The sequence below is a fragment of the Limanda limanda genome, chromosome 16, assembly GCF_963576545.1.
Source record: "Limanda limanda chromosome 16, fLimLim1.1, whole genome shotgun sequence".
Taxonomy (NCBI): domain Eukaryota; kingdom Metazoa; phylum Chordata; class Actinopteri; order Pleuronectiformes; family Pleuronectidae; genus Limanda; species Limanda limanda.
Window position 1 is genome coordinate 8,566,886 of NC_083651.1, and position 142,500 is coordinate 8,709,385.

The 142,500-nt window shown below is 40.3% G+C and overlaps 6 protein-coding genes and 4 non-coding genes across 11 annotated transcripts; 6 read left to right on the forward strand and 4 right to left on the reverse strand.

Annotated features, from left to right (window-relative positions):
• Window positions 1-10,194: 10,194 nt before the first annotated feature.
• Window positions 10,195-13,140, forward strand: nms (neuromedin S). The gene is made up of 6 exons (XM_061089099.1): window positions 10,195-10,267; window positions 11,219-11,265; window positions 11,871-11,927; window positions 12,298-12,324; window positions 12,432-12,485; window positions 12,985-13,140. Exons 1-6 carry the CDS (start codon window positions 10,195-10,197, stop codon window positions 13,138-13,140), a joined length of 414 nt encoding a protein of 137 aa, XP_060945082.1.
• Window positions 13,141-13,732: 592 nt separating this feature from the next.
• Window positions 13,733-17,135, reverse strand: pdcl3 (phosducin-like 3). The gene is made up of 6 exons (XM_061088236.1): window positions 17,070-17,135; window positions 16,525-16,645; window positions 16,174-16,264; window positions 14,970-15,113; window positions 14,462-14,670; window positions 13,733-14,320 (listed from the first exon to the last, which is right to left on the reverse strand). Exons 1-6 carry the CDS (start codon window positions 17,073-17,075, stop codon window positions 14,172-14,174), a joined length of 720 nt encoding a protein of 239 aa, XP_060944219.1. The 5' UTR covers window positions 17,076-17,135; the 3' UTR covers window positions 13,733-14,171.
• Window positions 17,136-19,512: 2,377 nt separating this feature from the next.
• Window positions 19,513-37,071, forward strand: LOC133021478 (TBC1 domain family member 8). Its single transcript, XM_061088337.1, has 20 exons — window positions 19,513-19,837; window positions 23,587-23,697; window positions 24,095-24,213; window positions 24,292-24,520; window positions 25,345-25,585; window positions 26,869-27,076; window positions 29,006-29,203; window positions 29,278-29,427; window positions 29,562-29,712; window positions 30,641-30,861; window positions 31,524-31,641; window positions 33,046-33,331; window positions 33,437-33,575; window positions 33,797-33,895; window positions 33,988-34,056; window positions 34,659-34,929; window positions 35,007-35,072; window positions 35,169-35,255; window positions 35,823-35,935; window positions 36,284-37,071. Exons 1-20 carry the CDS (start codon window positions 19,711-19,713, stop codon window positions 36,671-36,673), a joined length of 3,393 nt encoding a protein of 1,130 aa, XP_060944320.1. The 5' UTR covers window positions 19,513-19,710; the 3' UTR covers window positions 36,674-37,071.
• A 1,302-nt stretch (window positions 37,072-38,373) lies between these two features.
• Window positions 38,374-94,045, reverse strand: neb (nebulin). Its single transcript, XM_061088482.1, has 139 exons — window positions 93,956-94,045; window positions 90,768-90,812; window positions 89,824-89,931; window positions 89,490-89,597; window positions 89,130-89,234; window positions 88,927-89,031; window positions 88,680-88,784; window positions 87,760-87,864; window positions 86,980-87,084; window positions 86,790-86,897; window positions 85,908-86,024; window positions 85,622-85,723; window positions 85,421-85,528; window positions 85,204-85,308; window positions 84,987-85,085; window positions 84,306-84,410; window positions 84,106-84,213; window positions 83,857-83,970; window positions 83,333-83,530; window positions 83,129-83,236; window positions 82,921-83,019; window positions 82,697-82,801; window positions 82,481-82,588; window positions 82,037-82,348; window positions 81,708-81,914; window positions 81,503-81,607; window positions 81,297-81,404; window positions 80,893-81,204; window positions 80,535-80,741; window positions 80,338-80,442; window positions 80,080-80,187; window positions 79,660-79,971; window positions 79,332-79,538; window positions 79,120-79,224; window positions 78,918-79,025; window positions 78,493-78,804; window positions 78,165-78,371; window positions 77,953-78,057; window positions 77,751-77,858; window positions 77,324-77,635; window positions 76,984-77,190; window positions 76,795-76,899; window positions 76,412-76,519; window positions 75,989-76,300; window positions 75,660-75,863; window positions 75,314-75,418; window positions 75,075-75,182; window positions 74,462-74,773; window positions 74,145-74,348; window positions 73,878-73,982; window positions 73,322-73,429; window positions 72,771-73,082; window positions 72,484-72,687; window positions 72,226-72,330; window positions 72,014-72,121; window positions 71,087-71,398; window positions 70,807-71,010; window positions 70,492-70,596; window positions 69,992-70,099; window positions 69,579-69,890; window positions 69,289-69,492; window positions 69,085-69,189; window positions 68,865-68,972; window positions 68,469-68,780; window positions 68,171-68,374; window positions 67,882-67,986; window positions 67,563-67,670; window positions 67,124-67,435; window positions 66,636-66,839; window positions 66,383-66,487; window positions 66,137-66,244; window positions 65,731-66,042; window positions 65,475-65,579; window positions 65,258-65,356; window positions 65,070-65,171; window positions 64,821-64,928; window positions 64,400-64,711; window positions 64,178-64,282; window positions 63,972-64,076; window positions 63,778-63,882; window positions 63,575-63,682; window positions 63,366-63,476; window positions 63,054-63,251; window positions 62,633-62,737; window positions 62,365-62,469; window positions 62,168-62,272; window positions 61,947-62,054; window positions 61,710-61,823; window positions 61,374-61,571; window positions 61,148-61,252; window positions 60,937-61,041; window positions 60,723-60,830; window positions 60,288-60,395; window positions 60,093-60,200; window positions 59,889-59,993; window positions 59,671-59,778; window positions 59,483-59,581; window positions 59,257-59,361; window positions 59,051-59,155; window positions 58,830-58,934; window positions 58,604-58,708; window positions 58,139-58,243; window positions 57,884-57,988; window positions 57,666-57,770; window positions 57,434-57,538; window positions 56,386-56,490; window positions 55,141-55,242; window positions 54,949-55,056; window positions 54,760-54,864; window positions 54,548-54,652; window positions 54,359-54,463; window positions 54,140-54,244; window positions 53,916-54,026; window positions 53,712-53,822; window positions 53,455-53,556; window positions 52,798-52,902; window positions 52,248-52,337; window positions 50,702-50,815; window positions 50,045-50,149; window positions 49,256-49,360; window positions 48,915-49,019; window positions 47,987-48,097; window positions 47,132-47,242; window positions 46,266-46,379; window positions 46,086-46,190; window positions 45,435-45,539; window positions 44,972-45,076; window positions 44,433-44,555; window positions 44,194-44,382; window positions 43,662-43,754; window positions 43,258-43,350; window positions 42,819-42,911; window positions 42,084-42,176; window positions 40,997-41,104; window positions 40,670-40,856; window positions 40,151-40,243; window positions 39,391-39,531; window positions 39,173-39,276; window positions 38,374-38,547 (listed from the first exon to the last, which is right to left on the reverse strand). The coding sequence occupies exons 1-139, from the start codon at window positions 94,043-94,045 to the stop codon at window positions 38,374-38,376; spliced, it is 19,239 nt and encodes a 6,412-aa protein (XP_060944465.1).
• Window positions 94,046-99,681: 5,636 nt separating this feature from the next.
• On the reverse strand, window positions 99,682-107,055 carry arl5a (ADP-ribosylation factor-like 5A). Its single transcript, XM_061088405.1, has 6 exons — window positions 106,712-107,055; window positions 102,126-102,186; window positions 101,849-101,996; window positions 101,515-101,598; window positions 100,499-100,650; window positions 99,682-100,340 (listed from the first exon to the last, which is right to left on the reverse strand). Exons 1-6 carry the CDS (start codon window positions 106,755-106,757, stop codon window positions 100,292-100,294), a joined length of 540 nt encoding a protein of 179 aa, XP_060944388.1. The 5' UTR covers window positions 106,758-107,055; the 3' UTR covers window positions 99,682-100,291.
• A 2,440-nt stretch (window positions 107,056-109,495) lies between these two features.
• On the reverse strand, window positions 109,496-137,376 carry cacnb4a (calcium channel, voltage-dependent, beta 4a subunit). 2 transcript variants are annotated; one of them, XM_061088467.1, is made up of 14 exons: window positions 137,314-137,376; window positions 134,946-135,029; window positions 117,536-117,655; window positions 116,739-116,861; window positions 116,281-116,408; window positions 115,316-115,392; window positions 115,103-115,122; window positions 114,700-114,780; window positions 112,792-112,850; window positions 112,592-112,701; window positions 112,303-112,454; window positions 111,116-111,211; window positions 110,830-111,006; window positions 109,496-109,759 (listed from the first exon to the last, which is right to left on the reverse strand). In XM_061088467.1, exons 1-14 carry the CDS (start codon window positions 137,374-137,376, stop codon window positions 109,496-109,498), a joined length of 1,554 nt encoding a protein of 517 aa, XP_060944450.1. The 2 variants fall into 2 exon arrangements, with proteins under 2 accessions (XP_060944450.1, XP_060944449.1); XM_061088466.1 differs by having other exon boundaries at window positions 115,316-115,395.
• Window positions 137,377-140,063: 2,687 nt separating this feature from the next.
• trnap-agg (transfer RNA proline (anticodon AGG)) lies at window positions 140,064-140,135 on the forward strand. The gene has a single exon. It is a non-coding gene; the product is annotated as a tRNA-Pro (tRNA).
• Window positions 140,136-140,410: 275 nt separating this feature from the next.
• Window positions 140,411-140,482, forward strand: trnap-agg (transfer RNA proline (anticodon AGG)). Its single transcript has one exon. It is a non-coding gene; the product is annotated as a tRNA-Pro (tRNA).
• Window positions 140,483-141,170: 688 nt separating this feature from the next.
• Window positions 141,171-141,242, forward strand: trnap-ugg (transfer RNA proline (anticodon UGG)). The gene has a single exon. It is a non-coding gene; the product is annotated as a tRNA-Pro (tRNA).
• A 276-nt stretch (window positions 141,243-141,518) lies between these two features.
• Window positions 141,519-141,590, forward strand: trnap-agg (transfer RNA proline (anticodon AGG)). Its single transcript has one exon. It is a non-coding gene; the product is annotated as a tRNA-Pro (tRNA).
• The last annotated feature ends 910 nt before the right edge of the window (window positions 141,591-142,500 follow it).

The following is a 142,500-nucleotide window of genomic DNA, read 5'->3' on the forward strand; positions in this document are numbered from 1 at the left end:
TTACAGGCTTTGTTGGCAGTATGATGAAACATGAGTCCACAATTAAAAATCAGGCAACAAAACAGGCCAAACCCAGACACATGAAAGGAAACACCAGGCAGCAACAACACAGGACTGAACTGAGCCAGACTGAACTAAATACAAAAGGGAGGAGGGAAGTAAACACAAGAGACATGAGGTTTAACCTTCAAAGTAAAACAGGATAATATAAGTTCAAATTCCAAACAAACGAAAATCCAAAAACCAGTCCAAACCACAGAATATAAAGTGAAGTCCAAAAGCGAAGCCAAACCAACTGATAGCTGGCTGCATGGAAATCCTGTCTCCTCCATGTTAGTAAAGTAAAAGACTATTTCCAGTAAATTTGGTTTCAATTGATTATTTGATTCTATAAAAACCGGATTAAACATTATGAATTGAGACGGACCCGCGAGGGACCTCAATCACGCAAATCTGTTGATTGCTAGTGCACAGACTCTGGCTCCAAATTGACAATGCACTAGATGGCAGGATTCACTAGGAGGAAGTGGGAACATGTCGTCCATCTGTATATACAGTCTATGGTGCAAAGAACCATCCATCTATTATCTATACCACTTTTCGTTTGAGGGTCAAGGAGGGAGCTGAAGTCAATCCCAGCTGACATAAAAACTCAAAAGTTTAAAAAAGTTCAAAAAAACATGGCATTAAACCCTGGATGTCCCATAATGCAACTCAAGAGTGTCTTTTGTTTGGCCCTCTCTTCGTACATCTTCTTCTATCAGTTAACAAGGTCACATGAGTCATATTGTTGCATTTCCACAGAGGACGGTGATATACCGGTCATCACAGGCTGGGTTATATGAGCCTGTTATTAAGCAGCTTAGCTGTCATGTATCGGACTATTACAGAACTTTCCCTTTTCTCCTGAGAAACCAGATATATGTTACTCTTGCATTCACTTTGCATTCTCAGCAGTGAGTTTAGAGTCATCAGAAGGGTAGCGAGGTAGTGATCGTCCCATTTCCAGAGGTGTGAAGATGTTTTTCTAACTTTGTTGTTTTCATGTGCTTTGACGCCAGAATGGGAAAAAAACATGGTCTCTGTAAGCAAAAGGTTTTCTATATATCTTTTAAGATCTTTTAAACCACACACTGGGCAGCTGTGGCTGAGGGGTAGAGCGGACGTCCTTCAACCTGAAGGTCGGCAGTGCGATCCCCAGTCTTCCCTCTCTGCATGCCGAAGTGTCCTTGGGCAAGATGCTGAACCCCGAATTGCCCCTAGTAGAACAAGCAAGTGCTGCTAATAGATGCACTGTATAAATGCATGGGTGATCATTAAGACGAGAAAAGCGCTATATAAGTACAAAACCATTTACCCTGAAACATTTTTAAAGTGTTTACATGAAAATGAAGAGCAAAGATATTGATCAGGTGTGACAGGCTTATATAACGATTTAAGACTGTATTGCTATCATAGTCAGCCTGATATATGTTTTATCTATGGGGGCTCTGTGGTCTCCAATGAGGGGTGTGTCAGTGTGCAAACCCATAGAACACGCACTGTAGCTGCCTACTGTATGTCAACGTCACATATGTCTAATGGCTACTGAGCTGGACCAACATGTGTGCAAAGTCAAAACAATTATTCTAATGTTTGCTTGATTCAAACTCAAACACCGAAAAGAGTTTGGAGGAGTTGCAGGTGTGTTTCAGTGTTGTTTGTTGATTAGTCTCTGCAGTTTAGTTTGGCTTTGGCATCAACAGTACTGAAGCTGGGAATCAGGTGCTTCATCAGGTCGTCCCAACAGTGTGTCGTTAACTGTTACTGCTCCAAAGATTTGTTTCCTCAAAGGCAAAGTCGTACAGCATGTTGAACTGAGATTTCATTTGAACTGAGGCTGATACATCCTCCCTTTTCATTAAATGCTTATTTACTTCATTAAATGATCACTTTGTTTTCTTTTGTATTATATTGTACAACAGGGATTTGTATGTGTGGAAACCAACAACACAACACATCAAATTATCCATAGAAAAAGATTTTGGTTTCATAAAAACAAACCTTTTTAAACTTTGTGATTTGATGAAAAAAAACTCAATTACACTCATATCAACTCTGTGTGCCACCACACATATAATGACGTTATAGACACACATGGGAAATGATCACACACGTCCTTACTATTGCTTTGTTGAGCCAGCCAGCTGCTACACACACACACACACACACACACGCACACACACACACACACACAAACACCGGGTGGTGCTTTCCACTGACTCACACTGACTGAGCCGCACTCATTGGTCACTTTGTGTAATGTAAAGCATCTGTCTCCCACCACATCTTCAACTTGATGCTGTACAAGCTGCTCCGCTGTTTGAGACCCCAAAGTGATGATGAAGTGACGCACCAACAAACAGTCATTTAATGGGATCCGATGTAAATCTCACATTTATAATCCCATTCTCTGGATCGTTTGTTTGAATTGGTTACTGATCTGATGCTTTGATTCATAAGAAATCTGTGTGTAAAGCTTTAATAAGACATGAAGCTCCAAACATTCCAGCGTAACTCCACTCTTCTCATATTTCTATTGTAAACACTCATATTAACACATTGCCCCTGAATCTCACACACTTAGTTTGTACGATGTAAAAACACACCTTCTGGTATCGTTTTGATTCTTGATGCATTCAATAAATTTCAGATTTTACAAGATACAATCACTTAAAAATGTCTTGATTTGGTTGGTATTGTTGGTAACAACCTCTGTGCAACTGACGTGTCTCGAGGGATGACCACCTGAATTTGTCTGTTGGTTGTTTTCCAGTCTGTCACGTAGGTCCAGTATTATGGACCAATAATGTAAGAACTACTGCTAAACAGTGATAGGGGTCCCTGTCGAAATCCCAGTTTGAATCCCTGTTCAGCTCTGTTGACTTTGTATGTTTTCAGTGTGTCAGCAAGGGTTTCCTCCAGGAACTCAAGCTTACTCTCAAGTTCCAAAGAAATTAAGGTTAGTTTACACCCTGTCCAGAGTTTACACTGCCTTTTACCAGCTTGGACCTGGTTCCTAACCCCACTGTGACCCACAAAAAGGATAAGAAGGGTAATGCATGGATGGACCCTGGATTTTCCTGATTCCAACATAGGATCATATCACAGCGGCCTGTGAGAGGCTGAGGAAAAGCCAAATTTGAAAGTGGTGCTGCAATGTGACCTCAGCCGCTGCTCCTTCTCCAACAAAGACAATTGTAATTTGATCACAAATCACTGAGGAGCACTCGAGCTCCATCGACCATCCCAGCTGCGACACAGTGGGTCATTTTAAAAGTAAGGTCCGCTGGCAGGGCAAGCTGAGTTATGGGGTTAATAAGGGGGAGAGCATTGATGTGCCTCAACAACAAAGTGATGTTGACTCGCTCATTAATGCCAGAGCTTGATAAACAACCCAGCTGAAAAAACACAATGAAAAATCAGGAGTCCTGGTTTCTGTTAAAAGTCGACTCTGGAGAAGAGCTGCTTGCATTTCCAGCACCTTCCATCGAAGAAACACTTCTCTTCATCCCAATGGGGATCATTTAGAATAACAAACATCAGTTGTGACAGAGGAATATTATAGGATAAAACTGGTGTTATCTTGCTGTCAACAAAGAGAAGACCATGACTTCCATATCCTCTCTGTCACACTCAGTCCAAGCTTCTTCATTCCTGTACTCTGCAGAGGAGGTTCTTTTTTCGTCTGCATTTGTTTGATCGTTAGCAGGATTACACAAAAACTACTTGACAGATCAACGTGAAACTTGTTAGGAGGATGAAGTATTGCTCAGGGAAGATCCCCAAAAATTTGATTGCAGATCTGGATCAGGGTGTGGATCCAGGATTACTTTAAGCATTTAACATTGTGAAATTCGTTTTTTTTCATTAATTTCTCAGACAATAATTTGGGGATTTTGATGAATAAAATCTGGTAAATTTAGTGGACTGTTATTTATCGTCTTGTGCAATTTGGAGCAGATCCCCCCGAAAATCCGGACACAGGTACGATTGCTATTCTAGTTGCGTTTGTAAATCAAAATGCTCATGGTTACATTTTCTAACTATTTTCCTGAGCACTGTATTTTTGTTAACTTGCACAATTTGCACAACTGGGGACTGTTTCCTGATGGGGATGAATCACATTAGGTGATTAGGCAAAGTTTTGCAGTCTGATGCAGTATGTTGAGCTAAGTCATAAATAAATGAGTGCTCAGGTTAATGAAGCAACAAGTCACCCAATTCCACAGAGTGTCTCAATGTGTTTTATAATTTTTTAGAACAACTGAGTTCCATGCTACAGAAGAATTGAATATTTAATCAGACTCACTAAAACGTATCAATAAATCAGCTATTGTACTTTAAGCAAAGAAAAAATACCCAAATGGGAAAATTAGACGCGAAAGATTAATCTGTATTCTATTTACCTTGTGACGCAGTATTCAGAACACTGTGTTTATTTGCTCAATCACACACAATCACACAACAACACTTCTGGGACGCTGACGCTAAATCAAACACACACAAACAGGAGCAGCAATCAGGGACCATCCGACTTCAGACCATCAGAGAACGCCTCTTAACATTCATGGTGATGAAGCAGCTGCTACAACAAACCAATCAACCCAAAAGGCTGTGCTGAAAATCACAGGACTGCACGACACTTTCCCATCATGCTCTATTGCTGGTGAGTGCGTCCCGGGGGAAGCAGGCTCAGCACATATTTCAACCTATGTATATGACCAAAGGGAGATGCACCGAGGTGGTTGGGAAGCAAATGGCCAATATTTGTTGAGGAGTGTATCATGTACCATATGGTGCTGAGACACTGCTACTATCACACATGCCTCAGAATGTGTCATTGAATGGGTTGGACTGGAAACAGAAAAGAAGGAATGGGAAGTGACTACAATATCCCATACAGAAGACAGCTAATATGACCACGATGTAAACCATTTCTTATCTGGAAAGAGGATGACCATCGTTTTCTAGCCCTCAGAAGATTTCTTCATAAAACGTAAACCTGACGTCACACACCCTCAAAAGGCCTGAGACATTCCCCCAAAAGTGTTCTGAAGAAATGTCTTGATTTATCTTATTGCCCTTGGAAGATAAATCCCCCCCCCCAAAAGATGTCCACTCATCCTGAAATATAAGAGACAGTTCAGAGCTGAGAATGAAGAGGTAGCTGTCATGTGGCCTTTTTGTCCGAACCTCTTTGCCAGGGTGATATCTACAAGTGCCTCTGGAGGACATAATGAAACACCCTGCCGTTCACACACACCGAGACGTGTGTGACAGGAGAAACTATGACTACCTGACCAGAGAGCATCGCTGGTCACTAAATGTTCGCCATGAGAAGCATCATAGTCCGTTTTCTTCCAACTGGCATTAAGACAAAGCTTTGATGTGGATCACGCTTGCCACCAAATCCTGAAAAAAGAGGTACTTCATAAAAATGGTGGAGTTTCAGATGCGTCTCTTTAACCATTATATTCCACCACCTGTTGCGTCATGTTAAACCTATTGGGCAGGATTAAGGAAGAAGTGGGATTAATGAAGAGAGATGTTGTTAAAGACAGCCTGAGGGTGATGCTTCTCATTGAAGAGCCTACGTGGTTTCACCCAGTGCAAAATCACATCAGGTAGTGAGGGCTTCACATCAAATGAACAATCAGACAGCAGGTTAATTGCAGCTCCCAGTGCCGCAGAGTTTTCTCAGCTTCAGCGTTTCTTGATTTATTATTTCATTTCACCACAAAAATCTCTGTTTAAAAAAAATCCTTTGAACAATACGACAGCAGCTGTGAGAGGTAACGTGCTCACACCACCAACGCTATCAGACTGGTATCAAGCTTGTATCATGTTCACAGTGTTCAACTTTTAAAGTCTTTATAGATATTAGATAATTATTGTAATTTTGACCTGATGCCTACATTAGATGAAAACTTGCAGTCTCCTCATAGGTACGACAGCTTATCTTGAAGGGGACATTAACCAAATACCCCCCAAAATCCATTCAATTAATGAACTTGTTTCCAGGGTTACTTTAGAGCAGATCCAGATAAAACTTAAATGTGGTTTCACCAGGAGACAGTTGTCAGAGGTCTGTGCTCCACTGAGTGAACTTTGTAGTTGCTTGGATATTTCAATCTGGATCAAAGTGGTGTATTGGCAAACAGACAAACTCACATCCCAACAGCTACATCCCTTGCAAGGGAGTTTCACAACATTGAATGAAGTTGTAAAGGCATTTCCAGATTTCTCCAACCATCTAGATAGAAAAATATACTGTCCACTGCACTGTAAATAAGATTGAAACCTGTTTTGGACCTAACCTAATCCAAAAGATGTTAGTTCAAATTTCTTACATGTATAACAAAGGAAAATATCCATGCAGCATTGTGCATTAAAATATAAAATAAAAAATTTTTTAAATAACAAATACATATCCTCATAAATATATGATCAAATTGCTGTGATGGGCAGACGAACAACAAATCCTTTGTTTGTCATTACCACCTCTACGCCTCATATTCTTCACTGAGCAGATTGGATCTGTGTTTCTATATCCTTTCCATAAGAGCCTTGGAATGGAGCAGGTCCATCTTTCAAAATAAGAAAGTGAATAAGAGGCTCTTCAGCTGCTTCTTTGTGGCTCAGTTATTCCCATTTCCTTTGTTTATGCGAAGTTCAATCAAACAAGATGGACTGTGATTACCAGAACTCCAAAAACGCTGCAAGAATCAAGAGTCAGTCATCTTTGAGTTTATTGCTTTTTATATCTCTGCCACAAGACAGGGACACTCGCTCCAACCGTCTCCTGCTCAGCCTTCTGGAGTAAACAGTAGTGGATTTGATTGCGTCACTTGTTATTCACAGTTGAGCAAAATGAAATAAAACAATTGGTGGAATTAAACGAGATAAGTTCACTCTTAAAATAGGAAAACTAAAAACTTACACAGTAAATGAGCTTCAATTAAATAGTCATATTTTTAAATTTTTCTATATTTTCTTTCTCATTGATGAAAAGTGAGACCCTCAACCCTCATTCTATTTTCTTAGAAGAACCAAAACAGCCTGGAGAATTTGAAGAGCAAATACTTGAGCTGTTAAATTACCTCACACTCTTATTAAGGTTAGTAACGATTAATGCATGACATCATATATCATAACATTTACATAAAAAAGACCTGGATCAACAGCAACTGCTGGGATATTATAGAGAGATGAGACATGTAAACCTGGTGCTGAATTTCTCTCCACTTGTCTTAATAGGAACTTGACAAGAAAATAAAATAAATGTTATTTTATATCCTGAAATAAAAAAAAACTGATTTTTTTTTTGTTAGTCCAATATTCGACGTCCTATTATCTAAATGTTGGTCTCCGCCAACTTCCAAGACAGGAAGGAGGACAAAAGGCTGTTGAACTTTTTTATTTACCTACGTTTACCCAAAAACGTTATTATACTTTTTTTTTTTACAATTTATAATACATGCAAAAGAGAGTAGGCAATGCTCCAAAACTTTGGAATACCCAACTAAGAGCTCTCAGAGGTTCGGACCCGGATGTGAAAATTTTATAAAGACTAAATTCTTTAACTAATGTAATGTTGCAACTTTCCAATAATGTACTTTGCTCATATGGCATTTTTTCCTATTGGGTTCTGTTGTATATATTTTTGGTTTACTCTCCTTTTATTATTTAATTTCACTTGTCTTTCCATTGTCATTATTATTATAAAGCAGGTATTTTACTTTCTTATTATATATCACTCTCATCATAATTAATTGGTGTAAAATCCGGCGTGAGTGAAATGTCAGGTGTTGGTTTGTGGTGAGTGGTGGTCGGAGTCAAAGTCTCCGCTGTACCTGATCGCAGCAGTTAATCCCCGAACAGAACAACATACATTCTCCACATCGGAGCTCCGCCTGACAACAGCTCTGTTACACTTAAATAAAACATCAGTCAGGTTTTGGATCAACTGTCTGAAGCAAACACTCAGCAGCGGCAGTAGCAGCAGAGGACAGCTGTCTTTTGTCATATGATAAGAGTGGTATGTGTCTTGACTTTACATGTATTCATAGTTTATTCATATCAGGGATAATCCACATGAATCCACGTCATTACGATGCATTGTGCCAGATTTCGTCAAATAGCTCCTGTTAATATGCAGCCCAGAGCGGGTAGAAGTAAGAGGTGAGGACAGAATACATGAAAGCACATTTAGGATGTCTCCAAATGGCCCAGAATGCCACTGAACCATAGACTGTATATAAAGATGGATGACAAGTCTTCACGTCCTCCTGCTATCAAGCTATTTTATATCATACCGATTAAAGTAATTTTTTAAAGGTGGAAGAGTCTCTTTTTTCTGTGTCCCTGCCTCTTCTGACAAGGTTTACAGGTTGTCCCTTGCACTTCATTTAAAAAGAAAAGTGAATTTGTAGTCACTGCTCCGGCCCTGTGGAACACCCTTTTAATATCTACAGCCTCTGTAGACGCATTTCAAAAAGACTCATTTATTTAAACTGGCCTTTTGTCGGTTTGCTACTGTCTATTTCTTCAAATGTGAGTCATGTTTATATCCTTCTTCTTTATTGCTTAATTTGAACAATTGTTTTTTTGTGACGCACTTTATGACTTTACTCCACGAATGTTGGCAAACTAATTCAACTATCAGATCTCCAGAGTTATGGCTTTAACCAATCAGCACACAGCTCTATAACAAGGATGATAAACCTCCACTGCGGATGCTGCAGACGATGGAGAGGGACTTTCCGTAAATCGGTTTTACCAGAAGCTTGGTTAAACCACAGGATGACTCAAGCTGTGGAGACATTTTTTTTAGCAGAAACTGAACTGCTGGTCTTGAGTGCTCATATGATGTATGTAGCAGCTACAGAAGCACTTTGAGGATGAGCCTGACTGACAGACCCTCTGTGGAGGAGGCTGCGTTCCAGGACTCCAGGGAAGTCTTCCCAGACTCTCTGCCAGAAATAACTGAGGGTGCTGAAGATTCCACTGAGCCGCACCAGACCCGAGACGAGAGTCAAACTGAGATGCTAAAAGCATCATGTTGCTGAGCGGCCTCAGATGACTCACCTTGACCTCCTCACATATGGATGCTCTGGTTTCCTGTATACCTGCAGACAGGGGGACTTACAGGAGAATAAACGTCAAACTGTGTCAGAATACCGTGTTCACAGGTTATTTCTGTGTATGAGAAAAAAAGTTGACAGATTATAATGAGAAATGACGTCTGGCCTCCAGTTTAGCAAGAAAATCTACTTTCAAACTTGAAACAATGCTATTTAGATTAAGAAATAATTTCAACAATTTGATTCTAACACATCAGTGGTGCTCGGAGCTGAAATCTGTAAAGGTCTCGACATTGTTCTGGTTTTCTTTGATTTCTCAGATAATAACTGAGAGATATCGATTGAAAAAAAGACATATTTAGATGACTGAAGAGTTGCCATTCTAGTTTTGTTTTTCATAGTATTCTAAGACAGTGGTGTGAGGAAATTAATGGTCGTAATTTAGTGTCCAGCCCACGTGAAGGATCAGTACACTGTCAAATGTACCAGAATCACATAAAAAAGGATTTAATACAGTCCCCCTTTTTTTTTTTTTTTACAAAAATCCCTTAACGTCATCGTTTAATAAAAAAATTAAACGTCAAATCACCTTCACATCACCTAAACCACACATGAGGTGAGCATTACTAATTTAATACTACTTACGATATTCAATGTATCGTCAGGGTAATCATCCATTTCCCTGTAAAGCTCACGTTCCAGTCATATCATCAATTATAAAAACCTGACGTCAGCACTCAACCCATGTATTCCCAGTACGGAGTGTGTGTGTGCGTGTGTGTCTGTGTGTGTGTGTGTGTGTGTGTCCCTGACTCGGGGGTGGATGGTGCGTTGGAGTTGGTGTGATTGGTCACCCCTGCGTAAGAGAGGATGCTTTTCGGCGCTCAAAGTTGTGGGCTTTTTAAACAGAGCAGAGGGCAGAGGTGTTCAGACCTCACACACACACACCACAGGGATCAGGCGGAGACGAGCAGAACCGAACCGAGCGGACCAGTGCGCACCAAGAGACACAGCATCTCCAATACCAAAGCGCACAGATCCAGAGGAAGAGAAGCGAGTACGCGGAGTCATGACGCTGCCAACAGTGCGAAAACTTTTTATTTTATGCTTATTCTGGTTTCTTGGATGTTGCAGCTCCACAGGTGAGTGATCATAATAATACAAAACGTGCTTTTAACGTCCAAGGGTTCAACTGCATGTATAAGTCTTTACAAAGTGTGTGGTCAGAATTTGTAAATGGATCTCTAAAGTGGGTCTTCTTTCTTGTTTGTATTTTAACTTAAAATCCTGAGATGGTCAAATGATGCAAAGTTACAGCTCATTATAGAAAAACATAATTCAGTTCTAACAGTTCTAATTTATTATAGTGATTATCGGAGATGGAATACCATAAATAAGATTATGGTGATAAAGTGGTTAATTTAAGCTGGCACTGGAATAAAACAACTATTGGTTAGAAAAGGTAGCACAGTATTGAAAGTATTAATTATGTTTCGTTTTCTTTATACACCTATATTAAGTTATTCATGATGTATTGTATTTTTTTCAGGGGATCATTTACGTTGTGTATAAAATCTCTGTTTACAAAAATACCTGTAACTGTAACTGGTGCAAAAACTACAATATTCTCCACAATATGAAGTGGAACTAAAGAGGACGTATAAAATATATAAAACTACATACTCAAGTAATGCACACTACTGTATCTTAAAGGAAGTAAGCGAGTAACTGTATTTAGTTACTTGCCATGATGTCTAATGACACCAGATCCTGTAAATATGATTGAATTTGAATTAAGACTTCTATTACCAACACTTTTGCAGAAGCCTCTTTATGGTAATTGTATTTTCTCATCTCTGATTGAGAAGCAGACTCAGTGCTGGTCTGGTCCATAGATTCATATAGAACAATCCCTATGATGTCACTGTTGTGGACCACAAACACATTATTATGGCAAATTTTTTACAATTCCTGATGATTGTAGATGCAATTACTTTTTTTGTGAAAAACAATTGAGATTCTGCATTGCCATAAAAAATCTTCCCAGTATTGTTGAAAATATTCTCAAGGCCTCTCACATGCTCTTTGTCCAGATGCCAGCCCTTACGATCAGTGGGAAGACGACATAGAGTTCAGAAAGGTAATGAATTATCGACACCATTCCTATTACATGTTCAATGTATGTCTCTCTTCTTTCTTCCCATTTCCAGGTCTGATGTTTGTGATAAATAGTTTTTAAGGTTGTCAGTAAAGGGAAGAATATTATTACGTTACAGAGGAAGTTAAGGGGCAGTCGGGAGAATTCAAAGTCTATTTCGCACTTGTCATCATAATTGAAAGAGGGTGAGGTTGTGCGTATACAGGCAACCCCCCACTCAATGAAAGGGTAGTAAGGCAAAGGAAATGAAAAACAAATTGACACAAAGTGGATTTTAGTGATAATAATAATAATATTTAATGGGAGTGATTGTAGAGATGTAGTGATGATGTACGCACTGTGTGCTGAAAGCATATACAACTGCAAATACATTCAGTCCAAATGCTCAGTGCACCAACAGCTGTATCGGAGAAATGTATTTGGGATTGTTTGGAATGTTTAATAAACCCAATTTCATTTGAACTCTTAATTAGTGAACATAAGACATCGTCTCCCCCCCCCCCCCTGGAAAGTGTATTGGTCACTGTTGAATCTGTGAAACAGTGCTGCTGTTGTTGGGTCATCATTAATTGTGTTGGTGTCTGTAGGTGCGTGGCATCCAGGCTGGTGATCTGAATGACGTCTTGTGGAGAGACCAGGATGAGGTGAGTAAAAACACACTAGGAAATCACCTTTAAGGTTCATCATACTAATAGTGTTTTAATATTTCAGTTTCACCAATATTAATACAATTACTGTAAATATGACACATGTAGTTGGTGCATGCAGTTGCTTGTGGTCAGCTTTCCCACAGCAATGAAGTTCCTCATTAAGACAGTTATAGGATGATAAAAAATGTTATGTGGCAGTTTTTTTTGTATAAATTACATATATATATAATACACATGTAGATTCCATATTTACTATGGAGTGGTACAGTACAGGGATGTACGGTAGACTGGTTACACACTCATGGTGTCTGTGGTGTTTTTCCATGTTCCTTCTATTATCAACTAGAAATGTTTTTCCCCACAGGAACAAGTTCAGAATGTTTTCAAAAGAGTAAGTTTTCCTTATTGTTTGTCATCTATTTAACTGTATTTCTAATTTGCGAGATTTGTTCAGCAACAGTTCACTGACTTTGGGATTTCCTCTGTTTTTCCCACCAGTTTCTGTTTCATTACTCCAAAGCACTTGACTCTGTAGGAGCTGTACAGCACGAGGTGAGCGGAAAAAACAAACCACTCTCGTATTTTTGATTCATCGCATATTTAAGTATAAGATCAAGCATATCGAGCAAATGGTGACAATTAGATATGAATGCCGACGTCTTACTCCGAGCGCTCAGGTGACTGATGCTCCTCAACATTCACAGATGGATTACACATTTGAAGGATAACACCTGCTTAGCTGACTGTGAACCTTTTGTGCCAGACTTGTTTCATCAAAATCCATCCAATGATTCCCTGGAAAATCTCAATCTCACTATGTGATAAAAAAAAGAAAAGCAAGATCTGGCCCGTTGTCTGTGTCCGTGAAAAGATTTGATCAATTCCTTCTTTCATAAAAATCTATGCATGACTTTCTATATAATCCAAACACACTAACAGGTGTGAATAAGAATTTAATTATCTTTTTTTGGTGAAATAAAATGACCTAACTTTGAGAAACTTTTTTTTTTTTTTTACAAACAAACAGTAACTCTTCTCTTTCCTCCTCCAGTCTCACTCAGTTCACCCTCTGATGCGACTTTCGCCAAAGCTTTCCCAGAGGAGAAAGGTTCTACTTTTGGTGAGAAAACTTAAGATACATATCCACATCTTTAACAGTGAGCTGTACACTTTGAGAAAAGTGAAGAGGTACAATGTGAACTTTTAAAGAAGATGAAACAGGGCTATGACTTCAGCACAGGGACATGTGAAAATGCTGTAGGAAGAGGATGCACACAGGAAAACAGCGCATGACTAGAAGCCGTGAAACAGTGATTGAGATGAGACGGCATGAATCACTGATCAGGTTCGATTTGCTGCTGACACTGACGTTTCTCTTCCTCTGTGTCTCTAATGAAAAAGAAGATTTGAGTGCTGCCAGAGGGGCTGTTGTAAAAGACCAGTCTGAAGAACAAACAAGGAAAATCAGATCTGACAGAAGAAGAAGAGCAGCAGCGGGCAACTTCTCCTCCGGACGCCACAATCAAAAAACAGCTGATGGGACAACACATCTCCAACGTGGCTGACGGGCACATGGCTTTTTGTGACCAGAAAATAAATTATTGTATAGATGGAAAAAAATAACAGAGTGGCTGCCACATGTCTTCCTGCTTCCAAATGTCAACGTGAAATGTTTCCAAGCACAATATTTGTCATGAAATATGTATTTTAATCTTGAAACAAATCATTTAAAAGAAGGTCTTAGGCAAGATCTTTTTAGGTCAATGACAGATTCCAAAAAAATAGCACTTATACTGATATTGTGGCAAAGCGGTGAACTCACATTTAATTTTACATATTTTAAATGTACATGTACATTTTGTGACAAGATTAACATGCAACATAATAAAAAAGTTAAAATTTGTCTTTGATTATTTTGTAGAGATTCAGTGCATGCAGCCGGACGTTATTAAAGTTACAAAATGAGTGATTGTTGTGACGTTTTTTTTCTGCTAACATGTACAGGAAGGTTCAACAACGAGGTCGTACTGTAGGTTTGATTCTGTGCCACCAAGTTCCTTTGAGCAGGATTGATCCCAGCACAACAGCGCCACCTACATGGTCAAAACATGAAATGAGCTTGCTTATAAAGGAGATGCCATCGATGCCCATATTATCATCAAATGTTTCAAGGTCCTCTGAGTGTTTCCCAACATAACAGCCGCATGGTGTTTCTATTTTGGAGTAACATGTTTTCTTCTAATCGTCCTCCTCCTCAGAGTCACTGTCCTTTCGTGTGGGGAGCGAACATCTGATTGACGACATTAGCTTGTCTTCTATTTGCTTCTTCGGGTTTTCCTCCAGGTCCGTCTTCACCGCCCCGGATTCTGATAACCTCCACTCCAGCTCTGAGAGAGTAACAAGACAAATCACAAATAATTAATTCCTAAAACATGATGAAATATACAAAAAAAATTGAGGAAAACAAGAAAAAATTGATCATCAGCTGTTCAACGATGCAGTTTTTCAGTAAGCAACTTTACACCCACCGTCAACTTTGAGGTTCATGCCCCCGAAGACCAGGGGGCCGATGAACTGGGCCTTCATCTCCCCCTCATAATAGACAAAGATGGTGGGCAGGTTGCGATCGGGGTAGTTGGGGATGCAGGTGGTGGAGATTGACTTGATGAACTTGGTCTGCTGGAACTTCCTGGCCAAGACGCTCAGGTGCTGGTTGATGAGCGAACACAGAGGGATGCTGGCCAATAACATGAGCGGCGAGGAAAGAGTGGACAGATATGTTAATGAAAAATGTTGATTAAAAAAAAACAACTCAATATACGTCCTGATATAAATGTAACAGGGTTTTATAGTAGGCCAGAAGACCGAAATAAATATTTTCAAACCAGACAAGATCACTATTACATATTAAGAAATGATATTACCTAAAAATGGTAAAGATCATTAAAATCACAGACTTTCTGCTTTATTTCAATAAGCCTGTGACAGTTTTTGTCTCATCTTTGTTCAAGTGCCCGATGCGGTTGGATGACTCACCCCTGTTTGTAGAGGTGCAGCACCACCCAGATGCCTTCTCCGGCCTGATTCACCTCCTTGACGTAGTCTTGTGCTGAGATTTCAAACACATCCTTGAACACATTCTTCAACTGAGACGCCTTCCACTCAGAAAGACGCTTCTGTCTGCAAAGATATGCAACACCAGTTAGTGACATGACCTCAGTCTACGATGAGTTAGAGATTCATATTTGAAAATAATAGCTTAATATTTGGGAGGATGAGGCCATTATTAGGGCCCGAGCACTGACAGGCACTGACAGACAGTGAGGCCCTATTGAAATTGTAAAAAAAATTTCAGGCAAATTAATTGGCTTTTTGAGGGCTTTAACATGCTCAAATTCTTACCAAAATTTTCAGAAAATTCGAAAGTGGTGAAAATGTACGTACTCTGGAATTTTCAATGGGCGTGGGAAAAATGGCTCAACGGTGCCCCCCCCGCCCGAAACGTGTTTACATTGACCGATCTTCACAAAAATCGATACACATGTGTATCATGACCAGGCAAACCAAAAAAGTCATAGGTGCAATCTGAAAAACGCAACAGGAAGCCTGCTATTTTGCATTTAGTGGCCATTGTAGCCAAATTCCACATTTTTTTCCAACTTCAAATTGAGATGAGTGTCAAATCAACAAGATGGAGATACAAACTAACTCAAAGATCGATTTTTCGTCACACGGTGTGAGCGTGGCGTGGCTTCAAAGTTTGATTACACGCCATCGAAACACGAGATTCTGTATCGCCGACTTGCATGGACCATGAATCCTTTGATGCTGAGTCGTAAAACAAACAACTTCAATCCTGCAGTGTCACTGGTCAAAGATCAAAGGAATCGTTATGTCTTGCAAAGGTGACATCTCTCTCTCTTTCTCTCTTTAAAATATTGGGACATTTCCTCAAACCGTGTAAACATTGAGGTACGGCGAAGGTTCATCCTTCGCCAAAGGAAACGATGTTGTCATAAACAAAAAATAAATGAAATTTTACAAATATACTGAAATTATTAGACAAATATATCAGACCCCAGTGTCCATGAGCTCCCTCTACTGGAGCTAAAGGTTGTTAATCCATCTGGACAATCAACATGCTGACTGGTTGGCTTGGCTTTCTCCACAAAACAGGATGATGCTCAGGTCTGGGTGTTGCTCAGTACATCAATCCCCTACCTGGATCACCTTCACTCACCTGTACATCTCCATGGCAGCCTCATCGTCGTCACCAAACTCGTCTTCATTCTCATCCAGTTCTTCCAGTGTCATGGTCTCATATGCTTTAACTGTTCAGAGAAACAACAGGCAGAGGGTTTAACATGTTCATAATCTAAACAGTATCGCAAACAGTGACTGATTGGAGTCAAATTAGCCATCATGAAAGACTTTGTGGTTTAATTTCTTTATAAGCAAATAAACCTAGACCTCCAGGGTTAATGGATAAGGGTTACACTTTAATCCATGTTCTCTGAGGTGGAAACATGCATTTCCACCATTAAGGGACAAGGAAAAACTGATATACAGTTCACCAAACGGTCTCTCTTACCGACAGACTGCTGTTGGAGGGCCGCCAACTCCTCCTCTTCATCATCTTTAACTATCTCTTTGGGAGGAAGAATGCCTTTCTTCCTCAAGATATCGTTCCACTCGGTGTCTTCATTTGGGTCCTGGAGAGAAAACAAAGAATAAACACATGTGATGTTACTCTCGGTTTCTTTATGCTCTGCCTCCATTTCAGTTTTTTAATAACTCAATAACTCGAAATAATTTATTTAACCTTAACAACATTTCTACCATTATCAGATAAATGTATGTAAAGCAATTAATCGAAGAATCAGAGATAATCTCAGCTTCAGCATTATCTCACTTCATGTCAACCTGTTTTATGGTGTGTTTCTGCTGGACAGGTTCGGGTCATTTCGGGTGGGGGGTTGAGGTACATGCTAAAGCTAACAGGACAGCTGTAGATACGCCCAGCTACAATGCTATCTAGGTTTCACTAAATATTAATCGACAAACGGCGTCGACAACTAATTAAATAAATGTTTCCATTCCCCAAAGTGTTAAAAAGTGTCGTAAAGACGAACCAACCTGCATTTTGACGGATTAGAGTCTTCTCAGAAATCACACTGCTGCTCTCCTCCTAGACACGGAAACAGAAGGAGCGCACACCGCCCGAGTCCGGCTAGAAACACAAACCTTCCGCTTTCTCACATTCACATTAAATACATATAAATACATAATACAGATCAAAATAATAACTTTTAATCAAAGTTTATTTGACTCTTGAAGTGTTTGTGTTTTTAGATTATGTGAAAGAAAAGTAAATTCAGGTTAAAAAGACAAGGAACCGATGCCTTGCGAGTAGGACAATAATAAAAGTGACACCAACTTCCTCTTGAGACGCACATGTCCTTATAAGGAGTTAGAGCGCAGCAGGCTGTTTGTGGCTAAAACCAAACAGGTGCTGTCACACACACACACACACACACACAAACACACGCACGCACACGCACACACACACACACACACACACACACACACACACACACACGCACACGCACACGCACACGCACACGCACACACACACACACACACACACACACACACACACACACACCACAAATATATACCACTCCACGTACACAAACACACACACACACACACACACTCATACGCACACGCATACCACACCACATACACCACATAGACACACGCTCACACACTAACTAGAATTTAGCAATAACTCTTTCTATTTCTGTCTTTCTGTGTGATGACTATAAAGTTAAATGCAAACTATGTCATCCTGGTGGTTTTTTCAGCTGAAAATAAAGGTGATCCGACACGCACAAAAAAGCCTGTTATAAAATACATTAATGTTTTCGTCATAACAAAATTTTACGGTATGGTAAGGATTGCTTTACATCTATTTTGAAAGATTGACAAATACTGTCACAGAAAAATATAAGAAAAGTAATTTCCATTGTTTCCGCATCTCTCCTCAGTTAATAAAGTCTGTCTAAAGACAATAGACGTAATATAAAGACTGCAACAGGTTTCACTTCCTCTAAACGTAATTTCTTCTCTTCATCGGGGGAATAATCACCCTCATTGTAGGTTATTGGATACACAATCCACTGTCCACCGCCTTTAGATAAACATTTCACACTTTATCTGAAGTCAACATGTATTTATCAATCAATCAATCAATCAATCAATCAATCAATCAATCAATCAATCAACTAATCACTTATCAATCAATCAATCAATAAATTAGCTGGATATTCTTTTTACAGCAGCTTTATTTCAGCTTCAGCTACACCGGAGGGACAGTAAAACAAAGAGAGCTGTAGACTTTGTCCCCAGTCACTTTCACTAATCTGGAAGTGTCTTCAGGGACAATATGAAAATGAGGAACAATAACCGCAAGTTTCAAAGTTCAACTTGACACCTGACAATTGTTTTGAGAAAGATTTGAAAATGAGTGACTACAGCCAACAAGACATTTATTAATAATTGTTTTTATTAAGTCAGTAAATGAAGAACTGAATTCAGTGTTATGTTTCCCACCTTGTTTTCTTATCTGCAGTTACCTACTTCGATCACCTGGATTCAACAGTTGTTTTTTAATATTTACACTAATGAATCTATTTAATGCTACACGACAACTAATTAATTGCTGTATTTAGTTCAGATTACATCTATCAGGGAAATCGGGAATGAAATCAAACTGCTAAACAGAAATGATTCCTTATGATTTCTGTGTCTCTCATACAATTGAAGGGACTGAATTATAAAATACCTTTTTATGACAGTAACACCTGAACACCGGTATCAGCTCAACAGCCAATCACAGCAGAGCTAGTCTCTCTCTACCGGAAATGGTGGAAAGGAAAGTTGGTGAAATGCGGAAGAAGACAAGATGTAAGGAAGAGCTCTCACTCTGTCCCTGTTTTCCTGGAACCGAAAATATATAACTCATACTTTAATACTATAGTTGTAGTTCTTCACGATTACTCATAAAATGGCAGATTTTATGTATTTAATTAAGGATCACCATCATATAATATTATTGATAATAATATGAATAATATGAATATGAATATTAATAATAACTAAACAATAATTTTCAATATATGTTATCATATTTTGTCCTTAATTGTATTGCCATCTGCACAAAATATGCAAAGATTTATTATTATTGTTATTACTAGTATGATCATTATCAATATCATTAATTTTATTATAATAAATATTTTTGTATTCTTGTTGTTATTACTATTGTTATAGTTATTGATATTGTCAATATTGTCATTATCAGTCATATTTTGTTTTATTAATATAATAATCGTCATATTCATAATTATTAAGACGATTATAATATGGTGATGATGATGCTTTTTATAATAGTATTATTTAATCTTGAAAGTGATGCCTTGAACCCGTTGCACTGACAGAGTGAGTCATCTGACCCTGTGGAGGATCTGTGTAGTGTGTGTACAGCTGTAAATCGGGTGTGTGGACCAGAGGAAGTGTGAAACCTGCAGCTGTTCGAGAGCCGCAGGGGAATCATGGAAAAAGCCGAAACCCCGCCGCTGTAGGATCGTCCAGGGCCGCTCCCCACCGGAGGAGGACCGGCGCCGGGAAACTTTGTTCCCCGCCGCTGAGCAGACCCGAGCCCGCGGAGCTGCAGGCTCCCTCCGGTCTGTCCGGTCCCTCCCTGCGAGAAGACATGTGGCTGAACCCGGAGGAAGTTCTGCTGAAAAACGCTCTGAAGCTGTGGGTGACGGAGAGGAGCAATGACTTCTTCCTCCTGCAGAGAAGGAGAGGCCACGGGGAGTCGACTGGCAGGATCACAGGTAAACATCAACAAACACAGGCGGGACCACAGGTAAACAACAACAAACAGGAAGGGGCCACAGGCAAAACCACAGGTAAACAATGACAGCAACCACAAATACAGGCAGAACCACAAGGTAAACAATGACAATAGGCCAGTGAGAGCCAGTGGTCAGGTAACACAACAGGTAACAACAAGAACAAAGAACAGGGTGAGTCCAAGGAGGGGGATGTCCCTGTGCCACACACATGCTTTGTCTCAGTGTGTGTGTGTGTGCTAGTACAGCAACTGAGACCAACCTTGTCACTATTTGGCAGGTTAACTTGACCTTTAACCCCGGGGCCCGGAGCCAGTTCTCAGCGTCCAGAGGCTAAGACGTTGTGTCAACACCGGAAACACAAGAAAATATGCAAAGATCGATTGTGTCATAACTAAAACCTCGGTTCCCATAAAGTGAAGCGTTACACGTGAAGTCTCAAAACCCAGAAGTAGTGTTAGGGACAGTTTGTGGGGCGACCACAATTTATGAGAATAGAACTAGACCAGATAAGAAATATAAGACGCACCAGACTGAAAGAAAAAGGAGAAGACGTAGAGTTAACTTTACTGTTTTACTTTATTGTGACCTAGTTTACTGCACTTACCTTTTTTCTACAGCAGCAGGTCTTTATCTTTTACGACTGTGAGATGTTGACATGCTACAATAGGAAAAAAGTATAGAAGAAATCAATAATGGCTGGATTCCATTTGGTTTCTTCGGTTTATCGTTAATGCTTCGATATCTCAGACGGGACACTTGATCAGACTGCAATGTTTTTCCCTGTAGGAGAGTTCTAACATTTTGTAGGACTGTGTTTTGTTTAATGTTGAACATTTACGATTTAAATGTTTCGCCCTGGCAGAGCAAGTTCTATTCCTGTCTAATTAAACAAATTTCTGTCCACGGGCTTGTCACAGCTGTTCTGCTTCCCAATGCTGCAGCTTCTCCTCGGCCTGTTGGCTGTTTCCTCTGTCTGGCTTCCTCTCTGTGCTTCAGGACACACACTGGTAGTCCACTGTTCTGCAGATTTAAGTGATGAGGAACATTTCATATCAATAAAACAGGCGGACAACTCGCACTGTGTCGTCCTCGTGCTCTTACTTCAGTCCTGTGAGGAAACTGGGCCAGTTCTCATAAAAACAGAATAGTAGGAACTTCCTGGCCAGTGTTTGCTCTGTGTGTATGTTTGTTCCCGTTGTTCCCATAGCGAGAGGTCGAAGGGTCAAGTCCTGTTGTCCCGTTGGTTTAAAATTAACCAATCAAACGGGTTTTGCTTTGGCACTCCTGCCACACAGGCTGGAGGAAACAGCACAGAGCACATCTTACAGAATGTTTCCAATGAAACTTAAAACTGAAATTCAAAGCTGTGAAAACAAACTTTCCAGTGATGACATACTCTAAAGTGGATTTCACAGAGGGGCTGGGCAGCAAACCATCTGCAACTGATCAGCTCCTTCGTACCAGTCTCTGTGATTTTATTTCTAACCTAATGTTTCTCCAGATGAAGCTGAAGAGTTTCTGTATTTGACAAGAAGAACACAACGGTGCATTCAAGAGCAAACAGACATTACAGTCTTGTTCTAGGAGCCTCTTAAAGGTCGATGTGCAGCCTCTGTATCTCTGCAGCAGCTTTTTCCCCACAATGTGACCGTCAGCAGAGAAAGGCGACGATTCACACAGACTCTCTTCTCCCTTTCCTTCACGTCTGGAGGGTTTGAGGTGGAAACCCCTCCTGGGCCTTGTGGTGACAGACGGATGGTTTTGTGTTGCCAGGCGGCCGGGTCGCAGCTTCAGGCAGGTCGACTCCGACTCTTTAAGATGTGCTTTACATTTGGCTGAGAACCAGAGCAGCGGCTTTATCTTGACTTCTCTCTCCACCTACTCAGGTTCCACTACTTTTTATATGAGGTGCACTGATGATATATTTTGCTGACACTCCATGTTTTTTGCCTTTTAACATTTTGATGGTATTAAGTGAACAAGACGCAAACTCTCCTGAAGTTGACCCTCACACAAAACTATAAACGTCTCCAGTGAATCACATTCTGATTCAGGGTTAGTTGCTGTTTTGGCAGCTTGAGGAGGGTTCACTGTTTTAAAGCCTTTCTCAAGTAGGAGGAAGAAGTGATTCTGACTGTAAGGTAGGTGTGCATATTTATTGTTGTGCACCAGGCCAGAGAACTCCCTGCTGAACCCAGACACCCAGCTGCCCTCATGCACTCGCAGGGTTGCACTGAGCTGTGGTATGTTGGGTTGATCTGACTGATAATAACGCTGCCTCAGAAAATCACAATGCTCTAAAAGTTCAAAGTGAAGCAGAGTGAAAAACATAGCATTCGGCTTTCAAGTATTTTTTTCTCCAGGCTGGAATACTGATTTATAAATATCTAAGAAATAAAGTTGTGTTCTAACCCTTCACTTATAGGTTAAAAAGAAGTGTAGCTGGGGTTTGATCTGTTACAGTTTAACCATAAACCCCCAGAATAGTAGAAAAGAATTACACGCCACCTAGAACGCTCACTTCGTCCTATGGGGGACTTCCTGAGGTGATTTATCGTGGCTGCATCACAGCTTCATGTCTTATCACGATTAAAACCACCACCATTCGTTATATCCACTGCTTCCATGCTTCACTTTATAGAAAGAAACCCAACTTTGATGGTAGTCAAACATCACAATAGGTTTCATAACCTCTGCCAGGAAGGTTACGTTTTCGTCTGCGTTTGTTAGGTTGATCATGTTCTGATTCACAATGTTGAACTTCACGGAGGAAATAAGGAATTAAACCACCACCAAGATTGGCGTTATTTGAAAAGCATGATTTGTATTAGCTGTGCTTTAGGGAAGACGAAAACGTGACAGCCTTTTTATGACAGAGCTTCAGTCTGTTCAGAGACGGTTTCTATTTGCTTTATGATTGAAATGCATGAATTCCTTCAGCATTATTGGTTCTTTGGGGTTAATTTGATTCTTCTAAACATCTGTGGAGTTGATTGTTTCTGTAGGAATCCCCAGTGAGTTTCCTCTAAACATGTTTCCTGCTGGATTTAAACATTAAACATTAAGCTGACGTCCTCCTGTTTTTATATTAGACTCAATTAATCTGTAATGAGGTTTGTTCCCTCTTCTCTGCAGTGGCTCTGTGTTGTGTAGTGAATACATGCAAATACATGTATGTAGATCAAAAAGTTTCCATAGCGGTGACACATTGCAGCAACATGCCAGCTGACTACGACAATAGATATTATCTATTATAAGGTCTATTCATTATCAATCCATAGTTTCTTCATTTAATGTCTATCACTCTAGTATGCGGCTATTAAAAGTTTGTGTGGTTTTCTCCAGCTTCCTCCTACGGTCCAAAGACATTTAATCAGAGTCGATTAATGAGAGTCTCCAAATTCACCATATACGTGTAAATGGTTGGTTGTCTCTGTATGTATAACCTGTGATACGCTGGTGACCCGTCCAGGGTGGACTCCGCCTCTCGCCCAGTGTCAGCTGGGATTAGCTCCAGCTCCCCCCTTGACCCTCAGAGGAAAAACACTACAGATTATGTACGGATGAATTGAAATATAAAGGCATTTCAAAACAGCCAGATGAAGAAATTTAAAGAGAGAGACTGAAAAATGACATTCATACTCCTGCATGGTTGCGATTGTTGGTCCTAGTGGATAAAAATCTCTGATTGTGTCTGATTGTGGTTCTGTGTGTCCTTGTCTCTGCAGGTCTCCTGGTGGGAGCGCTGGACACGGTGTTGGACTCCAACGCCAGGGTCACGCCCTTCCGCATCCTCCTCCAGGTCCCAGGCTCCCAGGTCAGCTGGGTCATCGCGAGCGGTGAGCTGGAGCATCGAGTCTCCTTCTGCAAGACGCCACCTTCCTGCTGTCTGTCTTTACTCTTATTATGAGTTTTTCCATGTTGCTTTTAGAGCCCGACCGATGTCAAGGAGTAAAACATCAATGATTTCTAAGATGTCGTTAACAAACCCTTATGATGATTATTTTTTACGGAAGCTTGATGCTTTATAGCTTAACCATAAACTCTATTTAACATAATAGAGTGTTCGTGTCAACAAACGCAGATACCGGTACGTCTGTGAAAGACAGATTTTTGTCAATCAGTTGATGAATCGGTCGTACAATCTGCGTTCTGGATTTACCTCTGATGACTTCTGAGTCTCTCTCTACCTGCATGTGTCATCAGACGTGTGTTAAATCTCTTCTCTTCCATCAGGAGCTGCCAGAGAGGAGTTGAACAAGCACTGGGACTGGCTGCTCCGCAACCTGCTGCACTCTCTGTCTGTGTTTGAGAACAAGGAGGATGTCGCCAGCTTCGTCAGAGGAAAAGTGAAGGTGTGAAACCTGCCACTGCTGCAGAGGAAAATCGCAGATTTCTAGATGATGATGTTAACCAAGATGTTTTCTCTCCAGGGCCTTATAGCGGAGGAGGTTCGGGGCCGCCAGGCTGCTCAGGAGGAGGAGCCGGAGAAGTTCAGGGAGGCTCTGCTGAAGTTCGAGTTGCACTTTGGTCTCCCGTCGTCGGAGAAGCTGGTGACATATTACTCCTGCTGCTGCTGGAAGGGCCGGGTGCCTCGGCAGGGCTTCCTCTACCTCAGTATCAACCACCTGGCCTTCTACTCCTTCCTGCTGGGGAAGGAAGGTCCGTACACCCCGAAGTGACCACTCTGATTTGTGTGTGTGTGTGTGTTTGCACAAAATAACTCAACAAATGGTTAGATTTTCACCCTGCCTGTGTGGGAACAGTTATAGTGTATATAACAGAAATATAGTATATCTCCATAAATAAGAGGATTTGAGTTATATAGATATTGATTAGAAAATGATTCTCCATCATATTTGGTCATAATTAAGTGACGGCACGAGGAAGTCAGGAAATGACGTCATGCATAGTTTGCAAACATCTGCATCTTCTGTAGACACATATCCTAAAACATATACAGATTGAAATATATATTTATTCCTCCTTATTAAATATGTCTGTCGTATTAGTTTGTATAATTAGTTTAGATTAACTCATCATTATGATATCATTATAAAACGGTTTTATTACAGTAAAACGTGAGGGTTAGGGTCACGTTGGCCTGATGGGGGTGTAGTCATGGTTTAGGAAAAACAAATCCCCTCTGATGTTTTCATTCATGCTTCCAAATAAAAGCTAGTGAGCCTGTTCTCAGTGTAGATCACACAAACCTGTACAAACACTTCTATTGTGAATCCATCCCTTTGATGGAAGTAGATAAGATATGAACAAAGAGAACTGTTACAGGGACAAATGCTTCAAAACGTGACTAAATGGAAACTCGAGCCTTGGTTTTCACCACTGAACAAAACCTTTTCAGTGCAGTTTTTTTGCTTTGAAACACAACTTGTGACCACAACGTGTTTCACAGGTCTATTATAGTCTCTGTGATCTGCAGCTGTTAATCTTCAGAAACTAACATGTTTATTCTCTTTCTTCCACAGTTAAATTTGTCATTCCCTGGGCAGAGGTGACACGGCTGGAGCGGGTCTCCACCGGTCTGATGACGGAGGCCATCATGGTCCGCACCCGGCAGCGGCAGAGGGAGTTCTCCATGTTCCTGAGCCTGGATGAGGTGTTTGGGGTCGTAGGTCAGCTGGCTGACATCGCCCTCAGGCGGCTGCTGGACAGCGAGGGTCTGGAGCTGGACCGAGTTCTGCAGCAGCCGGCGCGCATCACCAAGAGGTCGGGGCTGGTATCTGTCAGATAGATAAAGATGTTCATTTTTAGCTTCATGAAACACTAGTGTAGATTCATGATGAAAGAATGTGAAAACAGCTGAAAAGAGAAGGTCAAACCCCTGGCTCCTGGGTGTTGGTTACAGAAATGGGCAAACGCAACTCCCTCCATTCTGATACTAGAAAGACAGGGAGGCGTGTCGGGGGTTTCCAAAGTTTGATTATTCTGCACATTGCTTGTTTTCTGTAAGCCTAAGTAGAGTCCATGTTGTAGTGGTGTTGTGTAGCAAAGAAAAATGTGGGATTTGGGTCATGGATTAGAGAAAACAAAAAAAAGTGTTTAAAACTGAACTGATCTCCTCTGGGCTCAAACCAGATTTGGCTTCAAGTCAAGGAGTCGGTCTTTGTCACATGACTGGAGCCTGGAGTCACAAACCCCCATACTCCAAATCTGCCCCCAGCTATCCACCCATATGTGCACAATGTGCCTTTCAGCCTGGGCGACAGTGATACTGAAGAGCTCAGCTTGTTTCCTGGGACAGGAGCATAACCCAGAAATAGATATGTTGTTTCCACAAAAACTGACCAAACATCCCTGGAAAACAATGAGATTCCTCCCTGCAGCTCTGAGCCTGTTTGTTTAATGGTCTACAAGCAGGATGGAGGAACCATGTGTCCAAACGATATATTATTCCTAAAAACGTCTAAAACATGTATAAAGAAATATATAGAGCTAAAGAGCAGTGTTTGCTTGGACACTTAAAGAATCAAAATGAGGTTTTATTGGGAGCATAAAGTCCGACGAGCTCTTTGCCCTCCTGCTAAAAGTCATATGATTTTGTCCAATGAAGCATTGAATTGTGTTTGTTGTTCAAGTAAAAAAATAGATGTCTGACACTTGCCAGCTTTGTACTGTATAAGATCATCATCCACGGACATTTATAATAATAATTGTGTAATAGTTATAATAGTTTATTTTATTTTAGAAATCTAAAAACTAAAAAAAACCTCCCTGTCAGACATAGAAGAACATCACAGCATAAAACAGCTCTGAGCCCAAACACTGATAAATGTAATATTGTTAAAAATATAATAAAAGTGTGGCAAACAAGATAAAGAGTAGTTACATGGAAAACATGCCCCATTAAGGCAGGGGACATTTAAACAAAGGCATAATACAATGATTAAAAAATTATCATAAAATAAGTAAAAACAATGAATTGTGAACTGTCATCTACTAACAGAGTAATGATAGTAACAACTTGTCCCCCTCATCTCCCTCCCCCTCAGGATCCTGGAGGAACAGGCGTTGAGGGAGTACGTCCTGGCTCTGTTCCGGCTCCCCCGCGGTGAGAGGCTCCACGAGGTGGCGTCCTGCTCGGTCTGGACGCCACACTCCCGCTGCCACACGAGCGGGACCCTCTACACTGCCGACAATTATCTGTGTTTCTCCAGCCGAGAGGAAGGCAACTGCATCCTGCTCATACCCCTCGCTGAGGTACAGTACCCGGAGCACAGTGAAGGTTTCTGGGAAGCTGCAATAAGAATGTCTCCAATGAATACAAAGCATCAGTCAAATAGTTGTCGTCTTTTTCAGGCCTTCAAAATGTATGGGAACTGAAAGTTAGTGAGTCAAACCTGCACATTGTTAAAAATAGTTTACTACGTCTAATGAGGCATTTGTGTTCCAGTAACAGAAAAGCTGGTGGTGCAATCAATGAAAGTTTACTCTGTTTTCTTTGGGTTTAATTTAAAAAAAATAACCTAGTATCCCTGGATTATGATTATACTAACCAAATGACAAGTTATATAAATTTTTCACTAAGATGGTTTCTGTGACTTTAGGTAGTTTGCTTGTTTCAGCACAAACTTGACTTGCTCCTTTCCTCTGACCGCTACTGTGCAGACTCTGACCTTAATCACAAACCTGTTATCTGAGACTTTCTTCAGGGAGGTGTGTTAATGCTCCTACCATGTTTAACAGTGTGTTGATTTAGCCTGCTGCAGGTTAAACAGTAACACACAGTAACACAACAGGGTTCGTGTGGTGGAGAATGTTCACACACTTGCACATTACACTGGAAGAGTCTGAGGTGCAGTCTGTGTGTTTTCTTTTTTAGAATTCATTCAGGAGTTGAACAAATATATACTGTAAATTCCACATTAATTAATCATCAAATATGAAATCTGCTCTCTGACTGTTAAAGTGGTTTAATGCAACTCTAGTTTAGTGTCTAAATAATGAAAGTGTTGGGGACATGTCAGGCAGTGAGGAAACATCCTGTCACTCAGTAGAACTCATTCCTCCTTGAATTCAATCAAGCTGAACCAAATGTCCCCCACTCCCAGATATCAATTCGCTAAATGTGGCTTATTTCTGTCATCAAGATCCATACATTTATATATTATGTACTTTAGGATAGAATTAATGAACTGTTTGGTTGAGACAGTTACATTTATAAAAAAGTCTAATCTGCTAATCTGAATTAAACCAAACTGTAAAGGAAATGTAGGGAACACAGGAGACACAAGAGGTTAAAGAGCGTCTGGAGGAGCTGAGGGAGAATTATTCCATATTCACAGTAACACACTGGGACCAGTTGGAGTGATTTGACTTTTCCAAAGACAAAGCTTCAACAGAAAACTGAGGAAATAGAGGATTAAGCTGCAGCAGAGGACGGAGGAGAGTGTGCGTGTTTCCCAGAAACTTTCCACTTCCTTTGTCTCCATCCAAACCAAAATGTATTAGTTAATGAACAGGGGTCGTAAACTCTAGATAAACCTTCCCTGGTGGAGGTAATACTTCAATTCCATCTAATGTTTAATATAATCTCAGTTTAAAGCTCTATTGACATTTGCTGATTTATTTGAATGTTCATATGTACTTGAAGGTGTCAACTCTAAACTATCTAAAATTGTCCACTTAGCTCTATCATTGCCGTTGGTCTGTTCTATTTTGGTTTAGTTCTTTCAGCTCAACAGCTGCTCCGTCTGTTCATGAACAAAGAACGGAGAGGTGCACGCTCTCCTCCGTCCTCGGCTGCAGCTTAATCCTCTATTTCCTCAGTGTTTGTTGAAGCTTTGTCTTTAGAAAAGTAATCACTTCCTCTCAGTGTGCTACTGTGAATAAGGAATAATTCTTCTTCCTCTCCTCCAGACGCTCTGTAACCGTTAGTGTATCCTGTGTTGACCCACATTTCCTGTACAGTTTAGTTTAATTCAGATTATTAGAATAGACTTTAGTATTTTACATATTTATTGAGCTATCTAAACTAATCAGTTTCTTTCATTCTATCCTAAAATGCAGAATATATCTGAATCTACCTTTTTGTTCACTTAATTCTAGTTCAAATATTATTATCACAATATTGATATTGAGGTATTGAGTCTTTGGTCTGAAGCCTCGTTCCCTCCATTTTCTCATCAGGTGTTGTCGATAGAAAGCGCAGAGAGCACCACTTTGCTTCCCAACCCCGTCATCGTGAGCCTCCGGACGAAGAAGGCGTTCCAGCTGATCGAGCTGCAGGACCGGGACGAGCTGGTGGAGAGCCTGAACTCCAGACTCCGAGCTCAGCAGTGGAAACAGTCCATGTTCCGCAGCAAGAAAGACAGCAGGAGGAGTTTGGTGAGTACACACAGCGCGATCAAATGTAGTTGTCGCTACTTCAGACAAACAGCTGGAACATTTTCCTCCCTCAGCGCTCGCCAACCCCGTACTACACCTTCTACTACGACAATGCGATTTCAGACGAGGAGGAGATGGAGGAGCAGGTTCTGCGTAACACGGTGAACAGTGAGGCTCTGATGACGGCCTTCCACCAAAACCAGCCAGGGACCAACGGCAACAAGGTGAGAGCCGCCTGACCTCCGAGCTCAGAGTGGAAATAAACTCAACTCTTCTCACCGCGGCGGGAGGTTAGTCTGTTTGTCAGCACCAGTGGCACAGGAGGTGTTGTGTTAATGTGCGAGTCTGTGTGTGTCAGAGCATGGAGCAGGTGAAGGAGCGGCTGTGGGACGACCACTTCGCCGAGTTTGGACGCGGCGTCCACATGTTCCGCACGGAGAAGATCCAAAGACTTGTTGCCATGGGGATACCGGAGTCCCTGAGAGGGGAGCTGTGGATGACGCTTTCTGGTGAGAGAGAGAGAGTTTCTGTTACCATAACTACAATGAAATCAACCTGACATTCTATAGGTCAATACACTAAAGGACAAAAATAGACTATACACTACATACAGACTACATATATTTATGAAGTGTTTGCATGTGTATTGAAAAGTCCTTACGACAGCTGGAAATGAAGACTGCAGAGTTAAAAGAGATTTAAAAGATGCACAGTCAAGATGGTGTTGGTGAAAGTACCACAAGTGAAACCTGGCTCATCTCTAAAAATAATGTGTATGACTTCCGTTCTGCAAAAAACCCACAGAGATAACAAAGTTCCTCTTGTTTCAACAGTTGTTGATTCATCTTCATTGCGGTTTAGGAAGCTGTAGTTTGTGTTACTGTAGACTTGCTTTAATTTATTTTACTTAAAGGTGTTTCTAAAAGTTACATTTTTACTGATATACATTATATATATATATAAAGAAAAGCAGAGGTTTATTTTACATAATGCTGCTAAATATCAGACGAACAAACATACGCAGATGAAAATGTAACCTCATTGACTTACGCACCTATTTGGTATCCATTCATTGACTTCAGAGCTTCCTCTAGTTCACTGGCTAATTTATACGTTTTATACATAAACAGAAAACACAGTCTTTTTATATATCCGGCCGGGTCTTGGTCCGAGCAGATGGAAGGTGACTCGGTCTTTACTTCACAAACTCTGCCAGCTTTTATTTTGTGTTCCTCTGCTCGGTCTCACTTCCCTGAGCTGCACTCGTCACCAACTGAAACTGATGAAGAGGAGCTGTCTGTGGAGGAACCGAAACAGAATCTGGAGCAGAAAAAAGATTTAAAATCTCCGGACTAGGACAAAGAAAGTTTGTTTGTTTACAATGTGTTTGCGGGAAAACAACATCTGTATATTTACAGTTTCTGTGTCTCTGTGCAGATGCATCCTCGGAGCTGGAGTCTCATCAGGGCTACTACACCGGCCTGGTGAAGAAGTCCATGGGCAAGGACAAGAGCAGCCTCGCCACCGAGGAGATCGAGCGGGACCTCCACCGCTCGCTGCCGGACCACCCTGCCTTCCAGAACCCCACCGGCATCGCTGCACTCAGACGGGTCCTCACCGCCTACGCTCATCGCAACCCGAAGATCGGATACTGTCAGGTGAGAAAAACCTAAGTCTATGATTGGTCCGTTTCTCTTCTCATGTTTCTTCATGTTTTTCTCGTTTTATCCGCTGCCTCTTCTTCTTTTTAACATAGTCAAGATCAGTGCTGCATAAGTACAATTATTATTATTAAATAATATGAATAAATACTGCAGAAATAATACTGTGTGTGTGTATAAATATTTCATCAGTCGTGTTATCAAGAGCTTTGGCACTTTTGTGAAGCAAATGAAGCAAAAGCAAAGAAAGTTAACAGCCGCTGCTATTTTAACTCACGTCTTTAAAATAAATCTGTAATGAAATTAAAACTGTAAATTGTATGAATTATGAGATGGAAGATTTATGTAAATATTTAAGTAACTTTCATTTTGAAACTTATTTATTATGATAGTAAATCTTTTTTATTGATCATTGAAGGAAGGTTAAGGAAATTGATTTATTGGCAAATTTAACATAATAAATGTATGTAACCAGTTTATTGTAATGTATTAGTTGTAATTAAACTGTGTCTCAGGGTTATGCATAATTTTTCACCTGCATGGATTTATCAGTAAAATGGACTCTGATTGTGGTCGTGTTTGGTCTGTGTGTGTGTGTGTGTGTGCATGTATTTGTGTTTGTGTTTGTATAAAATCTTCTCTTATGTCTTTCCGTCCAGTCTATGAACATCCTGGCGTCGGTGCTGCTGCTTTACGCCAAAGAGGAAGAAGCGTTCTGGCTGCTGGTGGCGGTTTGTGAGAGGATGCTGCCCGACTACTTCAACCGCAGAGTCATAGGTGAGAGGTCAATATTAGTATAATAAGGGGATTATAAAGCTTCTTACACACACACACTTGGAGCTAAATGAGCAGAAGCTGCTCCGTGTTTAAAAGCACATCACGTAAAATTCATGAAAACGTTTTATGCTTTTACACGACTCTTTAACTTCAACCTAGCCTCGTCTTCTCTTTATATATTCTGGTTGTTTGTTTCAGCTCAGCCAACAAACAAGCGTTTTTTTAGAATCCAAAATAAGAGCCTATTTCCTGTGTTTGTGAAGCTGCATAACTTCAACAGGCAAGGTGCATTTGAAACAATTTCCTGTTCTTGCTAATGTCCAGATGTTTTGGAACATCTGTTCATCTTTAAAACAGCAGTAATTGAGTTCCCTGAATTTTCTCATGGATGTGACACTTAAAGGACTTTTTTTTATAGCATCAATAATTTCCCTCCTCTGAAACTTAAATGGACAAAAACAACATTTGAGTCCTTAACAACAATGTGTGTGTGTAGCTGGATTTAGAATGAAAGGATACTGGTAAACGGGTTTATATAAATGAAAGATGATTGTTTTGTCAGTTGCCTGTAATATTGTTTTGAACACTGTGTAGTTGTGCAGTGCAAAATGTAAACATCATTCTGCGGTAAACAGTCAGTATTTCTTAGTGAGATAAATAGTTTTTGTCTCTGTATTTATTATTAAGATAAACTGATGAATTCATATCAACCTCATGTCGTATCCAAATTAACAGCACTCAGACTCATTGTCACACTTTTACTGCCCTCTGCTGGAACGATGAGATACTAGAACGGCTCAGTAAAGTGAAACCTGCCCCACAGCCAACAGAAACCACAGTTAAATTGGCGAGATTCAAATTTTTAATCTGCACCAAAATTCACAGACTCACAAATACCAGTCCCTTAAACATCGACTGGGAAATGTTACGTCCTATCTCACAATGTTTAAGAAAGTGAGGGATACATTTCTTGAATCAACCCTGTGATTCGGATCCACAACAAAATAAGAAAAGTTATTTCCTGCCTCGTAATACATCCGACTTCCAAGTTTGGTGTTTATGCATTCAGTCGTTTTTTTGCTGACAAACAAACAAATGCAGACGAAAACATAAGAGAACCAGGCAGAGAGAAATCTGAGATGAGATGAGATTCTCATTTGATGGCACTACAGTTTGTCATGTCACAGCAGCAGAGGGAAGAATAAGAATCACATCAGTAAAAAGTCATAAATATGTAAACATGTGAAATGAACACAACAAAATATACAGCATTAGTAAATAAACAGTATATATGAAAATAGAGTATGTTCAGTGTAAACAGGACTGCACTCACAATATATTTAAATTACACAGACAGCGAATGAGTTTGATGAATGAATGAATATTCAAACCCCCACCCTGCAGGAGCTCAGGTGGACAAGTCTGTGTTCGAGGAGCTGATCAGGGAGCGTTTGCCGGAGCTGGCCGAGCACGTTCCAGACCTCTCCTCCCTCTCCTCCGTCTCCCTCTCCTGGTTCCTCACCCTCTTCCTCAGCGTCCTGCCCTTCCACAGCGCCGTCTGCGTGGTCGACTGCTTCTTCTTCCACGGGATCAAAGCCAACTTCCAGCTGGGTTTGGCCGTGCTGGAGGCCAACGCTGCCCAGCTCTCCGCCTGCACCGATGACGGACAAGCAATCATGATTCTCACAGGGTAAATTTTTTTTTTTGTTGCACATCCAGTGGGATTTGCATTAACAGTGTTTTGAGAAATTCTAAAATGTAAGAAATGTGAGGATGTGAATCCTGTGCTCTGCAGTTTTCTGGAGCAGGTTGGAAGTGAAGCGTCGCCTTCCCCCCCGTCGTCCCCACCTGCTGCAGACGAGTCCAGCCGCAGCGACTCTGATGTTCCCGTTGTTCACGCAAACATCACCGACCTCATCAATGAGTCGTATGAGGTGAGAAACCCTCTCGAGGCAGGTGTTGATCCTCATTGTACCGGTTTAGCAAATTTTTTCAAATTGATTTTAATCATTTCTCTCTATGTTTGGCTATTTTCGGTGAATTTCAGTGAACCTCCACCGTAACCCCGTCACAATCTTCAGATTTCACGGAGGGGGACCGGTTTGCCGCAGCCTTTAGTTTCACATCCCTCTCTGTAATGCATTTGTCTCGTCAGAAATTCGGAGACCTGACAGTGCGGCAGATCGAGCGGCTTCGCTGTCGACACCGGATCCGGGTGCTGCAGGCTCATGAAGACACCACCAAAGAGAACGCTGTGAGCAAACAGAGAAACGAATGGGTTTGAGGACGCATCAAGGTCAAAGGTTTCCATAACGTAATCTTTGCCATCTTTACATTCTGTCGCAGTTAAGATTGGTGACTCCAGATGTTTCCATCCCTTCAGAGAACTTGGCCGACGTCTACGACCTCTTCAAGGTATCAATCAATCAATCATTACCCTAATATTTAAAATGATCAGGCTTGTCGAAAAGGCTTCTTCCATCTGTGTTTCTTCTTTCCATCTTAAAGGAGACATATTACGCCCATTTTACCACAGTTGATATGGTTCATTGGGGTCTAAATGAAATGTCTGTAACATATTTTGGTCAAAATACCACAAGGATAATTTAAAACGGCACCCTTTTTACCCTGTCTAAAACAGCCGTCTTCAGATTGACCTGTTTTGAGTGCTCCCCCCCCCCCCCCCTCACCCCTCCGCCCTCTTTCACGAGATACAAGCGCCCAGAGTTTTAGCTATCCACCGTAGAGTAGCTAACCACCTGGCCGGCCGCTAGCTAACTGCCGGCCTGCAAGCTAACCGGGACGGTGGAGCCTATGACGTCAATTCTGGACGTAATCCCATTCGACGCCATCTAGCGTATCGTTTCTGACATAGAGGAACCACAACAGATCGCGGGAGTTGTTTTTTTACACAGTGTTTAGGACGGTAGACATGCTAGATACCCAAATTAGCATGTAGAAGCACTACAAAAGTGAAATTTTTATAATATGTGCCCTTTAATGCTTTCTCTTCTCAGACCGAGCACTTCATCAGCCTGTACTGGGGCGACAGCAGCTCTGCGGCGGCGGCGGAGGCGGCAGCGTGGAGCCACACAGACTCCGGTCGCTCCTACCTGGAGCGGCAGTACCGGCTGGACCGGCCCCAGTTCAAGAGCCTGTACGGGCTGCTGGTGCCGTGGCCCGGGGACTCGAACCAGCACATGGACACGGTGGCCAACCGCGCCTTCACGCTGCTGGACCAGGACCAAGACAACCTGGTGACGTTTCGAGAGTTTGCCGGCTGGCTGGGTAAGACGACGGCAGACAGAAACACGTCCGTCCTAAGTTTGTGAAGCTTGAACCTGACTCTGTCTCCTCGGTTTCAGACACTCTGTACTGTGAGGAGCTGAATGAGAAGGTCCGGCTCCTCTATCGTCTCCACATCCCACCAGGTCGGTCACTCTGTTATCGTGAAGGAAACCATTTTGTGTGGACGCTGCAGTCAGAGTTGACGAGGGACTAACTCCAGTCTGTGTTTGTGTCTGCAGCTCTGACAGAAAGTGAGGATGACCCCTCTCTGACAAAGAGTCCCCTGCTCTCCACCAACAGACCCCTCTTTGTTAATAAGCCCTCAGGTCAGTATATATATAACTTACACTTTTATCGCACCTGTCAATAGACCCAAGGATTTAGGGGCAAGGACATATAAGAGGGGACAGAGACAGAGACAAGGTGAAGCAGGAGTGATTTGAGACAGAATGAATGACCTATATGTGAATGTCCACATAGGGCTGGGCAATTTACATTTATAACCTCTAACTGAGTTTTGCCACTTCAGGATCAGGGCAGGTGAAGATTCATTAATCGTTATTGAGGTAAAGAGATTTAAATAAACGTGATATTGATTTGAAGTCATATTGCCACCCCCCCTTATGTCCACATGGAGGTGGCGTTGTGAGGGCTGGGGCCAAAGTGTGTCGGTTATGTGCTGCAGGGCGAGGTCATGGCGGGATTTGTAAGTAGGAAGAGGAGTAGTCCGAGATTTAGCTCAGAGCGGGTGAGAACCATTGCAGCTGACCAGGTGGGAGGTGACCAAGGCGTCTCGGCCACAGAGTCCGACAGTGATGCGCCATTGATCAGCTCAGCACGAATCCTTACATGTGATGTAAATGTGAGACATGAGGAGAACGTGCCTGTTTCAGGAGGGGTAGAAGAAGTGAAGGAAGATTATCAGGAGCAGCTGAAGCGGATGCTGCAGGATTTGGCCAAAGAGAAGGAGAAGGATGTGGAGAAACCTCTGCCGCTCATGAACCAGGTAATCCACCTTTCCACAAGTTTCAATAAAACCGGTTCAGTAGTCTGTGCATAATACCGCTATAAAAAGATATCCTTATCAAAGGTAACCTTATTTATAAACTATAAATCGCAAGAAAAGATCTGTCACACATTAAGACCACAGACACATTTGAAAAGTGGTAACCAGGTAATTTCTCAGCATCCCTGCTTGACAAATTAATTGGTTAAAATTGTTTAAATAAAATCTATCTCAAACTTCAATCAGATCATTAGATTCAGATCTGAAAATGTATTTTCAATTCATATTTAAAAAATAAACTTAATGATCAAACATTGATCGAACCCCCTCTTCATCTCCCCCCCACAGCGGGAGTTCATCCAGTTCTGTAAAACCCTCTACAGCATGTTCCACGGCGAAGCGGAGGAGAACGACCTCTTCCAGGCCATCGCCACCGTCACCAGCCTCGTGCTGCAGATCGGCGAGGCCAGCCACCGTGGCCTCAGCTTCTCGGAGTCAGAGGTCACGAGCCAGGAGGAGGTGGAAGGAGCGCCGTCCCCCCAGACTCATGAAGACGCAGGGGCTGATAAGGACTGGACGATCTGTTTCGCTCAGATCCTGGCGTCGCTGCTGACCGAGCAGGCGCTGGTGAACTTCTTCGAGAAGCCGGTGGACCTCACGGAGAAAATCTCCGAGGCCAAGGAGAAGCAGTATCAGCAGCGGGCCGGTTTGCTCACGCTGCAGCGACAGAGCAGCTGACCGACGTGTGAACACTGGACTGCGAAATTAAGCCACATTTCTTCAGTACCATTGGACTGAATGTGCAGCAGGTTCAAACTCAGTGACATTTCTAATATCACTTTATTTTGTGAAACACTGAAACGACTTTTATCCAAAATATTTTGAGCCACAGACAGTTTTCGTTGTGCCAAGCGCACCGAGAAATATAATCTGCCACCACTTTTATTTAAAAGGCACCGCTTATAAAGTGTTTATAACCTGTGACTAATATTAAAAGGTGAATAATTTACTAATGCTTCATTGATCAGTTAATTAATCAATCATTTGATTAACTTCACTGATGTCACATTGTTTAACGTCTCTGGTGAGTCATTAACAATCAGATCGTTAATAAAAGTTTCTAATAAAGCATCAAATCTGTTTTCATTAAGTTTTTTCTCATTTTACACTAAACCAACAACCAAAGTTATTTGATGTAATCTGCTGTAAGTAATACATGTTTATAAGTTCATAATGAAACTACTGATAAACTAAAGAGTTAAAAAGATGATCAGGTTTAAACACTCATCCCTTCATCTATAAAATATTAGTACATGATAGAACTCAAACCCTTCATAATGGCTGCCTTTATAAGAGCTGTAATAATAACCATTACAAACAGTGTTCTGTCTTATTTACTACTTATTTTATAACTTCCGCTGCTTTTAATATAAAATTTTTTTACTCCCACTTTGTCAGAAAATAATCGGAATCAGAAAATACAGTGGAGGAAATTACTTTTAAATAAAACCCATTGCATGAGACGTGTTAACGTTGTCTCTGCCACAGAAGTTTTTTGCCCGTCCATTTCTGCATTTGTTTTGTTTGTTTGTTAGCAGGAACACACAACAACCACTCAACAGATTTCCATGAAACTTGGTTGAAGGATGAGATAGGGGTCAAGAAAGAACCCATTAAATTCCGGTGTGGAACTAGGATTTTTTTCCCCCTACTTTCTTCAAATGCATTCATTGAAATATCCACAGTTATCAACATTAAACATGCACAAATGTAAGAATGAAAAGGAGGCGGAGAGCTGCAGGATCTTGTGTGCTTTATTCACTACAGATTAGAGGTAGAGGACCTAAATCATCAGAGGAAAACAACACACATTCTACTATTGACCAGCCTTCAGTGTAGAGGAGGGAAGACTGAGGCCCGTCTTATATGCAACTCTTCAGGAGTGGTTTCATCATGGAGGAGGTCGGTGTTAACTGACTCCTTGTTTGTTTCGTTAGTTTCATTTTTCTCTCCAGAGAACTTCCATTAAAACTAGAACTTCTAGAGCCCATCGTTTTTTCTTTTCGAGGACAAACTCGGACAAAGTGTTTTTTAATATATTAATTTTTTTTTTTTTTTAATTTACAAAATAAAGGGCCGGGACGTATGTTCGGGTCTCTTGCTTTTCCAAGAAAGTGTCTTAGAGGAGGTCAACAATCTAAAATAGTCTGACGTTCATAGTAGGCATGGTATGTATAATCAGAAGTATTTATATGTTTATGTCACATCCACAGGCAACGGGGGCAGCAGCATATGAATGATAGCACACTTACAAACACCAGTTACAACACAGTTCAGGTACAGATCTAAAACTAAAACTAAAAGCTACAAATTGCATTAAGCCTCAATTGTGACCACTCAGTTTGCCCCGTGGATGCGTCTCCTTGACTTCTTCGTCTTTAAACGGCTTCCACGTAGTTGGCGGGCAGCATGCCGGTCTTGCCGGTGCGCTGCACGGTGCCGTACATCCAGCCCTCGTCGATGGACTGCACGTTGACGATGACATCGCTGTCCTTGAAGGAGACCTCATCGCTGTCGGCTGCTCCGTAGTCGTAGATGGCACGCACGGTTTTCTGCAGAGGAGAAAGGAAGGTGGATGAGAGTCAGAGTGTTTAAAAGAAAGGGTTGGTGATTTTATATATATATTTGTAATTCAATCAATCAAATTTTATTTGTATAGCCCATATTCACAAATCATAATTCGTCTGATAGGGCTTTAACATGGTGTGAAATCCTCTGTTCTTAACCCTCAGCAAGAGTAAGGAAAAACTACAAAAAAACCTTTTAACAGGTAAAAATATGTAGAAACCTCAGAGAGAGACAAATATGAGGGATCCCTCTCCCAGGACGGACAGAAGTGCAATAGATGTCAAGTGTAGGAAAACATCATCGGGATTTAAGTTTTTAGCAGCATCGATGAGGGTAAACATTTTGAAAGGTAACTTCAATACTATATATCAAGCAGTCCTGCTGCAATCTTAGTCTCTGGTCAGCAGCCAGCAAGATCAAGATCCAGCATCAAGATGGGATCCACTTTAGTCCACAGTCATTGTCCACTGCCGCCAGTTAGGATCCATCATCAGCCGCCACCTCAGTCGTGGTTAACAAATTCCATATTCCCACCCTATTCTGTCACTCTCATATCCCTACTTGCTTGTGTGTCTGTGTGTGTGTGTAATGTAAATAAGTGCTACTAACTCCAGTGGTGGAGGGGTGGGAGGGGACGGAGGACACGGTGGTCTGCTGGGTGGCCACTGATGAAGACCTCTGCTGCAGCTCCACAGTCTTAGTTTGCTGGTAGCCTGCAGGAGGAAAACCAGATCAATCCCAGTCTCATTAGTATTTGATGTTGAATACTCACGACAAAGCAAACAAACACATTATTCTGTAAACTAGTAAATGCATTGATTGGTTACCGATAGAGGAGGCCATGAAGCCGTTGCTGTAGAGGGACATGTGGTGGTCGGCGTCCTGGGACACCTCAGACTTCTCGTCGCCCACGCCGCTCAGAGCGCTGGTGGAGCGGGAGTGTTCCTTGCTGCGGCGCTGAGCTTGCACTGTAAGAACAGGGTCAGACGCTCAGTACAGTCACATGATCCAATGCAGCATTTACATAATTCTAGTCCCAGCTGCTACACATCTGTTGAATTTGACATTTTATTCAGATGGAGGTTGTCCTTGTTCTTCCAGCTAAGATTGGGAATGTTCAGCATCAGCATCATCAGTGTGTACACACACAACACTTTGACTCAGACAAAGATGTTTCCACAAATAATGGTCAAATTGCTGTGAAAGCTACAGAAAATATATTATTCATACACAATCGTTCCTAATGACTTTAGCAACAACTCAACTGCTCAGTCAATCAGCACTTACACAAAATGTTCCCAATATTCTGGACCATGAAAAGGTCATTTAAAAACTAATAATGAATTCAACAATGTATTCATATTTATTTACATATTAGAGTACAATGGACAGGTTCATACTCAGTTCTCTACATGAATGTTGATTTGTAGCTTTGCACAAAAAACTAAACATCTTTTAATCCCTAAAAGAATTAACCATCACATTTGCATATTGCATGAGAATTAACTAAATCCTTTATTCATCTGAAACATTCCTTAAATAATTTCTACTTAATTGAGAGCTCCGAGCGTGAGTTTCTCCTCTCACCTGTCATCATGTGCAGACTCCTGGACTGGATGTTGTCTTCAGCAGGGTCGTAGTCAAACACTGAGCCGGGGTTCGTGCGCCACACACGCAGATCTGAAGGCACAGAGTCAGTTACTGCATCAGATAAACAAATACTAACTCACGAGCCAGTCTCATTCTGTGACAGTGTTAGATACTTCCTAGTTTGTGCTTCTCCTGACAGATACATCCTTAAAGGCTCTTTTCGCATTCATTAAAAATAGTTCCAAGTTTCACAAGAAGCGACTTCCTATTTCAAAAAACAAGGTGCAGTCAGAAACGTATTATCTCACTGCTCTTTTATATGTGAAAAGAACAAACTTAAAATAAAGACAAAATATTTCAGTTATTAGATGATTAGCTCTGTGAATTATAAATATAACATCTAGTCAATATTTTGTTTTTTATGAGTCAAAACCTGTCAATGAGGCGATTTGGAATTTCCTGAGGCTGTATTTCTAAACTAGAACTAGAATCTGATGAAAGAGAGGACTGTGTTACCGGTGACGGTCTCCTGGTCGTGCTCGACGGCGCGTCTCCTCTCCATCTCCACCACACGCCTCTGGATGCCGCGGTAGTTGATGTCGCTGAACTCCTGAGTGTTCTTCTTCGCTCGGTCCATCACTGGGTCGGAGGTGGTGGCAGTGAAGCTGCCCTTGCTTTTTTCAAAGTCCTCGTGGTACCTCACCTGAGCCACACAAATCACATGTGTATTAGTTCAGCACATTGCACAAATACAAAAAATCTCAAAGGTTGTTTTTTTAAATAGTAAAATTTGATATTTGAGACCAGTTTCTAATCATCAAACAAACATCCAGGAAATCTTACTCCAGAGATATTGCGCTGGGTCTCCCTGACGCGCCTCATCTCAGGAGTGTCCAGGACGAAGGCAGCCTTGCCCTGGACCTGCTTACGGAAGCTGTCGGAGTACAGCACCTGGTGGAGGACAAAGGACACACAGTGAGTGTCTGCAATGTTTTAAAGCCGAGTTCAACATAAGCAGCCATTGGCATCCACAGCACAAAGGGCTTGGCAGTAAGAAGGACACATACACACAGCTGCCGGGGCACTACTGGGATGTCAGACAAATGAATTAGGAGGGATTGTTTTCATTAAGAGGTTAGAGTAGTAACTGAAACAAGATATCGTCCCAGTCTTCAGTGGGAGGACGACATGGGAACAAGATGAGTAGTTTGAACAACAGGAGAGGTTAGAGGTGATGATGTGCACAGACACACCACAGCTTGATATTAAAGACATTTACCCCTAGAACACTAACGTCGGGTGTTTTTTACTGCTGTCTGAGTGGCGTGGGTCCTTGGGTAGCTTCAGTCTGCTCTCTGACGTCTTAGAAGGTCGGCTCCCATCCTTGTTTTTTTCAATAGGCACGTGTTCTGGTGATTTTCACCCGACGTTAGTGATAGGGGGTAATTTTTTGAATATAATATATGTTGTAAATGATGCAGGGAGACTGTGCCTTCATCGGACATGTCCCAGGAACGGCTGGACCGAAGAACAAGTTCGCAGCTCTATTATTTTGTTTTTAGGAATTTTTCTTTAACGACTTCCTAATTTTTTACTTATTTTAAAGCCTTTTTATAGGGTCCCCCCATGATACCTTTTTTTTCATTTTATGAGATGTTGTATAGGGGAAAATAAAAGAATAGTACTTCAAATTGCCATGTATTGTTGTACATTAATATATTTTGATGAGAAGTATTTTTTAATCGGGTAAATTATATCGGGTAAAATGTACCAAACGTTAGTGATTCTACGTTAGTGTTCTAGGATTAAGAGAAAGCGCAATAGGGGAGAATTAATATGATTATTTAGAGCCAGGGGACACGTTGGTTAGAAAATGGTTATCTGAACATTTCTGGAGTAGAAGATGTTCTTGAAGTGGTTCTGTAAGTACCGAGCTAATGTTTTCTTGGTTCCTTTTGACTCGCTCCATCTCTGGAGTGGACACCACAGGAGTTCCCTTGGCGGAACTGTCTTTATACAACACCTACAGGACAGAAACACAGTCAGACACTGAACCATACAAAGAGGACACACACACACACCTATAGGACTGGTTTCATAGACATACTCTTACAGAGGACATACAGAGAAAAAGAGATTGAATAATCTCAGAGGGGAAATGCCTTTTTAGGTTTCACACTTTTTGCTTTTGGAATATTTTTAAGAAGAGTCTGAGAAATTGGTCCTATAGATAGAGTGAAGAATCCTGGTCGGTCCGATTGAACAGCCGGGATCTGTTGTGGCCACAGACGTTGAGATTAACACACTTTTTACACCTCAGAGATATAGCTCATCGGGGAAATTAACTTTGCAACACGCATGGGCTTTAATGTGAAGAAAGCTGGGCTGCGGGTTAGAGAATGGAGGAGGGTGCCACTCAGTTTGAGGGGTTGATGGTGGAGGATTTGAAAGAATAAAAGGAGAAAAGGAAAAAAGAAGAAATGCAGATGGAATAAGGGCTGCATTGGGGTCAGAGTGGTGATGATGGAAGGGCTGGAGCAATGCGTTGGTTGAAGATGGATGAGCAGGAGGTGATGGGAGCATGAGATGAGGGGAGCTAGCTTATTATTGATAGGCACCACGCTCAACAGTTAGAAGCACACGTAGTTCGGTTTGGTTCCACTACCGAGCTGATGTGCTTCTGGGTCTGTTTGACCCGCCGCACCTCAGGGAGGTCCGAGATAGCTGTGCCTCGACCCAAAGAGTCCTTGTATTTTATCTACCCAGCAGGCAGTTTGGGTTTCATGCAGAGAAAGTGGAGGAGAAAAAAGAACAAAGATCAGGTCAATCTGAGACAATTACAGACAGGACGATAGAAGGAGACACAGCACAAACAAAACAAAACAAATCACGGCAGATGTGAAACATGGAACTATACACACGCTTTTTTTCCTCCTAAGAAATAAAGAAGCAGGTTATGTTAGAGACACAGCTTATGTGACCCTACATGGCTCATTGGAGTTATAACAGCTCAGACATTGTAAATAGCTGGTGAAGGCTCGGGAGAAATGTTACGACGTGTTGGAGGGAGGTGCAGAAAAGGGGGAGGTCACTCTGTGGAGTACCGTGCTAATATTTTGCTGATTGCGTTTGACTCTCTCCATCTCTGGGGTCTCAGATACTGACGTGCCTTGTCCCACTCCTTCCTTGTACTGAAGCTTTGAACGAGAATGAGCAAAACAGACGTCAATTACGGCGGCGACACACTCAAACTTTGATTAGTTTTCTTTTTGGGAGGGAAAAAAACGATAAGTAAAATAAATCCAGGGAACTACAAACTAATAGAGGAAAACTAAGTCTGGGGGAAAAAAATGGGATTTATGGAACTAAAGTTAGGATGGAGGAGGGAAATACTACTAAAAACACAAAAAAATAAGGTTTGGTAGACACATAGAGAAGAGGTCAGACGGCGTTTTGTTGGAATGATTATCAGGTGATCAAATAAGGGTCAGTGCAGGTCTGTTTCTACCGAGCTGATATTCTTCTGGGTTTCTCTGACCCGCTTCATCTCAGGGAGATCTGGTATGGCTGTGCCTTGACCAGGGGAATTCTTGTACTGTACCTGCCCAGTGTAAAAGTTAAACAGGTACAGAGTAAGACAGGGACAAACAACAAGCACAGATACTACAGACACGTCCATTCATTCTAATAAACAGTGAACACTTGAATAAATAGAAAAAAAAAGTTATTACTCCTATATTATGTTGGTAGATGGTGGTCGGGGATGTTGTGAATAGATAAAGTTGGGAAATATATATACGTGATATTAAAAAGGGGATACCTCATTAAGGGTCTAAATGCAATGTATTATCATGAGGCGGAATAATCCTACAGACTCATTGAAAAATATCAAGTCATCAAACCAGAATGGTTAAAAGTTTATGAAACTTAGTTAGGATGGAGGAGGGAGAACACGGTGGTAAAAGGAAAAAGTTTGGACAAGTCAGATGGAATGATTGTGAGGGGATAAAAAGTATTGGTCAATGCAGGTCTGTCTCTACCAAGCTGATATTCTTTTGGGTCTCTCTGACCCGCTGCACCTCGGGGAGATCTGGGATGGCTGTGCCTTGACCGATAGAATCCTTGTACTGAATCTGCCCATTGCACACATTACAAAGGGACAGAGTAAGACACAGACATTCCCTCTTAACACCAACATATAAATAAAGCTGTGTGTCTTCTATGAATCTGTTTTCAATATAGATAATGATCAAGATGATGAAGGAGGGAATAAGGAGATGAAGGAGGGCAGGGTCACTCTGTGGAGTACCGTGCTAATGTTGCGCTGGTTGCGTTTAACCCGCTCCATGTCAGGGGTCTCGGGTAAAGCTGTTCCTCCTCCCAGATCCTCTTTGTACTGAATCTTTATGTGCACGAGGAATAAAAGCAACCACCGATGGTTTAACTCTTGCATAATGACGACTTGGTGCTGAATCAAACTTCAAAACTGAGCAATTTTCTTTCACATAAAACAATACAAACATATAAAACAACATTTAAATAAACACATTTCTGGACACAAACACAACATGGTACAATGAACAAAGAGTTTAACACCACACAAGCACTGCACTAACAACTATAGAACAAAATGTCATGGTTTAGTGGCTGGAATTAAAATGAGGCATATTGAAAGGTTAAAGTCCGAAGAAATAAGGGCTGCATATCAGGGGTTTGTTAAAAAAAATGAGGAAGGAAAGTAAAAAAAATGTTTTTAATTATAAGTGTAAAAAAACATATTAGAATATGTTAAGAAAAAAGAAATTATGAAGTAGATACCGAGCTGAAATTCTTTGTATTCTCTTTAACACGGAGCATTTCGGGAGTGTCCTTTACAGAAGACACTTTGCCCTTATTGTTTTTAACGTCACTCTGGTATAGAAGCTACAGGGAGAAAAACAAAAGTGAAGTTAAAATGTTTCACAATGACACAATGATGTAAAACTAAAACATAAAGGACAGAAGAAACATGACAACTGTTTCTAATGAGCAAAAAACATGTAACTCTTCTGCTTTGAGGACAAATACTGACACCAAACACTTAACTGGACTGAATGAATTAAACGTACAAAAGACATTCAACTAACAGTACACAGGTTTAAAGTATTGAAAATAATACTTTACGGAGGACATGGAGACATACACTGACACTGGAGGAGCCTCTGACGTCAAACTGTTAGACCTCGGCGGTGGAAGACATGGTTCCCCCCGGGGGAGTTCATCATTTACAAGTTATACTTACAGTGCTGAAGTTCTTCTGGTTCTCACGAACTCTCAGCATCTCCGGAGTGTCCAGGACGGGCACATAGTGAGACATGGTCTTCTCAGCATCCTCTCTGTACTTTTTCTGTTGGGCAGAAATGTCATCGGCAAGAATCTCAGTTAAAATAGAGACAGCTGGTTAAAGATTTTTCGGTTTGCGTGGTTTGGAATGTGTTAAAATCCGACTGAATAAAGATGGACGACATGGTAGCTCACTAAAATGAAGTCAAGTAATCTTGGTGGCTGGCTGAAGAACATGTCATAAACCCCGCCTCCTCCACTTCAGTGGATAGGACGTGGTCCAAAAATATTTTTTTTTTCAAAAGTTCATTTTTTCCAATAAGTTTGGGTTTAATTGGCCATGATTGACAGCTCGTGACTCACAATTGGTCCAGCATATGTATCTACAGGACCTGGACACACAACAATCACTACTGCAAATACCCTGGCGTATAATGACACAAATATGTCAGGATTCATATCCAGCATATTTTGGCTTTGTTTTTGTACAACGGGAGGAAGTGGAGATGCGTTGTCCATCTTTCTTTCCAGGTCTATGATCCCAATACAGGGGTAAACAATTAGTTTTTTGAATCTTTGAGTGTGGGCATTGGTCCAGTTCAGTATCTACCTGGCTGACCATGGTCTTCATCTGCTGAGCATGGATGATGTCAGGGGTGTCGATGACGGATGTGAAGCTGGCCCTGTCCATCTCAGCAGTGTGCTTGTACTTAGACTACAGAACAAAAAAAAAAGTCAATCAACACACATTTTTGACATTAATATAAAAACTATCGATGATGATTCAGACCTGGCTGAGGATGTCAGTTGCATTTCTGGCCCTCATGAAGTCTGGGGTGTCCGTAGCCAAAGCCATCATTCCCTTGCCCTTAATCTCCAGCTCCAGCGACTTCTTGTACTCTCTCTGTTGATGTTTCGGGGGAAAGAGTGTTACTTAAAAGCACTGTACTCAGTTAAATCAGACACAACTGGTAGATTAGAATAATGAGGGAGGGCTGCAAAACCATGAGTCCTCGGGAAATGGTGAATAAAGATATTCAGAAGAAATTAGGATTTTAAAAAGAAAAGGAACAAATAACGTAATTGGGAAGCAGGATGTGTCTGAAGCTCCAATCAAAACTGAAAAATAAAATAGCAGTGGTTAAGGAGAGTTTGTTAAAGCACAGTTAGTTATTATCAACAAACCTCTTTTTTTGTGATTTCTATTATTCAAGTTTATATATTAAATATCTCAACTGTTTGATGAAAACATACATACCAAAAATATACCTCAAACCGTTATTTATTATTATAATTATTATTAAAAATGAAAACGACAATCTAAAAACGTAATTTTGTAAACAGCTTCGATAAGTGCCTATCTACATAAGTCAAAAGTAAACTAATTGGAAAATACAAAAATCATTAGGTATTTTCAAAATAAAATAAAATAAGATATGCTGTGAGGATATTTGAGGTTGGTTTGTGAATGATTTTCCAGGTGCAAAGTTATTAGTAAAACGTGAGAGTTAGTGATGTCACCAAGCAGGGACAAAGAGCCAAATCCAGCAGTTTTTAGTGGGATGATGAAACTTAGTTAAGGGAGGAGCAGGATTGTTGGAAGTCACTCGGATGGGAGCGTGATGCCACCTGCCATCACCTCTCAGGCAGTCGTACCTCACTCAGGATATGAGTTGCATTCCTTGCTCGCAAACGGTCCGGAGTTTCCTCCAGTGCAATTAGACCTTTACCCTTCACACCCTCTTCTAGATCCCTCCTGTATTCTTTCTACAGGAAGGAAGAAGAGCAGAAGTACTGCAGAGAGGGGCAAACAGGCAGGCCAGGCCAAGGCACACGTACAGACAGTACAGGGGCAAAGCTCTGCAACTTAACCCTTTGAGCTCAAAGCCACCAAGTCTCCACTGAGAAAAGAAACTAAGCAGTGATAGACGAAGAGTTAGGTCCTCTTGTATACATTTTTGTCTTTTTATTTTATAAAGTGGCGACATTGGTGACTTTGGCAAAAAACTTTATAACAGACAAGAAGAATCACATTTTGCCAAATATAACATGGAAACAAAAACACAACATAACAATTCCAAGTCAGTATTTCCCCATAAAAACATGGCGGCGTCATTCAAGTCATTACATGCATACATGCAGACTTTCAACTGAAAGGTTTTTATAGACAATTGCTACACGAAGGGTGAAAGAAGGAATCCAACATGTCAGTGGATATGATTTTAAACGGAAATATTGAACTAATTTCTAAAAAGTCACACAATGGATAGATACAAGGGAGATGGATGTTTCATTAACTGTTTAGAGTTTTGTAGGGAATCATGCGGAAGAATTAAAACTGAACTCTATGGGTCGACCTACACGAGGGAAGGAAACACGCTTGGTATTAAAGGAAAGTAGTGTATAGAAACAAAAAGAGGCATCATGGCTGTAATATAGTCTTAGTGTTATTATAAAGGATGGGTGAGGTCAAAAGGGGAAGGCATCAGGTATAAATTATCCTTTAGTTACCTCACTGGCTATTTTGGTGGCATGTCTGACATGTATCATGGCAGGGGTGACCTCCAAGCCTGAGAGGTTCTTGCCCCTCATGTTCTCCTCAAAGTCCTTCCTATAGTCTTTCTATCGGCCGCAGACATGAAACATGGGACAGACAGAGCTCAGGTGAGCACATGCAAGCAGGGCCGGTTCACAATGCAGATACCTCATCCTGGTTTACACCTTTCTGCATATAGTGAAACAGATGCCTGTGTCTGCAGTCTCTAATGTCAGTATTAGTGTGTCTGTGTGAATGTGTAAGAACTCTTATGTTGGGAGTCTGGAGTTTAACACTGGAGTAATGACAATCAAATCAGATGTATTACACGTCTATAGTTACAATATCTACAATCTAGGCTACTTAGAATTGTTTTCAGATGTTGGGAGAAACAAATACTTTACCTGTGTCATACTTTAAATGAGAGAAAGATTAATCTCTCGGAAATTATGATATTATATAAATTGAATATCAATTATATCACATGTATTATTCTAATATATACAGTATTAGAGAACAGCAATGTGCAAGGCATTGGGCAAGGCATTTTACACCTTGTTACAGTTTCTTAAGCACACGGTGTTAAAGCAACACTATGTAACATCAACTGAGCAACAGCGCCCCCTGCAGCCACACCTGGTGGTTGATTATGTTGGGCTCTGTGTCCAAGCGATTAAGTGGCTTTCATGAAAAGCATTATACAAGTTTTTTCCAAACTTCAGAACCATTCTGTGAGTCTAAAATAAACAACAGCTTGACATCCAAAAAGATGACGTACGTCAAAATATTGTCTAACAAGAGGTAGTGCAATAAAGGTTAATTGTATCGGAGAGAGTCCTGAAATAGAAAGTAAATTGTATTTGTGGTTACTTGAAGCTCAGAGGTGAGAGACTGGGTGTTTACCTGGCTCTGCATGTGCTGGGACTCCTTATTCGTCACATATGTGGGAGTCTCAAAGTCCAGCATGGCCTTGCCCCTCTCCTTCTCATACTTCTCCTTATATTTCACCTGCAGCACAGATGTAATGTCAACAGACAGTTTGAAAGATGTTACACGGGTACATTTATTTTATTTAGAAATTAAACAGAAAAATTGGAAGATGTTCGAGTTGTGTAAACTGTCGGCAGCATCAAGTCTCCATTCATTTTTGTCAGAGTGAAGAAAGAGAAAGAAAGTTGAAACCCACAGTTGTGTTATTGGGGAAGGTGCAGTGTTTATTTGACGCCAGAAATTGCACCACTTACGTTGCTCTGAAGTTCAGAAGCCTCCTTGTGATGAAGCTGTTCTGGTGTGTCAGCAATCATATGGTAGTGACCCTTAGCCTCCTCAAATTTCTTCTTGTAGCAGTACTATGGGGGAATTCCCAGTCAAGTAAGACAGAACAGCTCAGTACAGCAAACAAGAGAAAGAGCGTCTGTCTGAAAGTTTACTCGCAGCCATTACAGTATATATTATGGGAAAAACTATGGAAAAAGCTCTTAGCAATGTCAAAAATATATACTCTATATACTCTATATACTATAAAATAATGAGTGGAAAATTAAAAATGGTGGTTAAAAATAGAATGAAATGATTTCCATTTATGGAGAAGGTTACATTTTTGGTTAAGTGATAATTAATAAACTAAAGGAGAAAAAAATAAGCTTAAGAATGAAATGATTTCAATTTATGGAGAAGGTTACATTTTTTGTTAAGTGATAATTAATAAACTAAAGGAGAAAAAAATTAACTTAAGGGAAAAAATGAAGCTGAAAAAGTGAAACAGCAGAGGTAATAGATGGTGAAAGTATGGGAGGGTCAAAGGTCAAGGGTGAGAGGGGTGGGTAAGGATCACTACCAGATGAGGTCACAGAATAGCGTCGGTGTGGATGATGGAGCTTTAGTGCATGAGATGGTCAATGAGCATGTGAAAGTGTTAATGAGGTCGAGGTGATGGAAACGCTGAGGTCAGACACATTTCAGTGAACGTGAACAGACTCCAAGCAGATTCCTGAGTGACAGTGTGAGATGGTTAAAGGGCGACGCTGCCTTACGGTGCTGGACAGTTTGCTGGTGCTCAGGTTGTGCTGCATGGACAGAGACTCGGCCATGTCAGTCACAGGCTTGTGGAGCTTCTTCAGGTCGCCCTTGTACTTCACCTGTGGACAATGATCAAAACACATGAAAAACTAATGCATGCTACTGTAATTCTTTGTTGGAAATTTTGTTCAACTTGACCTGTTTGTTAATACTATTATTTGTTTTTATCACCTTTTATTGACTTTTTCTTCTTTTTATTTCATCTTTTTATGTATTTGTCATTAAAGCTTTTTAAACACAGTATTCGATTGCGAGCAATTTGGATAGTTTCCTTGTTTCTTGGCTCCTCAGTCATTTGTGAAGCACTAACCTGTATGAAAGGCTCCATTCAAATAAAGATTGTTTGATGTATATTTTACTGTCGATCATTTTCATATATGTATTTGGTGAGATTGTGAATGAAGTGGTATATCAGTGTGTATATAAATTCTTGCATACTGAAAAAGGGGATATAGTGGTATGGGAGATTATTCCAATTTTGGAAGATTTAATTAAACAAACTATATATAGAATATTCAATAGTTTTTTTTTGGGGGGGGGGGGGTTGTTTGTTTGACATAACACTTCTAGTGATGGATGGATGGAATGATGCAGCTCAGGAGAAAACCTACCTCACTCGCCAACACGTTGGCATCCTTCAGAGTCTGGTAAATCTTACTGTTCTTCAGGTCATACTGTGGTTTCCTTCCTTTCATCTCCTTGTCAAACTTCTCCTTGTACTTCAACTAATAGGACGGGATATACATGTGTTAATACAGCTGGTTGATTTCAGGGAGACCAAAACCATCGGAAGATTTAAATGACACCATCATACTGGAAACAACATAATGCTTTTTTTTGTATAAAGTGTATAAAAAGGGATGAGTTACTTATATTGTATAGATTCTCTTTTTGTAAAAGCAGTGCACACTATTTTTAGTATTAACCCTCAACTTCAATTGTATCCCTTGTTATACAAGAAAAATGAAAAACTGCAGTCAAGGTTTGTATCTTGTTTGTTTGTCTAAGATATTCACTTGTCCATGCATCAATTTATTTATAATTATAGAGATAATCAGTCCCAGAGGGCAAAAACATCTAAAAGGGCGTGTTCACATCTGCATTTTGGTTCCAGACTTGAGAAGGAAATTGTATATATTGCTGTACTTTATTCCAAGTTTTCAAATTGGTCTTTATGTCTAATCCCAAACAACATACGGCATTATGACAGTGTTGGTACACTATCATAATGTCAGGAGACACTGATAATGTCTCCTTACATTGTCAGTGCTGAAAACAAACCATCTGTTGTGGAGACGCCCTCAGATTCTGTTCAGACCTTAAGTCGTGCATCTGTATAAAACTACTTTATGCATGTGTTCAGCTTAGATGGACTGTAGTTCATACCAGACATTACAATTCATCTTAGTGAGTCTCCACTGACGATGTGTGAATGGATTTTCCAATTTGATTTAATTGCTTTTCAATTGCTGAAACTTTACTACAATTCTGTTCTTAAAGTATTTTAAGAGTATTTTTTCTTATATTTAAAACCAACTTCTGATCCGACCACTCAAGATGCATTTTAATGTAAAGTGTGAACTGAGTCTAATATAAAATTTTGTGAGGCACTTCATTGGAAAGAAGGATCAACCACTTTTAGTGAGAGAGTCAGACAGGGTAAGATCCCTAAATATCATCTTAGAAGAAAAAACATCAAAATCGAGCACAAATAATTAATTATTCTACACGTCAAACAAACCAACATTTCAGAAAGACCAATTTCTGAGTCCCCCGGGAGAAAATTGGGAAAATGTAAATGTTAAACTTCAAAAATAATAATTAGTGTACAGTATTGGCACCAGTGGAACAAACGCAACAAAGTAATGCTTGCCTGTGATTAGTAAAGAGCCAGAATGGGTTAGGTAAACAAAAAAGCAGAGGTTGCACATGATGCCAAGCTGCACTAAAAATAAAATTATTTTGAAAGATTTGACCAGATAAATCTTTTCATAAAATCTCCTTGAGCTTTGTATCAAAAGCTCAGTGAATCCCCCAGTAAAACCAGAAATTAACCAATCAGTCATTGAAGAGATCATACGAAGGGAGCAGAGAGAGAGAGAGCAGACACACACACATAGTAGCAGCCCATTAGATACAGGGCATGAACCTCCTTACATCACTAGTCACGGAACTCATTTTCTTAATGTGGCGCATCATGGGTGTATCATAGGAAGCGGTTCCATGGAGGGAGGTCTTGTCCTCCACCTACAAAGCGCAGTGAGATGGATGGATGAGAACATAGAACAAGACATTACGGAAGGAGAGAATGGAGGAGAGAAATGAGGAATAAGGAGAGGAAAGTATATAAAGAGGAAGGAGGAGGACAGATGTAGTGATGGAGATGGGACAGGTACAATGACATGAGCAGTTAAACATGTACATCTACTTTCATGGAGTGACAGATTAAGGCATGGATTATAAATGCATGATGGCAGAGGAAGCGTTATGAAAGAGCTGCTAGTTCTATCGTTAGCCCCCCAGCACAACTGTCAAAACAATATTAGCTCATGGAAGCTGATCTGACTTGGACACTGAGGCAGCTGGTGTTGAAAGGCTTCCACTGACGGATTCCAGCTGCCATGTATGTGAAAACGACTGTAGAGAACCAGTGGGAAAGCTCTGTGACTGGCCTGTGGCTTCAAGAGACAGATTTGGTTTGATGTACCTGGCTGTTCAGCTTGGACACCTCAGTGGCCAGAGCGATGTCTGGGCGGTGGGTCAGAGAACCTCCACGGCTCGCCTCCTGACGGGCCTTGTCACGGTAGCCGATCTGATGGAGACAAGGACAGTTTACATTACAGACTTTGTCGTTAAAAGCTTTTTGGTGCCATTTTGTCATTACACATCAGTTGTGGGAGAACATCAGTTTTTCTCGATTTTTCTGTTTTGATGGATCATGTAGATGCAACACATTTCTCTGCCATTCCTCTCATTAAATGGTCTCAGAATTGTGGAAAAGGGATGACATTTAATATGCAAATATTAGATCAACACTTAGGAGTAATTAAAATTAAACACATTAAAAGATGTATTCAATGCCAATGTTTGGTAAAATGTTCTGCAAAACATTTTGCAGAACACCAGACAATTAATTTCCCCCTTTATTCACGCTATGATGTCTTAAAGCAGTTTTGTGACTTGATCACACAAGTGAGAGGCAAAGGTGACTCTGTATCTGTCTAATAATGGGACTGAAAACTTGGCTGGTGAAGTCTGAGAATTGCAAAACAGAGATGTGTTTACGCAGTATGTCAGTCTGTTTGACACAAAGAGGGCGTATACATATGGTATTTCTGTCTTTGACTGCATCTACTTTATTTACCTCACTGATGAGTTTGGCAGCCTGGGTAGCCTTCCTTATGTCAGGACGGTCAACGACAGATGTGTAGTGGAGGTTGGCTTTGGCAGCCTTCTTATAAGCAATCTGTGGCATTGGGCAGAAGAGCAGACAGAATCAAGTTTATGCTATAAACTGACCAGCTCATTAAGAGGACATGAAACTATCCCAACCTATATATATGTAGCTGTATATCAAATCTATAAAATGTTATTTATGACAACATTGTGGGGATGACTCACACTGCTCTGACTCTTGGCCACGTCGCAGGCATGCTTGACATCGGGTGGAACGATCATGAGGTTATACGCTGACTTGCCCTTATCCTTCTCATACTTTCCTTTATACAGTTTCTGAAAAGAGAGAATTCAAGTGTTAACATGGCAGAAACAAAAATAATTCAGGATTATGATGTGGACGATCTTATTTCTGTGAGAAAGTTGTACCCCGCTGATGAGCTTGTTCATCTCCTTGCTGTGGACTGTGTCACGAGTCTCAGGCAGAGTAGTATACAAGCCTGACTGCATGTCCTTCTTACTGGCCTCCTTGTATTTGCTCTGAGGAAGGAAATAAAGATCTCAACATGTTTTGCTGTAGCTATAATAACAGGTGCTAAAGTGTAATTTTGTAATTCACAAGAATTAACTCAAAAACTGATCTATTTTTTTACCTCTGATGACAGATTTTGCACAGCCTTGGCATGGAGGCTTTGAGGACTGTCGCTGATAGGCATGTAATGGCCCTTCGCCTGCTCATACTTCTCTTTGTATTTCACCTGGAGGGCAGAAATGAATACATTATTAGTTACCACATTTTAAACAATATTCTCTGGGCCTTGTAGTAATTCAATTTCATTGTATAGTTGCTGATAAAGAAGAGGGAAACTTACACCACTGGACATCTCATTATTTCTCTTGCAAAGGACGGCTAACTTGTCGTCAACTATAGACATCACACAGCCCTTGAGCATCTCTTTGTCATACTTGTACTCAACCTGTGGGTGAAACGACGAGAGAAATTCAGGTTGTTTAATTGAAAAAAAAAATAAAGGACACATAAACAAAAAGCAACAACTCACGTCACTCTGTTGGAAGGAGTTCTTGGCATTATTGATGAAGTCAGGTCTGTCCGTTGTCCAAATCCATTTGTTCTTGGTGGCTTCATACTTTTTCTTGTAGTCCAGCTAGTAATTAACACAATAGTACATGTTTTATCATTATTCATTACTTTCAGAATTTAACTTTATTCTATGATCAACAGAAACAGAACTTTCCAAACACTGTCACTTACATTGCTGCAGTTCTTGTAAGCCTCCCGGGCAGCACGAATCTCATGAGCCTCGGGGTCGATGTTGATCTGAGCCTTGCTCCTCTCGTACACCTCTTTATATTTCAGCTGCAAGATGAATGAAAAAACACAACGTCAAACACAAAAACATGTTTCATATTTTTGGAAGGAATAATTTGGAGTGGGACTTACATTACTGGTGATATCCTTGACCTTCTTCATGTGCTGCTGGTGTGGTGTGTCGAAAGGCAAGGTGTATCCCTTAGCCTTGGTCTTGTTGTACTCCATCCTGTAGATGATCTGAGGAGTAATAATCACAACAAAATCAGATGCAATTGAAAAATAAGTGAAGACATATTTCTGGTATAAAACACCAAAACTTACATCACTGATCTTCTTGCTGCGTTTGTGAGACTCATACTCGGGTGTCTCCAGAACGGAGGTGAACTTGTCCTTGGCACGTTCATACTGCTCCCTGTATCTCCACTGATGGAGGAGGAGGAGGACGTGAAAACACAAAAGAAGTTAGTATCTCTCTTAATCAATTTGCTGCTGTGATAATTTAATTAATGTGTATTTTGACAACTGGCTATGCTTATAATTTGTACTAAAGTAAATAAACTAAACTTAAATTATGCCAGAAAAGGGGGTGAATGAATTTGTGAATGAAAGTCCTCCTTTAAGTCAATTCAGATGAGGACACTGTAATAATTGCTTTCTATTATTATATGCTAAAGCTGTGAGGTGTAAAAAAAATCCTACAGTTTTTCATTTAGTCGTCAAGATTTTCTTCGACAGTTCTCTGACAGTATAACATATTTTTTTTAATTTAATCATTTCAATGCAATGTAACGTGATTGAATAATAGCAATGTGTCTGATGAGTGCCATGCATATGCTTATGTACAAAAAACGTGCTTTATGAAACATGCACAAACACAAAATGAGTTATTATCCAGGTGAACATACAGACAAGGACACGTGTTACCACAAATTCTGTCATGAAATTCTGCAGTGCCCACGTAGTTCATGATGACCAGATCATCTTACGCTCCTGCTCACTGAATCTGAGGCTGATGCATAGAGTGGCTTCTACAAATATGATTCATAAGATTTAGTCAAGAGAGGACAGTAGAATGAATTTAGAACCTTAACAGTGTCAGATAAGAAATGGTGATAATTAGTGGATTATCTACATCACAAATTGAAATTAAAAATATACCCATAGGTTTAATCAAATAACTCAAATTAAAACAAATATAAAATAGGCATAGATCCTTTTATCAAATTTTATCAAATCAGCCAAAGCTGCAATTTGCTGCATAACTGACTAAATCGTTTTTTTTTGCAATAAAGCAACTTCTGCACATGTTGACATGAGTTTAAGTTTGATAATCAATATAACATGAAGAAAAATGAATAAGTGATGGATGGATTAAAGCATGAAAGATAATAAGGGTGGAAGTTTAGGAATTAAAGTGATATGAATGGAGGGAAGCGGTTTCTACAGTGTATTTCTAAAAGCAGGTGGAACAAAGTTATATCAAATATAACTTGTCCTAAACCTACACAGTGATTCTGCCTGTTTGTGGACAGGGATCAGAATCTCCATTGTTCTGTGGCTGTTTACCTTACTGCCCATAGTGGACTGATAAAGGGCTGTGAGGATGTCAGGGCGGTGGAACTCATTGCAGCCGCCCCTGAGGAGTTCCTTTGCTCTGGATTTATACCTTGCCTGTCCATACACACAACACATACACAACACATACACACACAAAGCATGCCATAGTTGAAGACAGGTTTAAAAAAAAAAACAGCAGTTACACTGGGAGGACTGGAGAAATACTCCGGAGATCCAAGTGTGACGAAGGAGCTGTTGGGTCCTCCTCTGTGCCATCAGAGATTCAAGATTTACAATTTAAATCATAACTGAATGAGTTATGATGTATCTTTCTGATTGCATAGATGAAGGAGGAGCTGTAATTTGAGTGGCACTATTTACAATAACCTGTCTGGGTTGAAAAGATAAAGAGAACAAGCAGAAACTGATTCATGTAGGGAGAAGGGAGAGAAGTTTATCGTATTATCACAGCCATGCGACGATGACCACCAGAGGCAGGTCTCTCGACAACCTCATGCACCAGTGTCATAGGTCTGGATTGGTCTGGAGGTTGCAGCAGAGGAGGCAGGCCGGTTGTACCACACAACCAGGGCGTTTACCTGGCTGAACTTCCTGTTCTCCCTGGCCAGCTGGTATCTAGGATCATCTGTGGTAATGGTGAACCTACCCCTGGACTTCTCATAATTAGCTCTGTAGGTTCTCTGCTCAGAGAGTCAGATGGTAGTTAGACAAGCATTCGGTGAACAACGTGAACAGTCATGTGATGAAACTTCTCCAGGGAACAAAGGAAGGTTAGAACAAGTTGACATGAAGAAAAATTGACACATTTTAAGCAGTTGATAACATTATCACACATGATCATAAGCATTACAAGAAATTATCCAATAATACTATGAATTCACTTTTACCTCCAAGCTGAGTCCAATAGAGATGCACAGAGACAGATAAATATCAACAATGATTAATGTATCTATGTTTAACAAATGTGATTCAACTAAATAATTACAACATTTCTTCTATGAAAATGATTTTCAATAGAAAGAATGAAAGGACTCACATCGTTAATGAGAACTGATGCGTTCTTGGCAGCCTCGAAGAATGGCGTGTCGCTGCTGTACTTGAAGTTGCCTTTGTTCTTCTCATAGGAGGCTTTGTACAGTCTCTGTTAACAAGAAATGAAACTCCATTAAATCTCCTTGCACATAAGAAGTACACTGACATTAAGTACGATTACAAAAGTAGCATGTGGCATTTTCTCAGCAGTTTATCAACCTAGAGAGATTCTTTACCTCACTGTACAAGGTCTTGTTCCTCTCAGCCTGCAGCAGTTCAGGTGTGTCCCACACGAAGCAGCCAATACCCTTCAGCCACTCCAGGTCCTCCTTGTACTTGACCTATAAAAAGATATCAGAAGTTATTTCATTTAGAAATGCATGACATAAGAATATGATAATTTGCCCTTCTACCTTCCGCGGGTAAATAATTAAACAGCATGCTCAGTACTCACGCTGCTGACGTTATCATTGGCAATTTTGCTGTAGAAGAACTCAGGACGGTCGGGGATGGACTTCCATGTCCCCAGAGAGTTAATGTACTTCTCCCTGTATTTAACCTGAGGTAAAGAGATTGAGAGATAGACAGTAAGAAAGGTGCAAGTGCTCAAATCAAAATTGTATTAAAACTTTTTGTCAACGTTGTCTGAATATTAAGGTGCATAGACATTCAAAACAAATGATCAACCAGCTACTTTCTAATTGCTGACCTCGCTGATGTCATCAGTGACTCTGCGGTGGTAGGTGATGTCCAGAGCGTCCTTGACGGTGCGGTAGTGGCCCTTGGAAAGCTCAAAGGTCTCTTTGTAGCGAAGCTGAACACAGGAAGAACAAGTCAGATATTCATCAAACACAAATGTATTTGTGTTTATAGCATCCCCTCTCTATTAGTCATTGATCAATTTTGTACCGATTTTTAGGGGTAGCAGTTTGTAGGGCAACACTGTATGAAACAATAATTTAGATTATTATTGGTGGCAAAAGATCTCTATCAACTAAGAAATTCTTTACTCACTTAGTCAAATGGAGAATAAAGGTTTAACTTTAAGTTTTCTGGGTAACTGCTCTGACCAGTTAACATCCAGTTAACACTTTAAAAAAAGCAAAAATGAATATATCATAAATAAAAAAATGTATATTATTTGTAATGAAGGTTCTTCAGTGAGCATACTCACATCGCTGGACTGGAGGTAGGCTTTCTTGGCACGAATCAAAATAGGTGTGTCCGCGATGGAAGTGTACCTGTACTTCATCTTCTCATACTGCTCTTTGTACTTGTTCTAAGGGAGAAAACAATGCATGTTTCACATCAGAAATTTGTTTTACAATACAGATGGATAATTCAAGGTACAATAGCCCACTGCTTTGCAGCAAGGAAGAGGAGGAATGAGGAAGACTTACATCACTGCAGACCACTTTCATTTTTCTAGCATGGCCCATGTTTACAGTTTCACTTTCTTGAGTATAGTGAGCTCTCTCCTTAGTGGCCAGATCTGTGTACTTGTACTGCAGAGAAACCAGACAAAAGGAATAATTATATTTTCAGGAAAAGAGCATACATTTATGTTTTAAAAAAACATCAACAACAAAACATTTTGTTGTGATGCAGTATCTGAACTTGCCTTGTTGGTTAGCAGTTGGGCCCATTTGGCTCTCTTGATGTCAACAGATTCTAAAGGAGTGGTGACCTTTGCCATCTCCTCCTTGCTCTGGGCTTTGTAGATCAGCTGAATATTGAGAAGACCAAAAATTAAAGTTAGTTATTAATGCCTGACGATATAAATCTATTCATTTAAAGTGATGATATGTTTTCTGGAAAACAACCCACGTTGCTCATGTGGCTCTTGAGCTCATTCACACGCTTGTACTCGGGAGTTTCGAGGACAACAGAGAAGTTGGCAAGGTTCTTCTTGGCGTCCACTGGATAGTCCACCTTTTAGAAATGAAAAACAGGCCACATAACTTGATGCCACTGTAAAAAGTACAATATGATAGCAAAATGCTGAATATATTAGGTTAATGATATAATGAGATATTCAAAAGAAGATACATACCCTTAATTTGGTGATGTTGCGGACGTGCACCATCTCTGGGGTGTTGTACAAGAAGCAGCCAACGCCTCTGAGCCACATCAGATCCTCTTTGTATTTCAGCTAAAGGCACAAAATGATTTTAACACACAGATCCTGACATGTTAATTTGGTGAATGTCTTTGTCAAACCTAGGGCTCTACTCATCATACCTCGCTGGTGATCTCATTGACGTGGGCACAGTGCATCAGCTGAGGTGTAATGGCCAAATTGATATGCTGGCCACGGACGTTGGAGTAGTATTTCTCTCTGTAGCACAGCTAGGATTAGAAGTGAACAAAAATGTGGCATAAATACATCATACCATTTAACACTATAAAGCTACATGAATAAAAAGATGAGCATCAATTATGTGAATATGATTCCGCACTTCGCTGAGGTTCTGTTGGTTCATCTTGACTTGTTTGATATCAGGGGTGTGGTAGGTTGTGTGGATCTTGTCCTTTTTCTTCTGGTACTCTTCACGATACAGACGCTGTGGAAGAGAAGGAAGCAGAATATCAGCTTGTTTCATCCACTTAATGTGTAAACGGGTAGTAGTGTTAATCTCCACCAGCACAGTTTGTTGTCTTACATCATTGACGATCCTATGAGCTTTCCTTGCGTTGACAAAGTTGACCCCCTCTGGGTTAAGAGTGTAGGCCTTTGCCTTCATCATCTCATAGGCTTCCTTGTACTTCACCTACAGAAATAAAAGCAAGAGTATGAATAGAATAGAATTTATGTCCAGAAAAAAAATCCCAATGTGATTTCAAAGTGAAATACTTACATTGCTGGTTACGGTGCTGTTCAGCTTAACCTGCTTGATGATCGGCGTGTCGTGGGGCAGGGAGTAACCGGTCGGCATAGAGGTCTTGTTGGCCTCTTTGTACTGGTTCTAAGAGAAGCAATGGGGTGATACGGAATGAATTTAAATACATTAGATACCATAGAACAACACATACTGAAACCCAGAGGGTAAACCTAAAGTAAAAAACATTTAAGAATAATCTAATGGTAAAACTCACCTCCTATTTGCTAGCTAAAGCAGTACATTACGTTAATTTCCTGCAATTTCTTTGTGTGAAATATGTGCATTGTATTGTAAGGTCAACACAAATTCCCAGAAGGAAATGAAAAATGCTCTACAGGCTCTAAAATAAGTGATTGCTTAGTACAACTGTTATGTGTCTAAACTGGGGGCTATATTATAATTTTCACATACCTCACTCTGGTTGTAGTTTGCCAGACGTGCTCTTTCTGTGTCCATGGTGACAGCAGGAGCAGTGTTTGTTCCCTTGATATTGGCATTGTAGTCATAGCGGTAGTGCAGCTGGAAAAAAGAGAAGAAAAATGTATGAGATGTGAGGTCATTAGTTTGTGTTTTAAAAATAAATATCGATAGTCCAGATCGTTTTGGAAAATGTATTGTCACTTACATCGCTCAGGTTCTGAGCATTCTGCTTGGCCGTCTCATACACAGGTGTATCTGTCACCACTGAGTATTCCTTGAAAGCCTCAACGCCTTTAGCTTTGTACTTGTTCTGTAAGAGAAGTACAAGAACGTGGCTATGAACATGGACTCTACATAAAAACTTAACGGAAAAAGACTGACTGAAAATGATGAATGAGTATGTTAAATGGACTTACCACACTCTGCAGATCACCAGCATGCTTGACACGAAGGATCTCTGGTGTATCCCAGGCATAGCAGCCAATACCCCTCAGCCAGTTGAGATCATCCTTGTAGAAGATCTGGAAAAAGCCAATAAGGAAACAGCTGACATTTCTATCCATCAAAAATAATATAACTGGCAAAATATACGTTAAAATGTGGTTGTAATTTTGTAATGTGTGTAAGAGTGCTGTTACTCACGTCGCTGAGTTGCTCGTTGACCTTGCGTGCTTGGGTGTACACCTGCATGTCGGGAAGACATATCCACTGGTGAGGAATCTTGCGGTAGTTAATTTCGCTGACAGTGGTCTGGGTCTTGCGGGCAGACAGGATCTCCAGCATGTCTGGTGGGATATGGTTCTTGGCCTTGGTCTTCTCATAGTCCTCCCTGTACAGACGCTATTAAGATGGACGACACATTGCAATTTCAGCTCTGGGTTTCGGTAGGCAGAAAATAATCCACACATCTTTTTTACAACTGAGCTAATTTTGCATTTGTCATAAAAACAAATTTATGGAAGATGAAATTCAACTTACGTCTAGCACCAGCTTTCCAGCTTTGACACAGCGAGCAGTAGCAGGATCGTCCGCAAGAGACTTGGGCAGACTGTAGAGGGATTTGAACTTCTCATAGTCCTCCTTGTACTTCACCTACAGGGGAAAGATGAATCAGATTTGATTTTTAACGCTCAACAGAGAAAACCCCAAGTGAAGAAAATCCAAACTCTAAAAAACATGGATTAAAATTAGCAAAACAATTAAAGTGGAACTCACGCTGCTTAGAACGACCTTCTGATTTTTGGCATGTTGCAAAGCATGTGAGTCATGTGGAATCTTGTAGCTCTTGTCTTTGATTTTGTCCCATGCAGCTGTGTAGTTTTTCTGTTGACAGAAAACACAATATTGTGAACATAATATTGCATATAAACAACTGTTGATAAGGCTGACATCTTCAATCTGTCATTGAAAGATACGGTAAGTTAATCTTTACTTACGCTACTGAAGTAGTGTTTGAAGTTGCGGCACTTGGCATAGTCATAGGTATCCAGAACGGTGGTGTACAGGTGCTTCTCCTTGTGATAAGCCTCCCTATAGTTGAGCTGTCAACAATAATTATGTAATTAGTCCAGTCAACTAGAGGCAGGCATTTTAAACTGAAATAATGTTTTAAAAGTGCAGTTTTTTCACTCACGTCACTGGCCCAGGTGTGACCCAGAACAGCAGTCACATAAGCTGGGGTGTCTGTTACAATGGAGTAATTGTTGAATTCTTTCTTGGCCTCATCTCTGTATTTCAGCTAAAAGGGAAGAAATTACATTGGTATCTTATCACAGTTCAACAAACTCAAGAATTGTATAACTTTCATGAAATCTACTGATGGTTCTAGACAATAACATCTTCGCTCAGTTCACTCATAAACTGTGAATGATGTTTTTAAAGTTCCCCCTTTAGTAACTCACTTCACTCTGCTGCTCGTAGGACTTCTTAGCACGAAGAATCTCAGGTGTATCCCAGACAAAGCAGCCAATACCCTTCATCCAGGTCAGGTCCTCCTTGTAGAACACCTAATTCAAAGCAATAACAACAATTAAAAAGTTATATGTAAAATAATAGAGAAAGCACTTGGATTTTTTTCCCAATCTCTTTCTTGAAAACAGATAAATCTATTATGACATAATTTATATCAAGCTGACCTTTTAAAAAAAATTGTTCTCAAGACCCTAAAAAAGAGCTTTTATCAACTTTCAATAAACCCAATTTAATTTAGTACACTGCCTATATATCCAGTATAAAATTAAACAATTGATGAGACAAGAATTTGTTTAGTCGTCTGAAGCAGGACGTTGCACAAGCACCAGACATGCAGAATGAAGGACCTACATCACTGAGAATCTCGTTGTTCTTGCGGGCACGAATGAGATCCTCCTGTTCGGGATGACTAGTCCACTGGTGCAGGTAGGTGCGGTAAAGGACGTCGCTCAGCATGTCCTGGCACCTTTTAGCGACCATGTTAGCGATGACGGTGGGTGGGAGGTGAGTCTTGGTCTTGTTTTGATGGTAGTTCTGCTGGTAGAGCCTCTGTAAAGAAGTAAATAGAATTAACCGTGAGAGATGTGCTATTAAAACTGTAAGACAAATTTATATATGTATGTGTATCTGGAATAAATTGGAAAACTATTGACAATATCTTACCAGTCCTTTGTTCTTCTCCTGCCCTCCACAGCGCATCACCTCAGGGAAATCGACCAAGGTTGAAGCCATGTAGTGGCCCTTAGCCTTCTCATGGGAATCATGGTACTTGACCTGGAATTCAGAAGAAAGTCTTGATTTTGTTTAGAAACATAATGATCCTCTTAGTTTTTGCCTTTCCAGCACTGACTCCTCAAAAGACGTGTACTCACATCACTAGCGATCTCCCTGCCCTTCTTGCCGCGAAGAAGTGGGATGTATTCATGGTCCAGCTTGTAACCTGAAGCCTTAGATTCATCCCATTGTTGTTTGTAGAATTTCTGAAATGACACAAAGAATGCACAAAAAGTTTAAACAAGGCAAATATAAAGATGTGATATATAATGTATCATATAATCTACAAGTGATTAATTACCTCACTGAGGTTCTTCGCCACATCCCTGCTATGGGCCAGTTGAGGAGTGTCCTCTGAACCAATATAAATACCCTTCTCTGCATTGAACGTTTCTTTGTATTTCAGCTATAATAGAAAGATAAGAATATTATTTAGATTTGTTTATTCATATGCATTTTGAAAATTAGCAATTGAAATATTGAAATTCAACATACATCACTGAGGTTGGCAGCATTTATCCTTGCCAGGATGAGCTCGGGCCGGTCAACAATCAGGGTGAATTTGCCAAAGGCGTCTTTGGCACCCTTCTTGTAAAGTCTCTGCAAATTCGAGTGACAAGATGAGACACATTGAGCTGATGCCAAATTGGCTAAAATAAAAAAAGATAAATCCAAAACAGAAGTGCGCACAGCTAACATACTTCGTTGAGAATTGCCTGGGCCTTCTTGACCTTGACGTGGTCAACAGAATCAGCTGCCATCCATCCGCAGCCACGGATCCATTCCAGGTCAGCCTTGTAAAGGTTCTGAGGACACAAACAAAGATACAAAATTTGTATGGGTGGGTTGAACATTCTTAGTGAGTTTATAGTGTGAACATTCTAAATAAGTCGTTGTTTTGTGTAATTCCTGAAAGCACTCACATCACTTTGAAGTTCATATGCTTTGCGGGCCTGGATGACATCGTTCTGGTCTGGCATACAAGTCCACTGGTGCAGGCGAGTTCTGTAGCGGTCGTCGTTTACTTGGATCTGGCATTTCTTGGCCAATTCAAACTGAAGCATGTCCACTGGCAGGTTGAACTTGGTCTTGACCTTGTCGTAGTCTTTCCTGTACAGGGCATCACTGGCAATCTTGGCTGAGTGCATAGCCAGCATGATCAGAGGGTCGTCTTGCACGCAGCGGGCACCAATGTGGTGGCCGACCTGCTTGCGGTATGACTCAAGGTATTTGTGCTGCAGGACAGACAATAATTATTATCTCCATTTTCATGTTTACTCGATCAAATAAAAAAGAATCACAAGTGGAAATGATAACAACTGTAACCGTAGTCTTGCTACTCACATTACTCTGCACTTTGGTTGTCGAGATGCACCGCTTGATTGGCACAGCATCTCCAGGCATGAAGTACCCTGTGGCTTTGACCTGGTCCCATGCTTTGGTGTAAAGTTTCTACAAAAAAAGCAAATACTTATCATAGGTTTATCATTATGCGGCATTTATGAAGCTGATAACAAGAGGGGGGAAATATACAGCTCAGTGTTGAGGAATTGAATTATGCAGAAAAATAAATCCTAAGCAGTGTAATCTTACAGGGTGAATGTTCTTAGCCACTTCTCTGGCTGTGGCAAGAATTGGAGTGTCCACCAGTGAGAACTTGGTCTTCTCCTGGTGCCAGGCTTCACGATATTTGGCCTGAAAAAATGAGAAACCAACATTTAGTGACAGGAAACTCCTATTTACCAATTCAAACAGGATCTGAAAAAGAGAGTCGTCCTCACCTCGTTCAGGACGGCAGCAGCATTCTTGGCAGAGATCATGTCCACTCTGTCAATCGGAACTGTGAAGTTCTGTGTATCCAACTTGACACGGTAGCCTCTCTATAAGAGCAAGAACGATTTTCTGATTAAACAACTGTTTTAAATGTTGAATGCATTACTGTGATGTTACAAGTATTAATAAATTCAGACTGAGGTGGTCAGTAGTAATCAAACTTACGTCAGATATGGCCTTCTGTGCCATCTTCACCTTCATAACGTCCACACACTCATGTGGAATCCATCCACATCCACGTATCCACTCCATATCAGCTTTGTACACAGCCTGATGAGACAAAGAAGGCACATTTGTTAATGACATGTAATTTGTACAAAACACATTTTAACGTAAAAGATTCTAGAGAAAAAAAAACATGATCATTGTTACAATAATGTATGTGAACGAATGCTATCTGTGTTCACTACCATAAACCTACATCACTCTGAAGATCGTAGGCCTTTCTGGCCTGGCGGACGTCGCTGGAGTCTGGCAGGCAGGTCCAGCTGTGCAAGTGAGTCCTGTAGTTGAAGTCATTGACCTGGATCTGGCATTTCTTGGCCAGTTCAATATTCAGCATGTCCACTGGCAGGTTGAACTTGGTCTTTGACTTGTTGAAGTCCTTCTTGTACAGGGCATCACTGGCAATCTTGGCTGAGTGCATAGCCAGCATGATCAGAGGGTCCTCTTCCACGCAGCGGGCTCCGATGTGGTGGCCGACCTGCTTACGGTATCCTGTCTTATATTTGTACTAAAAGAGAAGAAATGAGAGGTTAAGGACACATCTTGAAACAGCTAGCTTGCAATTCTGCTCTTAAAAACCTTAACCATAGTTTTTTACTTACATCACTGACGATGTCTCTGGAAGCTCTAGCCTTCAGCACAGCAATAGCATCTTCTTTGATGTGGTAGCCTTTGGCCTTCTGGTCATCCCACGTCTTAGTGTACAGCTTCTGCAAGTATGATCAAAATACTGTAAAACATACTGTCAACACATGAAATTCAGGGATAATACATTTCAAGGGATTATATCATTTGATCATTCAATATATATATTATTAGGTCCTAAGTGATTGTAACTTCAAACTTACATTGCTGATATTGATGGCATTGGCCTTAGACAGTTCAAAGCCGGGGGCGTTAGGTGGAAGGTGAAAGCTGAGCTTGTCCTTATCCCAGACTTCCCTATATTTCCACTGTCAGAAAGAAACGACAAAATGAAAACCATGAACTACTTTGTTTTGACACATTCATTGAAACAGATATTTACACAAAATATTTAGTTTTACATACTTAAATTCATCAGAAATATAAGTTAGTTTGCTGGAAAATGTTTTTACTCACATCACTGATATTGTTTGCGTTTTGCTTGGACAGGACGATAGCTGGGAGGTCTACAACGCTGGTGAACTTGACAGAGCTAGGGGGCTGGCGGTAGAGCCTCTCATTGAGAATTTTCTGGCCGTTTCTTGCTTTGATGACGTCTACAGAGTCTTGAGGTGACCAGCCACATCCTCTCAGCCACTCCAGATCAGCTCTGTATACGGCCTAGAAAAGAGATTAACACTGAATCAGTTTCGACTTCATTAAATACCTTACAGGGATCCAATTAAAAAAATCGGTTGGATGCAGATTGAAAAAGTTGGGTAGGATATGAGAATCTATAAAGCTAAGAAATTTTTATTAGCATGGTCATGAAAACACAGTCAATTAATATAATATCTATAAAAGTGATAATTTTTGTTATAGCAGTAAAACAAAACAATAACTTCAAACTTGGCTTCCTTACTTCATCAACATGCCTCAAGCCACTGAACTTTACATGTACTTACATCACTCTGCAAGTCGTAGACCTTTCTAGCCTGGACTACATCACTTGAGTCTGGCAGGCACGTCCATTGGTGCAAGTGAGTTCTATAGTTGAAGTCGTTCACTTGCTTCTGGCACTTCTTGGCCAGTTCAAGTGCCATCATGTCCGGTGGAAGGTTGTACTTGGTCTTGGTCTTGTTGAAGTCCTTCTTATAGATGTTGTCACTGGAGATCTTGGCTGCGTGTGCAGCCAACATAATCAGCGGGTCGTCTTTTACGCTAAGGGCTCCAATATGATGGCCACACTGCTTGCGGAAACCAGCCTTGTATTTGTACTGAAAATTTGAGATAAATATTGTTCGTTATTTTCTAAATGAAAACCATTTCAGTAAAATGAAAAAAATGGAGAAGAATGCAGCTTGTAAAATAACAAAATAAAGGGAATGTAAAAACTTGACTTACATCGCTGATGATGTTTCGGGAGGCTTTGGCCGCTAAAACAGAAACTGCATCTTTGGGCAGGTAGTAGCCCTTGTTGATGGTGTCCATGTAACCTTCACGATAATATTTCTGGGGTAATAAAAATGATGATGTCAATGATGTGTTTCATATGATACAAGATACAGAACCAATGGAAGATGTTATGATCATGTTATCATTTCGTTCCAGTCCTCAAACAAAGGCCTATAAGCATATTTAATAAAAAGACAGTTTCTGATACATCAAAGATCTGCAATGTATGAATTGGTTATACAAATAAAATAGAGAAGTGCTGCTTTACCAGACTGGTGTTGAGTTTATTCTGTTTGGCCAGGACAATCTCTGGGGTGTCAGGCATGACGTGAAGTGTGGTCTTATCATTCTCCCAGGCAGCAGTATAAGCTTTCTGTAAACAGCATATGAACACAGATTAGTGACACCTGACTTTATTTTGTCGTAGAACATGTACACAATACAAACAGAGCTTTGGCTAAAACAAGTTACACCTAAACATGTTATAGTTTTCTGTTGATGGGAAAAATACAATTAACTCCAATGAAATAATATGAATTAGGATGAGCTGACTTTACCTTATCCATGATCTGGGCATTGGCCTGAGCAAGGGCATATGGCATGTCACATGTTTTGGCAGTGAACTTGAAGTTCCTAGGATGCTGACGGTACTTAATCTCACTGAGGATCGCTGCTGCTTTCTTGGCCTTTTCCACATCAACTGACCCTATTGGCACCCAACCAGTCCCCCTGATCCATTCCATGTCAGCCTTGTACACAGCCTAAAAGTAGGGAGACAAGCAGTCACAGTAAGTGTAAATTTTATGTGAATGGAGTAGTCAGCAAATACAGTTTGAGAACAGTCTCAAAACTTACGTCACTCTGCAGGTCATACGCCTTTCTGGCCTGGACCACATCGTTGGAGTCTGGCAGGCAAGTCCAGTTGTGCAGGTGAGTCCTGTAGTTGAAGTCATTGACCTGGATCTGGCATTTCTTGGCCAGTTCAAGATTCAGCATGTCCACTGGCAGGTGGAACTTGGTCTTGGACTTGTTGAAGTCCTTCTTGTACAGAACTTCACTGGCAATCCTGGCAGAGTTCAGAGCCAGCACGATCAGAGGGTCATCACGAACACTGAGAGCCCCAATGTGGTGGCCCACCTGCTTGCGGTATCCTGTCTTGTATTTGTACTGCACCGAGAGAAAGAGGAAAGTGAAAGTTCAGTGTCAAATGTCACAATAAGAGAGGTGAGAATTTAACTTCAAGTTACGTACATCGCTGATAATTTCTCTTCCTCGTTTGGCGGCAATAACAGAGACAGCATCGGCCTTGAGGTCATAGCCCTTTCTGAACATCTCATCGACACCTTGCCTGTAGAGTTTCTGAAAACAGAAATGAAAACAAATGAATTACATATTGAAAACCATGATGCCTAAAATGCTTAAATTCACTGACAACTACAGAGAAACCTAGATCAAGTCTAAACAAACATACCTTGCTCATGTTGTATGCATTAGCTTTGGAAAGCACCATCTCAGGCATGTCAGGGATCACATGAGTCTTCATCTTCTCAGCCTCCCAAGCCGCAATGTAGTGTTTCTACGGGGAGAAACCAAAAAAGAAATCAGGAACACAAATTGTAATCGCAAGTTGAAGACTAAGCAAATGTACATAATTTGTAAAAGAGATTTTCTTTACCTTATTGATAGTTTCAGCATTTGTTTTGGCTAAGACCATGGCCATGGAGGTCATATCAGTCTTAAACTTCAGGGTTTGTGGTTTCTGCCTGTAGAGATGTTCATTGAGGATTTTTCCAGCTTGCTTTGCTTTAACCACATCCACCGAACCAATGGGGATCCATCCCACACCAATAACCTCATCAATGTCAGCTTTGTACACAGCCTGGAGATAAAAGCGTGATCATGTGATATCAAAACACATGAGTGTCATATATTGAGGAATGTTGAATATGTCAAAGAAGTGCTTACGTCACTTTGTAGATCATAGGCTTTCCTGGCCTGTCTGACATCACTGGAGTCTGGCAGGCAAGTCCACTGGTGAAGCCTTGTGATGTAGTTTGCGTGATTGACCTGAATCTGGCATTTCTTGGCCAATTCAATGCTCAGCATATCTACTGGCAGGTTGAACTTGGTCTTGGACTTGTTGAAGTCCTTCTTGTACAGAGCATCACTGGCAATCTTTCCTGAATTCAGAGCCAGCATGATCAGAGGGTCGTCTTGCACGCAGCGAGCACCGATGTGGTGGCCGACCTGCTTACGGTATCCAACCTTGTACTTGTACTACAGAATTTGGAAGAAAAGAATGTTGATGTTGCAACTAGAACATCCGTCACAATGTGTCAATAAAATTAACAGATATATAATGGAGTACAGTCACTCACATCGCTGACAATGTCCCTTGAGGCCTTAGCAGCCTTCACAGAGACTGCATCCGGTGGGAGGTAATAGCCCTTGCTAATTGCTTCCTCAAAGCCTTGTCTGTATAGTTTCTGCAAAGAAAGACATACATTATTACATTTTCAATGCTAGAATTATTTGATTATTCAAATCTATTACATCTATTGCAAATGGAGGTATAATTATGGAATATAGAAAAGCTTAAGGATATCAAGAACATTCCCGTTTAAGTTTGCAGAGGATCTGCCTTAGGATCCCTTATGACTGCTAATCCAAGCAACAATATGTAGGTGGTTATCAGTAAACATATCTGCATTTAAAAGGGTTTCCAAATATTAAATTATTTCAAATAAAAGAAAAGATTTTCAAACCACCACGATAAATACTAGTCAGGATATATTGTAGAGAGATAGGATAGAAAAGATTGTACAACACAAATATTCAGGGACGGCTTCCTGTCACATGCAATATGAATAATACTCACCCTGCTCATGTTGATAGCATTTTGTTGACCCAGGATGATTTCAGGGGTGTCAGGATTGATGTGCAGCTTGACCTTGTCCTTCTCCCATGCATCGACGTAGAGACGCTGGAAGAAAACACAGATAATCCAAATTTTAAATGTGCTTTTAACTAAAGGAATTATGAGATTGAAATCTCCAGTGTAAATCTAGGTGAGGATGAATGCTACTTTGTTAATGGTCAAGGTGATATTCTTTGCCAGAACAATGTTCATGGCATCTGTAGGGCAGGGAACAGTGCTGTGGATCTGCATAATTAATTGAATAGGATTTCTCACCTTGTTCATAACCTGAGCATTGGCCTTAGCCAGTGCCATGGGCATGTCCTCAGTGGTGATCTTGAACTTGTAGTTGGTTGGGGGCTGACGATACCCTCTTTCACTCAGAACCTGACCAGCTTTCTTCGCCTTCTCAACATCAAGTGAACCTATCGGCACCCATCCAATACCCTGCATCAATCTCTGATCCTCCTTGTAAACAAACTGGACAGAACAAAAAGGGTTTTGTGTTGTGAGAAATGTCCCAAAAAATATACATTCAAAAAAATCATATACTCACATCACTCTGGATGTCGTAAGCATGTCTGGCCTGGCGGACGTCGCTGGAGTCTGGCAGGCAAGTCCAGTTGTGCAAACGGGTGATGTAGTTGGCGTGGTTGACCTGGATCTGGTTCTTCTTGGCCAGTTCAAACGCGATCATGTCCACTGGCAGGTTGAACTTGGTCTTGGACTTGTTGAAGTCCTTCTTGTACAGCGCATCACTGGCAATCCTGGCTGAGTTCAGAGCCAGCACAAGCAGAGGGTCGTCCTGCACGCAGCGAGCCCCGATGTGGTGGCCAACCTGCTTACGGTATCCTGTCTTGTATTTATACTGGAAGAAAAAATAGATTATTTAATTGTGTCTACCACACAGGAGGAGAGGCGGTGGACTAGTGGCAGAAAACTTGGACTACTGGCAGAGAAGGGGTCTCTAGTTCGATGCTGGTTCGACTCCACGGTTCGTCTCCTCGGAGTTTCGGCGGAAACTTGCCTGGATGGTGTAACGAACCTGGACCTGTCCAAAGTTCAAAAAGACTCTTCTCCCTACCCTGTCTAGTGCCCCTGAGCAAGGCACCTTACTCCCCCAACATCTGCTCCCCGGGCGCCGTACCTGGCAGCCCACTGCTCTGCTCTGCAGTGTGTCCTGCACCAGATGGGTGAAATGCAGAGGACTAATTTCCCCAATGCATGAGTGTGTCTTTGCATGTATGTGCATGTGTGTGGGATTAATAAAAGTGTATCTTCTTCTTACATTCGGACATTGGAAAATGCGGAAAATTAAGTAATTTGTTCAAAACACTCAAACTGGCAAACTAGAATTAGCTGCCAACAGTGAAATGCATGACATCCGTCCAATAGGGGAGAATGTTCTACCTCTAAAATACCTCCCTGCTGTACAATATGATGAATATCACAATTATATGTTACTTTTAAATGCAACACTTACGTCACTGGCAATATCCCTGGAAGCCTTGGCTTTTATGATAGAGATGGCATCGTTGCGTATATCGTAGCCCTTCTTCTTGGAATCTTCATAGGCCTGTGTGTACTTTTTCTGTAACGCAACAAAAACATGCCACAGATGTTAAATATATACTGTACATGTATTCATGCAAGTTATCCTTTTGTACCATGATAACTGTTAAATCTTTTACATACCAAGCTGTAGTTGACATTGTTTGCTTTGGCCAGTATAATATCCATAGCATCAGGCATAAGATGGATCTTTGTCTTGTCATTCTCCCAGGCTTCATGATAGGATTTCTGCAGGCAAAGGAACCAGCGACACAGGAATTTACTGACAACATGAACTTTGGATGTGTTCATTTTTAGGATGAAATAATTTTCCTTTCATGTTCATAAATAGTTGAGTGGTTTTATATTTTACTGAATAATTATTTATATAGGATTTCTTACCTGGTTCATAACCTGAGCATTGGCCTTAGCCAGTGCCATGGGCATGTCCTCAGTGGTGATCTTGAACTTGTACTTGGTTGGGGGCTGACGATACCCTCTTTCACTCAGAACCTGACCAGCTTTCTTTGCCTTCTCAACATCAAGTGAACCTATCGGCACCCATCCAATACCCTGCATCAATCTCTGATCCTCCTTGTAAACAAACTGGACAAAACAAAAAGGGTTTCTTGTTGTGAGAAATGTCCCAAATTGGAAAAAATATACATTAAAAAAAATCATATACTCACATCACTCTGGATGTCATAAGCATGTCTGGCCTGGCGGACGTCGGTGGAGTCTGGCAGGCAAGTCCAGTTGTGCAAACGGGTGATGTAGTTGGCGTGGTTGACCTGGATCTGGTTCTTCTTGGCCAGTTCAAACGCGATCATGTCCACTGGCAGGTTGAACTTGGTCTTGGACTTGTTGAAGTCCTTCTTGTACAGAGCATCACTGGCAATCCTGGCTGAGTTCAGAGCCAGCACAAGCAGAGGGTCGTCCTGCACGCAGCGAGCTCCGATGTGGTGGCCGACCTGCTTACGGTATCCTGTCTTGTACTTGTACTGGAAGAAAAAAATCATCATTTAATTGTGTCTAGCACTTACATTACGACTTTGTACAATGCAGAAAAAATGTGGTCATTTGTTCACAATACTCAAATTGGCAAACTAGAATTAGCTGCCAAAAGTGAAATGCATGACATCCGTCCAATAGGGGAGAATGGTCTACCTCTAAAAGACCTCCCTGATGTACAATATGATGAATATCACAATTATCTGTTACTTTTAAATTCAACACTTACGTCACTGGCAATATCCCTGGAAGCCTTGGCTTTAATGATAGAGATGGCATCGTTGCGTATATCGTAGCCCTTCTTCTTGGCATCTTCATAGGCCTGTGTGTACTTTTTCTGTAAACAAACAAAAATATGCCACAGATTTTAAATACTTACATTTTTCATTTTAAATTGAGATGGATGATAAGTTAGTATAATTGTTTTGTTCAAGTTGAATAATTTCTTCATATGATCATATATGAAACTCTTTTATACAAATATATAATTCAAAGCCTGATGTAACTAGACATGTTTAAAAATATATTATTATGAGAATTATGAGTTTGAGAATGGGACATCATGAGTTTGTCTGATGTAATGCATAGAAGGGTTAATTCCACTGAACATTCAGTTGATAATCTCATTTGTGATTTTACATACCTAGATATATATGTATCAATATCAGAAACACATCCTAATTGATAAAAAAATCTAGATTTGAATCATATCTCCAAGCCCTAATTGAAAGTTTCCCATGAATTACAGTTGCTGTACCACCATAACTGTTAAATATTTTACATACCAAGCTGTAGTTGACATTGTTTGCTTTGGCCAGTATAATATCCATAGCGTCAGGCATAAGATGGAGCTTTGTCTTGTCATTCTCCCAGGCTTCATGATAGGATTTCTGCAGGCAAAGGAACCAACAACATGAGAATTTACTGAGAATATGAACACTGGATGTGTTCCACTTTATGATAAAATCATGTCCTTTTCATGTTTAAAAATAGTTGATAGAGTAGCTTAATACTACACTGCATATTATTTTTTTTATAATAGAACTTTTTACCTTGTTCATAACCTGAGCATTGGCCTTAGCCAGTACCATGGGCATATCCTCAGTGGTGATCTTGAACTTGTAGTTGGTTGGGGGCTGACGATACCCTCTTTCACTCAGAATCTGACCAGCTTTCTTCGCCTTCTCAACATCCAGTGAACCTATCGGCACCCATCCAATACCTTGCATCAATCTCTGATCCTCCTTGTAAACAGCCTGGACAGAACAAAAAGAGTATCTGGTTGTGAGAAATGTCCCAACAATTTAAAAGATAAACATTCATAATCAGGATAGGTTTTCAAAATATTGAATAAAAAATTCCTACTCACATCACTCTGGATGTCATAAGCATGTCTGGCCTGGCGGACGTCGCTGGAGTCTGGCAGGCAAGTCCAGTTGTGCAAACGGGTGATGTAGTTGGCGTGGTTGACCTGGATCTGGTTCTTCTTGGCCAGTTCAAACGCAATCATGTCCACTGGCAGGTTGAACTTGGTCTTGGACTTGTTGAAGTCCTTCTTGTACAGCGCATCACTGGCAATCCTGGCTGAGTTCAGAGCCAGCACGAGCAGAGGGTCGTCCTGCACGCAGCGAGCCCCGATGTGGTGGCCGACCTGCTTACGGTATCCTGTCTTGTACTTGTACTGCAAATATAAAAGAAAACATCTGATCAGAATGTCATGTAAGACAATATTGACATTATAAATATAGTTTTCAGACTTTGCTAAATATAAATGCCAGTTTTGATTTAGCATGCAATTGTGTAGATAATAAGTTCAGCTTTTGCTAATATGAATTTTTACAATGAAATAATATACAACATCAAAAATCTATTAATCATTACTTTCACTAAGATTTTTCAAACTTTTGGTACTTTTTCTCATATATGTTAGATGAAATATTAGTTGTGCAAAACAAAAAAAAGTTCAAGTTTAATTATTTTACATCGCTGGCAATATCCCTTGAGGCCCTTGCTGCCTTAATTGAAACGGCATCGTTACGGAGGTCGTATCCCTTCTTCTTGGCCTCTTCATTTGCCTGCTTGTATGTTTTCTGTATAAAACGAAAAAAACACAAACAATTTTTTACATTATCTCAAAAGTGGTAGAGTATAATCAAGTATATTGTTTATTTTGTAGACTATGACAAATTGAATTGATTGACAGTGTTTGAGAAAGACTTACCAAACTGTAGTTGACTTTATTTGCTTTGGCCAATAGAATATCCATAGCATCAGGCATGACATGGACGCTGGTCTTGTCTTTCTCCCAGTCTTGATGGTAAGCTTTCTGTAAAGTAATTGTTTACAGGATCTCAGGATATCATACGTAAATACAATATATATATTTAAATGAAGATGTCATTGACCTGCATTCATAATCAAATCAACACTGATCTCAAACTAGCGTCTTGCTCATAACATTAAGTAGACAACCCATAAAAGTGATTTATAAAGTAAATTCTAATAAAGTTGAGGAAGTCTTGAACAGAATCAGCTGGATTGTTTTTTAGTTTCCACAAAAGAAATACCTTGTTCATAACATCAGCATTGGCCTTAGCCAGTGCCATGGGCATGTCCTCAGTGGTGATCTTGAACTTGTATTTGGTTGGCGGCTGACGATACCCTCTTTCACTCAGAATCTGACCAGCTTTCTTCGCCTTCTCTACATCCAGTGAGCCTATAGGCACCCATCCAATACCCTGCATCATTTTCAGATCCTCCTTGTAAACAGCCTGGACAGAACAAAAAGGTTATCTGGTTGTGAGAAATGTCCCAAATTGAAACAAATATATATTCCAAAAAATATAAATTTACATTCATAAACATGGCAACTTTCCCCAAAAAATCATATACTCACATCACTCTGGATGTCATAAGCATGTCTGGCCTGGCGGACGTCGCTGGAGTCTGGCAGGCAAGTCCAGTTGTGCAAACGGGTGATGTAGTTGGCGTGGTTGACCTGGATCTGGTTCTTCTTGGCCAGTTCAAACGCGATCATGTCCACTGGCAGGTTGAACTTGGTCTTGGACTTGTTGAAGTCCTTCTTGTACAGAGCATCACTGGCAATCCTGGCTGAGTTCAGAGCCAGCACGAGCAGAGGGTCATCTTGCACGCAGCGAGCCCCGATGTGGTGGCCGACCTGCTTACGGTATCCTGTCTTGTACTTGTACTGGAAGAAGCACGTGTAAAGATTTTGATAACTAAAATCCGGTCTGGGTTAAGATATGTAATTATACTCAGATTAGACAGAAGACAAAAGAAATGCCACTCAGATACTTACATCACTAGCGATACGAGTTGAGGCCTTAGCAGCCTGGACTGCAATGGCATCAGCACGAACATGATGGCCCTTCTTCTTGGACAGCTCATTGTCCAATCTGTACAGTTTCTAAAGAGAGAAATATTACACATTTTTGACTGTGCTCAGTGTACTAATTTCTAAGTTTGTCATTGCTGGACAGAGTACTACTTACTGCAATTAGTAAGAAGTAATATGGAAAAAAATTACATGGTAATATATTTAAAAGCATCCTCATATTCATTTGAGTGCCCTAAACTTTAAAACCTTTTACACAGTGCTGTTCATTTTGTTGTTATGAATAATAACAGATCAAGAAATTAATTGTGGAAATTGTGTAGAAAAATGAAGGTATTACAACGTACCTCACTGTAGTTTTTCTTGTTATCTCTAGCCAGAACAATGTCCATTGCATCGGGCATGATGTGGATCGTAGTCTTGTCTTTTTCCCAGGCTTTGAGGTAAGATTTCTAAAAAACAAAAATGTACTTGATTTGATTCAACATAATTAATAGGAACTTTCTGTTAATTTCATTTGAAGTCTAATCTCGTACCTTATCCATAATCTTGTTGTTGGCAGTGGCCAGTACCACATCCATGGACTGCATGTCTTTGGTGAATTTTAAGTTGGAAGGACTTTGACGATATCGTTTCTCACTGAAGATCTGGCTGCCTATTTTTGCTCTCTCAACATCCAGCGAACCGATAGGAACCCATCCTATTCCCTTCATGAAGCTATCATAATCACTCTTGTACTGGTTCTGGGGGGGTGATACCAACAGAAACAGTATTGGCAATGCAGCAACACACAGTATTGGTAACATTAATATAAAACTTAGATTTCTGTTTTAAAATACTACTACTATATACAAATAAGCAACTCTTTTTACATACATCACTTGCAATGAACTGCATGTTACGAGCCAGTCGCAGGTTCATGGCATCAGGCAGCACGGTGTAGCGGGAGTTAATCTGCTTGTATCCAGCCATAGTCTGAACAGTAGAGGCATGCTTGGCTTGGACCACACTCATCATGTCCACTGGGGTGTGATACTTCAGCTTGGACTTGTGGTAGTCCTTCTTGTAGTTCTTCTCGCTCTGCAGCTTGGCCACAGCCATGTAGTGAACCAGCAGAGGATCGTCCTGGATGCTGCGGAAGCCAACATGGTGGCCTCTGGCCTTCTCATAAGCCAGCTTGTACTTGTACTGTGAGAGCAAACAAAATCTTTGTCACTCACAGAGACTGTATAGATATATAATATGAATCTTAGTAGCTATGTTGCGGTAATTGATTTCACATAAAAGATTTCTTAGAACTTACATTACTGGCAATTCTGGTACCGAGCTTGGCAGCCACAATAGAGATGGCATCTGCTTTGACATTGTGGCCCTTATTCGCCATCTCCACAACACCTGCTTTGTAAAGTTTCTGTGGAAAGACATATAAATGAATACAAACAAATTAAATCTAATTAAGCTACACTCATAAAAATGAACATTTGTAATGTTGTTTAATGCCTGACATTGCTCATGGTGATGGCATTAGCCTTGGCCAGGACGATCTCAGGTGAATCTGGCATGACGTGGATTGACCTTTTGTCCTGGTCCCAAGCTGCAGTGTAAGCTTTCTGTAAATGAATTGTCAGAAAAACAAATGAATTATAATGGCAATTAGCAGATTATTTTTAGCATTTTTGTGACCCCACACTTAAGGGAACAGTAAAACAGACCACACCTTATTCATTATCTTGTTGTTGGCAGTAGCCAGAGTCAAGTCCATGGAGTCCATCAGCTTCTTGGACTTGAAGTTGGATGGAGGAGTGCGGTACTTGTGTTCGCTCAGAATCTGACCACCGAGCTTGGCAGTCTCAACTCCAATTGAACCAATAGGGACCCATCCAATACCTCTGATGTAGTTGTTCCATTCAGACTTGTAGTCACACTAAAATTAATTTCAAAGAAGACCTCATGAATCTTCGGGATCATACTACAATCAATAATCATTATCTACCTTGCTAAATGGATATAATTATTGTAGGTATAGCACAGCAATTTGAACTTACATCACTGGCCTGGACATTCATTTTGCGAGCCTGCACAAGGTTAATGGCATCAGGGAGGAGAGCGTAACTGTGCTGGATTTTTCTGTATCCAGCCATAGTTTGAACAGTAGAGGCATGCTTGGCTTGGACCACACTCATCATGTCCACTGGGGTGTGATACTTCAGCTTGGACTTGTGGTAGTCCTTCTTGTAGTTCTTCTCGCTCTGCAGCTTCGCCACAGCCATGTAGTGAACCAGCAGAGGATCGTCCTGGATGCTGCGGAAGCCAACATGGTGGCCTCTGGCCTTCTCATAAGCCAGCTTGTACTTGTACTGTGAGAGCAAACAAAATCTGTAACTCACAGAGACTGTATAGATTTATAATATGAATCTTAGTAGCTATGTTGCGGTAATTGATTTCACATAAAAGATTTCTTAGAACTTACATTACTGGCAATTCTGGTACCGAGCTTGGCAGCCACAATAGAGATGGCATCTGCTTTGACATTGTGGCCCTTATTCGCCATCTCCACAACACCTGCTTTGTAAAGTTTCTGTGGAAAGACATATAAATGAATACAAACAAATTAAATCTAATTAAGCTACACTCATAAAAATGAACATTTGTAATGTTGTTTAATGCCTGACATTGCTCATGGTGATGGCATTAGCCTTGGCCAGGACGATCTCAGGTGAATCTGGCATGACGTGGATTGACCTTTTGTCCTGGTCCCAAGCTGCAGTGTAAGCTTTCTGTAAATGAATTGTCAGAAAAACAAATGAATTATAATGGCAATTAGCAGATTATTTTTAGCATTTTTGTGACCCCACACTTAAGGGAACAGTAAAACAGACCACACCTTATTCATTATCTTGTTGTTGGCAGTAGCCAGAGTCAAGTCCATGGAGTCCATCAGCTTCTTGGACTTGAAGTTGGATGGAGGAGTGCGGTACTTGTGTTCGCTCAGAATCTGACCACCGAGCTTGGCAGTCTCAACTCCAATTGAACCAATAGGGACCCATCCAATACCTCTGATGTAGTTGTTCCATTCAGACTTGTAGTCACACTAAAATTAATTTCAAAGAAGACCTCATGAATCTTCGGGATCATACTACAATCAATAATCATTATCTACCTTGCTAAATGGATATAATTATTGTAGGTATAGCACAGCAATTCGAACTTACATCACTGGCCTGGACATTCATTTTGCGAGCCTGCACAAGGTTAATGGCATCAGGGAGGAGAGCGTAACTGTGCTGGATTTTTCTGTATCCAGCCATAGTTTGAACAGTAGAGGCATGCTTGGCTTGGACCACACTCATCATGTCCACTGGGGTGTGATACTTCAGCTTGGCCTTGTGGTAGTCCTTCTTGTAGTTCTTCTCGCTCTGCATCTTTGCCACAGCCATGTAGTGAACCAGCAGAGGATCGTCCTGGATACTGCGGAAGCCAACATGGTGGCCTCTGGCCTTCTCAAATGCTTTCTTGTATTGAACCTAAAAGAAAAAGGGAAGGAATAAGTTACTTGCAGATTATACCTGTTTCGCTGAAATTCACTTTAGACACAACAAAAACAGTGTTGGGTAAGTGTAGGATTTACATACATCGCTGGCGATATGTCTGCCATGCTTGGCATGCAGGACTGAAATAGCATCGGGCTTCATGTCGTATCCTTTAGCAATATCTTCCAGCCACTTGTGCTTGTAGTGACTCTGTTGATAAACAAAGAAGTGTTAGGTACACAGATGATGCTGAAACACATGAAGATGGCATTTGCAGGCAAGTTATATTCCTTTGACTTGTACATTTGCTGATTAAACAACATATAATATGGATGTTAATAGAATATATTGGGCTCTAACCTCACTAAGGGTCTGGGCATTGAACTTAGCCTGGAGGAACTCGGGGCTGTCCGCAGGCAGATGATAAGTGTGCAAGAACTTCTCACCAGAAGCTTTATATGCAGCCTAGAGGAAGGAAAAAGAAGAAATATTTAACAGAAACGTTGAACTAACATGCTTTAGTATGTCAATATATATGAGAGAGAAGCCATTGTTACATTGTCCAGCTGCTTTGAGTTGGTAAGAGCCAGAGTCATGTTCATGGCATCACTCTTGCTCGTAAATTTGAGAGTGCTGGGATGCTGGCGGTAGCCCCTTTCTTTCAATGCAGCAGTAGCAGTTTTGGCCTTCTCAACATCCAGAGAACCAATAGGGACCCACCCTGTGCCTCTACAGAAGTTGCTATAATCTGACTTGTACAAATTCTGCAGACATATAAAGGACAAAAGATTAGGAGAGTCATCAAACATCACATATTGTTTTTTCTCCTGTGAATATCAATCAAATTACTTACAAATACAAAATTTGTATTAGTAATACATTATGGTAACATATACGTGAAAAGTGAAAACATACATCGCTCTGAATCTCCATCATTTTGCGACACCGCTGAACGCCAAGGTTGTCAGGCAGGAGAGTGAAGTTGTGAGGAATCTTTCTGTATCCAGCCATAGTTTGAACAGTAGAGGCATGCTTGGCTTGGACCACACTCATCATGTCCACTGGGGTGTGATACTTCAGCTTGGCCTTGTGGTAGTCCTTCTTGTAGTTCTTCTCGCTCTGCATCTTTGCCACAGCCATGTAGTGAACCAGCAGAGGATCGTCCTGGATGCTGCGGAAGCCAACATGGTGGCCTCTGGCCTTCTCATAAGCAAGCTTGTACTTGTACTTTATTACAGAAAAAAAATTGCAATTATTAATAACACTACTCAATTGAGTACATTTTTAATAATACTAGTAAAAATATGATCACAACTTACATTGCTGGCGATGTCTCTGGAAGATTTTGCAGCAATTATAGAAATAGCATCTTCCTTCACGTGATGTCCTTTGAGCAGATCTTGACGATGTTCATAGGTGTAGTAATTCTAAATGAAAAGATAATTAGTCTTGTGTTACAGATATAGAAATATTTTTTTATGCATCCAGAAAGGCTGCAAATTTTCTAAAGGAATCTGCAACTAACCTTGCTGATGTTGACAGCGTTGTATCTGGCTTGCATCAGTTCAGGGGCATCAGCAGGGAGATGGTAAGTGTGCTTGAACTTCTCTCCACTGGCCCTGTACTCTTTCTGTATAAAAACATTGAAGAGTTTATTTTATGTCTATTTCTAAAAAGAAATTCATAGATCAAGGTCAAATTATTGAGTTCTTCTGTTTCTTTCTCCTCACCATATTGAGGATCTTGGAGTTGGTCTTGGCCAGCTCCATGCTCATGGAGTCAGAAGTACTGGTGAATTTGAGGGAGCCAGGACGCAGACGATAACTCCTCTCATCCAGAGCTTTACCTGCTGTTTTGGCTTTCTCCACCTCCAGGGAACCAATGGGAATCCAGCCAGTTCCCTTAACTCCAAGCTCGTAATCCAGTTTATAGTTATACTGAAAATGATAAAGAAACAAGTGAGAAATTAAAAGTTATGTAGATGAGAACACACCATCTGTAATCCTTTCTGTAAGTATTTATCAAAATTATGTTCGCTTAAAGGAAAAATGAATCTTACGTTACTGGCGTTGAAGTTCATGTTGCGAGCAAGGTTCAGACTCATAGAATCAGGCAGAAGACAGTAGTTATTGTTGCGCTGCTTGTAACCAGCATAGGTCTGCACTAATGAGCTACGTTTGGCCTGAACCAAACTCATCATGTCCACTGGGGTGTGATACTTCAGCTTGGCCTTGTGGTAGTCCTTCTTGTAGTTCTTCTCGCTCTGCATCTTAGCCACAGCCATGTAGTGAACCAGCAGGGGATCATCCTTGATGCTGCGGAAGCCAACATGGTGGCCTCTGGCCTTCTCGTAGGCCTTTTTGTATTGGACCTAAAAAGGTGAAAGGCATGTAGCATCTTTGATGAGAAGTAATATTCTTTCGGCATTGGAAAAATGTGCAGTATGCCTGGTACATAGCAAGGTGGAGTCTGAGAAGTTGCCTTAGTCTTTATGAAAACTTACATCGCTGGCAGCATGTGTGGCTTTTTTGGCAGCGATCACAGAGATAGCATCAGTCCTCATGTCATAACCCTTGGCAATTCTCTCCTGCCAGGCAAGCTTGTAGCAGTTCTGAAATGATAGATATAAACAACCGCAAAAGACATGAAGACTGAATAAGAGCAATAACTTTATTTATAGAATAAAAAAATGTGTTCTCTCAGTATTTGTATGCATCACCTTGCTGATGTTGTAGGCATTGCACTTGGCCTGGACGAACTCAGGGACATCATGAGGCAGAGAATACTTCTGATGAATCTCCTCTAGACCTCTCTTGTAGAACAGCTGTAAGGAAAGACAACAAAGGTATATGTCACGTGTGCTGTACTAAGATCAATTTACAAATTAAAAACAGTGCAGAGTTCTCTCTCCAGAATTAACAGTGACATTGATGGTAGACTCACGTCACTCCTCTGAAGCTGGTTCACTTTGGCCTGCATCATGGTTGGGTGGTCATCAATCGCTGTGAATTTAAAGGTGTCTGGACGTTGTCTGTATTTTTTCTGTAAGAGACACACAATGAACATGTTATGTGATATTTCCTGCCATACATAAAATAGCAGGGTGAAAAGTCCAACCAGGGAGACTGAAGTGATGCTGTCTAACACATACCTCACTGAGGATATCTGCTGATTTCTTGGCAGTTTCCACCTCAATAGAGCCAAAGGGAATCCATGGTGTACCCTTGGTATAGGCGTTGTAGTCAGACTTGTACTCATTCTGTGATAGAGACAAAACAATTCATGGTTTCAACACATAATTAATTCATTGAAGAATTGCCAGTAATAAAACCTTATGACGTTTGTCTATACTTACATTGCTCTGGATGGCGTTGGCTCTCTTGGCAAGACCCAGCAGCACACTGTCATAGGGAAGGAAGAAATTGGGACTGATTTTCCTATATCCAGCCATGCTGGCAATCGCCTGGGATTTCTTAGCCAATGTGACCGCCATCATGTCCAGAGGTGCATGGTACTTGGTTTTCATCTTTTCATAGTCCTTTTTATAATTGCGCTGTGGAAATAGGTGAAGAAAGATTAATTCATACATCACTTTTTCAAAAAAGTTACAAACAACAAATAACCACGGAAGTAGGTTGTATTTGCATAAAAGAAAACACAAGAATATAAAAAACTGATAAAAAAAAGAAACAACAGTTTCAAAAATAAAGTGAATTTAAGTAGACCTTTGAGAACCAATTTATTAAAGTTTTCACACAGAGATTGTTTGAATGACGTCTTAACTCAACTCAATTTTTTTCTCTAATTTCCAAATTTTGCTCTTGAATTAATATAAAAGAAATGTAAATAATGAAGAACCATGGCGAGTTGATGACTTACATCACTCTGGATGCTGGCCACATGAACGGAGTGTAAGATCTTGGGATCGTCGTGGATACTGAGGGCTCCAACCATATGTCCCTTGTTCTTCTCAAACTCCTTTTTATATTTCACCTTCAAAAAAATATAACATGCTGTCAATAATTTGATTATCCAAAAAACAGTAATGTGAACAAACAGAGTCATAAACCTAACTGTAATATAGAGCAAGCAAGAAGTCTGTAATGGCTGGTGTTGTAGCATACTTACGTCACTGGCTATGTTTGTGTGAGCACGGGCAGCAAGGATCGAGATGGCATCACCCTTGACCTCAAACTTTTTCGCTTTGGATTTCTCCCAATCGTACTTATAACAGTTCTGGATGGAAAAAATCATGCCATTAAAGATATGAAAAATTTCAAACTCACTTTTATTGATGAATAAAAATAAACAAATAAAGAGTTACTTACATCACTGAGGTTAAAAGCGTTGACTCTGGACTGGATAAAGAAGGGATAATCTGGGGGCAGACTATTCTTGCACTTGGTTTGCTCATACTTTGCCTTGTAGTTCAACTGTAAAAAGAAAAAAAGCGATAATATTTCAATTGTTTTTATATCAATTCAAGACAGAATAAACAAACTGCTGTTTGATTTTCTTGCACTGGAGGGCAGCAGTGTAGCAGCAGTGTAGCAGCTGGGCTCTATTGGAGACATACACTATATGACAGCCCCTTTCCCTACAGCCCCCTTCTCTGAGCACAGGGTTTATTCTGGGAAAACTGAATGCTTGTTGCTATTTATACTACAGAGAGATGGCTCTCCAGTTTCCATGGTGCCCACGGAAGGACAGCTGGGCAACGTGGATGATAGGGCACATTTTAAGGTGATTTACATGTCTGGAAGAATTAGATTTTGTACGTGCATTGATGATTGTAATAATTCCAGTCAATAAATGGATAATGTGAAAAACAACTTTACATGAATCACTTTGATTTATATGCATGCAAAAGTATGTAAGAAATGATTCAGATAGTAATATTGATATTGATAAATAATGCATTACCTTTTAAAGCAAATACAATATTTCTGAGATATTGTATTGCATTTTATATGAATACTGAGAGGAGGTGGTTCATAATTGGTACTTACGTCACTTAGCTGTTTGGCGTTGATGGCGGCTTGAAGCTGAACTGGGGAATCCACCACTTGTGTAAATTTCACAGTGCCTGGATGTTGCCGGTAAACTTTCTATAATCCATAACAAAAAAGAAAAACTTTGTGACACACATATAAGTGTAGAAAAAAAAAACAGCAATATGAATTAGATTAATGGCATATTTCTTTTTTATCAATGAGAATTACTCACATCACCACACTGATTAAGTTTCTTTGAAGCTTCATATTCAGGCGTCAATGTTTGAGGGAAGAAGCATCTTGTTTTAATGTCTTCATACTCAGCTTTATACGTTTGCTGCAAGATAAAATATGCAAATTGTGAGGAAAGATTTAATGAAGTATTTAATTTATTCTTACAACAGGGATTTAATTTAGAATGATGGAGAGGAAAGATTGCTGTGACTTACCTCGTTCTTCATTTCCTCAACTTTCTGGCAGTGAAGCATATAGAGATCTTCATAGCTTCCAATGTAGTGGCCCTTCACCTCGTTTTCATACTTGTCCGTGTAATGGTTCTAAACAAAAATAGAGTATAGGGATATTTTTAGTTAGACGAAAAAAAGAACACCTAAAAAAATAAGGTCTTGTATCTTGTGGAGTATTCTTACCCCAGTGAACTTTTTAAGTACAGAGTCCATCTGAAACTTGGGCGTGTCACAGTAGTTGATGCTGAAACCCTTGGCTTTCTCATAGCTGGCCTTATACACTTTCTGCAAATAATATTTAAAAAAATGATGAACCCACAACCATGTCAATTATATAAGCAGTCTCCACATTTTCTTGTTATGAAAATATAATGAGCAATTGTCAAATTTGTACAAGCACTATCTACATGTAAATAGACCAACTGGGATTGAAAATTAATTTTCTTCATAGGATTCTTCAGACACTTACATCACTGAGGATAGTGCCAGCATATCTGAGTTGTCTCAGGAGAGGATTCTCGGTGGCGGGGAGCGTGTTGTAGTCAGCCTTGTCTTTGGATTTCTCATATTGCTTCTTGTATTGGATCTGAACAAAGAAATATGGAGATCAGTGAGAATAGGAAGAGAGCAAGGAGTGTTGACCAGGTGTAGTCACATAGCTGAAAGAACTGACTCACATAACATAAAATAAAGTTGATACAGTCATGGTGGAACAATGTGTTTACTGACTTTGTGTATGAATGTGTGGGTGACTATCAGCGATACAATAGCTGTAAAGCCTCTCCACATAGTTGACCTTCGGCCAAAGAGATCATGTTTTTAGGCCTGACGGTTAGTTTGTTGGTAGGTTGTTTTTTTTTTTTGTCAAACGGATTACAAAAATACTACTGATCAGATTTCCACAAAACTTTGGAATGGGCCAAGAAAAACCCCCCATTAAAATTAGACATGTTTCTTGGCATTTTCAACAATTTCCCAGGGAATAATGAACAAATGAAAAAATCTGGCATATTAAGGGAACTGATATCTAGGGGTATATGGGCAATTCAGTGCAGCTTGGCGAAGTGAGAGAACTGAGTGCAATTCTCTTTTCATATGTAGTTTCTGGAAACTGGTGAAACTACACACTGGGATTGTGCAGTGACAGTGAACCAAATGTTGACCTCTCAGTAATGCCGTGCATGTGTGGGCTCAGACCAGTGTGTTGAATCACACACTACTCTGAGACACAGGTCAACTCTCTGTCATGTCTTCCACATGAGATAGTTCCTTTAAAAATAATTTTGTGTGTGTCACCTGGTGTGTGTAGGTGTGTGTGTGTGTGCCTGCATGCGCGTGTGTGTGGACCTACCTCACTAGCAGCAATGCGAGCCTTCTTGTTTGCGTCGTATACCGGCGTGTCCGTTTGCATGAAATAAATTTGGTCTTTTTTATCCTCATATTGTTGCGTGTATTTTCTCTGTAAAGAAATGAGATTGAGAGTTAGAATCTGAATGAAATGAGAAAATACTTATTAACTTTAAGATATAGCAAGCTGTTACATGGCTAAAGTTGTCCATCGCCACCCTGGCAGTGGCCACGTCGAAGTAGGGAGTCTCACACCATTGACCCTTCACATTTTTGTTGTAATCTTCCTTGTACTTGAGCTGAAGGAAACAAATAACAATCAACATTAGAATATGTATTTTGAAGAACTTACTGTAGATTACTGTGTGGGTTTAAATGGATAATTCTGTTATATTAGATATCTCCACAGGTTTGATAAAACACCTCTCTTTTCCAGCTTAGTGTGGTAAGTTATATCAGAGAGCAGATGGTCAGTTATCTCTAACAGTGACTTGGGGCTGGTTGGTCTCTGAAGGCCATGTTTCCATGTTAGTGCACTCAGAGCCTCTAAAAAATATATTAGTAATAATGAATCATTAAGATCTATTACTCTCTGGTGTCTATCTGACGTTGTGATGACTTGCCTTCAACTGAGCTAACCCCCAAAATGCAGCAGATAACCTGTAAAGTCCCCTGTCGGGTCCCATACAACTGCAGCCCCAAAAATGCAGACAATTGCTACACCTATTACACACCGTCTATGTTCAACGTAATTGTGTGCACACTATTGATAATTTATTGAGTGTGTGAAAACTATGTATGATAAGATCTTGTACTGAATATTTCTTAACTTGTGTGAGTAAAGCTCAGTGGACTCAATATTAAAAAGAGGCTAAATTCATCCCTTTCTATACCTCTATCTTCTTGTGTTTCCTTTAATTGTTTTTCACATAAACACGGTGTTTGAGACACAGTTAATAGATTGTTCTGCTTACATCACTGCGCTGACGGTCCACTCTCCTGGCCAGCTCCATTTCAGGAGGATCAGCCAGGGAGGTAAACTTGGCCTTGCGCTGATCGTGACCCTTCTTGTAATGAATCTGCGGGAGAAGACGGACGGAGGTAAAATATACTGAGGTTAGTAATTCTTCAACATCAATAGCTGACCTTAGGGCACAAATCGCGTCTGCATTGAATGGTGTCTTCACTACATCAGCAAAAAAAAGGTTAAATATAATTGTGTCCAAAGAGGAGGGACACAAATGGCCATTTTAATTGCCTGTACTGTGAATGGAAAAAGCTTAATATGATACATTTGATACAGCACTAGCAAATGGACCCTGAAAACAAGAGAATACAGGGCAGTTGAAATGTGCTAGCCTGTGAAATTGATGGCCAGGTCAATGGTAGACATGAACTGATGAATTGAAAACTAAAATAGAAATTGTCTCACAGCAATCCAAGACAACCGTCAACTTCATTTTTATGGAATAAACCATGTGTCAGATAATCTACATTGTTCTGAAGCTGTACATATAAAGACAAATCACACTCACAGAAAAAATGTCTTGGTGGCACAAGTTTGTATCTTGGTTTTTTAAATTTGTTAAAATGAAAAAGAGCATTCAAATATAGTATACATATTGAAGGGCTTTTGAAAACTACTTAGAGATAAGAACGTCTGTGTGCAGCGAGTAAACACTGCAATTTGATTCCATCATTGATTTGCATCATTGATCTCTATGGCCTAGTCAATCAGAGATATTGAATTGGAAGCAGGCACAGAATAAAAGCAAACTTATCATGGTCACAAATTTATATTGTGTCTAAATATTTAACCACATATAGATTTTAAATATTAATGTATGGAAATATGTACTTTTATTTACTGCTGTTAAGAGTACATTCAACTTACATCACTGAGGACCTCCTGAGCCTTGGCAACCCTGCGCAGCTCTGGGCTGTCACTGTAGGGGTAGAACATGGTCTTTTCTACGTCCCAGTCCTCGGTGTAGAGTTTCTGAACAAAGTTTAAAGTCATTATTTACTCTGTGTGTCAAATATTTAAGCAGATACTTATGTTTAATCATGAGATGAGTATTTATTCTAAATCCTGTTTTAGTGATATGAAATTAAAATGCTTGAATGCCCATGGTGCTCACTTTGCTGTAGTTGGCAGCATTCTTCACAGCCAGAACAAGCTCAGGAGCATCAGGAGGCAGCAGGTACCGATCCTTCGTCTCATCCCACTTCTGCCTGTACAGAACCTAGAACCGATAAACAACATTGGTGTTAAACAGTAAACAGAACACATATTAAATTATTTGTACCCCTTTGTTTGTTGTTATAAATTCAGGAAACTCACCTTGCTGATCAGCTCGGATACACGCTTGACGTGGGCAATCTCTCTGGCCTCGCCATCGTACAAACTAGTTGTACGAGACTTATTTCCCTCCATACGGTATTTTACCTGATGGTGAAACATGTAAAGTATTATCATTCTTGACAAGAGCGAGATAAACTCAGTTTTGAGGAATTCAGGTAACCATAATCTTCTATTTTATAACTTTACCTACATGAATTTGTCCTATAGGATTGCTTTGTTTGAGAAACTTTACAAAATGTAAGGAAAAAAATAATTCTTTACAATAACTTTACAACTCTCATCCCTGAACTTTAGACAATAGCATTTGTGGGATGATATCACCACAGGCATCAGTGTTACCTCACTAAGCTGCTCCTGGGCCTTCCTGATGCGAATCAGTTCAGGAGTGTCAGTGACGATGGAAGGAGGATTACCTCGGGACAAGTCATAAGCATGCCGATACTTGTTCTGTAAAACAATCATTGATTTGAGCACAATAGTCATTATATACTCTGCAGCCATTAAAATACCATATATGAAGATAGAGTACAACTTAACAACAGTAAATCACAAAATATGAATTGTAATATGAAAAGGGATTATCAGATTTTTTTTTATTTCTAGATTTATACTTTGTTAAAGCAGACAATCATTGCCCTCTGAATTTGGCCCAGAGCTCTATCTTGATTCTTACGTGGCTGTACTGCTCCAGCATCTTGTGGCTGTGTGCCAGGTACGGAGTCATGAACTTGGAAGTATCCACCTTGACCTTCTTCCTGACTTTTCTGCTGGGCAAGCCAGACTGGAGCAGAACAGAGCAGGACAACAATTAATCATCCAACTAAAAAAAGGTCTAGGTGGTTTCTCAAAACACATTGGCAAGGACATGAAAGACATTCGCTGACAACAAGGCAGTCATATAGGACACACGCAAGGACTCATTGATAATTAAGCGATATTGTAACTGATGAAACTTTCTGACACTGTCAACGGGAGAGAAAACTTACAAAATGTATATCAACTTGTGTGAGCCAGCAGTTTATATAGTACTCTATTTACTCACCTTCAACTGACTTGATTCAAGAGATAATAGAAGGATATGAATAAAGTTTTTTCTATATGGAAGTCAATGAGAATTATATTTTATTGTGAAACAATTAATGCCAGATGAAGGATGAAGAATGAGAGAGAGCCAAGACAGAGAGAGAGCTCCATAGAAAGTTTAACCTACACTATCTAATATAGTATTGTGCTGCATGCAGAGTTAGGTTGAGCAACATTTAATCACGAGTGTTACAGTAAACAGAGAAGCGTAGCCACAGTAAACAAAACTGGAAGAAGCCATTAACTACCCAAAAATCTGATATTTCTTCTTGGAGGTCACATTGAAATATGGATACAAAAGTCAGTTCTAAATTGCTAAAAAAGAGTTAAAGATCCATGCAAAGTTTTTTGCTTAATTCTAATTTTAAAGGCTTTAAATTGAAATGCTTTAATGCAAAAGGCTCCCTGGCCAAAGACACAATGCCTTTGCATGAATAAAATAGGCATGCAGTCAAAGATGGGATGCACCATTTATCAAGGCAAGAGACGGTATCCTGCACATTTTTAACTGTTCCTTGGGAGGAGGTGCTTTACCTGTAGCAACTGAGTGCTGTGCTCAGTCACAGTCGATGTTGTTGTCTGCCCAACAAACTACAAATACAGGACACACTCTGGGGTTTCAAAACGGCCACAACAAGTATCGGGAGAAACATCACAGTATTTCTATTGGATTGAGGGTGATATTTCCACAGCTCTGGTGCTCTTTCTACCATTGACACTTCTGCTATAACAAGACCTCACTTTACACTGTCACATTAGTAACTGTCTATTCTCCTCAAACCGTATCAACTGCACAAAAGCATTGTCATCAGGGACTTTTGTTCTAACCTGTAAAATACGTTATTCATTCTCAATTTTTAATTGTCCCTGAAACTAAGGTCAAATCCTTAGAGAGGGTATTCTGTAATTATAACTATAGTCTAATGAAGACTGTATTCTACAGAGGAAAGAGAAACATTAATAGCCTGAGAGCTCTGATCCCCTGATCAAGTCTATAAACACCACACACTCACATGACAGTAGGTCTATTCTTATTAGAGGTTTCATAGCCTATTGTTCCTGTTATCGCTTGCTGCAGCCCACGGCAATACATAACCTGATGAAACAGCTTCATAATCTCTATGCCTGTTCAACCACGGCTGTTGGGTTTAATCTGGATTACAAAAAACATATTTTCTCTATGATATCTCATTATGCAGACAGTTTAGGTTTGTTTCAACCCATTTGAACTAACGTGTCTGAGTTGTCTGCCTTCACTCAATGGAGCTGAGTACCACTTTATTCGTCATAGTCACAAAATGTATGAAATAAGTAATTTGAAGTTCAAGAGATATTTTCCTTGTTGATGAATGATTCACAGAACAATCAGAATTCATTTAGTTATTTCTGTGGATTATGCTTAGCAACAGTTACACTGTTTCTTCTAAGAATTTCTTTCTCAGTGTTTGGGAATTTTTGTATCTGTCGGCTACAGAGCAAGATTACACAAACACAACCAGATCGATTACCACAAAACTTGGTGGAAGGAAGCGGTGTGAGTCAGGGCAGAACCCATTGAGTTTAGCTGTGGATCCACTTCATTGGGGAGATGGATCATTTCCTTCCCTTCATTTAATATTGCAATAAAGGACTCCTTTTATTTTTTTGATTTCTCAGATAATCTGAGAGAATCTTGATGTGTGTGCACTTTTTTGTGGATCCAAATTTAAGTCAAGATCTAGTTTTTTTTTTACTGTGAGCAGGCTCATGCAGAAATTACAGTTTATACTTGCATTCACCTTCTTTTTACTTGAACAGAGGGAGCAACTTTAAAGTTAGACATCCCGAAATATTAATAACAATATATTTATGGTCAAATACTTCCTAAATTAAGAGAGAAAAGTGATTTTTTTTTTTTAAGCACAAGAAAATGTGCTTTTCTAATCAGGCACCTCAGGCTTCAGTGACCAACAGTATTCCAACACATAACTGACTACTCCATGAATAGCACGTCTAACTTTAAGCCTGTCTGAAATACACTTCCCTCTGCTTGGGCCGTATCACAGTGAAATATCTACAGTCACAAGAGGTTAACGATTAAGAGCCAGGTAACTGTGGGACTTAACCAATAATCAATTCAATCAAATCAACCACAAATCTAAGAAACAACCAGAGCTGAGAGAAAGAACATCTCAATCATTTGAATCAACATTTGTAAGAGGCTACATTATCTGAATCTATCAGACAGGAGAGAACCATAGTGGAGTTAAATAATGATTTTGTTACACATCCCTAGAAAATAATTCAAAAGCAATCTCTATCTAATTCTGGTTAACTTTTTCCAATGCATACTCCCCTCCTAAGCAAATTTCTTGCACTGGGTCACTTAGAGTGTGATTTACAGCACAGTGCCTCATCTCACTTGCCCCTCTCTCTCTTTACTTCTCCCACCACTCCATCCCTTTGCCAATGTGCCATAGATGTCCACTTCTAAATCTGTCTGAATGCCAAACAGAGAACTCTACACTCCACCCCTTAATGACCTGAGGACTTAGTCAATTTTTAAGTTAAACTGACGAAAACACTCACATAATGACTTACGATATAGATTATTATTGATAGAAATCTAAAAAAAACTAAAATGTATAAATAAATAGACTACAATCATTTTTATCAAGGTTTTGTTTTCAACTTTATCTGACCTGAACTGCATTATGTTTCTCCCCATTCTGTAGATTAAATAAGAAGCCGTCATACAATTTACTCAGAAAAATGCAACATTTCTCCACAGTGTAGATGAAAGTGGTAGTGAAACCAGAGTGTATTGTTTCTATGGGCATCGATCGACCACCCGCCTCCCAGATGATTTACATCTTTGCAGTAAAGATGGTAAATCTATTTGAGACAGCTGATATGTTATATGGGAGTTAAATAATAACTGGTTGATGGTTATATATGTTAATAAAATCATTCAGACTCCCCTATAAGATATGAGCAATAATAAGTATGGACGAATACGAGGCTAGCCTTAATCCTATTTCACCAGGAAATAAGGGATTAAACTGTTAGCCTTCTGTTTTCACTCTTCCATTGGACACTGACAAGGAGACCTTAGAAGAATTTATGCACAAAATGGAGGCAAAATACAGCATAAAAGAACATTCTGGAGATGGGGGATGAATACAAAATCATTAGATTGTTGGGTCAACTGGTCACTTCAGGCAAAAAATATGCTAACTTCCTGAAATTGGCACGTCCAAATTGTATTTAACCGTATGCAACTGACAGCTTGGTATTGATTACGTCACAGCATTAATAATATTATTGAGGGGCTTTCATAACGCCAAGAGCTGTATGTATCTGCACTTTTATAAGGATACTGGTAAAATATTCTATCTTCAATTTGAAATTGTTTTTATATATAGTTGGTGACCAGACCATCAGAAAGTGTCTGCCTGAAACAGGATCCACCAGCAGACATGAATGACTGGTTCCACAAACTGCTGACTGGAATGGGTATCGTCACTAACTCAACTATTCATAGTTATATACTGGAACTCAGTCGTACTAGATCTGTACCTCCAGCTCCAGTAACTAAATTCAATCTACTTCTTCAGATAAAATAATATCTCAGGTTTGTATCATATTTAGGCTGGAGACAAGGAAAATAAATATCGCAATAAAAGTATGTGAGTCTTGCATTTCACATTTAATGTACAATATCCAGTGAGACGTTCACTTACCTCCTCCACAATCTCCTCCTCATATTCCTCCTCAAATTCCTCCTCAAATTCCTCCTCAAATTCCTCATATTCCTCCACAACCTCCGTCATTTTGGGACGGTTTTAGAGGTTCTACAGAAAAACACAAATGACATTTTGTGGCATTTATTTAAACTGTGAGTGAACACATGTTGACCTCATAAGATGCAAATCATAACTAGTGAGGAAGTTCACTTAAAAATGTCTACCCATGTCACTCGATACAGTTTCAAAATTTCAATTGCATATATCAGTTTAAGAGATGAAAGGACAACTGCCCCTGAGATAGTTTAGGAAGCTGATAAAAATAGCATATGAAGGCCATAAAAAGTACAACATAAAAAGTATAACACAAACACACTGATGTATAACCAATAAACATGCCATACCAGTAAAAGATTCCCGCAGTACTTCCTGACAGTAAGGAAGCCTCACTTGACCTCTACTAGGGTCTCAAACTGATAGTCCCGACTTTGTGATTTGCCCGAATCCTAAACAAAGTAATAAAAGATATGTGAAACACAAGTGTTGATTAAAAACTTCAAAGGGAGAAGGGAAGATTAGGAAGGTGAGACACTGATGGCATTATAACAGGCCTCTGCCTTTGAATCTGCGACAGCCGGCCCCTCCTCTTTCACTTGCCACAACACAGCTCAGAGAACTTTGCCTTGGAGCTGAAGGTTGGCGACAGCTGCCCCACAGCGCTTCAGCTATTTGACATGTAAGCCAATGCCACAGCCTGATTGGCTGACTCTGTTTAGCAAATGGAGATGCAATGCCTTCTGAGGCTGCAGGTTAAATATAGGTTGGCACACTAACTACCTTTTTTTAGCACTCGATTACCCTCTCTTTAAATGAATATATAAGTTTCTCCATAAAAACAAGAAAAAACAAGTGGAGAAGTTGAAGAAGAGGGTCAGAATAAAAAAGGATGGTGCTGAGATTTTGAAAAGACAACAGAAAGGCCGGGCTGCTGCTGTCATGTCAGATACATCCAAAGGTAGGCCTGGACTGATCTTGCTTCCGTCTTGCAGGTCTGAATTATTTGGTAACTCCTTCAACGTGCAGCAGAGCCTTCACAGTCCTTATCCCTCTATTGGTCATCCTGCTGAATCCAGAGGGCAGCAGAAGATGGAAGTGATGGAAGTCCAAGCAGACGGAAAGCCATGCAGGGTGAAGAAAAGGTGTATTTGTTCGTGTTTTTTCTCCTTTTCTTTGCTTACCAGAAAATTTAAGTTAAATGGTCTCCCAAGCCGCCAAAGCTTCCCCAGCTTCCCTCCAGAGAAACGCAGGGCGACAGCACACAGCTGCGGTCTCTACCCAGGTTATCATGTGGCCGACACAGCCAATCACAGGGCGGCGCTCTCAAGTTTCAAAATCTAAATATACCTAGGTGATCCTTTCAGAAAGGAGCACCTGTCGAGACTAATGCATCAGCGGTACAGTTATTAGGAAGGCAGTGGGGCACGCGTGGTGGGGGTCTCAAGAAAACAAAAGCAAACCCCCAACTGCAACAGTACCACACTGTGCCAATGGGTATATGCCGGTTGTCATGATATGTTTGGAGGTATGCTACCTTACATCAGGTTAGAATACAAGTTTGAGTTTGTGAGGGTTAGCTGAAGGCCTGGCAGGGCTCTGAGTGACAGGTCTGTTGAGGTCATCTGTTAGCTAACCCTGCATTGCTCCTGTCAAGAATCAGGTCAACATCAAACACGAGATCTGCGAGACAGAAAAAAGTATATGCCCCAATAATTAGGAAACACAATATCTAAATCATGACTGTGTCAGTCAAATTGAATTCTGATGAATCACCAATGCCCCTTATATTAGGGAAAGAGCCAGTAAATAAATAATGAGCCAACCTGGGCAAGTCTTGACATTCGTTTGGAATGAAGATTGAGGATATCTGATACACTTGGGACAGAGGCACTACTGCATTCTGCAGTTTTGAACTTCAGTGAACAAGTACAACATTTGAATTTAGACTTCTTTCCCTTACATGTTAACAAAACCATTAAACACTTATACTGCTACTTGGAGGAGAGCTGTAGATGCTAGCCTATATATATATTGACTTCATGTCATAAAATAGATAATAAATCAATTCCATGTTATCTCTCACAGAACAAGTGATGGCTTCCAGTGTAAAAAAAAAACGACACTCAAGTTTCACATGATGTGAGCGCATTAAAAAGTATTTCCAGATAACATAAAGCATAAAATTGGGTTCACACGGTTTAGGGCTAAGATGCAAATAGCATCAACTATGAGCACGTAGATAAGTGACAGGACATGAACTTAAACAATGAAAAATTAACCATATGTATGTTTCCTCTCACTCTTTCTGCCAGAGGCCGAGTGCTGTCCGGGGACCATGACAGACAGCAGCAGCTGAATCTCTCTCTCTCTCACCCTCTGCAAAGTGGCCGTCTGTTCTGTGAGGGCCTGGATCACTGTCACTGAGGCTTCATTAACATCACTGCAGTTTTGATATCGTCTAATCTGCAAAACTGAAGAGGTAGTCATGTTGTAAATGGTAAGTTAACCTAAAATACCACATACTGCAAAAATATATATTTTTCAAATAGTTATCTAGCCCTGCAGATATGACTCAATTTGTTTGGTGTATGACATTTTAATATATTTACAAATATTGAACTCTGACTTTTCCAGGATTGAAAAAAACTGACCCACTCTTCTTCATGGTGTTTACACAGCACAACAAGGCAGAGACACAGGGTGACATTAGGGTTATAATTTCATGTGTTCAATATTTTAATTATTCATCTTGAACCTTTTAGGGTTTTAGGGATATTTGGTTTGTGGCAGCAGCATCGGGAAAAAAAAGTCTAACAGCAAAACATTCTTAAAGAATCTATGTCCAATAATTACAAATTATTATCCAGACCTAAAAGTCAGCTGTGAACTATTTTCTACTGAACATTATTGATGGCTTGTTGTGTGGCCTATGTAACAGATGCTTTCTATGTTGCAAGTAAACTGCAATTACTGCTGCTGTATCGAAGAGTACAATATTAAAAGTAGTTCGAACTGATTTTTCAGGCTGTGGAGAGATATTTTCTTAAGTGACAAGCTATCAAAGACTTTTAATGATTCTAACAGACAAAAGAATGACCTCCCAAGGCCAAGGGTATCCAGGGGGGGGCTACATGATGCTTAGTCAATGGAAAAAATGACTGATGACCAGTGAGACTAGAACTTAACAGCTGGTGGAAAGACAGCCACAACATGAACCCTGCCAACATTCAATTTTAGCCCACCATCACAAAAACAATGAAATCTAGTGAGGTAATAGGCCTAAAGTGAACCCCAGTTCACTCTCAGTCACAAAATGACACACGTCTGCCCTGACCTTTCTAGCTCTACAAGAAGCAAGTGACGTCTTGAAGTGGTCTATGTTGGTAAGCAAGAGCTGGTCTCTTTAAATAATCGATGATAATAATTTATGGTTTTATATAAGACTTTGGATAGATATGATTCGCATAAAACATTAATCTGTAAAAAACAGTATATTAAAGGAAAAGACAAGCTTACTATTCTTAAGGTGATAATCGTGCCTGACATAATCATAATCCATACACACTCATCTCTCCTATCCTGCACTGTGGATTCGCGTTAAATGGATAGAAAAAGCTCCCCATTTCAATTAATCATGATTATTAAGTCAATGTGTGCTTCATCACTTTTCTGCTAGAGGTCATATTTACCGTGTTTGTCAGGCTGTTCGCTGGTTTTATTTGTGAGCAGTATTACACAAATACAACTCAACTTATTTTTGTGAATATTTTTCACAACAAAAAAAAGTTAGCAGACCACCTCCTGTTTTCTTCAGTATTTCTACTATGAAAACTAGTCAATCATGAGTAGGATTTTTCAGCCTAGAATTAACATTCTAGTAAAGTCTCCAGGCATTATTTGGGTTTGACTTACCTTGTGCACTACCTGAAATTAAAAAAACATGAAACAATGATGCATATTACCTGGCTGGTAGCTAGTCTGCATGTTCACAGTCAATATGAAACTTGAGACTCAGTTTGGTATTGTGTTCGCTTTAAGGAAAAGTGCATGATGGACATACCTGTTTAAAACTTCATTGGATTGGATGTGGACCAAGCTTTAAACAAATGGCAAGAATTCACCAAATAAATTTCACATCTTGTGCTTTTTTTGTCATAAGTAGATGGCGTCTGCTCAGTTGACGTGACAAAACATAAATAAAAAAAAAACACAGCAGTGATTAACTATTATCTTGTTTTTTTTTTTAGTAAATAAGTTCCAAAGTTCATGTTGTTGCACCTTAAAGAGATAGTTCACTGAAAAGTTTAAATTCACTCAATATCCACTCCCCACTATGTCGATGGAGGGGTGGCTGAAGCGTTTGAGTCCGCAAATGGTTCTAGAGTCTCAGAAGTAAACGATTAAGTAGCGATACAATTGAAGAAAATGGTGAGTGGGACTTTAGACATGGTAAAACAGAAAATATATAAATTGTTTGTGTGGTGCCATCCAAGTGTCCACAAGCCCTGACATTAATATTCGACTATACATTTACATTCATCTACGTCATGTTTTAAGCCTTAAAGACCCCCGAAGAGGCTAAGCTAGCGGATTTAGCTACACGATGATGTGTCCGAGGGTCCATGAATGCTCCTTGTAGGAAGACATCAGCGGACAATTAGGCTAAACACAAGGTGTAAATGACCTTGTTATGAGCGATCTGAGACTCCAGAAGAGTTTTGGGGACTCACTTCACCCACCCCTCCCTCATCATAGTGGTGAGAAGATGAGGGAATTTTCATTTTTCAGTGAACTATCCCTTTTAATCAACTTAGAGTACAAGTGCAAACCAAAACTATGAGCTAAAAGGGATTTAAGAAGCCAAGAAGAGCTGCAGAGTTCACTGAGTTTGTTACTTGTGGTTCAATGTTACAGTAAAACATACTGATTAATGCTTTAATACAATCTGGACCTGAGTGCTCAAAGATAATAAACTTAGGCCAATATTAAGACTAGTAATTACTATACATAAAGTGTAGGATTCAATTAAAGCTGTTCAGGGGCCAACTGTTACCCATAGTAAAAACAGAGGAGAATAACGAGCTGTAACAAATGTGTAATGACAAGACCAAAGCATGTGACGTGTCAAAAGTGGAATGGTGGTGATACATGATACAATTCTGGATAATTGTAGAGCTGTTTGCTGATTTTGTAAAAAACAACTTCAGCTGAGGAGCCACGCCTGCTAAGGAAGGCCGTGGAGATATCAGGAATGTGTGGAATGCCACTTCTCAAACAAATCTTGGCACTGGTTTGTGCAAGTTCTTTCATTTGAACGTTTTGAACACGTGAAAATCCCTACATGCTCATTATTCTGCCGTTTTCAGCTCTAACCCACTCACTCACTGTGCACTGCTCACATTCTGGTCTTTTTCTCTCCACCTCTTCTGACTTACAGCTGTCTGTCTCTGACCTTCCTACTCCTGTAGCTGCTCATCATGCTCACTGAAAAGCACGTGACACATTCTGCCCCCTGTAGGACTAGAAACAGAATAACCGAAGTTACAAACACGAACCTCGATGTAGCTTAGAATTGTCACAAGAGATAAGTCAACTATAAAGAAGAGGACAATCGTGGGAGCCACCTGAAAGAAATACACATTCATGATGCAATGCAATTCACCTGAAACAGTTAAAAACACTTTATTTCACCGATTATTCATAGGGACTGAAAGGCAGGGGGCAGTGTGTGATTTTACCCTCCATACGGCATGTTTCAGTCACCATCAACCATCATCGCTTGAACATTCTGCGCCAGGCACCACGTTAAAAGAGAATACTGGGCTGTATACACAGGGGGGAGGGGGCGATTAAAATCGCAACAGCCAGTCTGGCAATACTGAAAGGCCACCATGGGCTGAACTTGCACACAGCTGAATAATAAGTCCAAGGAGTTCCAAGTCAGACCCTTTGCTGACCTCTGTGTTTCTCTTAAAAGAAAACCGTGCAGAAATTAAAATTTAAATAATTTGAGTGTCTTTTGCTGTCCAATGTCCTTCCGAAAAAGGTCACGTTCTTTTTTTGTTCAGAGTTCAAACGTCGTTTGTAAAATAAATTATCACAGAAGAGTTTAACGTCCTGGCAGCGGTCTGCCCACGTCAGCTTCACAGGAAAGAGGAGAGGGCCATCCATCCACTGACCTCACCCTCATCCTCCTCCCATTTTCAAGCTCCTGTCTGGAGGCAGAGAGAGAGAAAGAGAGAGCAAGGGCGCACTTGTGATCAGAGTCAAAGGTCATCATCTCACACGCAGCCGTGACATCATCCACTCGAGGCCCTGGCACAGCCTGGAGTCGAGCAAGACGTCGGGAGTGTTGTAGAGGAATTGGGATATGGAAGAGAGTGGGAGCAGAAATAAACACAGACAAGCGTTAAAAACAAAATCTCTGTATGAACACTTATCACTACAGTCCAATATGCAGTGTGTATTATTTGTAGTTCTCACCCCTCTCCAGTGAGCGCGCAGCAGGCCTGGATGTGCCACTGGTGGTCTTTGACGGAGGTAAGCTGCAGGCTCTGGGAGATCTCGGCCACAGACATGCAACCTTTCACATCCTGCTTGTTGGCAAAGATCAACAGCCCCGCCTTTCTTAAATCCTGGAGGGGCAGATAAAAGACGTCAAATAAGGAGAGGGTAAGAAATGTAACATAAGTACATTATCCTTTCATAGAAAATGGTGTGTTAATGTGAGTTGATATGAGTATGAAGACAGACTTGCTTCAAGAAGATGTGACTTTCTGGATATTTCTTGAAACACTGTTATATTTTGAGAGCTACATAAACAGCATTGTGAGTTTTATTGTTATGTTTGAGCACACACAAAAATCTCAACTAGAAAACTTTAATACCTCGTAATACTGTCAGACTTTGAATTAAGTCTTGTGAATCAGTATGAGTGTAACAGTTTAAATCCTTTGTTTTGGAGTTTTGTAATCCACATGCCAGATTGTGACTCTAATTTAAAAATAACCATGTTATTATCACAAACACTGATGCAAATGTGGGCTATATAAATGTTCATTGCATTTAAAATAGCTTGAATCTGCGGAGTTGTTTATGGAAATTTACTAAATGCTTTATTATTAAAGAATATAACAATAATCTAAACATAAAAATGTTTTTACAAATAAAACTAATATTTTTATGTGGTTCTTTTGAGCTCTGTTAGTGACCCACAATGTGTGCTTAATACTGTACTAAACACTGCAATCAGTTTAATATGAGCCTTTTGTAGCAATGTTGTCTGATAAATCAGAGATATACATTTTCTCTTAGGAGTTGGTATTAAATGTCTTTGTCTACCACTTACACCTCTAACAATTTATATCTATAAAATATGATTTATTGAAGTGTGGTTAAGACACTGCTGTTCTTTTGATACTAATTAGTTAACATATCTATGGACATGCATATGAATACCTGTTTTACAAATACTACCATCCCGTTTTTGTGACACTCACTTCGTGTGCTAACATTCTGTAGAGTTCTTCTTTTGTCACAGAGATCCTTTCTCTGTCTGTGCTGTCGACCACCACAATTACAAACTGTTCAGAAAAGATGGAGAGAAATAAAACACTGTTAAAAAAAATTACAGCATCTCAACTTGGTCTGACCTTGGTCTGGAACGGGACCAAGTTTCGATTTCCAGTACTTCGACAATACTGTAGAGAATCTGACACTCAGCAGTTTGTACCTACAGTAGTGATTATACCAACTCTAGCAATTCTAAGCTGTAGAACGCCACAACCAAAGCGATGCTTTGACTGGCGATGAGGCACTATAAGCTATCATTACCTCTGTGTTGGTGTAGTACGTGTTCCACGAAGACCTAAGGGACTCCTGGCCTCCAATGTCCCACATCAGGAAATGAGTGTTGTTGACCACAATCTCTTCCACGTTACTTCCAATGGTAGGAGAGGTGTGTACCACCTCGTTCATAGAACTATATAGAGGGAAGAAAAAACACGTTGGTAAAAAGTAAACGTTACATTTATGAAATATTATATGATTTAAAAAACTTTGAGGACCTACATAAAGAAGTTTACTAAAATTATAACCTTTTTATACTTACAACTGGTAAAGAATTGTGGTCTTGCCGGCATTGTCCAGGCCAACAATAATAACTTTGTGCTCTGAAATGCAAAAAAAGACACAAAGAATTCAGAGCTTACAGTGACATCAATATGTGGGCTCAGTGCTGGTGACTGACTGATTCATCACTCTTATGTAAACTCAGCCGAGTAATCTGTTTAAAAAAAACATGTTTTTTGATGTGGAACTGCGTCGAGTGATTCAACCAACAGCCCTTTTTGTGTTCAGCACCATCTTTCAGATGAAGATTGTGTAGTTTCACACGTCAAGTGTCGCAGAGACACTGTGGTGCTGTGAATGGCGTACTTTCACAGCTACAGATAAGTTAGTGAGTGGTCTTAAGCCAGTTTGTACAATCAGGCTGTAGGCAGGAGCCGCTATAGAGATGGGGTACAGCGAGAATTTACTTGTGAAAAATACTTTTTTCTGTCTCTCTACTGATACACTGAAGGGACAAGACAATAAGAAAGGCTATAGTTAGCAGAAGGATAGGACAAAGGTAAAGAACACAACGTTGCACAGAATTGTTGAATCACAGTGCTGATTGATTTTCTATCAATCTTTTGCGACATGCTCTTTAAAGCACAATCGGCTCTGATTGGTCAGCCTCTGCTGTCGCTTTATCTGGCTTTGTTAGGGCGGTGTCACACTAGCATATAGGAATGCATTATTAAGCTATTGGTCACCGTGACCTCATGCAACATCGCAATGGTGCAGAGGTATCGGCCGGACTACTGGCGAGACGTTTCAGAAGTAGTGTTTTCTAAAACTATACAAACACACTAGAGGAAAGGGAAAACTCCAAAAAACATCTGTCCTTTAACTTTTAAGACTAAAGGACATTGTCAAGTTTAGATCTTGTGAAAATGCAAAAAATAGATGAAGATTGTGCGGCTGGTGTTATTAGTAATTACCAAGTAGGTAATTGAGAGAAACTAGAGCATGACAGAGGATTAGCACACATTTTTTCAATAAAAAAAAAACGATTTTTGAAATATAAGTCAAAAGTCTTTGTTTTGAAGAACATCATGTTGAAGCAATGTCAATTCATTGACGTTTAAACATTTCCAAGAAAACCTTTTTTTTTTAGGCTAAATATATTCATACAATCCCTACAACAATGCAAGTAATTATAACTAATTATTCTACTGTGTGCACAACCTGCTCATCCATGGACAGCAAACACACAAACTCTACATCGAGCACTTTTTCGGCATTATGCACTATAAAAGAATAAAAAGGCATCTTAAAGAGAGAGAATATGCAGTAAGTGGTCAACACCAATATCAATATATCTAAGATAGGGAAAAATCAGCTGATAAAATCGGTCAACCAGTATGTTGATAGGGCTTTTTCTTAAAGTGTGCTGTGAAAAATGGACAACAATTCGTCAATGTCCCTCATAGTTGATTGACTTGTAAATGGCCACACTCAAATTTCTTGTCAGTAAAACACCTTCAAATTTCAATGAAATTATATCTGTCTGTAAACAATCCTGTGAATCTCTAAGTTACAGCTGTTAGTCAAACTGAGACCAAATCTCACTGAAGCTGAGGAAGTGAAAGCAGCAACACACACAATTTCACAAGATCAAAATGCGGGCCTTGTCTTGGTTACTCTAGCTAGTTGAACATAGACAAAGCAGCTGTGAAGACAAGGAGTAAGTTATGTTAGAAACGTTAACTTGTTGTTAGTTACACTGTGATCAATGTTTGGAGGTTGTAAGTTAGTCCTGTGAAACTGTAAGAAACTGGAGCGGAAAACTAAAGCTTGTTTATTTAAAAAAAATGTCATGCAGGTGTCAAATAAGCTGCAGGCAGATATATTGACAGTTAACATATTTGCAAGCAGGTGGCACATTGGCTGCACGTGTTTCCTGCCACAAGTCAGTCTGCAGCTACAAATTATTTTGTATTTTTTAAGTTACTTTTAATCTGCTATACGTATTTTTGCTGTGCATTGTTGACTTTAAGTTTAAATGTCTAAAAATAACATTAAATGCTGTGAAGAATGGCATGTCTGTGTTAATAGAATCAACCTATATAAAACAAAACCATTTTAATGGTTATTTACATGATGTCCCCTCCAAAAGTAAATAGGCAAGCTGTGACATGTATATGTATATATATATACACACCTGATAGATGGTTATTGGAAATGTTTTACTCCCCCTTATTGGCCCCAAAAACTCCCTTATATGTGGAGACTAAAATAGCATAGCACATGAATATACAATAAAAAAGATTTCCCAGTCAAATCACATTTACATATGTGATACACAAATACATATTGACAATTCCATGGGGTAATGATAGTGTGATCTGACTAAAGGGAAGATTGCCCTACTCCTACGATCTATACAGTGTATCCCACCTGTTGCATAATATGCAGGGTAGACTGAGATATGTGTCCAGGGCCAAATATAAACATGTGCAGGATAAATGTTACAGAGAATGGACAGAAACATGGAACTGTTTACAAGCCTAAGATCAGCAAGTTAACATAACATTTGCTAACATTGCATTGAAGCTTTTTTACATTAAACTGGAAAATGGACGGCATGTTTATTTTACAATTTCTTATCACGCGTCTTCTCTGTGAATGAACTTCTGTTGTTTCTCTGCATAGAATCAATCAGCTGGGGACAGTCACGGTAAGAAGACATCCTGGTACTTTAGAGAGCATCTGGGGATAGATCCAGAAGTGACAATAAAAGCCTTACAGAGTCCAGTGACAGGATGGATGGATGGATGCAAAATGAAGCAGAGCTCAAAAAAGGCCAAACAAAGGATGACTTGCAATGATGACTTAAATTAAAGCATCACAAAATCTGAGCGTGGAATGAATCATTTCTGCTCTCAAACTTAAAAGTCTGGAATGGATTTAAAAAAAAGATAGGAACCTATATACATTCACTTTTCAAAGGCAGCAAACCAAGGTTAGTTTTGTGTTGACTGACTAACTGAATCATCTGTTTCAGGTTTAATTACCTCTGCCAAGGAGGTCATGTTTGCATTCGTCTGTTAGTCAGCAGGATTACGCACAAACTTCTGTACGGATGCAATAAAACCAGTAGAAGGATGCGGGATGGGTCATCCAATTCTGGTGCTCATCCAGAAATGGGAGCAGATGCAGGAATTTCCCCCACCCGTTTCTTTAACATTGCTTTTCCTAATTTTCGTTGATTTCTGTGAGATTTACGGATTTTGACAAAACAAATCTGGTATGTTTAGGGGACTGATATTTGAAAGTGTTGTGCAGGTCTAAATTAAAATGAAGGGATATAAAATGCCCACTAATTTTGAAATGAGAAAACAATCATTTATTACCATATACTGCTTTTATATTGGTATAATTACTATCATATATAAATATATATTATGTTATATTATATACTGTACTATTCTTATATACTGTCTAACAATACCATTACCATCATATCATCAGTACTATTACCATCATCTTGCCACTGCACCTTATCTACCTATTTTATTGTATTTTATCTTGTGCTTCTGTTTTTTTATTCTTTCTACCTCAATATTTTAAATTTTATTCTATTGTATTGTATTGTTTTTTATTGTATTCAAATACACCGGCTGCTATGACAACTTAATTTCCCTTCGGGGATGAATAAAGTACTCTATCTATCTATCTATCTATTTGCTTTGATTGAAATTTTAAGAGAAAATTGTGGGACATGATCCCCCAGAATTCTATGTGGCATCTTCAAAACCTATTCGAGTTGTATAATACAGACAAAGCCAGCAGGTTGGTTGGGTCTATGTAAACTTCAACTTCAGGGATGTAAATCGTTCTGTCTTGTACTTTCACTTTGCACAGTTCAATGCACCACAACCAGTGTAAGATCTGGAGTCAATGTAATGGACTTCCAGCAGTTTTATTCGCAACTGACCGCCCTCTGCATGTGTGTCCCATGTGATCTATTCAGAGTCACGACCAACCACGACAGCACAGTGATAGCACTGTTACAGGGACGTTAATGAATGAATGAATGAAGTATCACCTGTATCACCCTGATAAGACTGGCAGTACAAAGTCAGTGTGACTCACCCTGAAGTCATCCAGTTGTCCCTACATTCCCCGGAGCATTTTGCTGATGTGGCTGCCTTCAGTGTGCTGTGTTTGTGCAGCCATCTCCAGTGATAGCACCGGGCTGAACACTCATGTTACACGGGTTTCGAATTGTTTGTTTACCGGTTTCAGGACACTAACCCGGGGGAGCGACTCGGTGTCATCCGACCTGCAGCTCCGATGCTGGGAGCATAAATAATCAAACAAGCAACTTAACGCAGGGACGGATAGCAAAGTTAGCAGAGGGCTACACTCTTCCGGGGTTAAATAGTGACTTATTACACAAATGTATACAAAGCATGTCAGTGAGAGAGGTAAACACCGTGACGGGTCTTGTTAGCTGCGGTGTGTGTGAAGCTGGATCCTCGGCTGCAGACCCGTCCCTCACTGCGGGCCTCTCCTCTGCCCACTCAGCCCACCTCCATGTCTGCTCCTCCGCAACCCGTACGGTAAATGACACCGTGCCATTCTTACCTTGATGGTTAAAAAGCCTCCACAGCTTGGTGAACAGTATCCCCATGGCTGACGACGACGTCTTGCCGAGGCCAGCTTGCGAGAATCCGCTGTAACCTAGCTAGCTAGCCTCGATGCTAGCAACTTTAACCCAGCTAGCTAGCTCGCTCACTCCACACACGAAGAGCTGTCCGAGGTGTTGAGGACGAGCGCCATGTTTGTATGAATTACCACTAACGATACCTCTTCCATGTGACGGAGAGTTAAGTGTGTCAGTTGATTTATTCCCATAAAACAACCCAGAGGCTAACCAGTGCGGCTAGGTGATTCAGATCAGCTGTGCTGTGCGCTCCGCTAGTTAGCTGTCAGTGCTGCGCATGCGCACCAGGTCTGTCGTATTGGTACAAACTACAATACAGAAGAGCTGCGTTATATTTTTATTGTAGAGACACGTGTTTCTGTGGTTTTGGACAGTTTATTTTAAATAAATTAAATATTATGTAAATAATAAATATAAGAGAAACACCTCTTTGTACAATGAAACTGAATTGAAATCTTTTTAAATAGAAACACTGAATATGAGTGTTTATTATAAACATGTATGTAAAGAAAGTGGGGTGAATCAGAGCAGGAATATTACAAAATCACACTGAATAATAATAATGTAACATAATCTCATTATTGACTACCTCAAATATATAATATAATATAATATACTCCAGCCCTCCGTGACCCTCACAAAGTATGAGCAATAGAAAATGGATGGATGGATAATAATTATATAGAGTAACATAAGATAATCAATTAATCATTCACTCATAATTTCTGCAAAAAGAGCAAGGAAGTGTACTCATCCCTTATGTTTATACTTGAAAAATAAGCAAATTGACCATGTCATTTGAGGCTCTGAAAAGAATATGATTTTTCTTACTTTTGTTTATTTTTATAACCGAAAATATTCATCTAGAAAATATGTATTAGTTTTGAATTTCTCACCCTCTATTAAAAACCTTAAAACTAATGAAGAAATAAAGAGCATGTGTGTGTGTGTATTTTTAAAAGAAAAACAAGAGCTATCCATACAACAGCATAAGGGCAGTTTATTTCATTACAATTGTAAAATGACAGTGCACACAAACTTCTACTCAAGGCATCATTCTCACACAGGCAGTATTCAGATCGTTTAAATTGTTGCTTATTCTCCAAAGTTTTGAAACAACAACAACATTAAAAGCTACTGTTAATGGCAGATAAGAACAGAAGTATCTTTGTCAATGCTCCTTTCCAGAATCAATGATATCTCTGGCATAGGGACTAAAAATTATTTCAACAAATATTAAATTACAAGATACCAGGATATTTCATTAAAAGGAAATAGTATATTCATCCTTTGTTGGCTGTCAGCGTCCAAGTGAATTCATCTGGTTTTTAAAAAATACAGGAAGCTGCTCTACGATTAAAAGACACCTTGTCAATTGCAGCACAGTCCTGCTCATGTGCTTTCTGATAGTTTATCTTCTTTTAGTCTTTTAATGAAAATTAAATTGAATAGTTGAGGCCTGTAAGACTACTTACTCACTTACTTTATTTTACAAAAGCTTTAAAAGTAAGAAGAAGGAAAGTTATCTTATTCTGTCAGACATTGGTAGGCATATGCAAGGACTTCATTAGTGGAATGTAATTTCATGAACTTCAATAAATCCTTTTTAAATTAGTTTACTGTATTTACAAATGGAAGCCCTCAATACAAGTCTTTTCATTACAATCTAATCAATTCCAGATGTTGTCCTGCTGAGCACGGCAGACAACAGCAGCTGATAGATGCTGGCACGACCGTTCTAAGTGACTCCTGAGCTCCTGACGTTAAAAACGTTTTCTGTAACAACTAAATCATAACAATCTTTTATTAACAAATCAACATTACACTCAGTATCCCCATCAGATGGGTGAGAACATAAACGCTACATCTGTCAACACCTTTCCAGGTCGTAGTGACCTCTCATTCCTGAGGTTTGGAGCTTTGAAATGTTTTAATATCTGCATGATTTCTTTTAAATATTTCTCTCTTGTTATGAGACAGAACATGGCAGTAGGAAAGAACAGGGTTGTGCACAGGGAGCTACTGTATGAACCCTGAAGAGAACACCACGACACTGTCCATGTCATTCAAAAAGCAAATCTGTAAAATTCTGGATTTGGGAACAGGCTTCCACGAGATCTATTACACTCACATCGAGGACAGTGGCAAAAGAACTTGAGAAGTGTTACAGATGCATTATAATCTGCTTCTACTGGCTCCTGGGTGCGTGCAAACAGGTTCTGTGCTGATCATCTTCTCTGTGCTGGATGCTCTTGCTGTCTGGCACTGGATTTGAGGCATGAAGTGACCTGTCGCCACAGTCCTACCTGCATGCTACAGTAACATCTGAGGTGACGGGAAGGGTCTAGAGGAGCCTACGTTACATCTGCTAGTGTATTAGATTACTCCCACATCTGAGACGTATTCAGATCAACTTCAGCTTAAGCCTTTCCCTTTATAACATAACTTTTCTGGTCTTGTGCTACTTTCTTATCCTTCCCTTGTTCACGCCAAAGCAAGTGCAGGATTTGTAATTATCTATACTCAAATGCCCGTCTGGCAGGAGCCAAAGGGAATATGAGGTACTACACATCAATACAAGTTTGTTTCAGTCCAAATGAGTGTAGTGGTTTCATCATATAGACACAGGAGAGCTGCCTCAACTCATAGGTCCGCAGTGGCTGTTTAGAGAAGGACAGGCCTTGACTTGTGATTGCAGCCTCAGCTCACAGCCGGTGCCTGGACTCCTGGCTGTAGCCTCCTGGCGACCCTCGGTTGCGGTGAGGCTTGTAAGAGTCCTGGTAGGGGTCTTGGTAGTCCTCCTCTACCAGGGGCGAGTGGTCCCGGCTCTGCTGTGAGCCTGAGGACAGACGGTTGCGATTCTTCCGCGCCCTTTCGTTATGGTAGTTCTCGTCAGCGGGCATCAGGCTGCGGCGTTCCACGGGCGCATGGTCTGTCGTTGTGTGGTTGCTATTCATGTTTCTTTGGGCCTGTTTGAGAGAGGACGTGATATTTAGTATCTGTTAGTTTAACACTACGGATGAGCAGAAAAGAATACTTACAGCAACTATCCATAATTCATTTAGTTTTGCTACTTCCGCCAAGGAGGTTATGTTTCCATTGCAGTATGTTTTTGGTCAGTTTGTCTGTCTTTTAGCAGGATTATACAAAAACTTAAAAAAACGATTTTCTTGAAAGTTGCTGTAAGGGTGGATTCAGGGACAAGAAAGGAACTTTTCAAGCAGATTCGATGAAGGTGGTGGATGCAGGATTTCTTTTTCACTTTCTTTAGCATTTTCCCAAATTTTTGTGAATTCCTAAAGAAATAATAAATGGATCTTTATGAAAAATAAATCATGGGTATTTAGAGAAACAAAATCTACGGGTGTGTGCAATTGGGTGCAGCTTAGGGAGACTGTTGGGGAGGTAGGTCAGGTCACAAAGCTTTGAATCCAGTTCAATCTATTTTAAATACCTGCTTGCATCATATTTAGCGGTATAAAAAGATGTTCTATGTGAAGGATCTGAAAGTGAAAATGTATTTAAAGCAGAACTGACTTAAATAAAGTGTATAAATAGATCAGGAACTTCTCTTATTTTTAATTTAGAGCTTCCGGTAATTCACTCCTTCATTGCAAATCCATATGTTCACTATGGACAAAACACTGATAGTTTCCGTAATTAGATTCTTCCATGGAGCTTAAGAGCCTTGAGGAGGGCAGCAGCAATATAAAGAATATTTGAATATTCTTCAACTTTCTATAAATCAGTAGGCTGACCTCCATCAATTATGAAAGTGCAACATTTCTCAACTACTTTTTGAGACTGCAGGAAGATGTTTGATACTCAGAGGATTTGAGTTTTGCTTTCAGTCCATTGTTAGAGAACTGCAGCATTAATAGCAAAATATGAAGGTATGATTTTGGAGAGATTGCATTTTATAGAGAAGCAACATATACACACACTGTTATAAATACACGTAATAATCAAAGAGTTCAAACTTAAAGTTAACAAAGGAAACAAGTACAGCACTACTTCTTTTTCTGTTCTAGAGGTTCACCTGAATGGCGGCAGGATACGGGGAGAGAGCAGTAGAGCCCAGATTGCGTCCTAGCAGGGGGTTGAGTGGCGTGCTAAGTGACGTGTGTGTAGAACGCCAGTACGCCTCCAGGTACTCCGACAGATGTTCACATGCATCTTCCAGCTGGTTCTCGTCCAGAATAATATCAAACATCTCCTGAGGTCGGAGAGGAAGAGAGAACAGTGTAGCTGATGCTCGCGTTTGTTTATCTTGTCAAAGTCTGAGTGTAAAACTCGCTTGTCTAGATTTTAAGGGTTGGACTCACGGAAGGACATTGTGATAGTTTCTCAGCTGCAACGAGCTGCACGTTCAAGTGTTTGCTTTGAGATTTCCCTCTTGATTTGACCAGCCGCTGGAGAACCTGTGGGAAGCACATACACAATAGAAAAATACAGGGAAATGACTCAGATTATGGAATGAATACCAACTACTACTACTTATTAAACAAACCACACTCTTCACCGGACAGGCCTCTTCATCACCATTCCCAGTTCTATGAATTACAACTGCTCCATGAACATTACAGCTGCTGTATTCATGTTGGGCATGAGGAGATTACATTTCCAGCAAATCAAACCAGCACAAGTAATAGCACGCCTGTCGCTGCTCCTATATGTTCAAACTCAGAGAGCAGCAGTCATGCATAATGCTTCAGACCTCTCTCACTGCTTGGAAGGGTTTTGCTCAGATTTCACTCTGAAATTTTAATAGCATGAGAATAAAAGTAATACTGTTTCTCCTCTCCTCTCTCTAGGGCATAGTGCAGCTGGTTGTCGTGTTTGGGGAAGTGCGAGAACTTGGCGAAGGTCAAAGGCTTCACTCCCTAGACACCACAGATATGAGACTGCGTAAGCAGGCAATACTGTCTCCAAAACTAGAAAATGCATTTGATTGTTTAGGAAACAGCAGACCCTTAGATTAACAAATCTGTGGCAGTTTAAAGTGTGACTGCAGGAAAGTAGACTTCAGAATATGAGAGGACATCATGCACAGCTGTATCGATGAATGCAGATTTTCTCCTTGGCCAAGCTTAAATAAATATTTCAGCACAAAACATCGAAGGGCTCCTGAACGCTTTCTTAACTGATGGGTTGACCATTGACCAGCAGATTTTCCATTACAAGCCATGCGTTGATTTCTTTGTGGCCACCAACACATCTTCGGACAAGGCTCTGAAGGTTGAAAACCAGCGTTTATCAGGCCCCAAAAGCTCTGGAATGAATTGTTTGAAGCAAAAGGCGGTCTGAAATGGTGTTCTCTTTTAAGTCTCACCTAAAATCTTCCTTTTTTCAAAAGGCTTATTCCTGAATTAACTATTTAATTATTCCGGAGGTGACATCTGATCCCAAGTGGTCACAGATTCAAGATGCATTTTGATGTCAGGTGTGATCAGATGTCTCAGAGCAGGTGTATAAAACCAGGTCTGAACAGGGCCTGAGCCTTCAATCTTACCTTAGGTGAGGACACTTTAACATGGACGATAATGGGCGCTAATGAGGTCTTGATGAGCTGCGCTGGATGGTTAATGGTGTCTGCATCCAGCACCACCAGCTGCAGAGACCTGGCCAGCTCAAAGATCCTCTCTATTTCACTCTGGACCTCGGCTGCAAGGAGACGACAACAACACACAGCATAGCAATGATGAAAACAACAGGAATATGAAGATAACTGCACAATGTTTACCGTATGAACACCTAAAAGACATTTGCATCATTGAGTCAGACAGTTCCTGTAGCTTTACCAAGGTTGGAGCGGGTGTTGGATCTCTCAATGATGGCCCTCTTACTGGGGTTGTTTAGTACTGATCTCTTGGCCAAGGATATGTCAGCTGTTACCCGTGTGATGGATATCCTGCAACAACACAAAACACACATGTCATACAGGACAAGCGTGCACCGGGACGACGTGCTGAACGATGACTGAACGCGCTGAACGTCTCACCTGCCATCAAACCTGTGCTTCAGGAAGTCAAACAGCGCTTTCTGCATCATGTCTGTCACCTGCACAGATGAATGAGGGTGAGGAGGAGGCGAGATGAAAAGAGGAGAGGAAGAAATGAAAAACAAACAGAGAACAGTGTGAGAATAACACACTTGTGCACAGCGATCACAGTCTCTCTCCTGGCGCTCAGCAAAACGAACACATTAAATAAAGTGATTAGCAGCCACAATGAGAAGGCCAGTGCACAGGTGATGAATCGGGGCAATTATGCAGTGCAGCCTCCAGTGCAGCTTTGGCTGATGAATACGCGCTCCACTCTGAGGCCTTTGCATTGAAGCAGAAATTCTAGGTTAGTAGTTGCCTCTGTTCAGAAATCCCTCTTAATAGACATTCAGTCATCTCAGATGACAGAGGGTTGACATTCTTTGAGCTAAAAGCAGTGGAAGTAACTATGTACATTTACTAAGTCGCATACCACTTTAAGCTACTTTATGTTCTTATTCCAACATTTAAGAGAGAAATGTACTATTAACTTTACCACCTGAAAGTTACAGTTACTAATTAATATCCTAGGGCAGTACATGAGCAAATTGGTCTCAAGGCCTCCTTGAGTCTTTCTGTGTGGAGTTTGCATGTCCTCCACACGTTTGTGTGGCTTTTCTCAACCCACGGTCCAAAGACATGCAGACTGGGGTAAGGCTAGTTAGAGGCTTTTCATTGACCGTAGTTGTGAATATGAGTGTGAATGGTTCGTCTCTGTACATTGGCCCTGCGATACACTTTCAACTTGTAATAAAATAAAACTGTCATGGGTTGTCGTATTGCATGATGTGTACTTTTACTTAAAAAATATTTTGCTGGACTTTTAAAGCACAGTTTTGAATGCTTTTGGGGAATTTGTGGTAAATAAATATTTATTTTTATATTTCTTTCAATATGGCAACCGTACCTCCCCTTTTACGCAATGCATGTCAATTTTATTATTACATTATGATTATTAAAGGTAACTACACCCTAAACTCAGAGCACAGCTCACTCAAAGCTTGTCTGTCATTATAGCTTTCTTTCTTTAACATCTGTGCTTAGTTATGAAAACACAAAATGTCATGTGGTTAGTCTTTCGATTCGAAAAAGGGCTTTAGTGCAGTATAAATTATTCTTTTGCTTCTAATATTATTTCTGCTCCACATTGTCAGACACCGCAGTTTACCCAGAAGGTTGTTACCATGGCAACACCGAGGACTGTGATTCCATGACAACTGACTCCCCCTCCCACCAACTCCTTGGCCTCCTTTATTGTTTGTCCTGTGGTAACTGATAATCGATGGCAATGCCTGTATTTTGATGTTGGATCTCTAGGAATAAGCTAGAGCCAAAAACATGATGCAATACAGGGAATGAGTCAGCATGGCTAATAACAGAAGCATTGTTACACAATTATTATAATTGCCATTATTATTTACTGTTAAATCAATAGGTAAGTACAGTAAATTCATTCAAACTGAAAGAACATTTTTATCTATAGTCCCTGGATGGAGGCCACTAGTAATGCACAAGTAAAGTTATGTCGATGCAGATTAATTCACAGAACGAAGGAAGGTTTTTTTTCCATATATGTTTACATTATAAGGTGTATATCTTTATCTGTAATGTCATTCTTCTTTCTTTTCAATCATCAGTCATTCTGGACATGCCAGCTAACTTTGAATTTTGATCTTTACTAGAATGTAAACTTACTATAGGCTCAGAAACTGATTAGAAAATGACTTTATATGATTATACATCACACTGCCTGGATCTTTATAATTAGTTGTAGAAAACTTTTGACTGATAAAAGGATAACAACATTCTAGTTTTGGCTGTGAAGAGGATGATGAAAACATCTGGAGGAGCAGCAGCCCGTCCTACCTCATAACCTTTCAGGGAAGGTCCCACCAGGACAACCGGCCTCATGGAGGGAACCACGTCATAGGGAGGGATGTGCTCAGCCTGGAGGAAACACACAGCTTCAGTCAAACTTTGATATCAAAACCAGTCTTAAGCCTTCTTAAGTCTCCAACTACCCAAAGTCGCCCCAAATATAACTCAAGTAAATAATGTCAAACAAATCTGTTAGATGCAGATGATAAAATGTATTTAGTTATATTACAAAAACACATGATCTTTCCAAAGGTAATCTTTTCTATTTTTCAATAGTTCTTTTAATCAGTAACTTAAGCTATTAAAATTACCTTACTATTTTGTTTATTACTAGAATTTATCGTATTGCATACAAAACATGAAAAATAACAAATGAATTCAATGGACTCACCACTTTCTGTTTCTGCTTTCCTGAAAAAGATGAACAAAAAATCAAGTGAGTGGGTGCAAACTAAAATTATATCTGAAAATATAAAAAATCACAATATCAAAGTGTGAATAAATGACAAAAACAGAGCAGCTTTCAAGCCAAACTATTCCCTCTGTAAGTCTGACCCCAGTTATTCCTCTCAGACGTGAGTAGACTCTTGTCTTTGGGACGAACCTGCAGAGTTGGGGTTCGGCTTGAAAGTTCCCGACACCATGTCTCCGAGACTGGAGGAGGAATTTCCGCTGGACTTACTGCTGCATCCAGGACAGAAAACACAAAGAGAGAAGGGATGTGGTCAAATCCTGCAAGTCGTCATCAGTCAAACATCCCAAACCTCTGAAGGACAGGTGACCACAGACTGTGTTCAAGGCTTCGTATAATATTATTGCAAGGCAGCGTTTTCCTCTTATAGCCTTTAGGATAACTTACTTTGCTCTGTGGGTAAAACAGGCACACTGGGGTAGTTTATTCAACATTGTAAGATGTTCTTAGAGCACTGATATGTATGTGCATGTGAAATTTGGTGCAGATCCCAATTAAAATCAGGATATAGTGAATTTGAAGGTAGTTTTATAAGGAGACTGTTGGACCTTAATGACGGTGTGAGCTCTAGTGTTTGCCGTTCTAGTTCCAGATCTACATTAAGAAGCACAGTACAACACGGTACACCATACAACAAATGACTATTAACTAAATTGTGTAAATTCTCAAAAGTAAATCTCAGAAAAAAAAGGTTTTCTTTAAATAAATCTCCATAAAGATCAATCTCATCTTTCGCATTAGCTTAAGACAGAAAATAATCAGCAGTGTTTATTATTCCCTGGACATTAAAAACCTGTTCCAATGTGATGTATTTTTAATTTACTTTGGCCTGAATAAATGGCGGTGGCTAACACACATCCCCCTCATCTGATGGAAAGTTGTGTGGTGGCCCCCCTCTGAGCAGTTGGACCACACAACACAACTTGGCCTCTGTCCACCTGATTTCCTCCCAACTGCCCGGCTCTACTCTCTCCGGAAGTGGCTCTTCAACACATCCACTATCCGTCCATCTGTCTTTTATCCCCTTGATCCGTGTGTCGTCTGATTCCTCCGCCGCCGGCAACCTCACACCCCGTCCTCCTCCTCCTCCAACTCACCCGTGGAAACGTCCTCTCTTCTGTTCCTGATGGAGACGGATGTTTTCCAGCTTCAGAGGGCTCGGGATGAAGCCGATATCACAGCCCTCCTTCACCAGGCGGCCGATCCACCAGTCGTTGTTGTACTTCTGTGAAATGAAGACAGATATCATCAGCATTTTAGATTAGTCTCCATCTCTGAATAAAATACACATGATGCGGCAGTAGTATCTAAAAATCAGTATTCGGAATAAAGTTGCTTTTTAAGTGTCCATCACACAGAATCATAGAAATTCAATAGAGAGAAAGGTTTGGCTAACTCATGACTAGTGTGTGCTTTTAAAATCTCCCCTGCAGCAGCCACTGGTTTGGTAAGTTTAATATAAAAAAAGCGACAAACTCTACATGAGGCGATCTGTTATTGCATAAATTAAATCCTCCTTGCAGGTTTAACATACAGGATAGAGACTGAATTATACCTCTTTGATGTGGAGGAAGTCCTTGGCATCAAAAGACACAGCGGTGCCGGCCACGGGAACCTCCTCGTCCAACGCACCACAGTAACTGACATTGGTCCTCACAGCAAACGCCACCGCTTTAGTCTGTGGGAGAGAAGAGTGGAAAATGATATCATTGAAATTGATTAAGTTGGTGATTATCACTATCACTTTCCTTTAACTCTTTTATTTTTAGATTTCGATGCGATATCAATATATGCCAGGTGACATTGTGTATGTTCCTGATGCCCTCACAGTAAAATACTTCATAGTACAACTGCTGTTTGCGAGTATTAATATTGCTTATTTCTGCAGTGCCTTGGAAGTTAGACAGAATAGTATGACTAGTACTGCCAATTTGCAAAAAAATATTTCAATTTGATCAAAATAAAACCATCACATGGGAACGGCAAGTTATTAAAATACCAAAATAGAAATTCATGATTCCAGTTTGGACTCTTAAGTGTGTCCTATTTTAGTTTGTAATTACTTTCTTTATTTATCTGATTTTACTTCCTGTCTGTCCTGGAGGTTTTCCTCACTGTTTTCTGCCGCACCTTAGTGGCAGAAGTTCCAGTGTATTTATGGCCTCGTGTTTAAACCTTTTGACAGAATGTTATGTGAGTTGATTCTTCAGTCTTTCTTCCTGGTGTTGTGACTGTTTTAGGTAATTTCTGGAACGGTGTAATCATAATTTGAATATCCCCCAAAATCCTGTGTTTTGTCTCTGAGCTGAGAATGTGTGTGTTCCCTGGGATTTTCTGTGCAGTGACGCTGACCTTTGCCCTCTCGAGCTGAACAGTGGCCTGCTGTTCCTTCTCCTGCCGGCCGCCCTCCTTCTCCTCCTCCAGGGACACATCCGAGTCGGACGGTCGGCTTGTGTAGGAATCAGCTGAGCCCTGCAGAGCGAAAAGAAACAGAAATACTGTCACCAGGAGAGCTTTTAAAAGGAATAAGTGAAACCGCTGCAGGGTGACAACTTTCCTCATCACAGATTAGACGTGACATCCGAAACTTAACACATTAAAATGCAAAAGAGTGCAAATAGATGCAGGACATGATAAGAGCCTGTTTCTTAAAACCCCAGAGATGAAGCAAATTCATGAGTGGGAGGTTAGAGAGTCCCAGGTGTGTGTGTGTGTGTGTGTGTGCGTGTGTGTGTGCGTGTGAGAGTGGAGCTGTATTCCCTCCATACAGGATCAAAGACTAACAGATTAAAGATGACGACCAGGCCGGAAGGGAAAGATTCAGAGAGATGGTGGTTTTATTTTTAGAAATGAAATTAGAAACACTCGGGGCAGACAAACTACCACTGTGCCACTGGAATATCGACAGGAAGAAATCCACTTCATTTGTTTTTAACCCTGGTGATCTGAGAAAATATGAATTTGAGTGACGCAGAGGTAAAAATATTCCCCTTTTACTTGCAGTCACGTATGTCACGCTGCTACACTGACCTCTATGGGTTGAATGTTTGCTGCACTTCTGAAAACATCTGTGATCACACATGGGAAAAGGAGCAGAATTAAAGTTTAAGGCAAATTGAATAAAGACCAGCTGTAGACATTTTCTCCGATCAGCCATTAGCTCCTTTGAGTTCAGTTATTATTGATTCAACTTTTTTGGGGGAACCTATAATTGTCACAGACAATAAATCACAGTGTTTTGAGTGAGAGCATTACAAAATCTGTCATATCAATAAGTCCTTCTCTCAAACTGAAAAATCACATCCTTGAATTAAAAGAACATAAACCAAGGCCAAGCAATCCTAAATATGTCCCATTCACTACTGAGAAATTGCCTCAACTTGCAATGTTAAAGAAAATGATTTAACATCTGGGATCTGCCCCTTTCACTGGATCCAAAGAAGCCAAAACCAAGTTTGGTATAGATCAGTTCATTGCTTTTTAATCAACATAATCAGCCAAAGAGACACTGGTGAAAACATAACGAAGAGCTACAGCTGTACACCTTTACTGGAGGAATTAAAACTAGTCTTCCACACAATGTTCCCTGATTTCAATTATAGCAGTGGAGAGTGAAGTCATTTCTAAATCTCCCATAGGTGTTTCTGGTGATAAGAATCTTTTCCCTTTGTTTAGTTTATTATCCATCTGTATGTCTCGTAAGAATAGTATAACCTGTACAGACAATTTGGACGGCCCTTACTGTATCTGCACTGTATCTATGTGTGTGTTCAACTGGTATAAACCTCCAGCACCACCAAAGAGCCTCAGGCTGGAGAACAGTCTCCTACCATCACCATCAGAGGAGTCATTGGCTTCCCCTCTTCCTTATTAGCCACAAGTCAGTGGCTGCTGGGTTAGAGGAGCAGTAAAAACACCCTCCCACTTATTCAAGGCACAGAGAGAGAGACTGAAGCAGACAGATTATGAGCTGAGCAATGAGCAGCTGAGAAAAGTGTGCAAACATAAACACAAGTAGCAGTGGAGACAAAGAGAGATTTCCCTCAGAATGTAATCACAGCCCGATCAGCTCCAAAATCCCCTGCAGGGAGCCGCCCAACCTGCAGCCGGGGGGTGGAGAGCGCTGAGGAGACGTCCTGACGGAGACATATATACATATATCTTTATCTTCTATGATATTAGCATCAATGAGCTGATGAATCAGCTGATAAATTAGACATAGACAACATTTAATTAACATAAAAACAAGCAAGGTAGTATTTCACACTGCAAATGCTTCATTTGAGTGCTTTTGATATCATTGTATCCTATGTTTGGTTAATTTTAAATAAGGTACTTTCCTAAGGCTAAAGGCTGCCCAGTTTCACGGCATAAACCTGTTACTACTGTCTAGAGAGTGTTAAAAAATACTCACTCTGCAAGTGTCAAAAACATCACAAGTATTATTACAACAGTTTTGATGCCTTTAACTACTTTTGATTGGGCTAATCAATAGCACAGTTCAAGGTAAAACATTGTATTAGATCAGTTTAAGTGTGTTGGAAAACTGGCAATTAAATGGCATCTGTGCTAGGGATTTAGGGGTATTTGGTCACATTTAGTGCAAACTTTGCCAACATTCATCCTCAATGCTTTAGAGTGTGAAATGAAAAATCACAGACATTACACATCTGAACAGTTCAGTCCTGTCAGTGGCTCCCTCCCTCATGGACCTTTACTACAGATCCATCAATCATCACAGATGGATAAATCGGCAGTGCACACAGTTCTTCCATTTTATAACAGCACTGACGTGTTGTTTGCTCTCACACACGGATGATGCATGTGTGACCACGCTGTCTTGGCTCCACCACTTCACCTTTGGCTGACCATCACTGAAGCTGTTTGTGTTCTCATGTGGGATTTCTGGCTCCAGGGCCAATTTGTAACAACTGTGCCGTGTAATGAAAGCTCTGTGCGCTCATAAATATATACAGTGGCTTGGTGTTGTTGAACACATCTGTGACACAGTAATGTACAGTCTGAAACATAGCAGAGCTAATGGGGCACATTTTGCCTCTGAGCTCAGGAACAGGCTCTAAGTGAAACTTGTAGTATCATATTTTAAACATGGAAAGTTAAGAACACTATGATAAATTATTTGTGAATTCTGTTTTTCTTCAATTTCAACATCACAATTATAAAAGCAAAAAGTATTATAACAAAAAAATCATGGTAACAAAGGAACAACCTTTGTACATCAGCAGCATTTCCACATTTTATACTTTATATGACCATCTAAAGGGGGCGGTGTGGCCTAGGTGGTAGAATGGGCGTTCTCCAACAAGACAGTTGCCGGTTCAATCCCCAACCTTCCCCATCTGCATGCCGAAGTGTCCATGGCAAGATACTGAACTGCTAGAATGGCCCCTCATAAATGTTGAGTGTACTAAAAATGTAAGTCACTTTGGACAAAATTGTGATGGGTATTTTTTATAATTGTTAACTGAGATTTTACAGCCCAAACAATTAAATGATTAATAAAAGTATTTGGAAGAATAAGACAGTTAATAAAAAAAATAATTGTTAGTTGCTGCCCTATAACGTACTCTTTTTTATTTCTTACGATAACCGTCACTCTTAGATTTGTTGTAAACTGAGCGAATAATTGGAGATTTGTAGAAGGCGGTGGCTGTAGGCTAATGCTTGTGTTACAATTCATGACAAAACATGTATGAAGATGGGTTTCTAAACTGTATCATACAATAAAAAACATGATCACACCCCCTCTCTACTCTATAAACTCGTAAACCTTCATACATTGGACTGCAGGTCTTTTCCCCTTCTCTTCAGAACAGATGTTTTAACATTACTTGAATTCAGCAGTTTTCCCTCTTCCCTCTCTCTTTCGAGTCCAGTTACCTGTTACTTCATCTCAGTGATGGAGTGAGATGTTGTTGTTCTATGACACAAAATCTGTTTTTTCACGCTACACTACCGCTGAGTAATCACTACATTAGCATAAACACCGGCCGCCTGTCCTACAAGCAAAGAGCTACCGGCTCAGGCTGTCCACAAGGTGTTTACTGCTCATCACATCATATCTGTCTTAGCACAGGTACGGAGCCCGCACTGTGAGTTGTGGCCTGCGGGGCAACAATACGCATGGCCCTCTCCTCCAGGGTCAGGAGCCAGATATTCCCCGTGTCACCGGCGTTAAATGAGATGAGGGAGTGAATGATGAGAGCGAGCACGGCTGCTGCTGCTGCTGCTGCTGCTACTGCTGCTGCTGCGGTTCCAACACTGACACCAACAGCCTTTATGATTCATTGGCCCCGCGGTGTCTGTAACCCACCTGTCCACAGTCATTTGTTACCCTATTTGTTTGCCAGCCTGTCTGCCTTTATCTGTCATCCAGTCCAAACATGTCTCTGTGTGTCACTTTCTCTCACTTTGTCTTCATAGAGACAAAAAGCAGCATAAAGCCACAATAGAACTGTGCTGTTCCAGTTTGCAGTTCACATTAAACCCATATTTCTCCGCTTGAACAGGCAGCTCCTGCACGTCGCAACATCAGTGCATGATTTGCATGACATATGAACATGATTATCATATCGGATTATGTAGCATGACGTAATGTTGTGCACTGTTCTATCAATACCCATGACATCTTCCATGACAGGACTTTTAAAAAAACTTGTTAACCCTATTTTCTTATTCAAATGTAAAACAATAGGTCAGCGTTCATAACATCCCTGTTTTTCATAAAATGTATGCACATTTGTCTTGAACAATGGAGTTTGAGGCTCATTCATACTGAAAAAACGAAAAAAAGAGTTTAGAGAGGATAATTTTATAACATTACGAGAGTCATAGTAGTACAAGAAAAAAGTCAAACATTTATGAGAATACATTTCAGGCCACTCATTTTAGACGGAGTTTATCAAAGTCAGCTGCATCTTGTTAAGTTATATTTGAGTAGAAGTTTCACAAAGAACACAATCTTTAATATTGTGGTTCATCAGCACCATATTATCACAGAACCACTGTGGAGAAAGTTTTAATTTTGTCCCTTCCATGTAAGAACACCGTGTCAAAGTTCAAACAACTACTAAAAGGTCAACATAGTATACATTTTGTTAACCTTAAATATTTATGTTGTATTGTATACCACAAAAAATTTAGGTTTTAGTTTCTAGTCAGAGATTTAAAGTTGCATAAACAAAGAAATACAAGTTGTACACTGCCCTTAACTTTAATGTTGCTTTGACTAATTTTCATAAAATCATGTGTACTAGAAAATAGAAAGTTGGCAAAAATACAGAAGACTGCTACAGTTTTTTGCACAATGCATGTGTTCTTAATTGGCCTTGAAATAATTAGGCTATATATATATATAATTTATATATAATTTTGAGAGCACTTAACTCAACATAATCTATAAACCGTTGTGGGTCGGATGAATTGGGATTTAAAGTGCACCCTGCTCTCTTAGTGCAACAACTGCTTATCCTCAAATCCAGGTATCTATTACACAGTCTCTGCACACAAGCAGTCAGATGTACCCTCCATGTTCTTGAACTAACGCATCCTAACATAATAATGTCATGTTGACAGTATGGCAGGTGACGTGGTGTCTTCTTTGTGTTACATTAGCTCAGAGCCAGGATATCACGTTACTGTGTGCCGTGTCAACACTCTGCTCTCGCACAACAACACAACTCCTTTCTTTGCTTTTACCCATGTATTCATGTATGTAGACTCGGTTTCGACGTGGTGAGGCCCGAACCTTGACCACATGTCGGCCTCTCAAATAACAAGCTGCAGCTACAGAGGCTTCAATGCAACGAGATGACACAGATCAAAAAAATATCAGAGGCGAGTCCGAGTCTGAGTCATCACAAGACCCTGCCTCCCCCTCACAACCCTTTCAAACTATAAATAGAACATTTTAACCCTCTTCCGATGACTTAAACCACACCTGAGCCACAGATTCTGGATCAGAATTCTGGATCTGAAACAAGCCAGAACCACAACGACAAAAGATGACCTGTAGGACTTATTCCAACATAATCTCAGAAACAAAATCGAAATATATTCAATAGATAGCAAATAAATAATCTAGGTCTAAGTGTTTCTGAATTAATTAATATGAATAATAAATAATACAAGTCACATGTGTTTTTGTAAGATTACACATACAACTTTCTGATGATCAAATTCTGAAACGTGACCTTCGCTTACGAGAGCTCATCTCTAACCTCGCTCTGTCCAAGTGGATTCAGCGTGTCGCCACCTGGCTGTTGAGGCGTGAAGATCATGGAGGCGTTCCAGTTCTGACTAGCTGAATGGTTCAGCTTTTATTATAAACAGTAAGGCGGAGAATTTGTATTTCCTACATGTCAGATCATTGGTTGCAAAAAAAAAAATTCAAGACTCTGTGTGTTTTAGTGTGTTTCAGTGTATTCAGTATTGATTTTAGATGTTTCCATCAGTCAGAGAGTCTTAAACTAATTTATTTAAGCCTTGTGTGACCAATAATCAAATGTTCACAAATATTCAGCTTACAGTGAGACCAAGAAAATCTCTGCATCCTCACATTTGAGGAGCTGGAACGTCAAATATTGGGAATTTGTGCTTACAAATGACTATTGTCAAAAATAATTAGTGATAAATTGTCTTTCAATTAATTGATTCACTTATCCTCTAATCAAAGCCATGAGCATATCTATAAAGTCCCGATTCATTGAGATGCTCTGTGCAGTTACTTCTCCTGTTCATCAGGTTGGGGGGTATTCTCTTTCCTGTTTTGCCGGACAATCAGCTGGCGGACGTTTAGCGACTCAGCCGAACAGGCCTGAAAAACCAAGCCTCAGCACAAATGTTTATCTAACAGATGATGGCACAGTCTGTCGCCCTATGGAGGCTGCCACATACGGGCCTTCTGTTGAACACAACCCATTAAGAGCGCCCAGGGAGCACAGGGAGGTAAATGGCACGGGCAGATACGCTGTGCTGGAAATGAGGCTTCATTCATCTCATCTGAATATTTCATGAGAGCTGAAGATGTGAGATTTTGTGAGCAATGGATTCATAAATAGCCGAGAGAATCTTTCATAAAAACATTTCAGAAGATAATTTAAGGGGGTAAAAAATACAAATCTAATCTTTTCATAGAAAAGAGATGATGGCTAAATATAAATAACATGATCTTAAGTCATATTTGATGGTTTGAGCATCTCTCATGTATAGAATTCACTGTATTTCTCTGTTTTATATGGAACAGAATATGGTAAAAACCCAATATCTCAATTTCTATGTCTCTTTTTTATGGTTTGGATTTGGTCTCTGGGATGCCATTAAGGGAAATCTAAATCAAACAGCATATAATTGTATTTCAAACAATAGTTAATCCCTTTAAGCAGATTCTGCATGTGAATATGCAGAATCTGAAGGTGAGGGACCAGATTTAGTTTTTTTGTTTCCAGTTTGACCAATCACGTTTGAGCAGGTTTTGGTTGCCTGCAGGTAAACAAATAGCTAAAGAGGTGAATCACAAAATGTAGCATGGACCTAGAATACCTAAAAGTGCCTCTGGTTGTTTTTTTTGGTAGTGTTCGACTCGGTTGACAAAAGAAACTCGTTGGAGTGAAGAGAGTTTACGGAGAAGTGATGATATTTTAGTTGATTTCCTGGGGAAATATTTAAAGATCTTGATGAAAGACATCAAGCATATTTATTATAAGTATGTATACTCATATTTAGTGAATAGTTTAATGTTTAGAAAGCAGTAGTGAACAGTTTTTTAAATTTATATTTCTGTACTTTGATTTATCTAATAAAAAGTAGTATCATCTGTGGCAGCAGTGGCAGCTGTGCACAGTCCATGTGGAAGAACAAAATCGCACATACACACACACACACACACACACACACACACACACAATATTTCAAAGCTCAGGGGGGAGGAAACATGCTTACATAGGGTTGCTTGACATGAGGACTAACACATGATGTATTGCTTTAAATTCTGCCCTGTTCATCAATTTCTTCTCCGGCAGTAGAGCCTCCAATTACCCTGTTCAGCTACTTTAACAGGAGAACAGATGCTTTGAGCGATTGCTTTCTCTCTGGTGATCTGCTATTTAACAGCTCCGATGGAAGAGACACAGGGACGGCATGTTTTTGATAAACTCCACATTATCATACGAGGTGGTAGATAGCATGTATGTATCTGTGTGTGTCCTGTGGACCTTCCAACACACTGCATGTTTGACTGATGACAGTGTCACACTCACTCATCCTTTCAGGCAGGAAGAATAGAAGAAAATCTGTAAAACTCTGAGCAGTATAAAAGACTAGTAGAGGACTTGCTCTTGTCCTGAATCTGGAAATGTTGTTTGGAGCAGATAACATGGTTTCAGTGGAGGAACAAAAACTATTGCATATCAATAATGGAATGAAAACAAATGACAAATGTGCAGCAGAGGATTTGAACAGCAGTTAGTCTCTGAAATCAAGCTACTGGGCAGGACAGTGAGGATTAATGCCTTTGTCCAGGGATCCAGGCACCTCTGCTAATGATCCAGTCAGAGCCATGGGACTCTTTCCTTGATACAAATAACAGTCACTACGCCTGTTTTATTTTTGTTCCACCATTTAAAATAATATAGAACCATTTTATATATATATAATCAGCAGATATATTAATGAGGAATGCAGCCTATTATAATTTACATTATGATTATTATGATTAGGTAATCAATTACTTGTTGAGTTCATAAAAAGTGTAAAATATCTTATTTATATTGTCTAATGTCTAATATTTTGTCCCAAAACAGACAAAAGCAGCTAAAGCACATTTACGAAACTGGAACCAAGGACTGGTTGTTTATTTTAGCGATAAACCTTTTCAGATTTAAGTGGAATTTAGTAGAAAGTTGGAAATTGGCCAAAGAAATAAAGATTTTGTGGAATTAGTGCCACCGTTCATGAAATGGAAATAAAAATATATGAACTAGACTCTGACCGTTTGCCATATTCTTCTAAGTACTTTTGAAAAAGATAAAGGTTTTGTCGTCTCTGATATTTTCATGGTTTCTCGGGCTAAGACCAGACTAAAGTCAAGTCTATTCAGTGCTTGAAAACCATAAAGCAGTCTAGATAAACTACAGTCGTTTCAATGCTGCTCTCTGTATTCGTCACATGGCTTTTTCTGAGACTCTGAGACGAATGTCAAATATGATGTCATTCAGCACATTTCACTGGAACGGACCGAGGGAGCACGAGGCACTTTGAAGCTTTTCCCAAAATGACTATCATGTAAAAAGACTCAGCCAACCCACCTCTCCCCCTCCTCCCTGTCTGCCCCCTGTCTCTCCCTCACACACACACACACACACAAACACGCACACACACACACACACACACACACACACTGACAATGGGTTGTTTGTGAGGCCATTATCTAGGAGTGTCAAGTGGCCAGTCTTGAGTCCATCGTGCCACACTCCAGCCTTATCTCCTCAGACGCCAAAGCTCGGTCTGTTCTCTCATCTCCATCCTTCTTCCTCCGCTGACCTGCTCTCCTATCAGAGCCTCCATGAACAGCAGAAAGCTTTCTCTCTTCATTACATCCGGCAGTAATCATAAATGGAAACAGACACCACACACACAGTAGCAGGATAACCAGCATACTAATAACAATATTATTTCATTCTTAAAGAAAGACTCCACTTTAAGTGTCTTCTTCAAAACGTTGCTATATTACATTAACTAATCACCTCAAAAACACAAAGGTTATAGTTTCACTCCTGTCTTTGTTGGCTGTTTTATTTGAATCCATCTATTGAAACAGATTTTCATGAACCTTGGTTGAAAGGCAGGACATGGGCCAAGAAAGAGCCAATTACGTGTTGGTGTGGATCCAGATAAAAGGGACGGACAATCACTTTTTCAATTTTCTCCTGATGGACATTTTTCCATCAATTTTTTCATGATGTAAAAGCATCTGGCTTATTAAGGAAACTGATATTTAAGCATGTTAGCAATTTGGTGCAGCTTGATGGAGTTTCAGGGGCCTGATTGGCCTTCAGGGAAATATACGCTCCATTCTAGGTTGTATGTTAAATTTATGAACCGAAGCATAAAATCTTAAGAAAACACATATATCAGTAAATGTTGTTAAAAATTTGTGAGAAAGTGGGTGGCTCTATAAATAAATCTACGTGATGATGCTGACGTCACAAACAAGCAAAGGCAAGAGACACACACCTTCCATGTTACGTTCATGGTCAAAATCTACAGCTTATGACACATTCATAGGAAATCAACTGGAAGTGAGTCACACGAGCAGAGAGAGTCTGTGGGTCATCACAGGTTGAGTTTGATTCCCCGGCTGTTGCCTCAGAAATCCACCCAACCAAAGTCTCACTTCAGAAATACATCCACAGGCCCGCCAGCTAATGACAAGTGCTGATAGGAAACCACCAGGACAGTGAGAGCCCTGGAGACGTCTTCGTCTGTAGCGCTGCCAACGCGTCTCCGAACACGAGACAATGTGGAACGCAGCAGCTCGGAGAGATTGTTTCAACTGGTTTCTTTCAGCTTGGGTTCAGAGGTGTCGAGGGGCGGGGGGGAGTAAACCCACGTTCCTCCTGCATCAATTGACACATGAATGGAATTGAGAGGAATCGGAGGAGAATTAAATGAACCTGCAGCTGAATCAGTCGTAACGAAGTGATAAATCAATCCGTATCTACACCAACAGCCTGGATGAGACAGTTTCCCTGAGAATACTGAGAGATCGTTTTGTTTGCTTCAGTCTGAGGTGGAGCGTTAATAGCCTCATCAGTTATTCAGACCCATATTAATAATGAAACAAATACCACATGATCACAGCAGCTGATAAAACAGGAAACAGACCTAGGCATTTGTGGATTGCGGTGAACTATTAAGGACCCAATTAGCATCTCTTCGGTTCCAACAGAAATTGTCCTTTGGTGAATCTCTGGTTCTTTCATAAAAAAGTTAAAAGTTTTGGAATAAGAAGGTGAGAGAATTCAACTCCAACGACCACTTTGACAGGAAAAATCCACCAAATGAGCTTTAAAATCACTTTCATGCCTCACTAACAAACTGGCAGATTAAAGTAACTGACTTTTTTAATACTTAAACTTGATTAAATAAATACAAGCAGAGTCTTGAGAGCTGCACTCTTTCATCAGACTGCTGTTTTCATTTGAAACACTAAGAAAAACCCACTGTACACACTCACTCAGCACCACACCGTAACAGTACTGCGACTATAGGTAAACAGACATATAAGAAGGTGGATTTGCCATTTCGCGGAAACATGGATCCAAGCGAATAAATTGGTGTCAGCTGGATTAGTAAACAAACCATTCGCTTGCCAGTTCTTTAGATCAAATTTTAACAGGCGGTGATAAGCCAGCGTTGTGTCACAATTTGTTTAAATACACAATCTCAACCACATGTGGAGCTTTTCATTGCTTGGGCTCTCCTGTTTTCACATGAAAATACTTCGATGCACAAAGCCTCAGATCAGATGTCATCCAACACCTTCAGGATGAACTGGGATTCAAACCCTATCACCCAATATCAGTGTAGGACCTCACTAAAGTTGTTGTGGCTTTATGGGAGAAAAACATGGTGGAAAACTAGAAGGAAAAAACGAACACACCCTTCTACCAAGTTTAATGGAAATCCGTTAGGTGGTGTTTGTGTATTCTTGCAAACAGACTAATAGACTTGACTGAAAACGCAACATGAAATTGAGCTGATTCTTCAAGATCAAACAATCAAAAGTACTTCTTTTTATTTTTGTTTGCTCAAACTGAACCTCCAGCTTGCTCCTGCTGCAGAACGATTGAAAAATCTCCTCCACCTCTTGTCTCGAAGCAGCACCCGGGCGTCAGGTGGGGTTATGAAAAGGTCTTGACAGATTCTGGCTCAGTGGGATTCCTTCCTCCCCCCCACCCAGCAGCACCTCCTGCATTTATTGATCTTTTTTTCCGCTACTCTGACACATTTCTTCCCACAGATGTCTGTCGATAATAATGTTTGCCTCTCTGTATCAAATACGGTTATATCCTGGCACATGTGTGTGTGTGCATACAGATTAGGATTTATATTCAATGGCATGGGAATGCATTTGCCATTTCTCTACGTAGTGTCCCTTCTCATTGTATGCAGAAGCAACACAGTCAGGCTCTTACAGATGCTTGATATGACTCTGGAGGTTGGTCTATTCTGTGAACCCTGATGATGTAGAGCGGGATGTGATGAAATGAGAAAAAGACAAATGCGGCCACGAAGGAGGAAGGCATCCTCCACCACTGTCAAAAAACAAGCTGCTGCTGGGAATCACATACACATGCACATATATAAATATCCCCTCATGCTCACAAACAGGCTTCCATGCATACTGGCCATTCATGCATATGCAGCGATGGTGAGGGAAGGCTGTCAGGATCTGCAGATGCTCAGCCCAGACAGGAGGGGAGAGCTGTCATCTGATGACAAAACTGTACAGTTGGTTGACTGACTTAAAACACACACACCGACACACACACCCTTCCCCCAACATCCTCCAACTCCCCCGAGAAAAGTGCACGTTCAGCCCACTCAAGACTCGATGCCCTGTGTGGGTGTTTACGCGGGGGATCAACAGAAAGGCTCACAAGTGTCAGACGCCCCCGTCCACTCACCGCCTCCGAGTCTTCAAATCCATGTAGGTACAAGTTATCGTACATGGAGGAGTGAGATTCCAAAAAGCAGCTGGTCGATGCAAAAAATATTTAAAGAAAAAAAGGGGGGGCTGGGGATCAACCTGCTCCAGAGAAGATGGATGAAGATGATGATGATGAGTACGGGGGGGTGACAGAGCCCAGCAGCCGTCTCTTTCTCCACATGAAGGTAGATCCCTGAGCAACAAGACCTCACCAGAGCAGCAGCAGACAGGGTAAAAACGAAAAAGGTGGAGCCCTGTGTTTTCCCGCTGCTGAATTGGATGCTATTGCCCCCGAGACGAGCGAGTGTTGTTTCCCATTATAAGGCAGCCTGCTTGTCCCCAGAGGCAGAGCAGACCTGGCATTTCATCTGCCTTCCAAGCTCACATCACACAAGCCAATCCTCCCTTCCTCCAGCACCGTCTGATGACAGAGGTGGGATGCGGGCTGCTGATTGGCCGGCGGAGGCTACGCTCGGGCTGGTTGACTGTAAGTGAGGAAGAGGCACAAAGGGGAGGTGAAGAGAGGCAGGGGGGGAAATGGGGTCCGCAGCCTTAGAGCATCATTAACCAGCAAGCTTTGAATTCAGAGTGTGTGTATGTGTGTGTGTGTTGTGTGTGTGTGTGTGTGTGTGTGTGTGTGTGTGTGTGTGTGTGTGTGTGTGTGTGTGTGTGTGTGTGTGTGTGTGTGTGTCTGTGTGTGATGCTGATGCTGCTGCTCTGTTACAGCTGCTCGTGCACGTCTATAAAATCAATCTATGAACGTCTGTTACAGACAAACTGATAATATAGGAAATCCATCAATGAAAAGCTGTAGTTTGATGCCTTTATGACCACGACTGTTCAACATAATCACTGAATAATGGAGGAGTGTAAAGATGTATTTGATCGATTTATAGTTTATTCATTCTTCATGGAGCTCCTAGTGATTAATTCCCTCTTTTACCAAACATTTATTTTAATAATCATGGCCTGCATGTACTTTTCCTTAAGTTACTGTATGAAGGCGTTAATTTAATTAATACAAAGATGTTTTAGACTGTGATTAAAAAAATGTATAGTAAAAACAGCGGAAAAATGTTTCAGTAGATCTATAATTAAAGTTTAATATCAGTGTAGGTATTGTATTAGCTTGTTAAAAGTTGTTACGATTACTTTGGCTGTGTACCTTTTACAAAGAAAGTTCAGATAATAATGTGTATTTATCTTGTTAAATATTTCTAAAATAATCAAATATAGATACATTAATCCAACTGGCATTTTGTGCTTGTAGGATCCAATCCAAACTGTGTGATTATGGTTTCTGTGTTCTGTCTTCAAAAATAAATAAAGAACAACAGCGCCCTCTCCTGACAAAACACGTCACAGCAGCTCAACCTAATGCTGAAGCATCTTCATCAAACCTGCCTCAGGTTTTTTTTCTTCGTTTTTCTTCCAGTTCTACAGTTATCAGATATTATATATATTATCAAACTACTCATCAGATACTGACGTGTCGCACCTCAGCAGTGTGTGTGTGTGGGTGTATACGTGTGTGTGTGTGTATACGTGTGTGTGTGTGTGTGTGCGTGTGTGTGTGTGTGTTTGTGTGTGTGTGTACTCTTGTACAGCTATCTTTGTGAGGACCAGCGTCTACAAGCTACTCAGTGAGGACATTTTGGGAAAGTGAGGACATTTTGGGAAAGTGAGGACATTTTTGACCTTTTGGCCTGTCCTGACTTTGTGACCCATCTTTAATGGACTGTTGGGGGTGAAGACTTGGTTTTAGGGTTAGGGTTACAATTAGGTTTAGGTTAAGGTTAATGGTTAGGGTTAGGGTTAGTGTGTGTGTGAGTGTGTGTGTGTGTGTGTGTGTGTGTGTGTGTGTGTGTGTGTGTGTGTGTGTGTGTGTGTGTGTGTGTGTGTGTGTGTGTGTGTGTGTGTGTGTGTGTGTGTGTGTGTGAGTGTGTGTGTGAGTGTGTGTGTGAGTGTGTGTGTGAGTGTGTGTGTGTACTGGTGCATAAAGTAACACATCAGTCCTATATTTTTGGGGAACTCTAAGACAAATAAAGAGAAAGAGAGAGGAGCTAGTTGGGTATCGAATAAGATGCAGGTCAACATTGGATTCTGTAACAGTTTGGGAGCTTCATTCAATTCAATGTTCAGCTTCCAGTAGTCAAACACTGAGTTTAAGATTGAGACCTTTAGTTTCAGGGCCATGTTTGGAAATGTGACAAGATTTAAAGTAAGGATTCGGGTTATAGTTGTGGCTTGTTAACATGTAGTGGCGGGATGAAGCCATCAGGGGACAATTGATCATCGACAATCCATTCAATATCCACACCACTTCTTCTTTGAGGGCCGCAGGGGCGGGCTGGAGCCAACACCCTGAGAACAGGTCACCAGCGCTTCACAGAGCCAACACACAGACACAAACTACCAATCACACTCACATTTATGGACCATTTAGAGATGCTGAGTGACCCGGGAACCTTGGTAGTAAAGCAAATACATTTTCTTTTTTAGATTTGAAAAATTTGTTGTTTATATCATTTTAATGGGATTTTAATTGAATATTTTTTATACATATCTACGACAAAATCAGAACTCTGACAGGGAGATGACAGGAATTTATTTTGATTTATTAAATACGGAAAATACCATATCGATTAATAGAATGATAAGGAAATAATCATGTGATTACTTGTACAACACATCCTTGGACACTCAAGTGTTTTACTATTCACTATACAATATTTGTATAATATTCACAGGGTTACTTTCTTGTTAAAAGTTTTACTCAGAGTGACTGGAGGGCTAAAGTTCATTGTGCCAGTTGTGACAGTAGTGTCCTTACTCCTGCAGTAATTCATGCATTAAAGGGCTGCTGAGTTGAGCCATGTGACCTACATAAGAGGGATTAGCAGTGTGAAGACGCCGCTGTTTTATCAGTGTTTCTGGCTGCAAGTAGAAACTCATTTTGTTAAGGGAGCTTCGCTGCTTAATGTTTGAGTGATTCAGAAATAAGACATTTCTGGGTGGAAACTGTATCTTATTTTATACTGGGCTTTCAAATGTGTAAATCTTTTCTTTTAATTTGGTCTCTATGTTTTTTTCCGTCCGTGTGCAGCACCTTGAATCCACCTCTGTGTCTGAAAGGTGCTTTATAAATAAAATTGTCTTGCCTTGTGAGCACCTAGTGTTTAAATAAAGAAAGTACTTCCTGCTGAAAAGGGAGCGAAGCTGCAGTTTCCTGCTCATCCACCTTCCGGGCCCGACCCCTGTTGTTAAAGGGCACCCGTTACCATGGATACGCGGGGGAATCAAAAGAGAGCCACTTCTCACCTGATGACGACCACACCGGTGATGACACATCACAGCGGGGGTGTTAGAGAACTCTATGAGCATGTTGTTAGAAAAGTAACGAGTTTGAAGGAGTATGGAAGTTGTTCTGTCTTCAGATTTTTCTTTAAAATGTTTATTTGTGTGTCAATTAAAGATGTAGTGGACCATTGTATTAGGGACTGAGCTACACTCAGCAAGTTATTTTAAGAAGTATATTTAGTATATTTAAAAGAAAAAGGAAAAGAAATGCTTGTATACATAAATACATATATATATGTGTGTGTGTGTGTACTTTGTATGTATATGTACTGTGTATGTGTATGCATGAGTACATGAATATGTACTGTATATGTGCATGTATAAGTAAATATTCTGTATATGTTTATGTGTATATATAAGCTTATGTACTGTATATTTATATTAATATGTAAATGTGTATGTGTGACCTGTTATTCCTCAGTTCTCTCATACAAACACCAGCCACAGATACAAGCACTGACGCTATCATAAATCACATCTGGATATTAGATGAGGTGGGGGGGGGGGACTCCGACCTGATTTATTTTGATTTGACATCAGCAGATCTCCTCAGAGAGACGTGCTGTGTTGGCACAGGCGAGAGCGTGATTGAGGATTCGAGGTCATGGAGAAACGAAAGAGCCAGTGACAAAGAAAGAAAGAAGGCAGCTGGGTGGAGGTGTTGGGGACAAAGGTAACCAATGACAAACTACCCTGGTGTCGCTGAACAGCCGCAGCAGCCTCAGTTCCCTTGGTTACTTGTTGGTGGGATGTCAAAGTCCAAGCTAAGTCCCTGCCTGTATTATGAATTACAGAAGGGACTTCATACAGGATACCAATTAGAATTTGCTTAACAATGTGAAAAGAAGAATTAAACAGGTCCGTCCTGATGAATTAAACATCAGAGCTGCTCGATGCCTCCTGAGCAGCTGAGCGGACTCAATTCCCAGGCTGATAAAAATCTAGGCCATTGGTCCCTTAACTACACAACAGTGAACAAAAGCTTGCGTCTGCAACACATCGTCTGACCTCCTGTACCTTTCTTCCCTTCTCACTTGACGCTAAAGTCCAACTTGTTTGAGTGAGACTGAAGGTTCTGGAACGGTTGAGGATTGGGGTCAGAAAGCAGCAGTGGTGCAGCAGAGCCGGAGCGCTCGCTTTCTCAAGTCTCTGAGACTCTGTGACATTTCTAGCACAAGGACGGAAAAACCCACCTCAAATAATGTTTCTGTACGATGTGATTAATCACTTGCAGTTGCCATACATTCTGGCTAAGGAGGTAGAGATGGTTGTCCAGTTAATCCTGCTCAGTACAATGTGGACTTATTCAGTCTCAGTTGTACTAAGTAGGACATTGTTGATATTAGCCAAGCTTAACTTGCCCCAGCCAATTTCCTTTGATTAGAGATACTTTTGAAATGTTCATATTGCAGTAATGAAAGTAATATTCAATTTATCAAAGCACAACTTTCATTTTCAACTTTCATTGCTATTTCATGAACTCAGATCAGATCCATATCAGCCTTAAAACCTTTGTATCAGTCAGATTCCCATACCCTGACGTAATCATATTAGAGCTAAAAAGGTTATAATAGGCAATATGTTTAGAACTACTGCATTTTATTATGTTGATATAGTTCAATAGCTGTTGTCAGCTCCAGGTTGTTGAAAGGAAAGCGACGTGTGACTCACCTGTCTGAGGATGAAGCTGGTGGACGTGGTGCTGCCGTCTGATCTCTTCAGCCGGCTGCGTCTGGAGTAAGTCCCTCTGTTTCCCTGATGACGTTCAAACAGACACAAATTCAATTCCTGTAATCGTGACCCCGTCATTGTTGCAGCTTCCCCACATGTATCCCTCACTGTCTTTAAGTACTTGCTCAAGGGCACCTTCTGTCCAGCAGCCCCCATTTAACCCTGCGTCTCGGCCCCCGGGTTTGGCAGAGCTCTTTTTCCAGCTGCCTCTTGTCCTCTATGATTACCTGATTCTGTAATCTTCATCAGGCTGTCATTTACCAACATCCATAACACAGACTCATGATTTCTGACCTGATTTCACAGGTAGTTTGATTCTGTGCCGGACGAGCCCGTTAGCAAACACTTCATCTGATGAGGAATGATGTGAAAAAAAAGGAGGTGAAATACGATAAATTACTTTTACTCTGAACTCTGTATCTGCCGCATATTGTCCTCCTGAGGCAATGGAGCACATCTAGGGTGAAGTTCAGGCTTTGTAACGTCAGAGCACCAAATAAAATGACCTCTACAGTGTTTTTATCAGGGGATGCAACGGACATTTTACTTTTCTCACTCTCAATTAACCTTCTGATTATATTAGTTATTATATTCATTAAGTGTTAATTCCACAAAACTGTGACAAATCCCCGTCTCTGATCAAATTACACATTAACTCCTGCACTAACTGTACAGCTCTTTAACTCTTGATGACATATTGCACATAAATGTTTACATCTTTCATTATTATTTCATAACTTTTACTTAAGATTCCGCTCTCGTATTTTTAATATATATACTGATAGTATTTGATTTATCTTTTTCCTCACTTTCCTACCTATTATTTCTATTATCATGCAGTGAAACCTGACCGATGTAGATTTTTGGCGGCCGATACCAACATCAATATCAGGGGGTTACAAAAATGTATGATTCCTTAAATGTTGTTATCAAACCCTTATGATAAAGAAATGTAATTGAGGCTTGATATTATAAAGTTTACATTTTATTATTTATAACTACTCAAATACCACCAAATATATAGAACTTACATTAAGAAAATAAACATAAATGTACAACTTTTCTGCATTGTTTATTCTGTAAAATAAAGGTTTTCATATAGGAGCATATCACCAACATATACGCTGATACTGAGATATCTATAAAATGTTTATATTGGACGTCGGTCATGAAAATGGCTTATAAACTTGATTCAGATTTCCCAAGGACCAAAAGTCCAGAATCCAAAGATGTAACATCTTGAACTCAATCTCTACATATTAGCTTTTTGCGTGACTGATTTACAGTATATTCCTACTGGCACTGTAACAGTAAAATATATATTGAGTAGCATCCGTGTTTTCAATGTGTTGTATCGCAGCCTTTATATAACCTCTCATCTTTGCCTCATGATTTATGCATCAGTGCCGTTTCCCTGCAGGATTGATTAAGTATTTATCAAACTATTAGGACCGGACACAGTGACCATTTATTTCATATGATGATATGAATCATATTGTCAGGCAGAGTGAGAGTTATCCAAGTATTCAGTATTTCTGCTTACCCTCCAACGTTGTGGTCAATATAAAAAAATCCATATCGGCCTGATTTATGGCTCTCCGGGTTTAGCATCAATATGGTGACACACATTGATCCGTCAGGTATCTTAATTACTGTATCTACCTACAGTGTCTATATTTATCATAGAGATTTACCAATATATCAGTCGGTAGATAAATATTGACCAATATGAACCTTTCACAGACATTTGGTTTTTCAGTGTTCTTTGCCGAAATTAAAACTATGTATATATTATTACATAATAATTATTATTACATAATTAATTCTCAATTATTTGGTTGTATTTGTGTTTTTATTCTTTTTTTGTAATTTCTTTTTAGTTATTAAAAATAAAGTTATTGGATACACATGTGAGATTACAGTCATGTTTCTTTCTTTCTATACATCTATCTATCTATCTGTGTTTCAGTTTCAGAACTCAGATTAATTTCTTCGTAAAAAGTGGCCTGGGACATTTCATACACCATGAGAGGAACTCCATCAGGAGCTGTTAATTGTTAACTGAGATGATGTGTTAATTAAACACATCATCTCAGGTTTTTGAAATCGCCACCTGATCACTAAATTAATGGAAACCCCAGAGGCTGGTTAGGGAAGATGAAGAATTCAGCTCCAGTTAAAAATAGAGGGAGCAATCCATCAAGAGAAGAGGAGAAGAGGAGAAGAGGAGAAGAGGAGAAGAGGAGAACAGGAGAACAGGAGAACAGGAGAACAGAAGACGTTTGGAGTTTGTATTTTCTCCTCCTACCTGGAACACAGGCTTCTGCAGTCCCTCTCCTATCCCGTGACGGGTGTAGATGTGCCGGGACATGTCCGCCAGCTCGTCGGTCCAGGGCGGAGGCTGCCGCTCGGCCCCGCTCCACTGGAAGTGCTGCTGCTCGGGCAGCGGACAGGGAACCACCGCGGGCTCCAGCTCAACTCCGGGTCACCGCAGCAGCAGCAGCAGCAGCAGAGGATGGAGAGACAGAGAGAGACAGCGGGGAAGAAAAGATGGCTCCGGCTGCTGGAGAAGTGTCCTGCTCGTGAATCTGCAGCAGCTGAGGATGGAGACTGTGTTTGCTTCAGATCGGATCCTCTGCTGCCCCTCCTCCATCCTCCATCCTCCGCCTCCATCCCCATCCTCCTCCTCTTCCTCCTCCATCCACTCCATCACACAGGACTGTGGGGCAGCCACGGCAGGAGACTAGCTTTATAATAAATACACAAATAATACATTCTAAATTAACAAGTAAAAATAAACCTACAACAATAGCAATAATATGGATATTAAAAACAAAAATAGTTTTAATAATAATAGTAATAATAATTAAAATTATAATAATGATAATAATATTAATGATAGAAGAAGAAGAAGAAGAAGAAGAAGAAGAAGAAGAAGAAGAAGAAGAAGAAGAAGAAGAAGAAGAAGAAGAAGAAGAGAATAGTAAAATACATTTATTTATGTCAAATTTCACAGTGCTTAAACATTTTGAAGGCTGAGTGAAATGTACTAAATTGTATATGGAAATATTAAATATATAAGCCTCACACATTGATTCAAGCTCATTTAAAAACCACTTAACAAATAGACATATATGGTTTAACTTGCCTCCAGTCTTCTACAATGACTGTTATCAGTTTTCAGTCCACATTCCCATTTTATTTCAGTTCATAGCTCAAACCCATGGTCCATCTCCGTTAACAGGATACTTTGCAGTAGTTTCTACTGATAGATCACATGTATGTTTCTTTTAGAAAAATGTGCCATATTTGTTTTTCTCCATTTAACCCTTGTATGGTGTTCATGTTTTTGTCGCTCAGCGGTTTGCGGGCCTGATGGACCCACTGCATTATTGGGTCTTAACATCTATACAGCTATAACAATTTATGTAAAAATACTTAACAGATGTTTTCTTTATCCTAATAACAAGCAATATAGACAGCATATATGTTTTATATTTGTCATTTACCCCTTTTAAATCACATTTATGAATAAAAGGGCTTTTCATTTTTTTCTGATAAAATGCAATTAAACAAGAAAGATCAAGTACAATCAAAATATAGGTGGAAAAAACGAATATCAGTATTGATGTTTATTTCTTGGAACTCAACTATAAATTGAACACACTCTGGCAGTCTGAGCAACACAAGCAACACTTGCAGGTTCCATGCATATGATGAAGCAGCATCACAGGCAGCCCAGATCTTGATTCCTTATTTTGCGGGTTTAGACGGTATGTACTGCCTGAAGGGGAAGCAGCCCCTAAATGGCATCAGCTGCTCATCAACAGTGACATTAGGCCCAGGGTTGTAAAATAGGGTGAGGCGGGGTACCTAATTGTCCCATACTGTCCTGATGGCAGCTAGCTTGTCTTTCTGCCGCCGAGCTGGTCTGTCTGTCGTCTCTGTTATCAAAGCAGATAATCCTGGAAATAATGTGGAAGATTTCCAGAGACATTGTTCCTAGGAAAAGTTATCTGCCAGGGTATGCATTCCACAGGGATTCTTTGGATTCCCCTATGGATTTGAAAACTCCAGCAAGAATAAGAACCCCAAAGTATGAAAATTAATTGGTTTGGTCCATCTCATTCCACCTCTCTCTAAAAACACGCTGTCCCTCCAAAATAGTGCAATCCAGAATGATTTTCTGGATTGAAAAGTTCAAAAGAAGTCCTGTTCATGAGTGACCGCTATCTAAGTTGGCACTGGTTGCATCCTTATTACATTGGTAGCCATGCGGGGTGGTTCATTTCTTTAGGCAAAAGACCATTCAACTTTTTTTGACATCCATATTTCTCCACTTGCTGGCTGCTGACGGCCTGGGGTTATGATTCTCGCTTAGGGTGCGAGAGGTCCCGGGTTCAAATCCATCAAAGCTATACTTGATTTATCTAGGACTAGAATTGGGTGAAATTCTCTCAATCAATGTAGACCCCAATGGTTATCTCTAAAAAGAGACTGACAGAAAAATATAAAATCAATCAAACTAAGTCAACCTGTTTAGAGATATACAATGCAAATATCAATGTACAGCGTTTAATGTTGCCAACATTGTGAGCAGGAGACTTTGGGTACAGTATAACCTTTTTAGTGATTGTACAGAAATGAAAGGCCAGGATGTCTTACTCCAACTTGGTCAACATCCAACAGCGATTGCCAAACTCGATGCTTTCGTAAAGGTTCCTTTCACGTGGACTCTCCATCTTAGCTATACTTAATTGACCTAGGACTAGAATTGGGCTACATTCAATAGTTAAATGTAGACTCCCCAATGGTTATCTGAAAGGAGAGTTACATAAAAATCTCAACCAAATTTAGTCAGCCTTTTTAGAGATAAACAATGGAGAGATCAATATAGAGGGTTTAATGTTGACAACATTGTGAGCAGGATACTATAGGTATAGTATACCTATTTTAGTGATTGTACAGAAATAAAAGGCCAGGATGTCTTACTCCAACTTGGTCAACATCCAACAGCGTTTGCCGAACTCGTTTTTTTCTGAAAGGTTTAGTTTGCGTGGCTCGTTGGTCTAGGGGTATGATTCTCGCTTAGGGTGCGAGAGGTCCTGGGTTCAAATCCCGGACGAGCCCTTTGCCACATAGACTCCAAACTGTACCTGAAGGTGGACTGTCCATCTAAGCTATACTTAATTGATCTTGGACTAGAATTGGCTGAATATCTATCGATCAATGTAGACTCCCCAATGGTTATCTCTAAAAAGAGACTGGGTACAGTATACCTATCTTATAGTATAACTTTTTTAGTGATTGTACAGAAATGAAAGGCCAGGATGTCTTACTCCAACTTGGTCAACATCCAACAGCGATTGCCGAACTCGATTTTTTCGGTAAGGTTTTGTTTACGTGGCTCGTTGGTCTAGGGGTATGATTCTCGCTTAGGGTGCGAGAGGTCCCGGGTTCAAATCCTGGACGAGCCCTTTGCCACATAGGCTCCAAACTGTACCTGAAGATGGACTATCCATCTAAACAATACTTGATTTATCTAGGACTAGAATTGGGTGAAATTCACTCAGTCAATGTAGACCCCAATGGTTATCTCTTAAAAGAGACTGACAGAAAAATATAAAATCAAACTAAGTCAACCTGTTTAGAGATATACAATGCAAATATCAATGTACAGCGTTTAATGTTGCCAACATTGTGAGCAGGAGACTTTGGGTATAGTATAACCTTTTTAGTGATTGTACAGAAATGAAAGGCCAGGATGTCTTACTCCAACTTGGTCAACATCCAACAGCGATTGCCAAACTCGATGCTTTCGTAAAGGTTCCTTTCACGTGGACTCTCCATCTTAGCTATACTTAATTGACCTAGGACTAGAATTGGGCTACATTCAATAGTTAAATGTAGACTCCCCAATGGTTATCTGAAAGGAGAGTTACATAAAAATCTCAACCAAATTTAGTCAGCCTTTTTAGAGATAAACAATGGAGAGATCTATATAGAGGGTTTAATGTTGACAACATTGTGAGCAGGATACTATAGGTATAGTATACCTATTTTAGTGATTGTACAGAAATGAAAGGCCAGGATGTCTTACTCCAACTTGGTCAACATCCAACAGCGTTTGCCGAACTCGTTTTTTTCTGAAAGGTTTAGTTTCGAGGCTCGTTGGTCTAGGGGTATGATTCTCGCTTTGGGTGCGAGAGGTCCCGGGTTCAAATCGCGGACGAGCCCTTTGCCACATAGACTCCAAACTGTACCTGAAGGTGGACTGTCCATCTAAGCTATACTTAATTGATCTTGGACTAGAATTGGCTGAATATCTATCGATCAATGTAGACTCCCCAATGGTTATCTCTAAAAAGAGACTGGGTACAGTATACCTATTTTATAGTATACCTTTTTTAGTGATTGTACAGAAATGAAAGGCCAGGATGTCTCACTCCAACTTGGTCAACATACAACAGCGATTGCCGAACTCGATTTTTTTGGGTAAGGTTTTGTATACGTGGCTCGTTGGTCTAGGGGTATGATTCTCGCTTAGGGTGCGAGAGGTCCCGGGTTCAAATCCCGGACGAGCCCTTTGCCACATAGACTCCAAACTGTACCTGAATGTGGACTGTCTATCTAAGCTATACTTAATTGATCTTGGACTAGAATTGGCTGAACATCTATTGATCAATGTAGACTCCCCAATGGTTATCTCTAAAAAGAGACTGAGTACAGTATACCTATTTTATAGTATACCTTTTTTAGTGATTGTACAGAAATGAAAGGCCAGGATGTCTTACTCCAACTTGGTCAACATCCAACAGCGATTGCCGAACTCAATTTTTTGGGTAAGGTTTTGTTTACGTGGCTCGTTGGTCTAGGGTTTGATTCTCGCTTAGGGTGCGAGAGGTCCCGGGTTCAAATCCCGGACGAGCCCTTTGCCACATAGACTCCAAACTGTACCTGAAGGTGGACTGTCCATCTAAGCTATACTTAATTGATCTTGGACTAGAATTGGCTGAATATCTATCGATCAATGTAGACTCCCCAATGGTTATCTCTAAAAAGAGACTGGGCACAGTATACCTATCTTATAGTATACCTTTTTTAGTGATTGTACAGAAATGAAAGGCCAGGATGTCTTACTCCAACTTGGTCAACATCCAACAGCAATTGCCGAACTCCCCAAGACTCCCCTAGAATTGGCTGAACAGCTATCGATCAATGTAGACTCCCCAATGGTTATCTCTAAAAAGAGACTGGGTACAGTATACCTATCTTATAGTATACCTTTTTTAGTGATTGTTCAGAAATGAAAGGCCAGGATGTCTTACTCCAACTTGGTCAACATCCAACAGCGATTGCCGAACTCAATTTTTTGGGTAAGGTTTTGTTTACGTGGCTCGTTGGTCTAGGGTTTGATTCTCGCTTAGGGTGCGAGAGGTCCCGGGTTCAAATCCCGGACGAGCCCTTTGCCACATAGACTCCAAACTGTACCTGA

Coding starts and splice junctions, on each gene's coding strand:
- nms (XM_061089099.1), top strand. CDS start 10,195: ATGACGCTGCCAACAGTGCGAAAACTTTTTATTTTATGCTTATTCTGG. Junction 11,928..12,297: donor TGTGGAGAGACCAGGATGAG/GTGAGTAAAAAC, acceptor TTTTCCCCACAG/GAACAAGTTCAGAATGTTTT. Junction 12,325..12,431: donor TTCAGAATGTTTTCAAAAGA/GTAAGTTTTCCT, acceptor TTTTCCCACCAG/TTTCTGTTTCATTACTCCAA.
- pdcl3 (XM_061088236.1), bottom strand. Junction 16,265..16,524: donor CCTCCAACAGCAGTCTGTCG/GTAAGAGAGACC, acceptor TTCTCTGAACAG/TTAAAGCATATGAGACCATG. Junction 14,321..14,461: donor CATGAACCTCAAAGTTGACG/GTGGGTGTAAAG, acceptor TTACTCTCTCAG/AGCTGGAGTGGAGGTTATCA.
- LOC133021478 (XM_061088337.1), top strand. CDS start 19,711: ATGTGGCTGAACCCGGAGGAAGTTCTGCTGAAAAACGCTCTGAAGCTG. Junction 24,521..25,344: donor CTTCCTGCTGGGGAAGGAAG/GTCCGTACACCC, acceptor TTTCTTCCACAG/TTAAATTTGTCATTCCCTGG. Junction 35,936..36,283: donor CTCTGCCGCTCATGAACCAG/GTAATCCACCTT, acceptor TCCCCCCCACAG/CGGGAGTTCATCCAGTTCTG.
- neb (XM_061088482.1), bottom strand. CDS start 94,045: ATGACGGAGGTTGTGGAGGAATATGAGGAATTTGAGGAGGAATTTGAG. Junction 90,813..93,955: donor AGGAGGAGATTGTGGAGGAG/GTAAGTGAACGT, acceptor TTTGTTGGGCAG/ACAACAACATCGACTGTGAC. Junction 62,273..62,364: donor GTCACACCTGGGCCAGTGAC/GTGAGTGAAAAA, acceptor TATTGTTGACAG/CTCAACTATAGGGAGGCTTA.
- arl5a (XM_061088405.1), bottom strand. CDS start 106,757: ATGGGGATACTGTTCACCAAGCTGTGGAGGCTTTTTAACCATCAAG. Junction 101,997..102,125: donor ACCACAATTCTTTACCAGTT/GTAAGTATAAAA, acceptor CCCTCTATATAG/TTCTATGAACGAGGTGGTAC. Junction 100,651..101,514: donor ACAGAATGTTAGCACACGAA/GTGAGTGTCACA, acceptor CTGCCCCTCCAG/GATTTAAGAAAGGCGGGGCT.
- cacnb4a (XM_061088466.1), bottom strand. CDS start 137,376: ATGTCCCGGCACATCTACACCCGTCACGGGATAGGAGAGGGACTGCAG. Junction 115,123..115,315: donor GCCGAACCCCAACTCTGCAG/GTTCGTCCCAAA, acceptor CATCTTTTTCAG/GAAAGCAGAAACAGAAAGTG. Junction 111,212..112,302: donor TTAAAGTGTCCTCACCTAAG/GTAAGATTGAAG, acceptor TGCTTCCCACAG/GTTCTCCAGCGGCTGGTCAA.